We start from the raw sequence: 122121 nt of genomic DNA, 5'->3' as shown, positions 1-122121 counted from the left end.
TTAGAAGACTTTTCGAGAATTTGACTTTTAGACTTTTCTTTTTTTAGATCCAAACTTAAAGTTTATTCAAAGTAGTAAAGCAACATAAACGCATAACATAACTTAGGCTACACGTAGGCAAAAAATCTGCATAATTTTACAACAAATAAAGAAATTTGTGGAATTATTGGGACTGTTACTTTATTTTGGGGTCAAAAAAATAATATCATCGATAATGATTTAGGCCGTTTCTCAATCCGAAGGCTGCAGCCTCCAGAGGTCGCATCAGAGTCTTGGGTCGCATATGGATGCATACGTCATGAAGCCTGGTTTATTTAACTTAAGTGAGAATTACATTCGCAAGTCATACGAATATTAACAACAATTTACGATTAACTAAGAATAATAGTCAAGTTTATAATTGTTAATAGTCTGAAATAAGATAGCCTTAATGACGTATGCACCCTACAAATGCGACCTCCGGAGGCTGCAGCATTGATTGTGGTTAAACCATTAGGTGGCGCCAGTGGACAATAAATATGTGTGCATGCGACACCATAGACGTCATATATTTCTATATGATATCTATGTGGGACATAGTAGATTTGAGTTTAAACTACAAAAGCAAGTACAAAACAATGAAAACTATAAATATTTATACTATGTTTAAAGCAGTTGGATAATGTATGAACAAATACTAGGTAAATAGGTAAACACAAGGATTAATTAGACACTCATTATTTGTTTAGCTTTAACAAGTTCTTTAGGGATTAAATATGATCACTGGGGATTATTAGATTTTCTGATGGGAGAACAATATATATATATATATATATATATATATATATATATATATATATATATATATATATATATATATATAATACATGTATAAATATATACATTTGTCCATGATTATTATTTCAAAATGTAAAGTGAATAATAAATGTACACGTGTCTCAGTAGCTCAGATGTGTTAGCTCAGGATGTGGGCTGCTAACACAAATATTACTGCTTCAGTTTCTTTAACAGGTGATTCATTAATTTGGTAACCTGCTGGTTTCCTCATTGAGACAATAACATGAAAGTACTTTTAAACACAGAAAGCGCTCCAGGCCAAATTTCCTTACAGGATTAGCTGTAAAACATTAACAAGACCTGTTAAAGTTAATCAGCATTACTATTTTTGTTAAGGAAAAAGATCAGGTCAGAAAAAAAATCTTATCTGCCAACATGCAAGTTTCAAAAACAGTTTATTGCACTTAAAATAAAAAAAATTAAAACAATGCGTCAAATTTCAGTGCTATTTTTAAACAGGCCATGATGTTGCAGAACTGTACAATGTGATATATATATATATCTATCACATATATGTGTGTGTGTGTGTGTGTGTGTGTGTGTGTGTGTGTGTGTGTGTGTGTGTGTGTGATAATTTGCAAATCAATTTAACTTTTTGTTAACGACATGGTAAGCTCATTTCTCACTAAAGTCCACGTCAAATATCCTCAGTTTATTGTCTCACATTACTGAACATTCATCAGAGCGATGCATTGCAGTAATAACCTGTCAAAAACAACAGCACATTTATTGAAAATAAAAGTTGCGAATAAAAGATCAAATTAAAGTTGCTCCCAATACTTAAATGTCACATTTAATACAAATATGCCGTCTTAATAAAAACCAAAATATGTTTAAATACATAACTTAAAATTAAAGTTAAACTTAATCAGCTCATGTGATTGGCTAACTAACTTTATGCAATGTTACACAAGCAAGCACATTTAACTGAATATTAATAATAATTTGCATTGCATTTCTGAAAAACCTGGATTAGTGGAAAATCAGAATTACACGTAAAACAGATTTTAAGTAAGAAACAAAGATCAGATGATTATAATCTATGACATATATGAATAAATATGAAAAGAATATTTACAGTAACCATAAGAAAGTATTTACAGTATATTGACGGGTATCAGTGGAGATCACATCCACCAGCAAAGTACCACCATAACACCTGCATGCCTGCATTCTCATCATCACCTGACATTACCCACAATTCACAATGCCAGACCATTCTCAATGCAATCATTATCATTACCAGTTAAACATCCCTACATTAAAATTCATTCCACATTGTCTCAGCAGTAATTATTTTAGTTTGGGGCATTTGCTTTAGCATGCTTGACTTGCTTATGCAATATAACACAAAAATTATTCTTTAACACAATATTTTCTGATTTAAAACTACAGATTTGGTCCATGGCTTTCTATGGGACATTTCAGCATGTTTATACATGAAGACCTAAAGATAAAGCGTTAATAAACTTGTTACCCTAATCATATTAAAGAGGGAGATCAAAGTTACACTGCAAAAAAAAGTATTTATTGTAGGATTTTTGTCTTGTTTTCAGTAAAGATATCTAAAAATTCTTAAATTAAGATGTATTTTCTTGATAAGCAAATCGACCCAAGAAAAAAAGTCTAGTTTTTAGACCAAAAATATCAAATTTAAGTGATTTTGTGCATAAAACAAGCAAAAAAATCTGCCAGTAGGGTAAGCTAATTTTTCTTGAATTTTAATTTCAAGATTTTTTGCTTGTTTTATGCACAAAATCACTTAAATTTGATATTTTGGTCTAAAAACTAGACTTTTTTTCTTGGGTCATTTTGCTCATCAAGAAAAAGCCTCTTCATTTAAGAATTTATAGATATTTTTACTGAAAACAAGACAAAAATACAACAAAAATGGATAAAGAGGCGGGACGTGGGTGAAGCTGAGGTGCCTGGTTGCTGAAACCACGCCCACCTAGCTTGACGGTAGTGACAGCAGTGGCAGTTCACCCATCACTCAAGTGGCCACGCCCTTAATTATGCGAAATTCACCCTTCTCACAGTTAAAATTAGCTATACAGACCAAAAACTATTTTACCAGGCTGTAAACATTATTTTCTACTATGTGAATTGACTCCCTATTGGAGTCCAGTTGATAAATGGCAGTTTAAGTCACTTCCGTATTGGCTTCATCAGAGAGATTGGAAGGTTGCCCCTCGACATCATCAGTACTGGGTTCAGGACTGGGCTCTGACTTGACCACTTCAAAAGGCAGATCTTGTGTTTCTGAAGCCATTCTGTTGTGGACTTTCTCCTGTGTTCTTTTTAGAAGCTTCCTTTGTAGTGTACTGCTGTAGAAACCCTGCTTGTTCAGTGTTTTACGTATTGTAGACTCATGAACAGAGATGTTAGCAAGTTCCAATGATGCCTTCAAATCTTTGGCTGTCATTCGGGGTTGTTTCTTTATCTCATTGATGAGTTTTCGCCGTACTCTTGGTGTTATCTTGACTGGGCGCCCACTTTTTGGCAGAGTAGCAACAGTTCCAAAGCGTCTCCATTTGTAGATTGTTTGCCTAACTGTAGACGGGTGAATATCTAAAGTCTTTGAAATAACTTTGTAACCCTTTCCAGCTTCATGTAAAGCAACAATTCTTGACCGTATCTCCTCTGAAAGCTCTTTTTGACGAGGCATGGCTCACATAAGTGTGGTGTTCTTGTACAGAGTAGGGGATGTCACGGTTCCAAAAATCTAGTAGTCGATACCAATGCCACAAAAATTACACAGGACTCGATACTAAAGTTGGTACCACAGTGTGTAAAAAAAGAACTAGTATACTTAAACATTAATTGTTTTATTGAAACATCTTTTAAGAGCTTCTGTTTAGGTTGGCTGTGTGTTTTCTCCTGACTCTCCTGGTGTATATCCTCTTCTGTCTAATACTGGCAAAAAAGAGAGAGAGAATAATTTTATTTATCAAACATACTGTCTGACAATGACTAATAAATCAGTAAAGGCTATTGTGCACTTATAAACACACGCACGCAACCACACACATACTCTAAACGCAACCATTAGTTTTAATTCACTCACATTGTTGCAAAACGCAATAATAGTTATTAAAAATTCTTAACTTACATTTGAATAACTATTTAATCCAGGGTCATTAGGCTACGTTTTGCTGACATGATGGCGAAATGGCGATGCATGGTAGCTCATTTATAGATAGTTTTTAATTTTGCAAATGCAGCATCCTAACGCAAACATTACATCTAGTATAACGTTAGCTGCTTTCACAGCAATAATGCCAGCTGCCTCAAACAAACATAATACAGGGCCTGTGTTTCAGGATAAGAAGTTTTTTCCGTTTGTATATGATGTTAATGTGAATTAAAACTCACCTTGAATTCTTTAAAGAGATCGGTGTGTCTGTCTTCCAGGAGCTTTGCCATATTCTTTGGCCGTTTCTCAATCGGAAGGCTGCAGTCTCTGGAGGTCGCATATGCAGGCTGCATACGTCATCAAGCCTGGTTTATTTAAGTTAACTGAGCATTACATTTGCAAGTCAAAGCATATTATAACAATTTACGATTAACTGTGAATAACAGTCAACTTTATAATTGTTAAAATTCCGAAAAAGACAGACTTTATGACGTATGCATCCTACATATGCGACCTCCGGAGGCTGCAGCCATCGGATTGAGAACGGCCTTTGTTTGAGAGCGACAAGATTCTTCTTCGTTGGGTTTTGTGGCGGATTGCAAAACCAACTTCATAGATGCATACCGCCACCTACTGTGATGGAGTGTGACGATAATAAACTACGCCTTCCTGTTTCTAATAAAGTTCAATACTACATTAATTTGTATTCTTGATTTTGGACCGTCATATAGTAAAAGTCCTGGTTACCTGCTTGTGATACTTTCTTAAGACTTCACCTTTATGTTTTATATGTCGTACATATCATCAGGATGGTCTCTAACCTTTGTCTCCTTCATAAAACAGGTGTCACATAATCCTGTTATGTTTCCCTATAATTTGTGATTTAGATTTGAATGACCTGTATGTAAACATGTAAAAATAGCTTGTTCTCTCCTGCTTAAATTGTGAATAATTCTACTCTTTTTGTAATAATGCCGACCTGTATAACACGCATCTCAATCTTGCTACCATTTCTTATTAGATGTTTTAAAAATAAAGTGCTTTCCTTCTGATCTACCAACTGGAATATTCATTCATCTTAAATGGGACATATCATGGAAATCTGACCTTTTCCATGTTTAAGTGCTATAATTTGTCCCCAGTGCTTCTATCAACCTTGAAAAATGTAAAAAGATCAATCCAGTAACTTAGTTTTGGTAAACCATTCTCTGCAAGCACATAAAAATAGGTCATTGAAATTTGTCCGACCTTGTGATGTCAGAAGGGGATAATACCACCCCTTAATCTGCACTATCCAACCACGCCACTGCCATTTAGTTCAGAGATCAGCTCATTTGCATTTAAAAGGACACACACAAAACGGCACATTTTTGCTCACACCTACAAAGTGGAAATTTTAACATGCTATAATAAATTATCTATGGGGTATTTTGAGCTAAAACTTTACATATGTACTCTGGGGACACCAAAGATTTATTTAACATTTTTAAAAGTCTTGTGAAATGTTCCCTTTAATTGATTCTTCGGTTCTCGTGACATCCCACATAAACTAGTTGAAAAAACTCTAAAATTTTACCACATAAATATAGAAATGTTGAGTTTTGTTAGGTATGTTACATATTCTGGAGTTAAAAAAAGATTAGTCTGATAATGATTTGGTTTGGTTTATGGTTAAACTGTGGCATTTTATTGAACAAACCCTTAGATGGCGCTAGAGGACAATAAACTAGGTGCATGCAACCACGATTAAATTTGAGTTCAAACTACAAAAGCAATCACAGAAAAACTAATACTATACATATTTATACCAAGTTTAAAGCAAGTGGATAATGTTTGAACAAATATTGGGTAAATAGGCAAACACAAGGAATAATTAAACACAAACTCTTCATTTGTTAAACTTTAACAAGCCAATAGGGATTAACTCTGATGACTGGGGATTATCAGATTTTCTGATGGGTATTTTTCATTATTTTCAGATTTTTTTCATAATGGTGATTTGGTTTTTATTATTTTCTTATGTCCTTACTGTGTTACAGATATTTTGTAAAAGTATTTGGATACATTCAAGAAAAATTTATAATCTTTTTAATATATTATACAATTTTTATACTATTTTTTACAAATAAAAAACAAGTGGCTTTTATTTTAAACACAAAAACATTTTAAAAACAAAAGTTTCAGAAAAAGGTTTGCTCTTAAATGAAAGAAACAATATACAGTATGTATATATATATATAGACCTACATGTACTTGTATACTTGATATACATTTGTCCATGATTATTATTGCAGAATTTAAAGTGAATAATAATGCACACGTGTCTCAGTAGCTCAGGATGTGGACTGCTAATACAAATTTTGCTGGTTCAGTTTCTTTAACAGGTGATTCATTAATTTGGTAACCTGCTGGTTTCCTCATTGGGACAATAACATGAAAGTACTTTTAAGTACAGCAAGCGCTCCAGGCCAAATTTCCTCACAGGATTAGCTGTAAAACATTAAAAAGATCTGTTTAAGTTAATAAGCATTACTATTTTTAAGGAAAAAGATCAAAGCGCTTACAAAGTTAATACGTTTGAGAAAAAAAAAACCCTTCTGCCAACATACAAGTTTCAGAAACAGTTTATTGCACTTAAAAAAAAACTGTCTTATATTTTAAAGTACAAATTTCATTACAGTGTTATTTTTATTTTGAAACAGGCCATGATGTTGCAGAACTGTACAATTCAGACCAAATGCAGTTAAAATACAGAAAGGGAACTGCATAGTTTGAATACTCGAGACATACGAATTGCACTAATAGTGCGTGTACTTGGAGATCTAACAATGAAATGTACTTATATATTGTAATTTGTGATGATTTGCTTTGCTACTTTTTTGTTAACAGCATGTCAGCTCATTTCTCATCAAATATCCTCAGTCCATCGTCTCACATTACTGTACATTCATCAGAGCGATGCATACAGTGCAGTTTAACATTGCAGTCATAACAACAGCACATTTACTGAAAAACAAGAGTTGCGAGATAAAAGATCAAATTAAAGTTGCTCCCAATACTTAAATTTGACACGAGTCACATTTAATACGAATATGCCGTCTTAATAAAGACCAATCGTGATCAGCTCATGTGATTGGCTCACTCAGCAGGACTAACTTATGCAGTGTTACACAAGCAAGCACGTCTAACCGAAGATGAATAATAATTTGCATTGCATTTCTGAAAAATCTGGATTTGTTGGGGCAAACAGTCTACACATAACATTGATTTTAAGGGAAAAACAAAGATCAGATGATTATAATCCATGACATATATGAATAAATATGAAAAGAATATTTACAGTAACCATAAGAAAGTATTTACAGTATATTGACGGGTATCAGTGGAGATCACATCCACCAGCAAAGTACCACGATAACACCTGCATGCCTGCATTCTCATCATCACCTGACATTACCCACAATTCACAGTGCCAGACCATTCTCAATGCAATCATTATCATTACCAGTTAAACATCCCTACATTAAAATTCATTCCACATTGTCTCAGCAGTAATTATTTTTGGGCATTTGCTTTAGCATGCTTGACAGGTTTCAGGTCAGTGGTGGCATTCGGTATAACTAAATATCATTGTTAATTCTGATGTGAACGTACTACAGATTGGGTTCATGGCTTTCTACATTAATACATAAATACCCAAGGATGAAGTGTCAATAAACTTAAAATTGTTACCCTACTGTTTATCTTAAAGAGGGAGATAAAAGTTATAATAATGGTTATTTTGCATATAACATGACAACTTTGGGTGTCATAATTTGTCTAAAAAAAGCCAAAACATTATAATAAGACAAAACATTTAAAATTCATGCATTTAACATGTTTTGATGAGGAGTCATTTCAGTCATATCTGATGTTTAGATTCATCAAAACCGACAATCGAAAAATAGTTTTAGTCATTTACTTAACCTAGTGTCATGCCAAACCCATATGATGACTTTATTATATATTTATATATATATATATTTGGGTTGCAAAGGTGCGGAAAGCTTCCGGTAAATTCCAAATTGGAAACTTAACGGGAATTATGGGAATTATTTGGAAATTTTGAAAAATGTATATAAACTATGTCATAAACAAACATAAATAAATATTTTATTTGGTCATAAGCAGACATGCATGCAAGGTAATACAAATTTTGAAGAATTCTGTCGTGGATTTATTTGAGCAAATATCCTTAAGAAATCATTCTAATATTAATGATTTCTGAAGGATTTTTTAAAATCAAATAAATGCAGGATTGATAAACATAAAAGATTTCTTTCAAAAACATTAAAGGTGCAGTGTGTAACTTTTATAAGGATCTTTTGACAGAAATGCAATATAAAATGAATAACTATATTTTCAGTTATATTTTCTATATTTTGTTTAAAGACCTTTTATAAAGAAACGTTATGTTTTTATTTACATACACCGGAGGTCCCCTTACATGGAAGTCGCTATTTTGTGCCGCCATGTTTCTACAGAAGCCCTTAACGGACAAACTTTTTTTACTAAGTTTTCTCCAAAGATGACATGTTTGTCTGGTGGCGCCTACCGTAGCTTCTCTATGTATTTGGTGAACGGTGGACTGAAACGTCGGTTGAAATTCATAACATCACCACTAGATGCCGCTAAAATGTACATACTGCACCTTTAAAAATAGTAATGTGTCCAAACTTTTGGGTGGTACAGTAATTCTGTATAATAACAGAAAAAATGGCTAGCAAAATGTAGAAAGAGCATTACATATACATTTTCAATTAAATAGTGCTAGCTTACATTTAGATATCTGATTTACTGGCTAGCTAGCTACCTTATTTTAACTGAAACTGCATTAAATCTTGTTGTTTTTAAACAAAATTGTGCTGCATAATTTTTACTAGATTTTAAACTTCATTTAAGTTCCCTGTTATAGGAAATTTTTTACAATTCCCAGTTTATTCCCATATATTCCTGTTAATTCCCATGGAAAGTTTTCATTCTGGAAAATACCCGGAATATTGCAACCCTATGTGTATAGCGCCTGTTTTCTCAATATGGTTGAGCAAACTTAACGTAAACTTTTGTTTAACATGGAAGAAGGAAAATCATACAGGTTTAAGCAGCGAAAAGCCTAAGCAAATGACGCATTTTCATTTTTGCGTAAACCATTTCTTTTAATTCTAATTACAAAGCCTGCTTAACCTCTTCGATACAAAAAAATGACATTAATAAAAATACATTTTATACCTAATAAAACGATACAAAATTCCTTTTTTTCTTTTGTATTGGCACACAAAGTAGGACTATACAGTGTTCTTTGCTTATATATATAGATCAGTAGTTTTTTTAGTACTAGTATATAAGAATAAATGTAAATCAAATAAAAACAATACCCTTTATGATTATCTAATTGTTTTTAATGAGTCCATATCAAAAGGAAGAATGTTTCATTTCTAATATTCGAGTCCATACGCCCAATCTACTGTATGAATAGCCAAGATGTCATGTGACCAGTGTTTGGCCAATCACATTTTTTTATTCCAGTTGATCCAGAATGACACAAAGAATAACATAGTGACAACAAGGCATAAAATACCACATTTGTTCAAATACAGACCCTGGATATCTATTGGAAGACATTAATCTGAACATCTGTTCATCAGACTAAAGAAGTAAAACAAATGTTTAGTTGTTTTATTACAGTACAACCACAAATGTCTCCCAAATGTACAGGAATAACGTTAATCTTGCACCCGACGTCTGATCGACGGTGATGCCCATCACATACCTTTCCCCTGACTTTGATGTAATTTGGTCGAAACAGGGTCAGTGGGTTCATGAAGAGCATCAAGGAGGCTAGGAGTGGAGATGATGAGCAGGGTTTTGTGGGGGGGAGGAGACAAACGCATGATTGACAGATCTGGAGCATCGGCTGAATACATTGAGGTCAAGAAAAACAGCTAAAGATCAATTACTGAGCCTTGAAAATTACTCGAAATGATTATCCGCAAAAACGTCACTGCTGCACGGCTGAAGAAGCAATTTGTGGTTGCATTTCTTGCAACTGATGCAGAAAAGCTGCGTCTCGTTTTTTTTAAACGAAAGCAGAGGTCCAAGTGAAAAAACATGCAATGGTAATTACAGGGAGCGATGCTTTAGATGGGAGAAGTCAATGCATTTTAAACAGAGGCCTATATTTTCCTTTTGGATGGCTCTGTATGTCATCCCTGTGAATGTTTGGAGACAAAGCCAAATCTTTTTCCAAGACTAGTTTCTTTGCTCTCACACCGGATGGCATCTCTAGAGGTTTTCTCCTGGTTGGTATTGTGGTTCGGTAGAGGTGAAGTAGTCCTCAAGAAAGCTCTGGAGATACTCAAAGGTCGGCCTCTCTTCGGGCTCCTTGCGCCAACAGGTGAGCATGAGATCGTGCAGCGAATCAGGGCACTCGGCGGGACAGGGCATCCTGTACCCGCGCTCCACCTGATCCAAAACCTCCCTGTTCACCATACCTGAGAAGAAGACATAGAGAAGAAAATAAGGATGATGGAGGGAAGATCGAGGTGTAAGAGGTCATTTTATATCAAATAATGAAAATATATCTATAGTATCAATATGTTCAACACTTGTGTTTTCTATAAATTTATATCTATGTACAACACCAATACAAATTTGATATGTGATAAACAGCAATTATTTGCAAAAGTTGTGTTAAATATAAATATATTGCACATATTAGGATCGTTTACATGAAACCAAAAAATTTGTTTGTAATCGTATAAATGGCTCAAGGGATTTAAAAGCCTTCATGCAAACAACTTCATCAATACGATTGATGTCGATCGGATGCAAATTTCAATCGTATTTAAAGTGGTGGTGTAGGCAGATCTGTCATCCGAAAAAGCACGCATGAATCATAGTATTGTCTCAATCGAATGCAAAAATGCCTTGTGCACATGCACAGAAGAATAGTTCACGTGTGCTTAAGTTTCAGGGTTACCTACACCTTAGTTAACTTCAAATTCAAGGACCTTTCAAGGACTTTCCATACCCTCAAATTCAAAGACTAAATGTGGGGACACATTTTCAAGTGAGAGCAAGGTTACATTGTGTTACCTTTTAAGATACATTGTTACAGTTCCCTTTCGAGGGAACTCGCCCTGCGTCACTGCGGTGACACTTTAGGGACGCCTCCAGGGGTAAGTGCGTCTGAATGTGTATATCAAATTCAACCAATGGTGAGGCTTAACGACAAAGACGGGGTGACGCGGGAGCCAGGAAGTATATCGCTTTCTGAAATATTGCCAAAGACGGCGTTACAGGGACACAGAAAGTATGGCGCAGCGTCTCGTTCCCTTCTCAGGGAACAACAGTTACATACGTAACCCGAGACGTTTTCATGTGTCAAACACAACTATGCAAAAAAGCATTTTGGTATGAATCAACATTCGCATACAGAAGATTTAAACATTTAAAGGGAACAGTTTAGAAAGTGTGCTTAAAAGGCTAGAATGTTTATGATATTATCCTACACTACACAAGGAATAATATGGATTTTTTCCAGAAAACTTGCATAAAATAGATTCAAGCACTTTCAATGACCTGTATGTATGTATGTATATTTTCAAAAAATTCCCAGGGCCTTGAATTATTTCCCCCAGAGTCAAAGACTTTTAAGGATTTTAAGGACCCGTGGGAACCCTGTATATACAATGTACATGTAAACAAACATTTTAATCAGATTGCAATGTTTAGGGTGCATGTAAACTGCATTGTCGTAAACTGCAAACAGATTAAATTCAGCCGGACTGACAAATTTTTTCGCATGTACAGCCAGTGTGTGCTGTATACTTTCGTATTGTACAAAACATCTTTAATAGAGAAAGAAAACATTACAAAATGCTACAAACACAATTTTGTAAAACATGAAGAATGTGATTGTGAAGACACAAACCTGGATAGGGGACTCTGCCTTTAGTGGTCAGCTCAGTCAGTAAAACCCCAAATGACCACACATCAGATTTGATGGTAAAGCGTCCATACAGTGCTGCCTCCGGTGCCGTCCATTTAATGGGGAATTTAGCTCCTATTGCAATAAGAATTTATAACAGGCTGTCATAATGATGAAACTTATTCAATCAAGGTCAATTAATTTTGCCTCAGGACACGCAAAGACGTTCATCATGTTTCTGCTCACCCTGTCTGGCCGTGTATTCGTTGTCCTCTATGAGTCGGGCGAGGCCAAAGTCAGCCACTTTACACACCAGGTTATCACCCACCAGGATGTTTGCAGCCCTCAGGTCTCTGTGTACATAATTCATTCTTTCCACGTACGCCATACCGGAGGCAATCTGAGGACAACACATACATTACGGTCAGTGCTACAGGGATCAGCGCTGCCCCCTACCGTCCAATCATTCAGATTTACAACACAAACTGCATGAACAGAGGACACCATTTATATTGTATAACAGATGTAATGGTGCGGTTTAGGACAGTTAAAAATATTTTTAATGCAAGATTTTTTCAATTAAGGTGTGGTACCTGGGAAGCCATATCTACCAGCTGAGGCAAACGCAGCATTTTTCCCATGTCACCTTTCAGGAAATCTAAAAGACTTCCTGTGAAAACAGAAATCACAGCATGGGAATTTTAAAAAATTTTATTGACAGACCTCACAAAGAAGTTGTTCACATTCACATTTAATGCTGGAATCGGATACGTCTATGTCAGAGATTAGATCATTTGATTAAATCATATGATAATGTCAAAATCATAATTCACTCCCCAATGAGAAAAAAAATAAAATAAATAATAAAATAAATATTGTATTTATTTTGCATTAATATATATATATATATATATATATATATATATATATATATTTTTTTTTTTTTTTTATTATTTATTTTTTTTTTTTTTTTGGGAAAATTACTGTCATTTATATAACAATTAAGAGCACACCTCTATAATCTAAGGTCACCAGATGTCCCAGTTTTCTGGGGACAGTCCAGTTTGTTTTTTTGTCTGTCTTTCACAAACCCACAAGAATAAAAAGTTGAAAACATTCAAAAAAAGTTGTGTCCCCATTTTTTAATTAATAGATATTAACAAATAAGATTACAATGATATTTTGACCATTGAACTACAAAAGGTCCCCACTTTTTAATATACAATTCTGGTCATTTCACTACAATCTCATTACCAAAATACCAAATCTTTATGTTTTGTAATTACACTTTACATATTAATAGTGATTGTTATTAGCGGTGTAAATCGGACAGACAGTTCATTACGATTCAATACAAAATAGATTTTCTCCGCCAGCAATGCAAATTTTTGCCAATACATCAAACACTTCTTCAACGCGATTACGATTCAATCTAATTCGATTAATTTGACGATATTTTTATATTACGTGCCTAGTTAAGTATTTTTACTTACAAATGCAACCAAAATATATAACATGAACATTTAATTAAATGCTTTAAAAATGGCACAATATCTGTCCCAATTGGAACATTAACAACAACAAACTAACAAAAAGAAAAAAATTAAATAAAGAAAAATTAATAATGAGTCACATCAAAATGTCACTTAAAATCTAGCTTCTCGACAACCGCTTTGTTGCTGTATCGCATTCACTTGCTGACGCTAGCAGATGAAAATAAACAAAAATGCACGCTTTGGCAAAAATGCATAGATGGATGTTACGTCAAAGAATGAGGACGTGGAGATTGTCAAAATAAAGGTACCTCAAAACTATTTTTTACCTGTGGCATCGATGCATCGAATCGTTAAAAATAAAATGTATGTATCGATCTAAATCAATGCATTGTTACACCCCTAATTGTTATTAATATAAAGATAATATTTCAAATCCTAATATAATGCATGAGCTAAAACAAAAAATGACTCAAATATGCTATTGGTGTTCTTGCATTGTGCCAACAGCGGCAAGGTTGTTGATTTGATTCCCCATACATAAACTTGACTGTAAATGCGAGTAGCTTTGGACTGAAGCATCTGAAAAGCGTATAAATGTAAACATATTAGTGATAGAATGATATATCGGGCTGATTTTTGCGAGTTTTATGTGTATCGGCATCGGCCTATACGTGGCTGCTGTGTTCGCTGATTTTTTTCTGGCATTATTTACAGACAGAGTGCTGGAAGCCGCAAGCGATTGCAGGTCATGTGACTAAAAACAACCAACCTTTATGACAACATCGAAAGCTTGGCTTAACAGCTGATCATAGCTGGACAAAGCGGGTTTTTATTTCTCATATCTATATATATTTGTAGTAGTAAAGTGCTAGAAATCAATAGGGGTGACCCAGAATAGTCGAAGATTCGATGCATCGATAGGAGAAGCCTGATTCGACTACCAATCTCACAGTCGAATCGTCGCAGATGTGTTATGAAATGAGGATCATTCAATTTTGGCCGTATGGGTGCACATATTATATGATTTCACATATAACAGCTTTCTCACAATATATTAATATACTGCATATTATGATAATGCTGCAAATAATATGTGAAGTAGCAGCTTTCAATAAATATTTTTAAAATGCGTTAATAAATCCAACATCCCCTGTGACCGGGCTACACGTCCATAAGAGGTTTATATGTTAATAAACCATTGCCTCTTTGTTTCTACATTTAAAAGACAAAGCTGGCAAATTATATTATGCCTTTCGTTCTTTTAATAATTTCTATATTTTATTTTATTTATAAATCACTTTGGGTTATCTGATTTAACTATTTGGCTTGTGTTTTGTGTCCGTGCACTTGAGGCATTTTGCATATTTGTTCTGCACTTTGTTACTTCTGACCTTATTTTATTTTTAAAAAAAAGTATTTATTATAAACGTAAATTCTGATCTAATTTAAGTATGTAAATTTTGGATAGCTTTTCGTTGTATCGATGTTGCGCTATTGCGTGCTGGCCATGCTTGCGCATGTAATTTAGCCGAACGGGCTAGGTGCTCTGCGTCTCATATTTAGGAGTTCATCAAACTAAACATTAAAAAACGGATGTTTCTCGACGATTATAAGTTTTTAAAATGTATTTAAAACCGAGGTGTTATCTTGTTAAAAGTTAAACTACAAAACAGGTAAGCCGTTTTTTTATTTCGGTGATGAAACGGAAACTAGTATCTGCACCGAACCTATTTCTGCCTGACACGAATGTCTTTCTTGTGATTTAAAATTATTGTCGGTCGGTGTTCACTTTCAAATGATAGCAAAGAGATTCCTGAAATAAATAATATCATCCGGTCTTTCTGTATCTAAAGTGAATACAGAGATGATCAAAGTCAAAGCAAGCAAGCAGGTATTTCTGTGCTAAATAATAACGCGTAGTGTCTATAAAATCATTAATTTCAGTGTTTTTCTTGTTATAAATTAACGTTTAATGAATTGTATATAAAGATTAGTTTTTATCATTTACAGTCACAATCACAAATTATTTGTCATTTCTCATTTGTCGTGACGCGGTATCTCCAAATTAAATAAAAACACTTTATTGTACCTGGAGTTTCCAAGGCAGCATCACCTTTGTTATTTTTTTAGGTTTAGTTATCAAAATGTATTTTTGTGTGATGTTCTGTAGATCGTGGCTTTAAAATGTTATGTAATTAAACAAATGTTGCCTTACATTTTTTACCTTATTATTAAGGTAGGCCTATATAAAAGCATCGTCAATTTTGTCTTCGTTTATTACTTGAAAGACAGTTTTGGTCACTTTATCAGAAAGTTGTTTATGTGTGCTGCTTGTGAAAGAAAATAAAAGTTACCAATTTGTACCTGGTCTGGCCCCCTCCCAACCCATGCACATAAACATAGATGATTCGACTATCGGTCGACTATGGAAAGATTCAACAATTCTGATTCGAATATGTAAATCCTTAGTCGAGGACACCCCTAGAAATCAATATCCTTTGCTGATAGTTCCTCGTCATTGTGGAGAGTGCAGTTCATGGTTCCATAGCACCCTCATCTGTTTTTACTATTTGTTAAATATAGTTTTTTAAGTTCAATAAATGTTACTTTTTTAAATTGAGACTTTTGGCATCATCGGGATATTTTTATGATGTAAATTGAGTGAGCAAATGCAGTATCGGCTCAAGAAAATCGGCAGCCTGTATTGGTCATCGGCTAAGGCTGATGAAACAAAATTGGTATCGGCATTAAAAAAAAAATCCATATTGGTCGATCCCTAAAATATAGCACTGAATATGATACAGGAGAATGAGCTCAGCATCACTGACCTTGTCCCATGTATTCAGTGACGATGTAGATGGGTTCCTCTGAGACGACGGCGTACAGCTGCACGAGTTTCTCATGACGGAGTTTCTTCATCACTTGGGCCTCCTGCAGGAAAGCCTCAGGAGACATCGTGCCAGGCTTCAGGGTTTTAATGGCCACACGCGTCGTACCGTTCCACGTACCTGACGGGACACATTTCAGTACAAAAAGTGCATTGTGAAGTTCGAAATCTATGATAGAAACAGTCTTACCCATCCAAACCTCTCCAAAACAACCCTGTCCCAGTTTGACATCCAGTCTGAGAGAGTCGCGTGGAATCTCCCAGGCGTCTCGTGCCAGACCTGTGGTTTGAGGTTTCTGTACTGGACACACATCGGTCAGACAGTGACAGAGGCCGTCGGCATGTTCTGAAAGAGAGAAGTATGGTATGTGTTCGCTGTAAATTACAGTTTGCAGCAATTTTCAAATCCATTTTATAAAACAGATCCGACTGTAAAATTTGATCATACGGTTGCTCATCAAATATCCATACTGGGTGAACGTACAAATTTATAATTGTATAATAGTCATGTTAGGATTATGAACTGTATCTCTCAACAGAAGAATTGTTTATTAAGTATTAATAATATGTATATAAAAATGTATGAATTAGTAAATGCCACTATTTACTAAATATTTGCAATTGTTCCACAACATTAAAGAAAAATTCAATTGAAAAATACAGGGGTTTTCAAACTTTTTGTCAGCCGAATCCCCTTGACCTAAACTTTTTGCTTGAATTACTTTTTTAAATAGATTTTAAGTATTTCAATAATTTATTATTATTATTTGCTTGTTTTAACTTTCTTCAGTTTTTATTACAGTTTTATCAGTATAACATCATATTACTTGTTTTTGTACCTTAATCATAAAATGCATCTGGCCATTTTGCATGAGTTTGCCGTTTTATAAAATATTGTACTGTTGTGTAATGGTCAGATGACATGCAGTCTAAACAAATAAAATATATTTTTTTGTTAGCATTTTATTTAAGGAATGCACAACGATTAATCGCGACTAATCATTTACAGAATAAAAGTTTTTGTTTACATTATATTCTGTGTATAATAATTATGTATATATATAAAAATAGACACACATGCATGTATATATTTAAGAAATTTTACATCTGCATATACATTTTTATATTTATATATAATTTATATTACATAAAAATATAAATTACTTAAATAAAAAATCTTAAAATTATACATGCATGTGGGCGTATTTATATATACGCATAATTATTATACACAGTAAACACACACATACGATTGCGAATAATCATTATGCAGGCCTATTTTATTTAGATTTTTTATTTAAAATTATTTATTTACAATTTATGATTTAATTATAATTCATTATTTTTTTAATCAACTTGAACCTCCCGCAAGTCCCAAGTTTTCTTAATTCAAATGCAATAAAATATATTTAAAAACGGAAACTTTATAACCAACATACATTTTACGTTCTTACTAGGAAAAAAAGCATCATCCTTTCAGTTTCACTTGTACCTCTGCTATCTGCATCCATCAAAACTTTGACTACTGATCACTGCGATATGCAATATTTTTATACTTTTGATATATCTTGCAGCCCTAACTCGCACCTTTTATGATATAATATACAGCAACAGCCATTGTACTGTTAAAAAGCCACAAGAGAATATTTTCCATTGGAATAAAGGGTTTGAGACATTCTTTGTGTCATCTCCTACTGATCCTAAAATAACTTTTTAAAGAACTGACTGATGCTTATTTTAACATATTACTTTAACACGCAATATCTTTATTTATAGTTTGAACCACCATTTCCTATTTCGAAACAAGCCAAATTTCCATTCCAAAAAGCGGAGGTTGTATCACTTCTCCTCGTAGACCAATCAGATGTGCCCTGGTGTTGTGTGAGAAAATAACTGAGAAAATAACTCACGCCGGTAGTGGTTGACCAGCTGCTGAAGAGTGGTGAACTGTGTGCGTGATGTGATGTAAAATCCCCCGCTGTCCAGTTTCCTGATCTTGTAATGTTTGACATTCAGGCCTTTGACGTTGTCGTAGTCCAGGACGGATAGACAGTAGGCACCTAAAGAGACGGAAAAGAACAGAACTCAGGTTGTGGTTGAAATGAGCAGTTTTAGATTGTGTTCATTTATTGAACATTAAGATTTATTTACTTGTTTTCAATAAGTGTAATAATATTATAAGCCAAGTTTAATACATTTTAATCATGTTTGAATCGATACTTCAGGATGTTGTCTTAGAATCAATGTTAAAAATATATGTCTAAAGAGCCTAAAAATAAGTAATTTAACCTTCAAAAGACCAAATACTAACCATTATGCCCCCAAACATTAATCCTTTAACTGTTGAGGTAAAGAGGTGATGTACACCTTTAAATTAATATAACTCGGGCATTATTTGGTCTACAAGCAAAATCTTTGTCTCTTTTTAAAGAAATACTTTCTAATTGTTTTGAAGTTATTACATGAATATTACATTACAAAATAGTTTTAGCAATTTAATTTTATTTAAAAAAATTATAATAATGCAATACAGTATGTATTTTAAATTTAAAAACATGAAAATGAAAGTGTTATACTCCCAAAACACTACAAACATAAAGCCACAAAGTCAAGTAGTTCCGATCCCAATTTCAAGTTAAAATCATAAAAATATTTGGTTTCTGTTTCACCAACAAAGGCCACAAAGTGTCAACGATTTTCTGCAAAATCACAAATTAATAAATAACTGTCACTTCATTATTATTATTGCAAACAGGTTTTGAAATATGAAAACAACATTCTTAGAGCTTTCCAATGATGTAAAGGCTGTCAAGATTTATGGATTCATTTTGAAGGATATAATTATGAATAAGGAATTATGAATATATAATTATTGTAATATCTATATAATAAAATATATGTATTCATACGAGTTCAATGACATTTAACAAAATGTCACTATACCATATCTATCCTCAAATGGCGTAGAAACATGACAACTACATTCTTAAAGTTTTCCAACAATATACAGTACTGAACAAAAGTCTTAAGCCACCATGCCAGAATTAGATTTGTGTTTTTGCAATGTTATAGTGATCATATATAATTATTTCTCAGTCACTTTAACAGAATACATCCAGAAAATACAGGAAATTTGTATATAGTATTAAAAACTGTATGAAAGTATAAACTGATGTGTCAAGTTTTTAGGGTAAACTCCCCTTCCACTTGAATAATAGCATAAACTGCAGGACCTCTTAAACCTAAATAAAATGAAATCCTAATTTCTAATGAAAAAAATTTTTTTTTTTACTTAATTCTGCTCAAAACCGCTCAAGATGTGTTTAGTGCCAAGAGAGGTCACACTAAACACAGACGACCTGTATTTTCTGTTTGTAATCTAATAAAATAGATTGAATAATAAATATGGCTGGACATTAACATTTCTAAAACAACAAGTCTGGTGGTGGTGGCCTAAGACTTTTACCCAGTATTGTATAGTTTGTTAAAATTGTGTCAGGTTTATAGGATATTAGTGTTATAAATATATAATCATTCATTTGTATTCCTATGGGGTCAGTGACTTTTAACAAAATGATTGGCCTTGCAATATGAAAACTACATTTTTAGAGCTTTCCAACAATATATTGTTTGTCAAGATTATTTCAGGTTTATAGGATATGTAATAATAAATATGAAACAACACATTGGACCTGTTGGCCCGTGACATTTTAGAAAATTACTTTTATAACATCATTAAGGGTTAAGTCCCCAAAGAGTTTTTCATAAGGCCAAATAAAGATGTTTTTCCTCTATCTGTTGGCAGAGGGCGCTGTCATCCATTAGTAATAACACGAGTTATTTATTCATCCACCCTTTCTTTGTCACCCTTCCTTCAGCTCTACCGTTGTCTCCCTGGGCGGTCGCTTTGGGGTTTGACTCATCCTTCGGTCTCACACATGTCCGTTTCTCTCCCTCTCTAGGCAATACATTATTGCCACAGATTCTTCGCCCACAATCTCACTGGTTGAATGACTTGCGGTTATAGGCTATGAATTGACCTACTTCTTCCTTTATGCAAGCATTTCCCTGACCTTTACATACCCTATACATTAAGCTTAACCAGAGGATGCACATTACACACAAACGCACACGCGTGTAACCATGTGTACTCTAGCATATAATCTGCCACGTGGGGATTATACAAATGTTTGAAGATGAATAAGAAGCAGAAGAGATATATGACACATTTGACCTTGTCTGACAAACAACTGAGAGAAAGGGGAAGTAAACTAAATGTGCACTTGATTTTAACCTGTACTCCCAGGTCCTGATATGCGAGAACAAACTTCCTCAATTTGGGCAAGGATGAGCAATTTCCCCGCAGATGTGTTGGTTCCTATTTCTCAAGTTTGTGTTGCCCTGTGTTTTCATTACAAAACCGCCTTGTTAACTGTCAATGTAGACAAGACGAAATCTTGTTGAATGCCTCCTTGGTCTGAATCCACTAACACAATATTTAAAAAGATGTTCCTGTCTCGGTGTTATGGGAACCCTCACACCAAATCCTGATAAAATGTATACCTTAAATGAACTGTAAGTTGCTTTGGATAAAAGTGTAAATGTAAATCAATGTATTTACATAAAAGATGTGACACATCACAGTTTGACCTATGAGATGACACCGTGAGACCAGACAGATGGTCGGATGGAAAAAAAGTGTTTATACAATGCAAGGCTTTGAACCGGTTCACGGAACGAAAATGAAAACCAGAAACTTTTGATGTTTTGCAAGGAACAGAAACAAAACCAGAAAAATATATGTTCCGGAACAGAAACGTTTATTTAAAATAATGGTAAACGGTTATTTTTTTCATTCTTTGACAAGATTCTTGTGCAATATGACTCTGTGAAGTTCACTTCTGGTCGTCGTTGACTCATCTGAGAAATGAGAAGCTTGCCACCAGCAAGTAGTCTACTCAAGCCCAAGTCTCTAATGCTCAATCATAAGAGGTAAATATTGTAGGCTACCAAGTATCTCAAGATGTCTGTTTTTTACAAATAAGTGGTGTAACGGATCGCAGTTGATCCGTGATCCGTACAGATCTCGACCGACGGTTCGGCTTGCATGAGATTCGCGGATTAATATGCAAATTTAAATAGAGTGAAAGTTGATCATTTGCAGGTGTTTCAAAGGGTTTAAAATGTTAACACTTAAGTGATTTTAAACAATTTAACCACAAAAAGGCGCTAAAGTGAGCAATTTTCTGTACGCACAGACACACATGTGGTTGAATGTGTCCGGCCAAATCCAAATCACACGTGATTATCCCTATGCCCTTCAAAGATCAGAACTCTTGATGTATAAACTTGAAAGAGAGTTGCGCTACTGGGTCTCATACTGTAGTCCATTAAAATACATTTGGTGACTAAAGCACTAAAAACAACGTCATTTTCACTTTATGTGGCGTTACTGTTTATGCTGCATCTTCTTCCGGAAGCGCCGTTTGGAATTCGTCCTCTGTCTGTGTGTGTGCGCCTGTTTAAGTGCTTTTAAAAGTGCATATACGGAGAGACGCGTTTCAAAAAGCAAGCAAACAATCTTTCTGTTCTTGACAGGACACATACAAACAAAATGATCTTGAAATACCACAGTATTCTTTTTCTAATAAAACATTTGTTTATGTTGGTTGCCAATAAATGACATGGCAGAAATTGTCCTTGTGTTAATTCATGTATAATGCTGAAACAAATGTAGGCATGTCAGAATTACAGTTATGCCACTTACATAATGTAGCCTTTTTTAATGTGAGAGATTAAGGAAAATTATGCAGACTAATAATTTAAGTTTAATGTCCTAATGATCAGCCTACTTATTTGTATGTCCCACAGCTCACATGGAACGTTATTAACTGGTGCGGGAACTTTATTTTTTGTTCTAACCGGTTCAGGAACGTCAATTTTAGGGTTAAACCAAAAACCGGAAACGTTAAAATACTGTTTCTGTTCGGAACGAACCAATTGGGAAAAAAACTGGTTCAAAGCCCTGATACAATGTTTATATTTATTTACCTTTGGTGGTTTCGCTCTCTCTGACCAGGAACGTTCCCCTCCTGTTGTCCAAACTCAAGAGGAGCCGCTCGGAGTCCCTGCGTGTGATCTTTCCAAGGTACCACCTTAAAAGAGAAAAACATTTAAAGGAAGTAATCACATGTTGGCCAATGGACCTAAACCACCTCACCACCAGAGGCGTCATGCCCATTCAAACTGAGGGGGCACCTGCCCCCTTGGTTTTTTTGAGCCAATGGATTTTGCATCCAACCTCAAAATCAAATAAGCGTCCATTAATCTGTTATTTGACTTTTAATCTGTTAATATGCACAATATTATACATTCTGTGCTGCATCCTTGTCACTTTTCGGAGATTTTCGCCGTTTTGATCGTGTTTTGATCATGTTACATTACTTTTATTCTGGCGGCAGCTGCCGCTGCAGTCAGAGCGCAGTCGCAGACGTCATCAGTGTCTGGGCGCGCTCACGAGCTCTCTGCTGTTGCTGGCTTGCTGCTGCATTTGGCTATCTGAGGAATTAAAACGTGTTAGAAACGCTTACAACATTTCCAAACCCCAGTACGGTAATGTGCAGTTAACCTTCTCTGTGTAGAAAATGTATGGTTTTAAATGTGACCGTCTCAACGTTATATTAGCAGAGATTCATCTTCTTGGCACAACGCCAAAGTTCGCCAAAGTTCACGCGGGCGCGGAATCTCACATGCTTACATGAGGTAAAATTTAATGCAAAAATCCGTTCCTCTAATAATTTTATCTAAAAATATTTTTTTAAATCATTATTGAACATTAAAATCAATCACGTGGCTATAGCTTATGTCATTTTCGTTGTTTATATACTTTATGGATTTAAAATTACATTAATTTTATATGATAATGTAGTTGTTGTGCAAAATGCATTAATGACACAATTAAACAAGCCATTAAGACTTAAATAAAACATGCCGTTTCAGATGTGAATATGATGCAAATGTGTCATTATTCCGATTGAATAGTATTTGATATGAAAGTTAGTCATCACTTTTATTTTGGAGGTTTTTGCATGAAAGCAGGGGTTTTCAGATTGTTAGAAATGTAAGTGCCATGGAAAAGACTGAAAGCTCTATAATATTTCGTTTGATGTCTGTGTATGCACAAATTTCTGTGAGCTGTTGACACTGTGCCCCCTTAAAAAAAATTGGTGCATGACGCCCCTGCTCACCACGGCTACTTTATTAAAATGTTTATGTAAATTACATGTCAAAAAAATCAATTTAGGATTTATAGATTTCCAGTGGAAATCAAACTTTGGCATTTGGGTTTCATGACATTTATGCCGTTTGTTCTTCACGGCTCATGGGCATCGCTCTCTGAACCTCACCTTTTCTCCAGAGTCAATCTGAGGTGACTGGCAAAGCAAGGGTGGAAAAATGAGTCATTATGTGTTTTAAAAGGAGGAACAGTTCGTGTCAGGAAAAAACACCGTGAGTTATACTATGAGTAGATCAGGGACCCGGGGTAAACAGTCATGTCTTTTTAGCAACCACCTGGTTTTAGGAGACATGCAGAGGGTATTTGATGAGATGATGGAGAGACACTATTTTAAGAATTAAGAGGAAAATGAGAAGAACCATGAAGGAATAAATGAGGGACACTGGAGAGAGAAAGAGGAGGATAAATCATTTAACACAGTCACACAGGCTGAGGATTGAGAACCGTTTTGGATCTTTCCACTTGGGGTGCAAGTTATACCAGACAGTCATTTTAAATATTGCACATTGTGCATATCCAACTCAAAACTTTTTCACGTCTTAAATAAAATGAGTGTAAATACCTGTACTGACTGTTTTTACATAAACAAATAAGATGTTATGTTAAAAAAAAATAAGTCAATTGCAAAGTCAGGGTTCCCACACCTTAGTTAACTTCAAATTCAAGGATCTTTCAAGGACTTTCCAGGTCCAATACCCTCAAATTCAAGGACTAAATGTGGATACACATTTAAAGTGAGAGCAAGGTTACATCATGTTACCTTTTAAGATAAATTGTTACAGTTCCCTTTCGAGGGAACTTGCGCTGCGTCACTGCGGTGACATTTTGGGGACACCTCCAGGGGTAAGTGCGTCTGAATGTGTTTATCAAATTTAACCAATGGTGAGGCTTAACGACAAAGACAGGGTGATGCGGGAGCCAGGAAGTATATCGCTATCTGAAATATTGCCAAAGACGGCATTACAGGGACGCAGGAAGTATGGCAAGGGAGACGCAGCGTCTCGTTCCCTTCTCAGGAAACAACAGTTACATACGTAACCCGAGACGTTTTCATGTGACAAACACAACTATGCAAAAAAGCATTTTGGTATGAATCAACATTCGCATATACAGAAGATATGTATGTATATTTTCATAAACTTCCCAGGGCGTTGAATTTTTTCCCCTAGATTCACAAACTTTCAAGGATTTCAAGGACCAGTGGAAACCCTAAGTAAGTGTTAGTAAAAATTATACTATAATTATATAAAATAAGGGATTATACAGAATCATAAAGTGAAATAGTAATGATATAATTCCTTATGTCTGCTATGCCTAAACATTAAACACGGTCTGAATGGAGACGGCTCAGCTGATTGGTTGTGAGGGGAATGTTGGATAAAGACGGCTCAGCTGATTGGCCGTGGTTTAGAGGAGGGTGTGAGCAAATTTAAGGAAAGACAGGGAGGAGAAGATCAAAGACATGAAGAGAAAGAGGAGGATTTACTCTTCAGCCTGGATGGAGTCAGACGGTGCCACGTAATTGCTGGGAATGTAGCCGCTTTCTCCAGTCGTCAGTGAACGAGCCAACCACCAATCACCCTCCCTGAGACGAAACAAAAACATATAATCACGGTTAACACACATATACCTGCAATACACCCTGCAAGGACTCAGATTAAATGTATTTGGTGAGAAATTCATTATAGACTATTTTTCAGTCACCCCAAATATCCTAAAATTTACTCCTGGGTTATTAGTCTTATATTATAATGAGGGATTAAAATGAAGCTATTAAATACTAACTGTACCAAATGATGTGTAAAGTACACATGCACAATTAGCAAAAATAATGATGAGTAAATTACATTTTTATAACAAACAATTCAATGCTCATAAATCTGACTATTCATTGAAGCAGAGTATTCATTGGTTGAGTCTTGATGAGGTTTGTGTGTTTTCTGTAAGCAGTGGGATATTATTACTGTAAATCAGGAAAGGAGGCACGACTTTATCATGCTAATATGGTGCTAACTCTCCAGGTGTCTTGTAAGCCTGTCTTTGCTTTTATAGCTTCATTAAAACAAACCCAGAGCTGCTGCATAATATCAATGAGATGTGTAGTGTACCGCTTCTGTATTCAGTATGATTATTGAGGAAGCCTCGCCTACATCTGTGTGCATGTGACTGACAACAGCCTTAAAGGAATATTCCACTTCATAACAATATTTAGTCAACCCCATGTCATACATGTTGATGTCTTTCTTTGTTCAGTTTTTTGAGAAAAACATTCCAGGATTTCTTCATATAGTGAACTTTAGTGACCTCAACAGTTTGCAGTTTCAATGCAGCTTCAAATGACTCTAAACGATCCCAACCGAGGCATAAGGGTCTTATCTAGCAAAACAATCATGATTTTTGCAAAAAAGGTACTTTTTAACCACAACTTCTCGTCTTGCACTAGCCTTGAGATGTGCCAGCATGACCTTACATATTACGTAATCGGTTCAAAAGGTCATGCATGTTGTATGCAAAACTACCACTCCAGTGTTTACAAGTGTGGAGAAAGAGAAAAGAAAATTTTCTTCTTTAAATATATCAACATACAATATGTCAAATGAAATATTGTATCCTTTCAAAATATTCACGAGAATATAAAAAAAAGAATGTTTGCTTTCAAAAAAAAGTTTCATCCTACCTTAATTTTTTCTTATTTTATCATCTCTCAAATATGGGTAGGTTTCTTCAAAAATACCAAAATAATTGCATTTCTGATAGAAATTTGATTCAAGAACGATGATCAAAACATACACAGAGTTTAAACTGTTACGGCGCATTCACACGGGGCGTAAGCGTTAACGCTTGACGGAAGGCTTGACTGAAGCGTGGCCAACAGTCAATCACAGTGGCCGCAGCACATGCTCCGGTGCGTAATTGGCTGGCTCTGCCTACGTTATTTGCATTAGGCAATCTGATTGGCTGACACTCGCGTTGCCGCTTGAAAAGTTGAGAAATGTTCAACTTCTCCCGCGAGCAACGGCAGTGACGTGCCCCCGACGGATCCACAATTCAGTTCGCCAGCGCTTGACGTCACCCATTAAAAGTGAATGGGAAGAGTCAACGCGGTGTGAATGCGCCGTTAGACGTGAGGGGTTGCTTCCGGGTTGTACAAGTTGGGAAAGAGCGCCATCTGGTGGATAATAGCAGAAATATGGATTGCCTGAAATACTCGTCATTGGCAGGGAAGTGTTTTCTCTTAATTGACGAGTTAACTCTTCAATAGTGATGCACCGATGTATCGGCCGCCGATATTTATCGGCCGATTTTTTATGAATTTGAAACCATCGGCATATCGGCAATAGCACGAGAAAGGCCGATACCGATTGTTTGTTAATTAAATGCATAAAGAAATCCATTATATGTAAAAAATTAGTTAATAAAATAAATGTTGAATAGCAAAAACCACCTTTGAAGGTTGTCATGCTGTCTTATTATATTTGTTTTAGCTTAATTTGTGCCTCTCTTATTATGTTTATCAGTTGAATGTTAATCAGATCCAATCCATGTTCATTAAAAATAATTTGATGCAGAAATAAACTAGCTAATAGATCAACTGTATAGTATTGTATACAAGTGTTTAATATCGGTATCGGCATCGGCCAGAAGTTGTCTGTTTAAATCGGTATCGGCCCAAAAAAATCCTATCGGTGCATCCCTACTCTTCAATGGTGGGGAAAGAGTTAAACTGCAAACCATTAAGGTCCACTATATGGAGATCAATCCTGGAATGTTTTCTGCAAAAAACTTTACTTCTTTTCGACTGAAGAAAGAAAGATATAAACATCCTGGATGGGGTGAGCAAATTATCGGAATTTTTAATGAAAGTGAACTAATCCTTTAAAAACACCATTATTACAAAACCGTCTCATTCTTGACTCTTTAATGCAACTAAGAAATTTACAATATCACACGTTTTCTAATTAAAAATATTATAATTAATATGCATGGCAAGTTTTGAAATTCAGAAGATAATGAATTATTGATGAGGACATGAATTAGGGATGGGCATTCGATTAAATTTTTTTAGTCGATTGTCGGGAGAATTAACGATCGACTATTGATTAATCATTCATATTTTTATCATAAAAAATAATGATTTAACTTTTATAATTAAAAAATGTTGAATACAAAAATACAGCGCGTTTTCCTCCATGAGACCTTTATTACAAGATCAACTTGTGGCAAACAGTTAAACTACATTTAGTTAGACAAACGGAATATATATGCGCTTGAATATGCAGTGCTCTAAAGCAGCGGAACAGCTGCGAGCCGCATTCTTAAACAGAGACTTCATTTGTTCCAAAAAATCATGACCTCTTCATAATTATTTTTTTGAAATCAAAACGGAAGGTCAGAGATAACAAAGTATGGTGTCAAATATTGCACCCTGGTGGTAAAATGTTGAATTGCTGCCACACAGTGAAATTCATTTTATTGCTTCAAGACCCACGCTACGCTAGGCAACGCAACCTGCATTAGATAAAAAAAAGTATTCGATTAATCAATAACAAATTAACGTCATCGACTAAACTCTTAACGATCAATTATCGATCGTCGATTAATCATGCCCATCCCTAACATGAATAGTGATTTTTTTTTTGGTTATGAGAAGAGTAAAAATATAAATACTTAAAAAAAATGGGGTGACTAAATTTGGAAACAATCAATGTTAAAAATGTTGATGATCACACTTCAGGTCTGCATCCCAATTCACACTGTACTTTTAAAACATACTAAACAACAAACACATGGATATTTTGGAAAATCTTTAGAAGTATGCACTATCCAGTTTTGTTGCAGTTTTTTAGTTTAGCTTAAAAATGGTCAATGTTCCAAATACTTGGTGTGCACTAATCGTAATTTTGCATATCATGTACTACAGAGAGCATAAAAACTGGGATGTAGTCTAAACGATGTGAAGTTCCTATGGATTATTCAGTAAGGTTCAAGGTCAATATGAAGAACAAATGTTTGGCATTATTTTTTTCTGGAGCACTTCAACAGTCTCTAAAAAGACAGACAAGTCAAATAAATAAATATAGCAAGAATGAACAGTACACACAGAAATGAAACACAGATATTGAAGGCTGAAAGGCAAAAGCAGATTTACCAACCTGGGGTTCAACTTTCTCCTACAGAAAGATGGAGAGCATGTAGAAGAAAGGAGAGAGGAAACAAAGTGTTTGGCGGTGATAGCAGAGAGCAGAAGCTTACATCCCACAAAAACGGCCCTTAACTTTTATTATAGAATATTTTTTTAGTGCTGAAATTGACATTGGAGGGATAAGAGATTCATGTACTACACTGCATGCAGTCAAACAATAAAACAGCATATTTCCAGGTCTCTTTTGATGAAAGCAGAGGATGCTACCGAGACAGAAACAGTAGTGTAGTACACTAGAATAAGGAAGTGAACCGCAGGTGTAGAAAGGAAGGAAAATGTTCCCTTTGGTCCAGGGAGAGAAGTGGAGGCCCAGACGTGCAGCTGAGCTGTTATGTTCACAGGAAGACCAAAAAAGGAATCCAGAGAACAAAAAGCCATCATTTCGCACAAATACTGCGCCGTCAGAATCGGGCAGTTCCCATGGTTACCGAAGAGGAAGAGGAGGGGCTGTGTTTAGTTCAGGGGAACAGACAGATGTAAGACGGGTGTATGTGTCTCAGAGGGCGTGTCTATTGGCCTCTAGAGCCCTGTTATTTACTGCCCGGGTGGATGTTTGTGTTTTCCCTTACGTGTTATTGACAATCTGGAGTCGTTCTCCTTTCCTGAATGACAAATCAGAAGCTGTGCGTGACTCATAGTCATACAAAGCCACAAAAGTGGTCACTCCGCCTATAAAAAAAAAAACATATAACAGATATTGCAAAATGCATTTTCAGAAAGTATGCAACAGTATGAACAACAGTATCAAGGTGTATTACCTGCTAGCATGCCCCTTTGAGGAGAGGTGATGCTGTTGTTCGTAGAGATGACGCCTCCAAACAGCGCCTGCTCCGCGTTGATGATGGTGGGTTGGGTGCCACGTCTGGTACCGTCCACCGGCGGGCTCCGGCTGGGCGTGAAGTTTGATTGGTTTGAACTGAGATGGTTTCCTCCAGTGCCATCGTCTAGACTACGGGAACGCTGGCCTATGTCTTTGGGTTTACTCTTCGTTGCACCCATGGCCTAGGCCTGCAGAGCAAAGAAAACATCTGTTAAAGTCATGATTTATGTATGAATTTCATGAGTTATTCATAAACTTTGCATAAAATGAAAAGCATATTCTGTTATAACTAATGTACAGTGACACTGCTACAGTAGTAGTAGTAGGTTCTAATAAGATCCTGTAAACCACAGCGACTGCACCTAAATGAATACTAGGATATTACAATATATCATTTCGGCATTTCATATCACATCATTGCACGCATCTACAATAGTCACATTGCACTTTTTTTTCCGAAAGGAAAACTATTCTGGATGCCTTTGCAAGTGTTGCACTATATGATAATGATTTAAAGACAATGGAGAGAAATCCCAGATTTTTGTGAGAAATCTGTGAGCTATAAAAGAAATGCAAGGCAGGAGTATAAATAGTTTTCAAGTGATCTGCTTAAGTCCTCCAGTATTTCTTACATTGCAGCATAAATAGCAGAAAAACCCAAAACAAAACACTGCAATGCCAGCATCCACAAAATATTGTGCGGGGCGAATATTGTCATAAAGTGATATAAAATAAAACAGACGTGGACCGAGATAGACCGAAAGATAGATAGAGAGATAGACAGAAAGATAGATAGATATAGACAGAAAGACAGACAGACAGACAGACAGACAGATCGATAGACAGACAGACAGACAGATAGACAGACAGATAGACAGATAGATAGATAAATATAGACAAATATAGACATATATAGACAGACAGACATAGACAGACAGATATAGACGGATAGATAGACAGACAGAAAGAAAAAATAAATAAATATAGACATATATAGACATATATAGACAGACAGACAAACAGACATAGACAGACAGATATAGACGGATAGATAGACAGACAGACAGACAGACAGACAGACAGAAAGACACATAATTACAGATAGACAGACATATATAGACGGATAGATAGACAGACAGACAGACAGACAGAAAGACAGACAGGCAAAGACTGATGGATAGACAAAAAGACAGATAATACAGATGGCTGGATAGATACAGACAGACAGACAGACAGACAGACAGACAGACAGACAAATATAGATAGATACAGACAGACAGACAGACAGACAGACAGACACATAAATATAGACATATATAGACATACAGACAGACAGATATAGATGAAAAGATAGACAGACAGACAGACAGACAGATATGAACGGATAAATAGACAGACAGAAAGACACATAATTATAGATAGATAGACACATTTAGACAGATAAAGACAGACAGACCGATAGAAAGACAGACAGGCATATGGATAGACAAAAAGACAGATAAATATATATAGATATAAACAGACAGACAGACAGATAAATATAGATAGATACAGACATATATAGACAGACAGACAGACATAGACAGACAGATATAGACAGAAAGATAGACAGATAAATATAGATAGATATAGACATATATAGACAGATTTAGACAGACAGACAGATATAGACGGATAGATAGACAGACAGAAAGACACATAATTATAGATAGATATAGACATATATATATAGACAGACAGACAGACAGACAGACATAGACAGACAGATAAATATAGATAGACAGACAGACAGATATAGACAGACAGACATAGACAGACAGACAGACATAGAAGGACAGATAGACAGACAGAAAGACAGATAAATATAGATAGATATAGACATAGATAGACAGATGGATAAATAGTTGCGATGTGTAATAGATATTGCGAGTTCATAATAACAGTGTAGCAAAAGTCTGATATCGAGAGTTACTTTATGCATACTATATACAGTTTATGTTAAGGTGATGCAAACCCCAAACACCTTAAACTAAATTCTTTCCTCAAATAAAAATCTCAATTTAAGTATAAACAGCACTACCTTCAATTCTAGAACAAACATAACAAACCATATAATTTAGGCAATCCGTAGTTGAAACTATGTCAAGCAGTATACATTACTGTATGTATGTATGTGCCCAAATGTAAAAGCAATTTTAAAGCAAAACACACTTAAGGTTTGCAAAACGATGACTGCTTGGTTTTTTTTATAAAGACAGAATCACTCAAAGCAAAATATTCCAGTAAACCCAGTGGTTGGTTTGTGTGACCCACAGTAGCTTAAGGTTGTGTTTGGTGAACTTTGACATCACTTTGGCTGAGTGCAGGAGATCTCAGCTGTTTCCTTTCACATACCAGTGACAGCCGACGCAATGAGATCCTCCTACAACCCTCCCACCACACACACACACACAAGCATTCATTTACTGTCAAACTGTCTGTCTGCCAACAAACACACACATTCCTTCACAAGTCCACTGTCTGTCTCCCCTCTGTTCTTCATCCCCACAAGCTGCTGCTTGCCCAAAAGATGAATATTCTCCAAAGCAAAACTCTTTCCCAGAAATCCGGCAGAGTGGCAGATTTTTAACACAGAATCGGGTCTTAGAGAAGCTGTTAAAGACCCGGCGGAGTGGAACTAATCTCAGTGTGAGTCTGGGGTCAGAGCACAGGTGGGAGCCCAAGGGGCCGGCAGTAACGGTGTAAAACCCACTAAAACCTTATAGTCACAAGACTGGAGTTATGAACATACTGCTAAGATATGCACTCCATACCATTAAAAACCTGAGATATCTGCTGCACTGACCCTGAAATGATATGAAGTCTATCTGAATCTTTTTTCTACTCTGTTCATGTCAGTTCATGTTCAGTGGAAACTGCTGAAACGGCACAATAAAAGTTCACAGTATTTGCAAACACCTGATGCAGATTTTGGTTATTCCCAGATTAAACGGAAAGTTCGGCCAAAAATAATATTAAACCCACGATTTACTCACCCCCAAGAGATGCATATGTCCATTGTTTTTCAGACGAACACGTTTCCGAAAATGTTTTAGATCTTTCAGTTAACCAAATGTAAAGTTACGGGGCCCACGTCCTTCAAGTCCAAAAAAATGTGCATCCATCCATCACAAAATAAATCCAAACGGCTCCATGATGATAAACAAAGACCTTCTGAGGGTAATCCATGCAATTTTTTGTAGAAATATCCATATTTAAAACTTGAAAAATGAAAATAACTACGCACAAGTTGAAATAAACGTCAAACGCGCAAGTTGAAAAATGTGAACTTTGGCAGAAAAACGCGTTGCGTTAAACAATCAGGAGCTTGCTCTAGTAGTGACGTGATTACAGGAAGCAAGTGGAGTCGCAGAAGCTCCTCCCACGACGCGAATTTCCGCGTGAATATCTTGATTACTAGAATTTTACACGCGAATGAAGCGAGTAAACTCAAAATGTTCAAGCGGCAAACTAGACACGGTAGACGCAAATTTGACACCTCAAATACGCCTGGTATGAACCCACGGTTAGATGGTGGCGTTAAAGGGATAGTTCAGCCAAAAATGATATTAAACCCATGATTTACTCACCCCCAAGCTGTCCGAGTTGCATATGTCCACCGTTTTTCAGACAAACACATTTTCGGATATTTTAGAAAATGTTTTAGATCTTTCAGTTGATTAAATGTAATGTTACGGGGTCCACCCATAGTCCACGACCTTCAAGTCCAAAAAAAGTGCGTCCATCCTTCACAAATTAAATCCAAACGGCTCCAGGATGATAAACAAAGGTCTTCTGAGGGTAATCCGCGCGGTGTTGTTGTAAAAATATCCATATTTAAAACTTTATTAAAGAAAATAAATACCTTCCGGTAGCGCCGCCATCTTAGTCGCGTCCACATTCAGCCTATGGAGGCTACTCTGCTGCTGCTCTGTGCCCCCGCCCTCCGAATTTGTCATACGTCACTAAGAAAAGTGCGTACACTACGCTAATACTCTCTCCTGAATACATAGGAGTCTAAGATGGCGGCGCTACCGGAAGGTATTTATTTTCGTTAATAAAGTTTTAAATATGGATATTTCTACAACACCACCATGCGGATTACCCTCAGAAGACATTTGTTTATCATCCTGGAGCCGTTTGGATTTATTTTGTGAAGGATGGACGCACTTTTTTTGGACTTGAAGGTCGTAGACTATGGGTGGACCCCGTAACATTACATTTAATCAACTGAAAGATCTAAAACATTTTCTAAAATATCCGAAAATGTGTTTGTCTGAAAAATGATGGACATATGCAACTCGGACAGCTTGGGGGTGAGTAAATCATGGGTTTAATATCCTTTTTGGCTGAACTATCCCTTTAATGAATGCTAGCTATTTTCATTTACAAAGTTTTAAATATGGATATTTCTACAACAAAACCAGGCGGATTACCCTTAGAAGGCCTTGGTTAATCATCATGGAGCCGTTTGGATTACTTTTGTGAATGATGGATGCAGATTTTTTGGACTTAAAGGAGTGGACCCTGTAACTTTACATTTGATTAACTAAAAGATCTGAAACATTTTCTAAATTAACTAAAAATGTGCTCATCTGAAAAATGATGGACATATGCATCTCGGACGCCTTGGGGGTGAGTAAATCATGAGTTTAATATAATTTTTGGCTGAACTATCCCTTTAAGCACTAAATGTTGACAGTTGAATTGGTTATTATTGTCAAATTGTGTAAATACTGTACTGATGAAATACTAAAAACTTACAATACAATGTTTACGTTTACTTGAAACGTTAAAATTTTCTGCAGACTTGAATTAATTTGTTGTCCTGTAACTTTCAAAAATCAATGCTCGGCCCAAAAGTTAAAATAATAAGAGCTCATACTGAACACAACTGTGTGTTCAAAATGTCGTAAATGTAAAATTTACGTTCCCAGTCCCCAATGATCCTCATGCATATGGAGCACATCAAGGAAAGCAAATATTTTAGAATAACAAGGATGTCTTATTGGCTGAATTTTTTGCATTTACTGTTGCTGTTGACAGCGTGTATCCAACTACATTAGACCAAAATCAGGATGCACCCTGGGTAATCAAAGAGCAACTCATGCGTCACTGTCCAGACACAACAAAAACTATGATTAAATGCTAAGGCACCATCATTAAAGACAATCCGATTTACCCGCAGGGTGTGAATGTTTGGCACGATTGTAACGGTCTCCATGCCTAAAGCTATGGTTGCGTCCGGAAATGCCCTTTATTGAGCTCAATGATGAGTGATCGTTGGAAAAAACTGAGAAATAGGATTTTGACATTATGTAAAGAATCAAAGTACAGAGATTGTACACAGGAAGCTCATTCAGTCTTCAGTCGGAGGTCTGGACAGAAAGAGCTGGCAGCTAATGTCATCACCAGCCAATTTTTACTGTTGTTTATTTACAGTTAAACAACAGCAAGAACAAAAGATGAGGAATATGTAATACAAAACAAAGTTACTATGCAGTTGTTACGGTGTCATCATCTACCTGGTCTTCGCCAACATCCCTTATTCCAAATTAGTTTGGGAATAAATCAATTTCTTAAGCCTCAAACATATCTCACACCGGATAAATCTGGGATTAGAGGAGGGAATCATCCAACTTAATCGAAAGACAAATTAAGGCCAAATTCTCCCACCGTGCCAACACAGAATGTGGAACACACATTAGGGGACTAAATAAAACAAATGCACATTTAACTTTGCCCCTGGCCAACAAAACCACTAAAAAATCTCATTAAAACTAGTTAGCTTAATATACGTAATGACACAGAGTAGGGTTTTAACGTTATGACTAACTGTTCAACTAGACATCACAATTACTGTAATGGATGAAAATTTTATGCATGAATAAGAACCAGATATATTTTTAACCATTTCAAGTCAACAACAAATAATTTTATTAAAACTCATCTTTTGTGCATGAGTGAATAGTTATTATTAATTAAATTAAAAAAAAGATAAATGCAATTTAAATAAATGCAATCATTTGCTTTCAAAATTATGTTGCTTGTTGGCGGAAAGGCATCTTAAATGTCGCATCTTTTAAAATGAAAAAAAGTCTGAAGCTACAAACAGTGTTGGGGGGAAAGTTACTTTTAAAAGTAATGCATTACAATATTAACTTACTCCCCAAAAAGTAACTAAATGCTTACGCTACTTTCAAGATACTTTTGCGTTACTTTTTCTTACTTGGCTTGATATCTTTTAGGCATTGCAGGTGTTTTTATGATCGCAAAAATGTCAAGCTCTGGTCTGCCATCTCCGTTTCTGACTTAAACTGTTCCCGCTCTACGTTAAAATGTTCAGTTTAATTCAGTACATCATTTTATTTTTAAATTGAATTAATTAAACTGAAAAGTAACTTGCATTACTTATTTTAAAAAGTAACTCAAATATTAATGTGTACATTTGTAAAGTAATGCGCTTCTTTACTCGTTACTTCAGAAAAGTAATATCATTACATAATGCGTGTTACATGTAATGCGTTACCCATTACACTGCCTAAAAAAATATCTGATAGCTTCAATTATAAATCATTATAAGCTTACCGCTGCAAATCTCTGTAAGGCAAGAAAACTGTTTTGTTTTCTTATGCTCAGAAAAAAAAATTTTTACCAAGAGAAGCTACAGATTGCAGCTTTAAGAAAAAAAGGCTAACATGTAAACAAGAACTTATTTGTACTTATTTGTGATAGAGGTCGGGCTTTAAATGGGGTGAGGGGCAGCATATGTGGCGTTATCTAACAGCTGAGGAGATTCCTACAGATCAGATGAAGCGGAGGATTGATTCTCCAGCCGTATGAGACACAGACAGCTGTGAATGGAGTAGATGGAGCAGCGGGGGTTTGTGTTTGTGGAGATGGAGGGTCGATATTTTCCCTCTGGACTTGTCTGTGTGTGGAGAAGCAGCTGCCTCGCTGAATCTACCAGGTTACAGTCAGGCTAGCTGGTACATGCATGTAGAGTTATACACATACACACGCTTACATCTAAATGACGGGTGACAGATTCAAGCATACTAGAAGAGTCAACATGCCTGAACGTGCACACAAACACACTGAGAGTCTCTTTCACAAATGTACTTTAAAAAAAAGAGGAAACAATCACTTCCTCCTGGTGCCATCCATATTCCTTAAACATCTTTTAACATCTTTCTTTTTTAGTTTGGTTTTTAATGTTTTCACTGTTACTCAATTATGCATTACGATTTGGCGGTTTATATTGCCACACTATTTTGAAATCAAATTTACATATCCCCGGAGGATTATGATGCTAATTTTATCTTACTCATTGTTTCTGGAATGAAAAAAAAAACAGCAGTGAGTTTAGATGAAACAAAAGCATTCATTGTTCTTATCAACAGGAGTCACAGTCTGGATTCAGTCTGTGATACTGAAAGTATTTGCTTTTCAGTTGCTATGTACTTTAGCTGTTGATAATTCCTCTTTTCTTTTAAGCCCCCATCTACCAAAGTCACAAACCAGAACCAAAACCATCTCTAAATGACACACAGGCGCTAGCAAATGACTGTGAATATACCAAAACACCTGCACAAAGCATCTGCACTGACAAAGCTCTGTAAGTTCATCTGTGAAACTTCTCACCCGGTCCTGTAGACAGCGAGTGAAGGCCCACGAATCTGGGCCGTGATGAAATCCAACACATTTACCCAGGAAATTCAGGATCTCAAATTTTCTAAAAAAATACTATTAAAACAATTTCCAAATCGCACATGATATTAGTTTATAAGAACTGAAAGTTTATAGGACTATTACTGTCAGAAAAAAAGTAAAAAATCTGTAAAACCCTTTAAAATGGTCCAAATATCTACAATTTAATTACAGATATGTATACATTTAGCACCAATATGTTCCTCTGATGAACTAATATGCCTTTATGGGTATCAATATGTTCCTCTGATGAACTAATATGCTCTTATGGGTATCAAAATGTACCTCAGAGGTACCAATATGCCTTTATGGGTATCAATATGTTCCTCTGATGAACTAGTATGCCTTTATGGGTATCAATATGTTCCTCTGATGAACTAATATGCTCTTATGGGTATCAAAATGTACCTCAGAGGTACCAATATGCCTTTATGGGTATCAATATGTTCCTCTGATGAACTAGTATGCCTTTATGGGTATCAATATGTTCCTCTGATGAACTAATATGCTCTTATGGGTATCAAAATGTACCTCAGAGGTACCAATATGCCTTTATGGGTATCAATATGTTCCTCTGATGAACTAGTATGCCTTTATGGGTATCAATATGTTCCTCTGATGAACTAATATGCTCTTATGGGTATCAAAATGTACCTCAGAGGTACCAATATGCCTTTATGGGTATCAATATGTTCCTCTGATGAACTAGTATGCCTTTATGGGTATCAATATGTTCCTCTGATGAACTAATATGCTCTTATGGGTATCAAAATGTACCTCAGAGGTACCAATATGCCTTTATGGGTATCAATATGTTCCTCTGATGAACTAGTATGCCTGTATGGGTATCAATAGGTACCTCAAAGGTACCAATATGCCGTTATGGGTATCAATATGTTCCTCTGATGAACTAATATGCTCTTATGGGTATCAATATGTACCTCAGAGGTAACAATTTGCCTTTATGGGTATCAATATGTTCCTCTGATGAACTAATATGCCTTTATGGGTATCAATATGTTCCTCTGATGAACTAATATGCCTTTATGGGTATCAATAGGTACCTCAAAGGTACCAATATGCCTTTATGGGTATCAATATGATCCTCTGATGAACTAATATGCTCTTATGGGTATCAATATGTACCTCAGAGGTAACAATATGCCCTCATGGGTATCAATATGTACCTCTGAGGTGCTAATATGATCTTATGGGTATCAATATGTACCTCTAAGGGTACCCGGCCCAGGGACAGCTAGGGATCATTTTTAAACATTTCTTTCTGACAGTGTACCTTACAACATGTTTTTTCAAACCTGACACTAATATTATGATGTGAACTTTTAACTAGGCATGGGGCGGTATAAGATTTTGATGGTATGATAACCTTAAGCAAAATACCATGGTTTCACAGTGTTGAGGTATTGCCATTACAACACTAAAATGTTTATTTTACATTTTAAAACTAGACACAATTAAATTTTAAGCAACATAAAGGCTTTAAATTATAATATTCTTTATATATTATCTATATATACACACAGGTACACATCAAATAAATTAAATGACTTAATGATTTAATTAATTACTTTTTCATAGCTTGAAAACAGTATTACAGAAAATTTTAGTGGTCTTGAAACCTTGACCCTTTAAACCTTGATATACCTTGAAACCGGTAACCGGCTCATGTTTTTTAACACAAAAAATAGGACAAATAGTCAGCATTTAGAAAATAACTGGAAGGGAAGATATCAACTATTCACCACTATGCAGCTGTTTAACATTAATAATATTTAACGCTGTCAGTTGGGCCAACAGGTGCAAGAGGGCTGAAGATATCCATCTTGTTATTCCTGCATTTGCATGGACGACATCAAACGTTTCATTAGCAGTGGATAAGCTCCTTTGGTACGATTCGTACATCAACATCTAAGCCAACGAAAACATGCGTATGAAAGCGTTTTATTCATTTGAAGAGTAAAGTTGAAGTGGAAAAGCACCTGAAATCACCCAAGAGCACACAGGGTGAGAAAAAGAAAGAAACACTAATATTTTCCAGCTGAGGATGTGTCACATTATACAGAGATAATAAAACAAATCACAGCTATGTTGCAAATTGACATTTTAACACATAATGTGATTAATAAATACACTACCAGCCAAAAGTTTAGAAACGCTTACTCATTCTTTATTTATACTTTTTACACATTACAAAATAACAATAAAATCATCCAAACTATGGCACAACACAAATGTAACTGTGGGAGTTATAGTGTGACTAAAATCATCAAAAATAAATTAAAACTCTGTTTTATCTTATCATCTGAAGTGCAGTCACCCTTTATTTAGAAATTGCAAAACGTACTCGTGTTTTTTTTTTTTTTTTTGATGGTTCTTGAAGTTTCACTTTAGGATGATTTTTAAAGAATATTGAAAAAGTTCACATTTACTCTGGGCTCTTAGTGGCGGCTTTTCCTTCAATATTCTGTCCATGTCATCTATTTCAAACATAATATTTTAAAATAAAAAAAATGTTTCTAATAACCAAAATTAATCTGTTTAGCACAGCTATATTTTTGTCTATAAAAGTCATTTTAAGCATTTAACCACACACCTTCAGATTAAATGATTTTTAAGATCATAGTTAACATTTTAGTCAAGTGTTTCTAAACTTTTGACTGGTAGTGTATGTAAAACAAAAAATAAATGGGATAAAAAAACTGTAAACTGAGGTCATACAAGCACAAACTCTGGGTTGTATATGGAAAAAATAGGGCTGGGCAATAAAGACCTAAATTACTGTTTCTTGGTAATTTGGGAATGAATTGCGATATACAATAAATAACTCTGGTGTTTTGCACTAAACCAAATAAATGTTTGCATGCAAGTCAAAGCCTCATTGTGAGATTTTACAATCACCTTTATTAAAACAGCATATAATAAAAATATACAGCTACACAACATGCGAGCTGGTTGGAAAGCACTTTGAAACATTTTGAAGGCACAATATTTTGTTTATCATGTCTATTTTATGTATCTTAATTTTGCTTATGTAAGCGCTTTGAGAAATTACTTTTAAAAGTGCTATACAAAATAAAGTTATTATTATGATGACGATTTTTGGGTCAAGTGGGATAACATACTGGGAATAAAAAAGCGCAACTATGAAAGGATTCTTTGGAAAGATTAGTCAAAACCCAACAAAATTACAACAAAACTGTAATTACTGTATAACAAAAACATGTTTCTGTATTTCCTAATTTCAGAGTTAAGGTATGGTTTATTTTAATATAAAAAAATGTTGAAAGATCACAGCATTACCAAATCGCACTGTAATCCTTACGCTTGTTTTGGACGGAGATCAGCATGGCATGATAACATCGCATCTGGGCCTGAATCCAACTCGGACACAAATTCCAAGACCGGACTGCAGGAATTATTACAAGACTACCAGCTTGAGAGCATGCATCATGCATTTTTGTCCTGCTCTAGTAAGCGACTGCCTACAAACCACACAACACGCCCTTGCAAACACCTACAATGCCCTTGCAACCATCCAGAACACCACAGAAACCACAGTTATGTGATAAATACCACGCAAAACACCTTAACAACTGCACAGCAATCTTCTGCAACAGCACGGCAAGCAAGCACTACTTATATTTTCTTCAGAAGATAACAAAATTAATATAGATAGACCCAAAGTTTCGATGCATTTCTCTCTCTGTGAGAGCCAGGAAGCTACTAAAACATGTTTAACAAACAGACACACAAGAGTTTATGGCTCGGTATTTATATACCCCCCTCCAAAGCATGCATTCCTATCACAATTCCATGAATCATTAAACAATAATAAAGAGTTTACAATAATGTGTGCATTTAAGGACACCTGCTCATCACATTCTTCAAAACCCAAGAAATGGAAATTTCCAAAATATGCATTTACGGGAAGTCTAAAATCACTTTAAATTTAATCTTAATAGGTAAACATTCCCCACACGCTGTCAAGATCCGACTCCCGAAGCTCGCCCGGTCGGCAAGACAAGGAGACGGGAGGCGCTCGAGTCAATATTTACTTCGTCTGAGGGGACTGGGTCAAGGGTTGCCATGGAAGTGATTATTCGAATTCCAGGAGAGCCTGAGCAGATGAACGAGAGGAGGAAAGATCACGGAAAACAGCCAGAGAATCAGATAAGAATTTCGAGCAGGGCGACTTTTCAACACAGGATGATATGAACGGCCGAGCGATCACAGCAGTGGGATTTTATTACATCCTTGTGGAAATAAGTGGCAGCTGGATGTGTCACACAAATTCTCAAAAAAATGACAAAAATCTTTGAGATAACTTGATTGATGACTGGTGGAGTTTGGTTATTTCTCTGCTAAAGGTCTTCAAAAGTAGTTTTAGGGCCTTAGTAAGGCATTTTGGGTGGTTGCTACTGTAGGTGGATGCTGAAGCAGGGACAGCATAAAGCTCAAAGATGCAATGCTGGTTCCAAAATATAAGCTTAGCCGACTTTAATAAAAGACTTGCTATATAGTACACACTAAGCTGACAGACGGTGGTTGAGCAGGTTTTTTGGGCTAAAGTAAGTCACGATTGCCTTTTTTGCCATTTCAGCATGTCGTCAGCTTGGTGTGTCAATTTTGGACCCAGACATAGCCAACACGTAGCAGTGAGCCAACCCCATAGCCTACGTTACGTTGTTGCCGTTGGATTGGTGTGGGTTACTACCATAAGCTTTCTTTTTTGCATGCTTTTCACCTGCCTGGCAAAAAACGCCATTGGGATTTTGACAAACTTTCAGTATAAGCAGAAGCTGTAATCAAATACCATTAACAAGACGTCTACTAGTGAGTTCTTAAAAACCTGTCATCACCCTTTGATTGGCTACAAATGACATAACATCATTAAGACTGAATGGATGCTGAATCTGTGCCACTTAGAGAGCAAAGATGAATTTGGTCTTTAGAGCATCTTTGCAATCAGACACGTGCATCGATCAAGAGTACGTCTTTTACAGCCTAATCCAGCGTGCATGTGTGTTAATACATTTGCAAGTAAATGAATTAAAGTCTCAGTCATTCATTTCCTCACCTTATTACATACGAGTGCTTTTTCTCCTCAACACCACCTCAGATTTGTGCTGGAGGAGCTCAACTCCCACGATACAACCTCGTCCCTCGGCAACATTGTATTGTATTTTAATAAAAACTGGTGTCGCTCAAACTGACATTATATTGCTATGTCTGGATGAATAAAACTTGTGCTGTATTTTTTGTTCCTAAGGCTGCAAAACACATTTTCTGATCAAATTAAAAGCTACAGGAAAACATTGCATGGTGGGAAATCCAATAATCCAGGAAAAATACTTAATTCCCGAAATAATTCCTGGAATAACCAATTACTATAATCTCTCCAAACACTGTCAAGCCCTTCAGTACAAATCATAGCATCAACAGTCATACATTAGTACAAATGCTTTAATAATAATGCATAAAAATACTTATGCCAACTTTAACCTGGTGTGAAAAAGACTTTACTCTAAAATGTCTAAAACAACCTGCACCTGCTTTGATGAATGTCCTACATATCCAAGAAAATCTAAGCCCTATGAAAGGTAGGTGTGACACAATTGCACATATTATAAAGCATTGCATGAGCAAAGACTGCTGCCAATCATGATGCTAGAGTAGTGTGGGTGGTTGCCAGGGCATTTTGTGTGGTTTGATAGGGCATTCTGAGAGGTTTAAGCATTATCCTAGGGTGTTGCTGGATGGTTCTTTACTGACTCAAGTCAATACTTTGCACCCCCAAAAACTTAACACAAGGTCTGAACTTGGTTTCCTTCTTCAGTGTATATGCTTGAGATTTTTGCATGCTTATTATCATCAGTATAAACGTCTAAAAGGTTAGGAAAGTAGGAACACAAGGCGGCCATCTTTGCAACGTCCAAGCAGTTATTTCAGTCATGCAAAACTAAAGTCCAATCTACTTCGATAGGGAAAAACAGATGCTTGTAAAATCGTGTGCTAAAACCACAATTAAACAACATATTTCCAACCAACAATTAAACTTGACATCAACTTTTGTTTCTTAAAGGGACACTCCACTTTTTTGAAAATAGGCTCATTTTCCAGGTCCTCTAGAGTTAAATACTTGATTTTTACCATTTTGGAATCCATTCTGTTGATCTCCATGTGTGGCGGTACCGCTTTTAGCATAGCTTAGCGTAATTCATTGAATCTGGTTAGACCATAGCATTGCACTCAAAAATGACCAAAGAGATGCATTATTTTTCCTATTTAAAACTTGACTCTTCTGTCGTTACATCGTGTACTAAGACCGGCGTAAAATTAAAAGTTGTAGTGATATTACGCAGCGCCCGAAAATAGTCCCCTCCTACTGGACGTTCCCTGCTATTTTTCGGGTGCTGCGTAATATCAATACGCCACCAGCAGGCATGTTATGACAGCAAAGTCCTTGATTATTACGCCAGAATGAGAGCATAGTTCCTAGACATATCTGCCTAGATAATCACAACTTTTAATTTTACATCGGTCTTAGTACACAATGTAACTATAGAAGAATCAAGTTTTAAATAGGAAAAATATCAAAACTCTTTGGTTATTTTTTAGAGCGATGCTAATGGTCTAACCAGATTCAATGAATTATGCTAAGCTATGCTAAAAGTGGTACCCCCAGCCCGGAGATCAGCTAAATGGATTCCAAAACTGTAAAAATCAAGTGTTTTACTCTAGTGGGGCTGGGAAATGAATATATTTTTAAAAAAATTGGAGTGATCCTGTAAGCTCAAATTGTGCTAAAACACATCTTTTTTTATCATAGCATAGTATATCTTGTTATATTCCAATATCTTTGGTAGTCAACAAACCACATTACTGAAAATATTTCAAACTGTGCATTGCTAAACTTCGAAAATGAACACAAAGGGATAAGGGTTAAGCAAAAACACCTTTTATAATCCATAAAACCATCTATGTTTCAAGCATACCAACGTTTGTCTACAACTAAAAATGTTTTTGGTTACAATTCGACAATCTACTATTGCCACATTATGATCCTATGCTTACTTTCAGTTTAGGCTAGGTGTAAGGAAAACGCCTCTGTGTTTGTATTGCATTGGTATGGCACGCTGGGTCGTGTACCGTCAAGGTTACAGGCAAAGCTAACAACTCCAGCTGTGAAAACCACCATACAAGGATCTGTAAGACCAAATGTTTCCCTTTAAAAGTGGCCTGCAATGATTCAAGCCTACCAAATGTATGCACTGAAATCATTGCATGAAATCACTGTTGAAATAATGCAGAAAAAGGTCAGTGTAAAAATAAAACTCGCTTCATAACAAAAACATAAGCATGGCCACAGAGAAGTGACGAAGAGATCGATATTCGCGGAAAGACAAAGTGTAAACATATCACATTCTTAAACTCTTACGGATGTTTTTAACCTCGAGATAAACCTGCCCTATAAAACTGTGATAATCAAAATTACCAGATGCCTGAAGACTATTAATGTGAGACATGAATGAAATAACACAGTGCCATATGGTTGGATTATAACATCCCAGGTCTTGTAATTAATAAGCCCGGTTATTGAATCCGCATAGCGCTGGTGGTGATCCTACAGCGATCCTAAAGTGAGTCACTGCAGTTTGCTGTAATCACTCATACAAGCTTCCGTTCTGCATCTAAATATGGTCTTGGTGTATGTGAAGACCAAAAACCTGTGGTCATGATCCGTAGAGAAAAGAGGCGGTGGATGGGGGATGTTTGCGCTAGATATATACCGCGTGAGGAAGAGGAGATATGAATCCTCTGGGGTTTGTCTTTCCCCTCAAGACTTCCCAAACCAAATAAGCAAGAAAGATAAAACGCATCCATTTCTTTCACAGCCAGACGTGCAAGCGCTGAAAGAGCTCTACTGGCAAAGCTACTTTTACATATAAATTTCTTCACCGTATCATCTTATGTTCTCTGCGGTGAAACCTTTTTCCCACGGAGGTGCAGAGCGAAGATACCACAGCTGAAGAGAAAGAGGAGATTAAAGAGTGAGAATAACATTTATCTAGCGGCGCATTACAGCAGATAAGCTTTACCCCCGAGTCTAAAGCTCCTATGAGATGAGAGACACTTTGATGATAAACTTTTGGATGCCTTCTCTTTGCATCCATCCGTATGGAGAACTTCATCATGAAGGGAGTGTTTCGCAAAGGTCAACATTGAGTTAATCCCGGGACGGGTCAATAGCGTCTGATGCGATGTTAAATTCTCACAGTTTAGATTTTTTTTGTGTGTGAGACGTGATGGTGGAGACAAAAGGTTGAAAGACTGGATTTAAATGGTAAAGAAGTGCCATAGAAACCTATAAAGTAAATCACGTAGCACAAATAAATACACAATATGTTCAAACAGAAATGTTTCTGTGCACGCAGATGACGTGCATGTGTGCTAACAGCCGTCAAACTCTTGGTATATAGTAGATTTTTACAGACTACATCGGCACCCCTGTTTCAGTTCTGGAATGTGACCGCATTAAAAGACGAGTCCTGACATCTCTCTCGCACACCCAGGACGGAGAAGGGAATCTGCCTGGAGCACACTGACTCATTTGGAGCAACAAAACAGCGATGGGGCCACAGGCCATACATTCTGAACCACACTTGCTACCCCTAACCAAGAGAAATAAACCCATGTTTAATGAAAAGTGTTATGATCGCACACACCATACAACAGACCACATTTAAAAAGTTAGAACCATTAGCACCATTAGTTAGGATCATTAGACCCCAAAATAATTTTTTGGAAGTTAATAGTGCTCAAAAACAGTTTGGTAACAAACATTATTCTGGTGAACCAAGAGGAAAATATTTTGGGAAAAGACATTTATACAAGTTTGTAGCAACTTGAGGGTGAATAAATTATGACAGAATTTTCATTTTTGGGTGAACTTTCTATCCCTTAATGACTGCACAATTCCCTAGTGGTCTTGAAAAAATATTTTTCACAAATAATTTCTTCTCAAATATTTGAAAGTTATAGCGTTTCATAAAAACAGCTAGGGTGTTTCATCTCATGGTTGTGTCAGATATGAACAAACCCAACATTGGGTTAATTTTACCTGCTAGAAAATTCTAGATGATTAATTTGAACCCAACAATTGGGTTTGCCCATATTTGATGCAACCATGGGCTGGGACCATTACATGATTCACAAAATGACAACTTTAAATAAAATGTTAAAAAGTACATATCTAAACACCTACAGTAGTTGGCTAGTCTCAATTTGTCCTTGTAATCTTTCATCAAAATGTAATCACTCGCTCCGCCTCTAAAACTATTTTCTTTGTCGGCTGAGGTTTTCAAACTCTTATTCAACTGCTCTCTTTAAATAACCTGTCATAAGGAGATAACTTTCATAATTCAATAAACTCAAAAGTAAACAGAACACTGCATCTTACTACACAAACCATTTCAGAAGTAAAATATAGAAGCTTGTAGTAGATCAGTCAGGTTTATTGCACAAAAATCACATTTTGAATGGGGTTTCTGTGCTCTATATCTGCCTCTTCATGTCTTTGAAGCTGCTGGAAACACATTTTGAAAACATGTCTGAGCATGTCAGGTCACGGCCCAACACTACAGCTGACAGTCAAAATCAGCTGATCCCAGGTCAGTTGAAAATAAAGGCTCCACATTCAGTCGGCACTAAACTTCTTCTGGAAATAAATAGAGGAAGTACTGTAGATGTGATTAAGTGATGACTGTTAAATATTTCCAATAAACTACAGAAAATGTTGGGCAGAAAAACTTTGGTGATACGATGTTCATAAGTTTGGGGATGCGATGTTCATAAGTTTGGTAAAGTTTCTTCCGAGGAGGTTTGGTGTGACGGTCCTTCCGAGGAGGTTTGGTGTGACGGTCCTTCCGAGGAGGTTTGGTGTGACGGTCCTTCCGAGGAGGTTTGGTGTGACGGTCCTTCCGAGGAGGTTTGGTGACGGTCCTTGGGAGGAGGTTTGGTGTGGCCGTCCTTGGGAGGAGGTTTGGTGTGGCCGTCCTTGGGAGGAGGTTTGGTGTGGCCGTGCTTGGGAGGAGGTTTGGCGTGGCCGTGCTTGGGAGGAGGTTTGGCGTGGCCGTGCTTGGGAGGAGGTTTGGCGTGGCCGTGCTTGGGAGGAGGTTTGGCGTGGCCGTGCTTGGGAGGAGGTTTGGCGTGGCCGTGCTTGGGAGGAGGTTTGGCGTGGCCGTCCTTGGGAGGAGGTTTGGCGTGGCCGTCCTTGGGAGGAGGTTTGGCGTGGCCGTCCTTGGGAGGAGGTTTGGCTGACCGTCCTTGGGAGGAGGTTTGGCGTGATGGTCCTTCAGAGGAGGTTTGGGGTGATGGTCCTTCAGAGGAGGTTTGGTGAAGTTCCTTCAGAGGAGGTTTGGTGAAGTTCCTTCAGAGGAGGTTTGGTGAAGTTCCTTCAGAGGAGGTTTGGTGAAGTTCCTTCAGAGGAGGTTTGGTGAAGTTCCTTCAGAGGAGGTTTGGTGAAGTTCCTTCAGAGGAGGTTTGGTGAAGTTCCTTCAGAGGAGGTTTGGTGAAGTTCCTTCAGAGGAGGTTTGGTGAAGTTCCTTCATTGTGGACTGAAACGATGCTTATGTAGATTAAATAGCTGAAGCTGACTACCATTTGTTTCTTTGCTTTGAAGCATTTTTAAAGACAAACTTAACAAGTGCTTAAAGCAATGGGGGGCACAAGATGGTGCCAGGGGTCCTCAGTATTATGACATATTATAAAATACATGTATTAATATAAATTCTGTGTAAATTATGGATTCAATCTACACAAGGGGGGCCGTATACCAAAAAGTTTTAGAAACACCGGCTTAAAGTAAGTCACTAGATAAATCAATGCCTTTGCATGTCATCAAAAGATTGAGACCGATTTATCTTGTCATGAAACATATCAGCTTTAAACCTTCCACCCCATTTCCATAACATACATCCAAACAGCGCAGTCATTTCCACAGCACCAAACAACACTGCTGTTTAATTATTCAAATGACACTGTCACTAGTCAGTACGGGTAGAAGTTGCTTTAAAATGATGTCCTGACAGTGTAAGCACATACATTATAAAAGGGGAATTCCATCGTGCTCATATCGGAATTCACAGATGTCTGCTGCTGGAGCGTGTGACTCCAAGAGTAGGGATTTTTATATTCCAACATTTTCCCCAAGGATTAGGAAATCTACACTTTAAAGTATTAATGCACAAACTAAAATGAATACAACTGTGAACCATAATGACAATGACATCCAGTTTCAGTGGATGTTGCTACCATATTTAATAAAATGCAAATGAAAACCGTTTGATGGACAGTTTCTTGTACTGTTGTGTACATTCAGCTGGCAAAACACCAAAAATGTAATTTGAGGAAAAACTAGCACATTTCTGCAGAGTTCAATGTAAGCCTAACAGACAAACAGAACATTTATTCTTCACAATCTGGTTTAATACACAACATTAATTATATTCCTTATATACATCTTTAATAATAACCACTGCACTTAACATACTGCACACATCTTAGCACGAGTTAAACCATGATTGAGATAAAATGCCCCAAGATATGGAAGATAATAATCAGGATTTTTATAAACATCCAGTTAGGAACTTAGTCTTGAATATAATCTTGAGAACCTAAATGAGGACATGAGCGATAGACCTTATGCATATCAGAGGCTGAAGATTTAACCATCCATCCATCAGTTTCAAATAAACACAATGATTTAGATTTTATTTGGACCAGTTAAGACATCCCAGCGCTCACATCAACAGCAGCTTAGGTGCTCTTCATAATCCTGTAGACTTACTTAAAGTCCCCCTGTGGTGAAAATCACATTTTTTATTGTGGTTTATATGGGGAGTTTTGATATGCTTTAAGACAAACCATGTGCAAATTCAACACCATTGCAGGTTTTTATGTCACAAACATGCAGTGGCGGCTCGTGACTGCTCAACCGAGGGCCACTTATTTTGAAAAGACACGTAATGCACACAGGATCTCTCGACGCGCAGAACACATATTTTGACAAAAGGAATCACACACATGACGGGCTACATACATGTTGTGACGAACTTCACAGAGCACTCTCAAAAAAAGAAGTCACTGTTGTACATCATCACAGTTGTACAAGTGGATTAGTAGTTGGAGCCATAGATATAGATGTATAGATGCTGCATAGACTCGGCACTGAAATCATGAACTAAGCAAAATGTGTCTGAATTTGCTGAATACAGCATGTATTTGCATATATATCTATGGTCTGAGCTGGTGCGAAAGAGTTGAGGCAGAAACAAATGTGCATATTTATATCTATAGCCCAAGCTGCGCAACTGAGGTGGGGCCTAACTCGCATATTCTTAGATGGTTGTATAATAAATGAGGCAAATGTGTAGAGTTACATTCAAGCTGTTTTAAAGCATGAAGAAATTACTGTCACAGAAAAAAACTTTCACATATGCTATTATGATGCTAAAAGATGAGTTTTAAGTAATAAATTAAAGTATCGAATTCCAGGGTTACTTTAACAATAAAAATATTAAAACCCACTTCATATTAATCCATATTTTCCTCTCAGAAATGGGAAGAAGAGAACAGAGGAACGATTGAAATAAGATGTGAAGCATCTGTGGTCTCTCTCTCTATATGTCGCCGGGTTAACAGGAAGTGGCCATGAACTCAGTACAGACACATAAGGACTGTGTTTCTCTGAATGGACCACCAGTACATCCTACATTTAAATGACATGGCGTGTGCATGGAGATGAATCCATTGTTGAATGTTTTGTGAGGTCTTCCACCTCAAACGCATCCGGCTTTTGAACACATTGAGTTATGACCCTTTTATGCCTAGCAGCACTACCTAACAATATGCACTATATTCTAATGTTCCCATTTTATTTTATGATTTCATATGAATTTGTATGATCTTATTTGTGTGTTTGGTATTGTAATATCTGCTTTCTCCCTGGGCGTTGGGGTTATGGACAGGGTTTAATTTGTTTTTTATGATAATCGTACGTTTTTGTACAATACACCTCATACGAATTCATACGCAATCCACAGCACGTAAAATAGGTATGTAAGATATGGTTGTTTCTAACGGATTAACATTAATTTATTAAGTGGACGTTCTAACACCAGACTCTCAGGGTTTCCCGCAGAAAATCTGTTAGTTTAGGTGGTAGGGTTGCGCGCGGCCGAGGGCGCGCGTCCCCGCTTCGGTTGTGATGCGCGTACGCGCTATTCTCTGAGATGCACTTGACGGCCTTTTGTTCAGCGAATTTGTTTTATTTTTTTGGACGACCTAGTTAAGGCGGTAGGGTTTCCAAGCTTAGGCGAGCCGCCTTAACTGAAATATGCTGCGCGAAACCCTGACTCTAGACTAAGACATTAAAAAAAGCTAGCTTGTCATTTAGGCAACCCACTGATCAGTTAAATGTTAACAGCATAGTTTGAATACCTCTAAAAACACTGACATCACACGCTACATAATCATCATCATATTTCAAAATTGGCAAAATTCCCAAATTTTTTCACTGAAAACACATGCATGTGTCCTTGAACATTAATGCGAACTAATTAAGCAGATAACAGGGACAAAGCAATAAAGAGGCAGCAGCTACACGCAATGACACAACTCCCCGTCTGTTATATTAAAAATTAACAAACGTGGTCACACAAATCTTGCCTGCATTGTCCAAACCTACAGACAGAGTCCGACTGCCTGCAAATTTAAATACAAATTTCATGGCCATTCTAATTCACAAAGCACACAAAACACAATGCTTGTTAAATCATGTGTATAGACCTCAATGTCACGCGGATCTATTGTACTCTCATATCAAGTGTTTACACACAAATAAAAGACAAGCTGATGGAGTATCCTGTTTACAGATCCTAATCATTCAAAGCCACTGTGATGATACGTACTAGTGTGCATTTAACAAAAGCAGATCACACTTATCACTAAAAACAACAACATATTTTGCATTAAGAAAATTTTGCCTGTTTAGGCCCGTTAGCTTTCATGCTTAAAAGGGTGAAACCCATCCGGTTGCATTGTAATTTAACCTATGCTTGGTTGTTTTAACCCATTGTTGGGTCAAATATAAAAAAATTCTGGATTACTTTAACCCAATACTTGGGTTTGTCCCTTTCTTGGCCCAACCTTGGGTTGCAAATAACCCAGCATTTTTTGATGAGACATTTTAATGTTTTCATTTTAATAAACATAAAGGCAATTCACAACACAAAAATCTAGGCAGTCCTAAATCTTTTTTAGTTTTGTTTATTTAGCGAAATATAAACAGGACAAATGGTTTCTTTCAGTAGAAAACCAGTGGCCACTTTGCCGATATAAATATCTCATAAAATCTGATTATCTTTGCTCTTACGTGACGTAATTCAGTAAATCTGTTCCCCAGTGTTTCAGCCAGATAGAGTTCTCCGTTGTTCCCCGATTTCTCTCTCCTCAGTTAATCTTGTCTCTCACCATCACTCGCTCGCATAATAGCATTTTCAAAGATGAAGCTACTTTATATTGCGTGCCAATTCTCAAAGGCAGTCGGTAGAAACAGACCCATCATTCATAGTCAAGCTCAGTGTATCACTCCACACACAGAGGGCCCAGTGAAGAGAGGACAAAGACCCCACTGCTTCTGCACGTTACCAATTAACAGGAATTTGCCTTTAAGAGTTGCTTTCCCAATGATCTCATTTGAAGCCGACTTACACTTCCACGCCTTTCACTGAGAGGGCATTCAGTGAAATCCGAAAGGCATTAGGGCCACTTCATGAGCTCTGTGTTTTCTCTTTGAGGGCCCTCACATCTAATTAGGAGCGTTGGTTTCTTCTCATAAAGCACGAATAAGGGGCATCAACTGCTACAGGCAATGCAGATAAAAACAGACAAATGCTATTGTAGATTGCATGCATTAGCTAATAGCTCTTGAGCACTGTGGGATAAACAGGGAATACAGTAGGAAAAAGAAGTACATTTTTAGATTTAAGTTAGCAGATGCACTTTCTTTGCAAACTAACCTGATCTTACAGGAATATACGCATAATTAGGGCTGTCACAATGATTAAATAATCGTCTCATCGCAATTGTTTGACCTAATCACGATGATTTCAGATCACCGCGATGATTGCACACATCTCTCTAAAAAACACAAGGGGGAGCTGTACCGCCTGTATAAATGAGACAGTATCAGATTACTTTTAAAAATCTGTTATCTGTATAAATATTTACTGCCACATATACCTTGGAAAAGATTTATTTTAAATTATCACAACAATCTGTGAAAATTATGGATGCACCGATACCGATACTGGTATTGGGTATCGGCCTCAATACCACATTTTCTAAAGTACTCGTACTCGTTAAAAGTCCCCCGATGCCACGTCTGAGAAATGTCTATGTTTGAGCAGTGTGTAAGGGGTTAATGCCTCTTGTGTTGTCCAAAGAGGCAAAGTTTACAACAAACTGGAAAACTAGTCCCTTGTTTTTTTGTTAAATTATATGACTAAAGCTGTTACCTGTAAATTTAAATCATGTTTTTTATTAAGTACTCGGTATCGGTATCGGCAAGTACTCGTACTCGTATTCCAAAAAAGTGGTATCGGTGCATCCCTAGTGAAATTTTTTTCAAAAATAATTTCAAAAATAATTTTATATTTAAAAAATTATGAGAATTAAATGTCAAAGCAATAAACAGGCAATTAATCGTCACAATTTATCAAACGATTAACCGTCAGCCAAATTTCATAATCGTGACAGCCCTACGCATAATAGGCTAATTTGTATGAAGTGAATCACACAAAAATGCACGATTATTATTAGGGCTGCACGATTTGGGTAATTTTTCCCATTGCGGTTATTGATGCTTATATTGCGATGCGCGATTGCGATTATACTTAATGGTATCATGAGTCAACTTGATGGGTTTTAAGGAAAATCCACACACAGTTTAGCTAAAATGTGTATTTGTAAAACTAGAAATGTTTTCGTATTGCCACGTGATGTCGCAACTGCTCAGTGTCAGTAATCCTAAATCCAAAATACCACCATACAACAGACTTAGAATTTTTTTTTTTAGCTACCAGATCACTGTCAACCTCCTCTGCATCCATCTTCGCTCTGGTATAAGTGACGACGCACACCACACATGTGCATGCCACACGTGCACTGCCTTTTTTGTTCGTTTTTCTTTCTTTTTTTTAAACGGCAAGGAAAATCATCAAACAGTTATCAGAAAGTTTGTGTTAAAAGTCCACACATTTATTTATTTAATATAATTGCAACATCTTGCTGTCATATAATCGCACAGGCTGACATCGCGATTGCGATCGCGATGCGATTAATTGTGCAGCACTAATTATTATAAAAAATCAATAAAGATACCCCACCCCTAAAGCCCAGAGTATAGTCCGATATTTCACGCATGCATACGTGCACAGTCGAATGCACAGCCTTGAAAAAGAATAGTTCAATTGACTCATACACGTGCGCTGAAGTTCGATGCATGCGCATCTCGTGGCCAACATACTTTATACTCCTGTACACCCATGCGCAACCTGCGCGTATAATGTATACAAGGTTTTAAAAACCTGGCACTGCATGTACAGTAAAGCCTGGAGTATAGTCTGTTTTTATATGTAGGTGAACATACGCGCACGGTCGAATGCACAGCCTTGCAAAGTATAGTTTATTTGAATCGTATGTGTACACAGACGTTCGACGCATGCACATTGCAACAAAATGCCATGCACCTCCTAGGCTAAATACTACATTCTCTGTAGGCGCATGCGCGACCTTTGCATACAATGTACGTGGGTTTCAAAATATGACGTTTTCGATGACGAAAACTGCATCACGCACACTGTACACGGATCCTCGCACACACATAGAAAATAGACTGTACTTCGGCCTTATGCACACACTCTTCTGATGACGTAAATTTCGCCATGCGCACTGTGTGCAGACCCTAGCAGGGTTTCCCGCAGAAAATTTGTTAGTTAAGGTGGTAGGGTTGTGCAGGTGGGCGGGCCGGAGGCGTGGCAATCAAAGGGACGGGGCGTACGCATCATGATGAAAATATTTTTATTTAAAACACCCAAATAAAACTCAAATTTGAAGAAACTATGACAGAAAATGAACACATAGATTATTAATGAATTAAATGTTTTATCAACAGGCTAGTTATCCTCCAGACATTGACGGACCATGTCTTTCTCTCATTTCGGCCATGTGGCGCGTGCCCGCTCGCAGTGTGAAGCGCGTCCACACACTATTCTCCGAGATGCACTTGACAGCCTTTTGTGCAGCGAATAATTTTTTTTGGATGACCTTGTTAAGGTGGTAGGGTATCCCAGCTTAGGTGGGCCGCCCGAACTGAAAAGTGCTGCGGGAAACCCTGCCTAGCATACGTGCAAAAACGGGACTATTACTTTCAGCTTAAATCCAATGTTATATGTTGAAAGCTAATCGCAAAAATTTTTTGAACGAATTCATACAAAGTGTGATAGAAATTTATACTGGAGATCTTTTGACTTTAACAACAACCACACATAGTACCGCTTAAACAAATACACACCTATTCACACCCACTAATAAACCTAATAAAACACACTCCAACAAAAAAACGTAGCCTTGGATTAAAATTGACATTGAGACACATTGGCAAACATTCCAGTGGCAAAACGCACACGATAACCAGGATGTACAAAGACAGAACTGGAACTGTAATGATATTAAATGCAAGTCAAGCTGGGAAAGGACAAAGAAGGATAACAGAACCTAAACAAAAAAGATGGCTGGTTAAACTGATAAACCCACATTCCCGAGGACTGATCCGCGGTAAAGACGTCGACAAGCGAGAGCGTTCACACCATGTAACCAGCAGGATAACACGCGCAGACAGCCGTACAGTATGTGGTATATGACACCTGCCCTGATTCAAACCAGGGTTAATTTGGTTTGTAAAACCACCCTCACTTCCACTTACCGAAGCGTTTTCCACATGCAGGTAAAATGAAACACTGAGAAAAGCAAGTGTGGGCGAGGTCTTTTTTACCAAGATGGGAAGTTGTAAACTTGTAGTATAGATCATAGTTTAGTTTTTTAATGATGAAATCTCTATAATATAAGCCCTGGCCTTTGAATTATTGGTAATTATTGTAATCTAGAAGAAATTCCTCTACAACTGTAAATCTGAAGGAAAAAATCACTTAAACCAAGTGGAGACACTTTAACCGGCTTTCGAAGATCTACAGCAGGTTATTACATCTACTATAGGAATAACGGATGCAGATATTTTGTTAATGTTTTTTAAAGGACCAAAAATAGGAATTAAATATGCAAGCCTCGCTCCAAATGGTAAACTCAATATTTAGAGATTTGAGTCATTTTGAGGGGGTGAAACATAATCTTAAGCATATGACATTGCCAACAGCGAGACAGAGAAGTTACAACGCTTTAGTTCACTGAAGAGCTTCATTCCCTGTGTGTGCATGAGGCATTTGGACGGACGGACGGGCAGACAGACAGACAGACAGACAGACGGGGAGAGAGAGAGAGAGAGAGGCACTTAGATACAGAACGATATAACGATAGATAGATAGATAGATAGATAGATAGATAGATAGATAGATAGATAGATAGATAGATAGATAGATAGATAGATAGATAGATAGATAGATAGATAGATAGATAGATAGATAGATAGATAGATAGATAGATAGATAGATAGATAGATAGAAAGATAGATAGTTATTTGAATGAAAGCAAGACTTTCATTCAAATAACAGTTTGACATTTCTTTCTGAACTCTTAAGTCTCATGTATGACTGTTCTTTACGTGGAGATCCGGTTCAGGTGTGACGTTAAAAAGGCCAATCCTGACTAGTCCTCACGAGACTCTTGGGTAGTTTAGTCAACCAAATGGGCTCACCAAATTGTGACCGTTTGTCTGCAGTATTCCCAAACACACAAGAGTCAAGCAAAACACAACAACGATCTGCCGATCATCATGCAAATACTGCGATGATTAATTTTAGTTACAAACCGGTGAATGTGAGAAAATACCCGGATCTATAAACAGGATCGACAAATACTGAACCCTAACGCACTTTCTTTTAAAACAACACACCAAAACATCTGTTTATGTGACTGACCAGATATCCTTAAAACATGATGTATATTATAATACAGCGGCCATTCAATCTCACACAGGATAAAAACAAATCGTTTACTCACCCTGTCGACTCCCAAAATTGTGGTGTAAATCAAACCCTGCTCGTTTAGGTTGACGTCTGCTTTATCGTTTTCGGTGTATGAATGAAACAGGCTCAGAATCCCATAGTCAATAATGTTGAGTGGCTCCAGCACACGACATGAAACGAGGCAGCGAGCGCATTCAGTGCGCGCTCATGACGGGGATCGCCTGGGAGCGCGCACAGCTGCACGAGTCATCGTTTTGATTGCAACAACGTGACGGTGTTACTCCGGTAACAGATCATATAAATCCAACGAAATTGTCGGTTTATGGCGGTGTGCGAATATGCGGAATACGATTATCGCGATCCTGAGTGAAAGCAAACGGCTGAACCCGTGACACCCATATGAGATTAAAAACTGGTAGGGCAGGGCGCTTTGACAGCAGCGACAGCAGGAGAGAGAGAGAGAGAGAGAGAGAGAGAGAGAGAGAGAGAGAGAGAGAGAGAGAGAGAGAGAGAGACGCCTGAGATTCATGGTGACGCAAGAATTGAGGGTAACTGGGCCACCTATTGCTGGATCTGGGGCACACACACTGAACGTCATTGTGAAATTATGTGAGAGAAAAGATGTAAAGACAGATTGTACAGTAATAAAAAATTACATTAAAAACTTGTGTTTAAAGACGTCTACTTATTTTAACCTAATTCACAAATGATTGATAATAACGATTGATAATAATTTAAAGGGATAGTTCACCCAAAAATTTTTATTCTGTCATCATTTTCTCATCCTCATGTTGTTCCAAATCTGTATGTATTTCTTTTTTTCTAATGAACACAAAGAAGATATCTTGAAAAATGATAGTAAGCACACGGCTAGTGGTAATTGACTTCCATAGTAGGAAAAACAAATACAATTGAATTCAATGGGTACCATCAACTGTGTGCTTACCATCATTTATCAAAATATCTTCTTCATCATTTATCACAATTTGATTTCCTACTATGGAAGTCAATGGTTACAATCAGCTGCCCACCATCATTTATCAAAATATCTTCTTTTGTGTTCATCAAAATAAAGAAATTCATAAAGGTTTAGAACAACATGAGGGTGAGAAAATAATAAGAGAATTTTCATGTTTCGGTGAACTGTCCCTTTAAACAGTCGGGTCGGATTTCGCGGGAAATGTCAAATTGACTTCATTTGACTTTAGGCAAGGTAAGTTTAGATAACTTTAGATAACAAAGTTACCTGGGTTTTTATTTTTAGAGAGAGATAGAGAAGCAAAAGATGTTAATAATGTAATGTTAACAAACTTTACATTTTTGGGTATTTTGAATGGTTTCCTCTAGCACATGATAAACTTTAATGGCTACCAAAAGTTTTTATATCATAGTTTTCTTATTCTTGTCTTGTTATTGACACAGTGTAAAATTTACAATTATTTTATATCACAGTAAAACATCTAAATCTTTGCTGTCTCTCCTACTCTCACATTCTTCAGTCCTTTAGGTGTTTATTTATGATTGTAAAGAAAACATGTGGCGGGGTAAAAGTAAAAAAACAAAAACATGGACCTATAGAGTAAACCATACAAACCCTTATGCTATATTATTTTTGTTTTAAATAACATCTGTAAAAATGGCATGCCTGGATATGCTGATGGAAATGCTTGCTAAAAGCCAGGATAAATTGTTCAAAATGTTTTAGGTGTCCTGAAATATTCTGGCCAACTTAATCTTTCTTATGGCAATATTTTATGTATGGTAAAAAGAACAATCATAAGGTAAAGACACACACCTCAGTAAGTTGCAGTGTCCTCCGATTGGCCAGCTAACCGGAATGTTGCGATTGGCATGAATACCGCTGTCGTCAGCCGGAAGTGTGACGCCCCTTACCATGTTTGGAAGAACACTGACAGCAGTTAATATCGCCTTTACTACCTTATCAATACGAGCCGAACCTGTGTTACACAATGGGGCACCCATATGTGGCACAGAATAGTGGGTAAACCTCTTAAACTTAAAACTTTTGAAAGTGTATAATCTATAAATTACTAAAACACTGAAACTTGTGGGAGCCTGTGAAATATAAACCGAGCTGTGTTTCGATAATAATAATAGTAATAATAATAAATGATTGCCACCTGTTGTATCTAAATAAGTAAATATTGCTGTGTAACCAGGGCTGTCTAACCATGTGTTAGAAAGAATACTATTGCTATAAGAATAGGCTACTAATCCTTCTTTATTATTACGGTAGTTATTTCTTTTCTTCATTATAGCTTTTCAGTTTCCTATTATCTCATGACAGACAAGTCCCATCAGGTTCAAGGGCACCAGAAAAACACATACCAAGGACTACAGCCTAAAGCAAATTCTTGTTGTCCTTCCGGTTATCTGTAAACCTTTCTTTATTTCAACTGTTTGTGCTTGTTACACATTAAATTGAATCAATCCATGTGACTCTGCTGCCCCCTAGTGGAAATAAATGACTATGGTTGCATTACTGAGGTTGTGAAGACCTAAAAAACAACCAAGATTCAGTTAATAAAGTAACACTAGTTATTATTACACAACATGTGTAGACCATAAAACCATCCTGCTTTCATCTGTGTGTGTGTGTGCTTGTTTTTATTTTATTTTAATAAAGTATATGGCAACATTGGTGGATACCCACACAGAAATATATTATTGTGTTTCTGCCTGATGATTGTTCAGTAATTAACATTACATATCACATATCATGGTACACAAATACACATCAGCACATATCAACAGCACAGACCTGGTATTCAAAGAATTTCAGAGTGTGTGTTCATGTATATTGTGATGCATGTTGTGAGTAAATATACACAAAAGGAAGATACACATTCAGTACTTCAATACAGTACTAAATTTAACACAGTGAGTGATGATACACAAAATGTAAAAAAAAAAAACGTAAAGAATAAGACTGCAGGTGCTCAGATGTGCTCTTGGAAATCTACCTTTGTGTTAGTTTATTGGCCTGGTCTGAACCTGAGTATGATTCAATGTGCTGGTCTCTGTATATACTTGAATTTTGGTTTGTGCCATCGACACAAGTACCACAGGTAGGGACAGTGTAATGGTAGATCTCCAAATTGGAGCAGTAATGGGCAATATGTAAAAGATAAAAACAACTGCTTGTTATTCCACATCCAGGACATTTAGTCCATCCAGTAATTTTTGACACTGTTCATTCATCTCTGTTTCTGTGGTCAGAAGAGACACTAGGGAAGAGCACATCACTCTCCAGCGAAAGGTTGCTGCTGCCCAGTCCCGCAATACGGCTGCGCAGGAGAAAGTGAGTCCTCCTCTGCAGAAGCCTCTGCTGCTCCTGCTTGAGCTCCACGTAGGAGCGAGAAAACGTGTGAAAGATGGACGTGACGGGGAAAGCCATCAGCAGGATCCCGCTGAGGATGCTGCTGAGCGCGACCACCTGTCCGGGGATGCTGCGCGGCACCATGTCGCCGTATCCCACCGTCGTCATGGTGATCACGGCCCACCAGTAAGTGGCGGGAATGCTACTGAACTCGCGCGTGGCCGCGGCCTCGTTCTCGATCAGGTAAAGTAGAGGTGAGAAGAGCGCTATGGCGACGCAGAGGAAAAGAAGGAGCAAGCCGAACTCACGCGTGCACCTGCGCGCGGTCAGGCCGAGCGTCTGGAGTCCGAGAGAGTGACGCGCAAGGCGCATCACGTACAGGATGCGCAGTGCGCGCAGCACGCGTAATACCAGGCCCACTTTGTCCAGGTAACTGCTGCCCGAGCCCAGTCGTTTCTCGCCCGTGGACGTGCTGTCCACCACCAGCGTGATGTAGTAGGGCAGAATGGCTATGACGTCGATTAGGTTGAGGGGTCGCCGGAGGAAGGCCAACTTGCTGCGGTCTTGGATGAAGCGCAACGTGAACTCCAGCGAGAACCAAGCCACGCACACCGTCTCCACGATGAAGATGTTGTAGCACATCTGAGAGCACTTGCCCTGAAATTGAGAAATAACAGATTGGGATTTTGCGCGTACTTGACCAAGTATGTAGAAAGTAACGCTTAAAGGGAAGGTTCACCCAAAAAAGAAAATTCTGTCATCATTTACTCACCCTGCATGAATTTCTTTTTTTCTGACGGACACATAAATGATGCTATGCACACAGCTGATTGTAACCACTGACTTCCATAGTAGGAAAAACAAATACAATGGAATTCAGTGGGTACCGTCAACTGTGTGCTTAACATTATTTATCTAAATATCTCCTTTTGTGTTCATCAGAAAAAAATAAATAAATACAGGTTAAGAACAACATGAGGATGAGAAAATGATGACAGAATCGTCATTTTTTTGGTAAACTATCCCTTTAATTAAATATATTTTTGGAATTTGAAATTTTATAAGGAAAAAATATATTTTCTTGGCCAAAGGGTTGTATAAAATGTATAAAATATAAGTATAAAATGTATAAGTATGTATAAGATTATAAGGATATATTTTTCAGTTGAAAGTATATTTAATTTTAAACTTTTCAAATCTGTTAAAATAAAAAAGTTTTTCTTTCAATGTGACAATCAATATCCATTTCTTTCAATACCCATGTAAAAACTTAATTTTTGTCTTAAAAAGTAAAAAAATTGCACTTTAAATTTTATGCAATTCAATTTTGTTAGGTTTGAATGTTACAAATTATTATTTTGCATAAAAAGAGACAATAACGTGTCTTTTGATACTTAAGCTGACGTGCTATGTTAAATTTACCCTGAGATTTAGCCAACATTAGAACACATGTCAGTTTGGGGCAAGTTGTCTCAATGACTTTGGGGCAAACTGTCACATTTTTTCACACTGGAAATCAAAACCCCGGGTTAATTCATAACACTGGGTTAATTTCACGAATAACCCCGCTTCTAAATTTCAAGTATGAAACGATCCTTAACCTAGGGTTAAAAGCAGGGTTTAGAATAAAGATAACTCAGTGATAAGCGCAGTGTGAAAAGCCCTAAAATTTCCAGTTCTGGTTTGAATTTAAAAATTAAAATCAATAATATCACAATTAAGTTGTGTTCTTTTTTTTTTTTTTTTAGAAAATCTAGTGTCACAACTTACCCGCCGATGGGGCAAATTGTCACAAGTGAACATTCTCTTTTCAACAGTCTACCACTCCATAATGAGATGAAAATGTAATAAATACAACATATTTGCCCAAGACTTCCTTCTTTCATTTGGTATGAGATTTATACCATTGTGATGTATGGTGCTCAGTAAATGTTAGTGTGAAAAGTGCGACAACTTACCCCACTCTCTACTAATTGAGCTAATAATTTCATTTTGTGACCTAAAAGTTTCTTTGTAGTGGAAAAAAGTTATTTAGGCTGTAAAAAGGTAAACAAGAAATAGTTCTTCTAAAAACCTCTAAAGTAAAAAAGTTTTTATTGGGGAACAAAAATGGTTTTAGTTAGCATGTTTAAAATAGCAGTACTGCTAACAGAACACTAGAGGGCGACAAATAAAAACACATTGCCACAACTGCACCTGCTCCTGAAACATTTTGGGGCAGTTTACCGGACCGGGCTAAAGCCTAGTCCCAGAATAATGTTTTAGCTGTCTTACCTGAAAACAGTCTTACCTATATTTACATATATCAGTGACATTGTTGTGTCTGAAGATGCACAACAGTAATGTTTTTTTTTTTGTAGGGCATAAAACCAACTTACATGTCCTAATATAAATAGAACCTAGTGCTGGATTAATCTAAACCCTGTCCGGAAAACCCATTATTATTATTATTATTATTATTATTATTATTATTATTATTATTATTATTATTATTATTATACCACAGCACTCTTTTCTGTTGTTTTTCAGAGCTCATTAAATCTTAAGGGTGGCACCTTTAAGACTAACAACACATTTTTTCCCAAAAGTAGGTAGAATGTGTCGAATTACACCTTAACAGAAGCTTGTGTGATAATACGTGAATCCTGTGAAAGTGACTAAAGTGCATTAAAATAACACAGCACTGAAGGTGAAGATACGTACCTGAAGAAATTTAAAAGATAACCACTAACATGCATCTATTCATTTGCTGTCTCCTGGATGGATAGATTATTTGTAAATACAATCTAAATTGATCAATCCTTTTAGGATAACAAGCAAATAAATAACTCTGTGTGACCAGAAATTGACTTTAAACATCACTTATTAATTGTAGCAAAAGTCAATACCAATATATTTACCAGGATTTGTGCTCACAAAATACTTTTAACAATGTGATATGAAGAATAATATCTTGAAATAATTCCTCCAGAGTCCTGGAGAAGTGTGTTTTTCCTTATAACAGTAGGCTATAATAACCTGTGACATGCACAGAGAACATCATTTATAAACGGAAAGGAGTCTCCGTCATGCCAGCACTATGTTGGTTTAATGCATGATTGAATTTTCTATGCTCTGTTGTTTCTCCGCAGCCCTTTAGATTATTGCAAAGACGGATGTCTGGAATGGTGTTTTAATTCGATTAGTGTAAGGGCTTGTTTAATGTGTGAGTCAGTCTAACTGTGACATATTATTTCTGGAAAACAATGACCTCTCCTGTAGCAAACATTTGAACAGATTTCATGGTGTGAAAGGAATATTCCACTTTTTATAATAAGAAATTGTATAATTTATTCACCCCCATGTCATTTAAAGGTGCAGTGTTTAATTTTTAGAAGGATCTTGTGACAGAAATGCAAATTACAATACAAAACTATATTATCAGGGGTGTATAATGACCTTTCATAATGAACCGTTATGTGTTTATTACCTTAGAAGAGACGTTTTTATCTACATACACTGAGGGTCCCCTTACATGGAAGTCGCCATTTTGTGCCGCCATGTTTCTACAAAAGCCCTTAACGGACAAAGTGTTTTTACTAAGTTGTCTCCGACGATGGCATGTTTGTTCGGTGGCGGCTACTGTAGCTTCTCTATTTGTTTCAAAATCGAGGGATGAGCAGTGGACTGAGCCGTTGGTTGCAATTCGCAACATCACCACTAGATGCCGCTAAAATTTACACACTGCACCTTTAAGATGTTTATGTTTTTCTTTGTTCAGTCGAGGAGAAATTAAGTTTTTTAAGGAAAACATTCCAGGATTTTTCTCCATATAGTGGACTTTAGTGGACCTCAGCGTTTTGCAGTTTCAATGCAGCTTCAAAGGACTCTAAATGATCCCAACCGAGGCATAAGGGTCTTATCTAGCGAAACAATCATCATTTTTGACAAAAAAGTACTTTTTAACTACAACTTCTCATATTGGATTAGCCATGTGACGCGGCAGCCGACGTTACGTATTACATAATCACGTCAAAAGGTTACATATGTGAAACGCATATTTGTGGTCCATTTTAAACAATAAACTGACACAAATACATTAATTAGTTTCATCATTCCTCATCCAACAACTTCAAAACAATCCTCTTTATCCACACTTGTAAACACTGGAGCGGTAGTTTCGCATACGTCATGTTCGACGTGATTACGTAATACGTAAGGTTGCGCTGGTGCCTCACATGGCTAGTTCAAGACGAGAAGTTGTGGTTTAAGGGGGTTATAGCGAGAAAATCTGACTTTTTCCATGTTTAAGTGCTATAATTGTGTCCCCAGTAACTTTGTTTTGGTAAATATTTGCAAACATGTAAAAAGAATTGTGATGTAGGAAGGCGAATCACAATAATACCGCCCCTCAATCTGCACTATCCAAACACGGCCATTTAGTGCAGAGAGAGAGAGAGAGAGAGAGAGAGAGAGAGAGAGAGAGAGAGAGACAGAGAGAGAGAGAGAGAGAGAGAGAGAGAGAGAGAGAGAGAGAGACAGAGAGAGAGAGAGAGAGAGAGAGAGAGAGAGAGAAATGATTGACAGCAGAATTGAGTTTCAAATTGCAACAAACCACCATTGTTGTGATCAATGTTTGCATTTCATCAGCTCATTTGCATTTCAAACGACAAATCCAAAAACGGCACTTTTTGCTAAGGTCTACAAAGTGTTAATTTTAACATGTAATAATAAATTATCTATGCAGTATTTTGAGATAAAACTTCACATACGCACTCTGGGGACACCAAAGAATTATTTTACATCTTAAAAAAAAATCCCATTATATGGCCCCTTTAAAAGTTTTTTTTGACGATCGTTTCACTAGACGAGGATCGTTTAGAGCCATTTGAAGCTGCATTGAAACTGCAATTTTAAACTGCATCAAAACTGCAAACTGTTGAGGTCACTATATGAAGAAAAATCCTGGAATTGTTCTCGTAATTTCTTCTTGACTGAACAAAAAAAGACATAAACATCTTGGATGATCTAAGACACCTGCATGGAGTTTTCAAATTAAGCCAATGTTCATTAATTTGATGATTCACATGATTGATTAGAGTAGGAACGAAAATCAAAATACATCTAAATTTTATCAAATATATAAATATTTTTGTATAGCTCAGTGGTAGAGCATTTAAGCTACAGTACATTCCTTGGAATTGAACGTATAAGTTTTATGTTGCTAGCACAATGCTCTACCAACTGAGCCACAGGAACCCATGATGTATTTCTGTAATACATCCATCCCAAGATACAGGACAGATCTCTTCCTACCGTCTCCTCCTCCTCCCTCATAGCAGGCATGGTGCTTATGGAGAGGTTGATAGCTGTGATGGTGACGAACAGGACCGACAAGCATGCGAAGATCTTCCCCGGCAGACCGGAGTGAGGTTTCTCCACCATGTCTCTTAGTTTGTCCATACAACGTCCAAGCCGAGACTCCCCGGCCAAAGCGCTTCCGCTGTCATCGTCGTCTTCCTCGTCTTCTTCCACTACCCGTTCCAACTCATCGCACTCCTCCATACGCTGCAGGAGGCGCCTACGGCAACACCACTCTAGGTTTTCTTCCGGAACGCCCCAGTAGAGTAGCTCTTCCTGAAAAGACAGGGCGCACATCTCACGTAGCGACCGCAGCTTCCCTGCACGCAGGAAGGTAAGGATCGTCCGGAAAGCGCAGGGGCTGCGGTCGAAGAAGAACTCGTTGCGGACCACGTCGTAGTCGTCGCAGACCCGCATGATCTCATCGAAGCTGTTGCACATACGCAGCTGACCGAGCCGGGAGAGGGGGAAGTCCTCGAGGGTCGTCCAGGGAAGCTGATACCTGAGACCTCCGACATTGATGGTGACGTGGAGGCGCTGGGCACACGACGGGATGTCGGTGTCGGCGAAGGGATGGTCAGCATCGAATGGGATAATTGGAGGGAGGCGCTGGGCCCGTTTATAATAAACGCCCTTTAAGGCCTCTCGCTCCTGGATGGGCGGTGGGTTTAAAGAGGTGTCTGAGGTGCAGCTCAAGGCGCTGTAGTCGTAATCAGAACCATCGCCTGCCAGTAAAGTCATCTTTTACCTGACCACCTCCACCTTAGCGGCCGTCACATGCCCGCAGTCCAGCCTTTCCTCTCTGAGGGAAAGAGGGAAATGTTGAATTAGTGATGTTGATATTATGATTGACGATCCTGAAAGCTAATAGGGCAATTCATGGTCACTTAGACATGAAATCTGAGCAAGCATTAGCAATAATGAATATCTTCCTGGTCATTTACTCTTACATGATTGCTTTACTTGTATTTGCTGTTTGTTTCAAGGTATAATGATAAAACCACTTTTATAGAGATTTAAAGTCTTTGGCACTAAAAGAAAAACCTCATCCGGAAGAGCCAGTGGGACGAAACAAATGCTATTACAATAAGTGGTTGCGGTTAAATGCTCGGCTGAGGCACATGACATCACATAAAACACATAAAAAACAGGCTAATGGACACAAACCACCCAGGCGCTGATAATCAATAATCTTGTTGTTTACTTTTTAGGCGAGACTTTGTATTTTTGAAGTGGACTGCAAGAGTCCAATCTTCTGATTGGTTTTTGCGGCTTGCTTGGGGCTGATTTGATTTAGTGTCTTGGACAAATTGTTCAGATATGGAGGACACTTGTTAGTAAGATTGTGTAATGTAGGCGGCTTCAAAATCTTTTGAAAAGCAGTGGTTGTTTTGGTATCCTGGTGCAAAGTTTTTACTGTGGCATATCTCTGGATTCACGCACAGAGACTACAGTCACATGTACAGAAGTGTATACTATATTCTTATAGCACATATCATACATTATACCTCTGGGCTGTTGACAGGGCCGGCCCGAGGCATAAGCGAACCAAGCGGCTGCTTAGGGCCCCGCTGGCCACCAGGGGGCCCCCGCCCCAATCGTTTTTTTTATTTATTTTTTTATACAATTAAATAACTTAAACAGGTAATATAAATGGACGAATGAATGAATACGAATTTATAAATGAATAATTAAAGACAAGAAAATTTTGATTTGCAGACAACTATGTGTCTGCAGTGCTAGCGTTTTAGTCAGGCGCAACATAGACACCTGCGCCACCTGCGCGTCGGCGCGCAAGTGCACAACGTCGTCACTCACTGTAAACAATGATGAGCCATTTGACATGTCAAAAAAAAGGATATATCCCTCTGGGGCCGAAAAGAGAACAAAGAAAAGGACCGAGGATGAGAAAAAAGAGCAAGATAAAGGTATGTTTGCATGATTATATACAGTATGTTTAATTTGTGTTAGTGGTGTGACAGATCGACGTTAATCCGTGACCGTGATCGACCCACGGTTCGGCTCGCATGCGCTTAAATAGTGAAAGTTTATCATTTGCACGTGTTTCAAAGGCTTGCAAAAGTTAACATTTCAAGTGATTTTAAACAATTTATCCCGCAAAAAGGCGCTAAGGTGAGCAGTATTCTGCAAGCCCATGCGGTTTAAATTGTCCAGCCCAGCTCCCTTCAGAGATCAGAACACTAACACTTGATGTTTAAACTTTAGAGAGAGTTACGCTATTTTGTGTCATACTGTAGTCCATTAACATATATTTGAGGAATAGAGCACTGAAAAGAACATAAGCGTTTTATGCTCCGCCGTCTGTATTTCCGTCTGTGTGAGCGCGCCGCGTATAAGTGCACTTAGTAGGGCACACATAAAATCTTTCTGTTCTTGACAGGGCACATACAAACAAAATGATCTCCACAGTACTCTTTTCCAATAAAAACAGTTGTTTATGTCTTTAGACGGTTTATGTATAGATTAGGCAGAAACCAGGTCCGTGCTTATCTTAAAGAGACAGTAACCTTAATTAACCTACTTAAGTCTGTGTCATTAATGTTAATCAAACCTTCCAAGACAAAGAGAAAATCACTTCTGTAGCTCTAAAAAAGAATAATTATATTTAATTCATACAATAAAGTGTTATGATTCATTTGATTTGATTTCTGTACCTAATGCTAATTTTAGCCCTTACTTAATGTGCAACTTTGTTCTTTTTATAAATGTTTGTAAGTAATTTCTTCATTTTTTTATTAGTTTTTCCAACCCCTTATTCTGCTGATCCGAAAAATGATCAGATCTGTGCCTCAAAAACCATAATGTGATCCGAACCGTGAGTTTTGTGATCCATCACACCCCTAGCTAGCATTGCTGTATGTGTTGAAGTGAACGTTCCAACATCGGTAACGTTCCAGCTTCATAGGCAAAGCACATGCGCTCTCTTTCTAAGATCTTTGGTAAGAGATGGTATTGGACTTTATGAGAATATATACCAATACCATGTTGGGTAGGGAGATTTCTGTGATGAAAATGGACTTCAATCTTATTTATATGGTGGGTAGTGATGTAACAGTGCTATCCTATATTTATTTATTTATTGCTTGTTGTGTAAGTAATGAAAAATAAGCAAAATAAACTCATTCTGCTCGATCAACTATGCACTTATCCAATGCTATTTTTTTCAGGAACACTGTTGAAGTACTTTGGAGCACAACCAACTCCACCCGCCCCTGATGTTTCATCAAGTGTCAGTGTCTCCACAGCTGATGATGCAGCAGATGAGGTTTTTCTTGTTGGCCAATGTTAACATTCCATAGCCTGTTAATATGACATGACACATTGAAGAATAAAGTATTTTATTTAAGTATAGATTTTTTTCATTATTTAAATTATTATTCATTTATAATGTAACATTAGAGAGTGACATTTGTGTCCGTGTGGTGGGAGGGGGGCCCCCAAACACATTCTGCTTAGGGCCCCCAAGAGGCTCAGGCCGGCACTGGCTGTTGAATGCTTTATTCGGATTGGTTGAGAAATGTTCCACAGGTTTGCATTATTTTTTTAAATAACTCACACTTGACCTGTCAAATGTCTTAAATAACCATTAGAGCTATGTGGTATAAACAGAATAATTGACTCCGGTCCTTTGAATTATATAAAAATAATGCTCACTCCGCTTTGCATTACCACCTTGGCTGGGTATTATTTATGAATAACTCACTGTCCCGTCGTTAATTATTCCTTACATATAATAGACTATATAGTGCAACCATGCAATACGTTTAATTTTTACAACAAAACCCCCCCCACAAAACAATAGAGTTTTGTATAAAAGGCCTCTTATTGATAAGGTCTTGTTTTAATAATTTAGAGGTCAACTCTTTCCTCGCCATTAAAGAGCACCTATTGTCCGATTCATGTTTTAAAATGTCCTTTGGTGTGAAAGTGTGTATTAGTTCATGTTAACCATATGCAAAAGATACATACCCCAAAGTAAACGATGATGAGAGTAACGATACATTCACACAGGGCGTAAGCGTTAAAGGAACAGTATGTAGGATTGTGGCTAAAACTGGTATTGCAATCACAAAATGTGTGGCTAAAACTGGTACTGCAATCACACAACTGGTGGCCAATACACAAAATGACAACATAAAAATCAGTTGAGGGCTGCAACTCCACTTTTTAAATGTCAATATCCTGGCCAGACCACTGTTGTCAGTGATATAAGTATTTGAAATGAAAATGATTTCTTAATGTCTAGTGACATATCAGGGCCATTTTATGATTAATTGATATAAATTTCTTACATAGTTCCTTTAATGCTTCCCATTCACTTTTAATGGGTGACGTCTTGCGTTGCAGAACTGAATTGTGGATCCGTCTGCGCCGCGTCAGTGCCGTTGCTTGCGGCAGAAGTTGAACATTTCTCAACTTTTCAAGCAGCAATGTGTGCGTTAGCCAATCAGATCGCCTTATGCAAATAACCTAGGCAGAGCCAGCCAATTACGTTTATGGAAGACCGGAACAAGTATTGCGGAAAATGTGATTGGCTGTTGGCCACGCTTCAGACAAGCCTTCTGTGAAGCGTTAACGCTTTCGCCCATGTGAATGTACCATTATCATCTCTAACGTAAATCTCTTTTCTTGGACTACAACAAACACACGGATTGTAGGCAAAAGTTTACTTCCTGGGATTGGTGATGTAGACAAGACCGACATTATCATAATTCCTCCAACTTCGAATTTACAGCGCGTAAGTTAACTCCTGTTAGCAACCGAATCTTTCAAACATGGTAAGGAGCATCACATTTCCTGTCAGAGGTATTCAGACCAATCATACAGATTAGCTGGCCAATCAGGGACACAGAGCTTTTCGAATCAGTGCGTTTCAAGAAGAGAGTGAAATCTGGAGCTACAAAAATGTACGGTATGTGAAATCTAATGTGTTTTTTTACCATAAACTACGCAAACACATTGTATTATACCAAATACACCAAATAAAGTTGTTTTAAAACAATGAAATAGGTGCTCTTTAAGAGAAACGCTTTCCTGCCAATGAAGAGTTTTTACGGCAATCTATATTTCTGCTATTATCCACTAGGTGGTGCCCTCACCCAACTTATAAAACTCTAAAGCATCCACTGATCCAAAAACAGTAACAACTCTGTGTATGTTTTGTTCTGAATCAAATCTGACAAAAATCCTTTACAAAAATCTCAACTTTTTGCTAAAATTTTGGTATTTTTGAAGAAGCCTATCCATATTCGAGAGATTATAAAAAGAGATTAAATAAAGATAGGATGAAACATTTTTTTTGTTCTTTCATTTGATATATTGTATGTTTATATATTTAAAGAAACTATTTAAGTTGTTGCTACAGTATATTCTTATAGCACACGTATTTATTATCAGAGATGAATCGATATATCGGCCCATAATCAACAGCATTTTTCCCTTTAGATTCATAATATGCGTTACTACAGATCTGTCTGATCCATCAGGTACTGTATTTGCCATCTCCAAATAAATGCTGCGAAAAATATTCAAACATGCCACATTCACAGACTTAACTTGTACTGCTTAATTTCATCATCAAGAGCATTTCAGTGAAATAAGCTACATCTGCTTTGACTTGTTAAACTCGAGTGAGATTTGGCAAATAAATGAACATTTGCAGCCCAAGTGAACAGAATATATTGGCATGCGACAGCTTCCGACATGCAGTCTCCCGGTCCAACTCAGAGTGTGAAAATGAAAGCTCAAGTAGTTATAATAACACCTCCTTCCAAGTTCCTCTCAAATGGTGACCTACACAACAGGGAAATCCCGCTGTTTTTGAGGTCCGAACACAGTTTCATGAGCACAATGCGAACCACCATCCAAAACATTTAATGTGTTGGCTCACCATCTCCCCAATAGAAACATTCACCTCACAGATGTTTCTTAAGAGTCCATGGCCGGTGTCCAAACTAATTAAATCAATTACAATGATTAAGCTGTAATGGGTTTACAAGTCACAAATTAGTGTCTGCGGCCGTGTGTGTTCAGGCACCAATCATGGGCCAAGATGGGGGCCTTCGGGTTGCTAAAATCAGGAAGCGCTTGCGTCACTGCATGCTTATTAGGCACCTGCGCTGTCAGTCGCGGCGAGATAATCATTACGCTTGGCCTTTTGTTTCCGACCTGTCAAATTAAGCACGCGCCAACCGCTGGGCTGCTGAAGCTCATGACGACCACCATCTAAAGGAGGGCTGAGTGTCAAAAAAGGTGTGATGAGAAGAAGTGGATGAGATGAAGGTCAACATATTCACCACAAGATATAAAGAAGAGAAGGAGAATAAACTGATAGGAAAATGGCAACCGGTGTTTGTCAAGACCATTAAGAAATTTATTCTAAACATACCTTAACTATGTTAGAAACGTAATAATAAATAAATAGACACTAAACCAAAATGAAATCATTTCAAAACCTTTATGATCTTTATTATAGAGCACCTATTATCTGATTCACGATTTTACATGCCCTATGGTGTGTAAGTGTGTATTAGTACATGTTAACGATATGCAAAAGGTATGTAAACGATATGCATGTTTTTTTACAGTGGATGCGATAGAATAGACTCTTTAATTGTTTGTACACAATGATGACGTAGCAACGTATGCGTGCGCATTTTGGCAAACGGAAGTATGGCGCAAATCAGCAGCGTGTCAAGCTACGCGAGCAGATTAAGCAACGCAGACACAGAAAGTTATTTTAAAAAGTTGACTTTATCAAATTGTACCGGGCTACCAGATCCGTGTACTATAGTGGAGTGGATAGAAGACATTAGCAGGTGGCCAAATATATAATCTAAATATAAAATATATAATAAAAATATGCAAATATTTGTAGCATTTTGATGCAGGGAAACCGTTTTGATAAACTTTCTGAGTTGCTAACACGTTAAACAACTGGGCAACAACATCACTTCCGTTGCCAAAATGCGCGCGCAACTATTTGATCGGTAAAAGGGTCTATTCGGTATGTAAAGTAACCTGCAGTGTTATGTTTTAAACAGAGGTGGCGATAGAGAGGCAAAACAGATTGCAGTGCATTTTGGTGTCCCTGCTCACATTATGTTTTTATTATTTGGTTTAAAGCAGATTCTGATAAACATCTCTGTGTTTTTCACAAAAGCAAGTCAGTCAAACTAAACCGATTTAAAAATTATGACATAAGTATAATTTCTAAACTGTTGCAAATATGGACAGAACGGAAGAATGTGAGAGGAATATAAAGAAAGAAAATGAAGCATTGAAGTGCAGAGTAGAGCTTTAAACATTTCTTTCTCTTTCCTTCTCTCTCTGTGACGCAGCGAGATCACAGCTTTAGCTCCAGGGTTTTTTCTCCAGATTGCCTCTGAGTCACAGGACTGTGATTGTGGCAGTTACACGCTGAGCATACTTTCCAAAGCTAACATCGGTAACCTTCATCGCCTTACCAAACAGAACAGCGGTAAAGTTTTCCAACCCTGTGCTTTCAGCTTACTGTAACAAAAGCCTCTGGATGATGTTGATACCAAAGCACGTCAAGTCATTTACTGCATTGTGAAAAGTGCTCTTAGAATAATGTCATCCACTCATAGATTTCCATCTGCTGAATGATGTGAGATATTTGATATTCAGTATACAAATGACACAAAGATTACAGGAATCTTTATGTCCATTGTTACATTTTTTAGGCAAATGGAAAACAATTATTCATACTGTGACAGAAAATTGCTTATGTGTTTAAAGTCGGCACGAAACGATAGTGTATTTTCCTCTAGTACATTTACATTTATCAACATCCAAAGCGACTTACAAAAATAAGGAAACAATAAAGTGATTTGTTGTATGGAGGGAATTATACAAGAAGTGCTTATACCAAGTTACTAGTTTTCCGAAATAATGCCTTTTGAGAAAAAGAGAAATTTAGTTAGATTTTTTTTTATAGAAGATAGTAGAGATAGAACAGCAGTTAATATCTACTTGTCAAGTATTTACAGAAAAGACATGACATATATCTGAGTGAAACTACGAAGCCCCTAAGGGGACATGGAGCAAAAATTAAATAAAGTTAAGTTTTGCGTGCGCAAGTAAAACTATCGCGTGCGCACGTGAAAGTATCGTGTTTAGTTTCGTGTGCATGCGCAAAAGTTTTACGTGCGCACGTGAAACTAAAGCGAAAGTTTCACGTGCGCACCCAATAGTTTCACGTCCACACGCGATAGTTTCACGTCCGCACACGATAGTTTCACGTTTAAAAAAACGTTTAATAAAAATTCTGCACATGAAGGTTTCGCGTGAGCACATGAAAGTTTTACGTGAGCACACGAAAGTAAACTAAAGTTTAGATTTTTTACTCCAATGTCACCTTAGGGGCTCGGTATAAAACAGCTTCTGAAATGAGGAAAACATTTAGGGCGGGACTTGATTTTGTCTATCGGGGACTAATTGGATCTTTGGAAGTTGTGCATTGCTAGCAAAACACGAGGACAATCAACTGCAGCCCCTAATAGCCCCGCCCTCGCACCATTAATTATAATAGAAAAAATATTCTTTTCGACCGGTGTTGGACGTTAACATTTTTTATTAAAGATTACGAGGGAGCATGAATAAAAAGTGAACAGATAAATAATTTATAAACAATTCATCAACAATATTTCATAAAAGTTGAGCTGGATTTTGCAAATATGTCAGATTTTTACCAAACGTAAAGATAAGTATGTAAAGTAACCTGCAGTGTTATATTTTAAACAGAGATGGCAATAGAGAGGCAAAACGGATTGCAGTGCTTTTTTTGGCATCCCGCTCACATTATGTTTTCATTATTTGGGTAAAAGCAGATTCTGCCAAACATCTCTGTCATCAATTTCATGCTGAATTTAATACTCTCGGTAAAGTCGTGCAAAATCGAACAATAACTATTTTAAAACCTAACACCTTTTAATATTTTTATTGAAAAGAGAGCGCAAGACTTGTCGTACTTATATGAAACGAACATATATCAATGCTACAAGTGTGCGTTTGCCGTCAAAACACATTTGTTTGATTTTACCTTCCGGTACTACAGTAAACCAAATGTAAAGCAATTTTTATGTCTCTGTTTACCATCAGCACAAACTTGTTTTGCATCTGCATATGTGTGAGCGCATGAAAGCTTAATGCACCAATAACAACAATGTCTGCGTTATTCGATCTTACTTGTCATAGTGATGGATAACGCGCGACAATAACTTCTGGCTGATCTGTATGAGGTTTATCAAATTATTTCAGACTTATTTGCATGCCAACATTATAGAAGCCTCAATAAAACACTACATCCGCTCAGATGCAATGTCCAAATAACAAAAGAGCTTCTGTTGATTATTTGTGTCCATCACATTCTAATTCAGCCACTTTAAAATCATGTTTGTTTGTCTTGTTTTTCCTTTTTCCTTTTTTTTTGATAAAACCGTCCTCCACTGTTGCCTGCTGAGACCACTTGGCAAATTGCACCTCACCCCCTCCTCCTCATCTCATGCTCTCTTCTGGTGCCACCCACCCATCCGTCCGTCTACGGTAGTCTGCTTCCTGGAACTTCGTGTTTTTATGACTTCTGATTCCTCGCCTACACCATCCCTCATCACCTTAAACCGATCCACCTGTGTACCTGAGGACTTCGTCTTCCCAATAGAGTGACTGTCAAAAATGCAATTTAAAAGGTTCAGTTTCTTGATTTATCTTTTGACTTTTGCTGACGACCCATTTAAGTGATCTGGTGTGGATATGCAAGTAATATATACAGCACTGTGCACAAGTCTACATGTAGAAGTGCTGTTTTTGTAATGGTATAGTGAGCATTTATAATTATCAGTCTCTTTATTAGAATACAACCAGAAAATACAGGAAATTTGTATGCAGTATTAAAAAAACTGAATACTGTTATAAGTTAAAGGTACACTCCACTTTTTTTGAAAATTTGCTCATTTTCAGCCCCCCTAGAGTTAAACATTTGATTCTTACATATTTGGAATCCATTCAGCTGATCTCCGGGTCTGGCGCTAGCACTTTTAGGATAGCTTAGCACAATCTATTAAATCTGATTAGACCATTAGCATCGCGCAAAAAAATAACCAAAGAGTTTCGATATTTTTCCCATTTAAAACTTGACTCTTCTGCAGTTACATCGTGTACAAAGAACGACGGAAAATTAAAAGTTACGATTTTCTAGACAGATATGGTTAGGAACTATACTCTCATTCTGGTGTAATAATCAAGGACTTTGCTCCCGTAACATGGCTGCAGCAGGCGTAGTAATATTACGCACTGCCCGAAAATAGTCCCGAAAATATAGTGCGTAATATCACTACGCCTGCTGCAGCCATGTTACAGCAGCAAAGTCCTTGATTTTAAAACAGCCAGCTTTAAATTTCTGTCGGTCTTAGTACACGATGTAACTACAGAAGAGTCAAGTTTTAAAGAGGAAAAATATTGAAACTCTTTGGTTATTTTTTTTGCGGATGCTAATGGTCTATTCAGATTCAATGGATTATGCTAAGCTATGCTAAAAGTGGTAGCTCCAGACGCGGAGATCAGCTGAATGGATTTCAAAACGGTAAGAATCAAATGTTTAACTCTAGGGGAGCTGGAAAATGAGCATATTTTCAAAAAAGTGGAATGTACCTTTAAAGTCATGGCAATCCTGTGGGTGCTCCCATTGGAAAACGCCAGATATGCTTAATTAATTTTAATAAAAATGCTTTTGAAATTCGGGATCCTCCCTGATTGATGGATCTCATGAATTGTAATATCTACAATGCTTTGATGAATATGCTAAAACATTTTGCGTTTAAAACACACAGAAAACACAATAGCGCCCCTTTTCTCCATCTTTCCAAAGTGCTTGGGTGCTCCCGTAGCGTCTGCTGCTGCTAAGCAACCTTAGCGTTGTGTGATGTTTTGCCGAGCACCCAAAGGCAAAAAAAACTAAAATCAGCTGGATGATGTTATGTTTACATATATCGCAAACGCCGCACTAGCCATTACTTTTAATTGAAGGAGATAAGTTACCCAAGCATTAATGTCAAAAAAAGATTATAGTACACAATTCTTAAGCAAATCCAGTGACCTGTAAATCCAAATAAACTGGGTGTGTTCAAGTGTTGTCCATTTCACGAGGCATCGTAAGTAGGGATGCATCGATACCGATACGGGTATCGGCCCCGATACCACATTTTCTAAAGTACTCGTACTCGTTAAAAGTCCCCCGATACCTGGAATCGATACCACGGTCTGAGAAATGTCTATGTTTGAGGGGCGTGTAAGGGGTTAATGCCTCTTGTGTTGTCCAAAGAGGCAGAGTTTACAACAAACTGGAAAACTAGTCATTTGTTTTTTTGTTAAATTATATGACTAAAGCTGTTACCTGTAAATTTAAATCATGTTTTTTTATTAAGTACTCGGTATCGGTATTGGCAAGTACTGAAATGCAAGTACTCGTACTCGTATTCCAAAAAAGTGGTATCGGTGCATCCCTAATCGTAAGAACAGACAGGTGGATGACATCAAAGTAGTAAAAGCGATTCGAAAGTAGAACCTTTTGAATGAGTTTTAATATTGTAGATGTCATCCGCCTGTTCGGTTCATGAAGTTGAACACATCGACTGTTTCATTGCAGTTTTGCTATATATATTCCTTTTTTCGAAATGCATAAATAAACATCTCATATGAGGGTAATTTTGTTAAATTGAAGTGTATGCACTGGGCATATTTTCAATGCACAACTTAAATTTGCGCAATCCGAAGGGTAATACAAATGCAACTAGTGACATTTTGGTGATATGACCTCACAAATAAACACTTTTGTGTTATGCATAACATTTGCATTAGCCTAGAAAATCATTCCTCATTATTTTCTTGCTTTGTTAAACAAGCAAACAAATCATCTGTTGAGTTATTCTTATATGCGCACCATCTGGAAAAGCTTTCCTCTCAGTGTGAATGCTCATAAATTATCACAGATAAACGCTATGAGCATCTTAAGCCGCATTCAGCATCTCTGCGCTACCCAGAACGCCACTGACTAATACCGTACACTCCTCATTTGTAACTTTGACACCTGTAGCCTGCAGCGAGGATTATTTCTGCATCAGATCTGAAGGGACGCAGTAACATCTTTGTTCACGGACTCTATGCACAGTGTAAACAACACATGTTCAACATGAGTATGAAACATCAGGATATTTAGGTCCAACAGTGCCCGCAGCTACAGCATCCTCGTATCATAAGACATCTGCTTACATCAACTCGAACAGGGATTGGAGAGAGAGAGATTTTTTTAGATATTAGTGGGTGGATTTAATAAATCGCTGAATATATTGAAACAAGAAACATCTTCGGGAATGTAATTGCCTTGCCGATTCTCTCGTTGTCGGTCGTACATGAAACAGTCTCTCTGCTATGCAATGTTTCAGTAAACCTCTCTATCTCCTCACTGTACTTAACCTTTGCCACATCACTGCTTCTATTCCTGGCTGATTTTCACAGGCAGATGATGTATGCACAGCATTCTGATGTTTTTAAACCCCAGCGTTCCTGGGTTAGGAGTTTGTGTTTTCATTTAAATTCCAGCGGCAGGGTCATCCTGATTTCCATTTGTGCACTAATGGCTTTGTTTAGTAATGCATTGTTGCATGGACGCATTTAAAACACGGTCACGTTGCAGACCTCTTGTAAGGGATTATCAGCTGGTGAATCTCACCAAACCTGTCTGGAACACGTTCCGGGCTTTTTTCACCATGACATTAAAATAAATCAATATTTTGCTTACAGGTTTTACAGCAAACGAGTTTTGCGAGTGCTATAAATTAAACCCATAATAGCAAAATATACACTTGAAATTCATTATTAACACAGCATTGGGTTAAAAAGGGACGAGTCCAGTCGCTGTGTTAAATTAACCCATATATTTGTCCCAACAATGGGTTAAAACAATCCAGCATTTTAGGTTAAATTACAGCCTAAAGGTCTTGTCCATTTTTGACCCAACGCTGGGTTAAAAATAACCAAGCATTTTTAAGAGTGTATGAAAATAATACAGCAATGCAAAAATTGTTTACTTTTAAATTTTGGAGTAAAATCATATATAAAATTGCTTATAATAGTAAAATTAGTGAGTTTTACCTAGTTAGAAATTTAATCATAAAAGTCAGTATAAATCGATATTAAAATGCTATTAACGATATTATTATGCTATTAACCACCCAGCCAAATGTGAAGGATAAAAACCGCCAGGTAAATATAATAAGTTATCAAAATCTTGGAAAAATAAGTAGGATTATCTGTTCTTAAATGCTGGGGGCGTGTCCAGTGTTGATGCTGAAACCACGCCCACTCACGGGAAAGCTGCACTTTCTCTCACTCGAATGGATGCTCACGATTGAGCGGGAAATCGCTGATGCTAATGCAGTTTAGGGCTGCATTCAAAACAGGATCCCCCCTCCCCGAAGGGCACATCAGGAAGGGGACACCACATAAACAGTCACTCCGAATACATAGAAAGTGATGTTGTTTTTCATTCAGACTGGTTTTACGGAAAGTCGTGTTATAGTCACGCAAAATGTGATTCATTTATTCGTGTCCAAGGCACGAAATTCAAAAAATTTTGGGCCTTGAGCATGAATGTTTTTTTTTTGTGTCACTCGCACTAATTTTTAATAAATAGTTTTTGACTTTCTTTTTCGTTTCATTTCATTTTATGTATTGTATTCTCATAGTTTTTGCCTATTTTCTTACCATTTTCGCTTGGGTTTGGAGTTAGAATCACTTTCTTTGACATTTTTAGACATCCTAACCCAAACCCCAACTCCAGGCGAGAATATTTTTAAAAGCGGAAGAAAAACATGTAGAAACCAATACATAAAAGTACATCCTAACCCAAACCCCAAATCTAACCACCAACCCCAAGCAACAATGATTTAAAAATAGGAAAAAAAATAGAAAACAATTCATAAAATGACACAAAAAAGAAAGTCGTGCCACGGACACGAAAAATTATTTATAGAAATTTGTGCGGGTGAAAAAGACTTTCGTGCTCAAGGCAAGAAAAAAGACGAATTTTGTGACATGGACACAAATAAATTAATCAAATATTTTGTGAATATAACAAGACTTTCCGTGAGATCATGTTGTTTTCATTTATCTATTCCTCGCGTGTATTATAATCTGCCACAGTACAAGACACAATTGTGCAAATCCCTCTAGTGTTTACACATCAAGAGTTGTCTTTGAAGGGAATAGGGCATACGGACTTCCGACTGGGAATTTAAAGGTGCAGTGTGTAAATTTTAGTGACATCTAGTGGTGAGGTTGTGAATTTCAACCAACTTCTCCGTCTACTGCTAACATCTTGCTTTTTAAACACATAGAAGAAGAGAATTCTACGGTAGCCACCACCGGACAAACATGTCATCTTGGAGACAATTTAGTAAAAAAGTTTGTCTGTTAAAGCAACACCAAAGAGTTTTTTTTACCTTAAAATAACGTTTCCAAAAAAGTTTCAGTGGTTCATCCACTCAAAACAGGGTGAATGGCACTTTCACATTCGCTTTGCAGCCCTCCATCGGCCAAAACCACACTAAAGAAGTTTCCAACCGTCGGGTAGTGGTCCTGTAGTTTGAGTGAAAACTACAAAAACTTGCTTTACGGCAGACCTACAATCCAATCAGAGCCAGCTATGCTGCAGTATTTACGACAGTGCTAATGAACAATTACGCGTCTAACCTGTAGGGGGAGCAAAGAGCAAAAACTCTTTAGTGTTGCTTTAAGGGCTTCTGTAAAAACATGGCTGCACAAAATGGCGGCTTCCATGTAAGGGGACCCTCTGTGTATGAAGATAAAACGTCTCATTCTAAGGCAATAAACACATAACGGTTCATTATGAAAGGTCTTTATACACCCCTGATAATTTAGTTTTGTATATTACTTTGCATTTCTGTCAAGAGATCCTTCTAAAAATTACACACTGCACATTTAAGGCATTACTTATATTTATTTTTTATGTTGGCAGCAGGGACAGGCTCTGTGGCGCCAGTGCCTAATCGAGCTATAATTTCAGGCCCACCAAAAAATCCTGAACTCAGAAATGGTGAAAGGTGGTTTAATGGTCTAATTCCACAATTCAGTACTACATAATTCTCGGTCTTTGTAATGCGTTTCAGCAATACATAGTCTTCACTCGGACTTTAAATGAAATTTTCTTGCATATATGTAATAGAAAATCCAATATTATTTCAAGTTAATTTATGTTTATTACACACACACTTGACGATCTAATTAATCTGAAATACTGATGCTAAATAAACATTGCATTTAATCTATGACTAACCTCCTAAACAGGACACTATAATAAAAGACTTGTGCAGCCAGTGCAGCAGTTCAAACAAGACTAAATATTTTGAAAGTTTCATCTCTATATGCATGTTTCATCTATTTTGTTCCTTACATAAGAATTAGTACAGCAATCGTGTGCATTACCATACAATTTTCCATGCAATTACTCTCCATCCCCCATGTGACACCGACAGGCAAACCTCAGTGGGTTACATCCAACCCAAGCACCGGAAGACACATGAACAAGGTGTCACAGCCACCACAGGCCGAATGTTTGAGCGGATGTCTCCATTAACAGGACCGCAGCGTTCCTTACGGAGACCACAGCTGGAGAAGACAGACTAGAAAATGTGTTTGAAGAAGGAAGAAAAACAAGGAAGGAAACATCCAATGTTACTGTCAGAGAGGAAAATACTCGATTTGATAAGATGGACCTTTAACGGTGCGTGTCTAGCAGGTGATGGATGTACTGTAAGCTGCCTGGTGTCTTTAGAGACCGTCTAAACACTTCAGTTATATCTTCAGATACCGTCTATGATAAACTGGTGTCCTGCAGAGTGGGCTTCACAACGCATTTACTCGACCATCATTCAGAAGCTGTCGATGGGGAATAAGGCAACTTAACTTTGAGCAGTGAAGAATGTCAGAGCCGTGTGAGACGCTGAAGGAATACAAACATCGAGCTCACATACTCATTTAAACCTCGTGAAACTGAGCCATAAAAAAGCTTGCACATTTAATTTAGTTTTCGAAAATAAATCTTTGCATTACCAAATGTCCATCTACCTATTGTCTAGAATGAATAAAACACATTTCACAGACCACACATAAGTCTGCATCCACTTTGAAATGGCAAAATGAGCTCCCTGATGTACTGGCACGGTCGAAGTTACACAACCGCTATTCTTTGCCGATACGACAAACCTATAAATCAGTCCGCGGTCTTTCTATGTGAAAGGTTTATGCATAAACATGTTTTGAGATCTAATCTCTTCTCAATAAGCTTGAGTTTATTTCTCATCGTGCAAATGACCTCAGCAAGAAAGTTTTCATAGACTCTATACACACACAAACAATATATCATCGTCTTGGTTTAATGGATACACTCATTTTGATGTGTCATTTTCAGATTTGAAATTCATAATATGCAAATGTAACTCATTCTTAACCTTGAGCCACCCATCAGTTACCAGTACTATACCCTGTGATAATATCATTTACACGGAGCGCACATTACCTATAGGGGAAATCATGACTGTATCCACTCATGGGTAGAGATGTGCAACTCAAAACTCCGCCAACCAAGAAACTCTATTTCACATTAAGATAAGTGTACTTCATGATGCTTATGACTAAGTGTCATATCACTAAATCTTCCCAAACCGCCCACAGCGAGCCTTCTGACCCTTGATATGTTGATGTACACTGCAGTGGGGTGCAGAAGTCTCTCTTTTGCATTAATGACAGCGTCTACTTGAGCATCGTGTGTGTTCTTCAGTGGAACCAAGAAAAAATGACCGTTCATGTCAATACATCTCAATTACCTACATCTGATTAGTGACAAAAGTAATTATTGGAGTTTTATCATCCACAGTAGATCCATTTATTTGATGTCATTTCTAAATGGACAGTAAAAATAACCACAATCTTAGAATAAAAGGTACAAAAGCGGTCACTGTGACGGTACCTTTTCCTCAAAGGAACATATTGATGCCAGCCTTATCTCACAAAAAATCTTACTTATTTTACAAGTTGGCTAATTCGTATCAATTCATACAAAGTTTATCGTGCAAACTCATACGATTCTCATGAATAAAAGAACGACAAAACCGAACCCCGCACCTAACCCCAACGTCACAGGAGTCAAGGCAAATCGTACCAAAACTTACGAATCGTATGAATTAATATAAATTAGTCCACTCATAAAATATGTAGGAATTCTCATGAGATAGCATTGCAAATTTATAAATATTGGTACCCATACACTTTAAAAAAATCCGTAGAATTTACAATGGTATTGCACACTGTAAAAAAATTCTGTAGAAATTGCAGCTGGGTTGCCGGTAATTTACCGTAGATTTACATATATGTTATTTACTGGCAAGAGTTTGTTCAAAGTTAAATGAACATTAAACATCTACAAGTCTTTGTCTTTACAGAGTAAAACTAAAAAAACAACATCAAGCAAAAGATTCTGGAAAACAAAATCTGAAGCAAAAACAGAAAAAGGTTGATGATGATTTCTGGTTCCCAGAATGCTTTGCATGAGGCTGTTATTGTATAGTTTAATTATGTAAAGATAAAGACTTGTTAATATTTAAAATTTATTTAACTTTGAACAAACTCTTGCCAGTAAATAACAAAAATGTAAATCTACGGTAAATTACCGGCAACCCAGCTGCAATACCATTGTAATTTCTACGGAATTTTTTTACAGTGCAGCTGGGTTGCCGGTAATTTACCGTAGATTTAAATTTATGTTATTTACTGGCAAGAGTTTGTTCAAAGTTAAATAAATGTTAAATATTAACAAGTCTTTATCTTTACAGAATAAAACTATACAATAACAGCCTCATGCAAAGCATTCTGGGAATCAGAAATCACCATCAACCTTTTTCTGTTTTTTTGCTTCAGATTTTGTTTCCCAGAATGTTTAGCTTGATGCTGTTTTTCTAGTTTTATTCTGTAAAGACAAAGACTTGTTAATGTTTAATGTTCATTTAACTTTGAACAAAATGTTGCCAGTAAATAACATAAATTTAAATCTACGGTAAGTTACCAGCAACCCAGCGACAAATTTCTAAGGAATTTTTTTACAGTGTACGTGTCCTTAGACCACAAAACCAGTCATAAGGGTCAATTTTTTTAATTGAGATTTATACATCATATGAAAGCTGAATAAATAAGCTTTCCATTAGTGTGTTAGGATATAGGACAATATTTGGCAAATATTTGAAAATCTGGTATCTGAGGGTGCCAAAAAACAAAATATTGAAAATAAAAACGCCTTTAATGTTGTCTAAATAAAGTCATTAGCAGCATATTAATAATGATAAATACATTTTTATATATGAAGAGTTTAATTTTTTTATCTTGTTTTTTTGATTGTGCATTCCAATTAAAATTAAATTTTGAATTAAGCCCTCATAAATAAAAAAATACAGTTAAGTAGCACAATAAAACATGGTAACATAATAATAAACATGTTTTGACAAAAATGTTAAAAATGAATCTCGTTTTGGAACCAAACTCTTCATATATTCATGTATTTACTATTTGTTTATGATTTATTGTATTTACCTTGACACAATGAATACTAATAGCTCTGTACATGGTAATGACATAATAATCATGAGCCTCAAACCCGATTGTTTCTTTCTTCTTATGTACACCTTGTGCATGCAAAACACAGGCCAATCTCAACATAACCCCAACGTTACAATCGAGATGTATGCCACAACTTTAAATTAAGTACATTGTTGTTACAATGCTAAAAACAAAGTTGTGACTGCTGAGTTGGCGCTAGTTAATGCTATATGCTAGCGTTTAGGCTGAAGTTCTACTATTGACGTTACAGTTACGTTTCGCAGGTCCATACTAAAAAACACAAACTTACCACTCAGAAACGTCCATTAACAACCTCCAAACAATTGATTATTCCTCAAATTCCATAAATTCTTTTGATACAGGCTCAAACATAAAGTCTGTTTACACACAAACACAAAGCTACGAAAGGAGCTGCTATGGGAAACAGCCAATCAGGGCAGAGCTCACCAATATTATTCATCACCCTTTTACATAAGGTAATAACAGACCATTTCATTCTGAGGGCAAATCCTAGGGTTGTAAATGGACATGTAAAAGCATCTCTGGATAATTTTTGCACTTAATAAAGCCACAAACTTTCTATGTAGACATCAGAGAAAATTTTTACAGATTATTTCAATGCATTATTTGGCACCTTTAATATCCTAATGATTTTTGGCATTAAAAAGTGATAATTTTGACCCATACAATCTATTGTTGGCTACAAATATATCCATGCAACTTATGACTGGTTTTATAGTCCATGGTTACATATTAGGATCTTTTTAAAGGGTACAGCCCCAGTGACAGATTTGTACTTTTCTTTCTGAGAGTGCACAAAAGTCCAATCCCTAACACACATGCCAACATACAGTATAAACCATTTACACAATCACAATTTAGACTACGTCACAACCTAACATTAAAAAACAACTTCAGCATCCTGTCTCTGTTGTGAAATCATTTGGTAAAAATAATAGAAATTATTATAATTTCATATTTGCACAGCAGTGGTATCATTCAAATGATGTTATTAAATTCTTCAGTTTGGCTGATTTATCTGAAAAACACATTCTGACTGCTGCCATCTTTGGCTTTCATCAGATAGATTGACTTTGTCACTTTCTGCTTATCAGGCGCCGAATCTATTATATCCAAGAAAAGTGATTTTGACACTGGGATTCATGACAGCAGATCAAGTATGAAAATTCACACGAGGCACAATAATGACAGGAATACAAGAATACATTCACATCAATAACAGCAGCTCATTTCACACTTAAAATGAAGAAATAACATAAGGAATATCACACACTATAAATCACTTCACAAGTAAAAAATCTGAATCTTTTCCAACAGAGAAGATCACAGCAGGCATGATGGTAATCTTTAAATAAATGCTGAATTTGAGTTACCAATACACATAATAATTAAATAAATACTATATGTATACATGTATATATTTATAGCTTTTTGTTATATAATTACATACATATTTACATACACACACACACACACACACACACACACACACACACACACACACACACACACATATACTGTACGTATGTGCACAGAACAAGTTTTATGCAAAAAATGTGCAATGTGCATGAATTTTATGCATTGAAGTATTCATGGATATTCGTTTATCCGCTCACAAACTCCTACAAGCTCATGAGTCTACAGGTACTGTAATCAGATCAGTTAAACAACCCTGATGTGATTTGTGCAGCCCATACCAGCGCAATACTTCTGACTCACAGGACGCGTACCACAGGCACCATCTCAGCACATTTACTGAAGTACAAATACATCTCACATCTCTTTTTACTTATCAAAAACAAGTTTTCAATACATAACCTACTTCCCTGTATCCTAATGTATGTGTACAAAAGCTTTCAGGAAAAACCGAAAAAAGCACACAAATGTCAGCTGAAGGTACTTACTTTAGTTATGATCAGTTCATCTGCAGTTCATGATGTTTTGAGATAAAAAGCAAAGCTTCTTTCGGACTCTGAAAGCAAAAGGAGATACGCAGGCTGTTGCTCAGCATTCCAGCTGATCCATGATCAAGCTCCGTGTTTCTGGAGCGCTGGCGGTACATTTGATGATCATGAGCAACAGGCTACAGTTCCCCCTTCCTCTTTACACACACACACATCAACAGCTCTGACATCAGAGGTGGGACGTGCCATTATTCTGAGAGCTTTTGAGAGATAACCATAGCAACCAACCACGGGAGGAAGGATGCTTTCTTTCAAGCAGGAATAGCCAAGTGTCTTTGAAGTGACGGACACGTATGTATCTCTTTAGCGCTGTGAGTTTGACACCCTTCATTTTGTCTTTTTTCTGGTTGCTCTTTTGCTTTACGCTATCAGTCAAAATGGTAAAAAAAAATGCTTTATAATGCTACCATTTAGGTATAGATGTGTATACATTTGGTACCTCAGAGGTGCACTCTTTGGCACCAATATGAACTCTTTAAGTGCAAAGATGAACTTTTTGAAAGGGTATGCCTCAGGGACCCTTTTTTTTTTTGACAATTTTTTCTTACAGTGAAGGCTACATCGGTTGTTGTATTTCAACATGTGACACCAAAAAATGCTGGTTTATTTATAAATCATTGCATTGCGTCAAAAAGGGACGAAATCAGCCGTTGGGTGGTAATTTAATCAATTTTGGGTTATTTTGACGTATTGTTGGGACAAATATAAACTTTTTTAATATAAACTAATTTAACCAAGAGGGTCAGGTTTGTCCTTTTCTGACCTAAGGTTATACCCAAAGTATTTTTAGGGTGTATATTTTGGACACGTATAGCATCTAGATACAGAGGATGTTTAAGTTTTAAAGAAGTGGAAATAATCATACATATAAATATAAGAAAAACAATTATGCATAGCTTTATATTAAAGGGACACACCACTTTTTTGAAAATAGGCTCATTTTCCAGCTCCCCTAGAGTTAAACATTTGATTTTTACCGTTTTGGAATCCATTTAGCCGATCTACAGGTCTGGACTGGTGGTACCACCTTTTAGCATAGCTTAGCATAATCCATTGAATCTGATTAGACCATTAGCATCAGCTCAAAATTGACAACACATTCTCACTCCCCAAGGCGTCAAAAACTGAAGAATGTTCAAACGCCTTCAGCGTCAGTACGAAGACGCGAAGGGTGCGGTGCCCCTATGCATCACTATATCGACGAAATGGGAACTCCGATTTTATGGTAATCCCTCAGTGTCGGAAATAGATGAAAGGTAATCCCGTCAACGTATGCGACGATCGACAGGATCATGCCGCTTCTGGATGGTAACTACTCGTTTTTTTCCTATTTTTAAACCATTGTTGTTTGGGGTTGGGGTTAGGATGTCAGTTTAAGTATTGGTTTCTATTTTTTGTCTTCTGATTTTTAAACCATTGTTGCTTGGGGTTAGGGTTGGGTTTGGGTTGGGATGTAATTTTATGTAACAGATTGTCGTTCGTACCCCAACCCCAACCGACAATGTATAATAAATAATTTGGAACAAAAATTGAGTAGTTACCGTCCAGAAGGGGAATGATACTGCCGATCTTCGCGTACGTTGACGTTGCATACGTTGACGTTGTATACGTTGATGTTGCATAACAGGACGGCATCACCTTCCGGGATTCCCTTTCGTCTATATCCGACGCTGAGGGATTACTATGAAAGCAACGGAGTTCCCCTTTCGTCAATATAGTGAAGCATAGGGGCACCCTGCTTCAGTTTTTGACGCCTTGGGGAGTGAGAATGGGTTGAAAATAACCAAAGAGTTAAAACTTGACTCTTCTGTAGTTACATCGTGTAATTTACAAGTTCCAATTTTCTAGGCCAACATGGCTAGGAACTATACTCTCATTCTGGCATAATAATCAAGGACTTTGCTGCTGTACCATGGATGCTGGAGATGCAATGATATTACCCAGTGCCAGAAAATAGCTATTGAAAGTTACCAAGGGGACTTTTTTCGGGCGCTGCGTAATATCATGGTACGGCAGCAAAAGCCTTGAATATTACGTCAGAATAAGAGTATAGGTTTCTATCCATATCGGCCTAGAAAATCACAACTTTTACATTTTCGTCGGTCTTAGTACACGATGTAACTACAGAAGAGACAAGTTTTAAATAGGAAAAATATTGAAACTCTTTGGTTATTTTTTTTGTGCAATGCTAATGGTCTAATCAGATTTAATGGATTATGCTAAGCTATGCTAAAAGTGGAACCGCCAGACCCAAAGATCAGCTGAATGGATTCCAAAACGGTAAAAATCAAATGTTTAACTCTAGGGGAGCTGGAAAATGAGCCTATTTAAAAAAAAAGTGGAGTGTCCCTTTAACAAACACATCAAATTAAGCGAATCCAATTTATTATTTTATTGTTTATTGCATGTTTAAAACATGTCTTTAAAAAGGGGGGGTTTAATGGTATTTCAAGCATTCTGACTTATTAACACAGTTATAGAGTTGTTTCCTCATGCTAAATGTAGGCAAAGTGTCAAAAATGCAGTTGGGCGTGTTTCAGAGTATTTCTGTGCCGAATGCACTTCGCCATGGTTCGTACAAGTTTCGGCTAATTTTTTTCGATTACGGTTCTAACTGACGTTTCAGGGGTTTTCGATACGTATCACTTCTTTATATGGGCTTCCGCCGGAAAACTTCCCCCGGAAAACCCCGCCCAGCCGTCAGTCAGCGGGAGATGCTAGAGCTTGCTAACAGTTTATCACGCCACTCAGCTTTGTTTAATTTCAAAAGTCAACAATGGCACAACAAGAAGTGTGTTTTTGGATGTAAGGAGAAGACATCCAGCCTTATGGAAACAATGGATATAGTTTATTATCCGGATTAGCAGCGGAGTTTTGCGTGTGTGTGTTTGATGCGGTGGATTTTCATGACGAGTTACACGCGGTAAGTAAGACTTCTGTATTATGTTGGAAATAGGCGCGTGTATATTATATAAATGACACGAACATGTAGTGAATCATAAGTTAAAACAGTGTTGTATAGTGTTGCATGACTCGTACTCGCTCCTCCCGTGTTATAACTCCTCCTTCTTCATTTTTTCGTACGTTATCGGAAAGATTCGGTAAAGCTAATCTTTCTTTTATAAATCTGATTAAACTAAAGACTCTTCAGAGATATAAAGGATGTCATACTACTCCATAGGTACTCCAGATTAATATCAGAAATGCAGAAACAGCGTGTGTTACGTGAGCTTTAAAATTCTTCTTAAAATAAGTATTTTTTACCTCTGCCTCTAAAACATTTTTCTTCTTAATTTTTAACCCTGTCCTTTTCAAAATATTTGTCACATGCTCCTGTCAAACCTTATATGAAGCAATCACTTCCAGATGTGTGCCCGCCTGAATTTCATACTATGAACAATAAAAACAATAATATCGTATTCCCTACAGCTTTAACAGATTAATATTCAGAGAATAAAACATGCCGTTATGTATCTTAATATCTTTTACTTCTCTAGAAACCATCAAACAGTCTCTCACAATCCAGATGTGTCACATTCATAAGCTAATAAATGTAATTTAAAAACAACTGCAAAGAGAACGCCTGATGAAAGATCTGACAGATCAACTAAGACGGCAGCGAGGGGAACGAGTTTAAAAGAAATTGAACAAATACTCGTGGCTAAACAATCTTCGGCATGCTCGGCACGTACGGTGATTTGCAGCAGGGCTTTATCTCTGAAACACTGCCTGTGTTGGCGGCCTTCATTACCTATTGATCCACCTATCATGTACAGTATTTGTGCCACGGCCGACACCTGACTTACAAAAATCACAACTACCAATCATTCTCACATGATGAGTAATAAAGTGTTTGGTGAAGGTTCAAGTGCAGCTTTGATTAAAAAAAACACATAGGATAAAATATGAATAAACTAGATTTTAACATTTGAGTCTGGTTAAGGACAACGTACGTGCTTTAGTTTTGAACTTAACAAAAAAAACTAACCCTGAGTATGAGTAGTATCAATGGTGATGTTTCTCTTTGCAGCGCCACTAAAAATAATATCATCTCATGAACAACACTTCATGTGTACCGTATTAAATCAATAGTGCAGAATGCCCATAGCCACCAATAAGCAAAGGAAGAGAAAACTGCTGAGACAAAGGCAATAAAACAGGTGACAGGTCAAGTCATCGCAAGCCATCATTGAGATGAATGTCTCGGGGCTACAAATGCGTCAGCTGAGCATTACAACAATGTTAATGGTTTATCAAAGAAGATTAAAGTTTGGTGAAATAACTGCAGTGGAGAACGCTCACAGTTACAGGCGACTGCAAAGCTAATAACGGGTTAAAGAAAAGTGCCATATACAGTTTTTTTTTCTGTGGAAAACAAAGAGGCGGCTATCGACTTTAATGAAATGACTGCAATAAATAAATTATTTAAACTGCTTATTAAATGCTGGTGATCGAGACAACAACTCGACCGGAAAATTAACAAACACTTCGAGCAGAGATAATAGAGACCACTGAGATAAACATCACATGTGTATTTTCATCTATCCCACTGTCTGAAATTCTGCACAGGGTTTGGTCAACGGGAACGAAACTTTACAACAATAAAATCCATAACGTTAAAAGTGTTAAAATAACACAAATCAAACTAGATGTATTTCAGGCAGACACACTATATGCCAAAGATGACCTTTGCGGGTCACCGTGGCTGCCCGGTCAGCTACCCAAGAACTCCAGTCAAAATTTCTGCTGCAGTTTGCTGAAAGGCTGGAGGCAAACCTTTCAAAATACAGCAAGATCAAAGGCAGCAAATGGCATCGAAGACCATTAAAGGTTATGTTGGAAACCCTGACTAAAAGTACAAAGCATTTTAAAGCGAAAACAGCTGACCTCAGAGCCCTCACTCACAAAAATATCAGAAATGCTTTTGCTGAGTCAATGAAGATTTCAAAACCTATTAAAAGGAAATATCTAGAAATCAAAATTGAAACACTTTATATGGAGCCCCTAAGGGGACATGGAGCAAAAATTAAATAAAGTTTAGTTTCATGTGTTCGCGCGAAACCTTCATGTGCAGAATTTTTTTTAATGTTTAGTTTCGCGTGCTCACTTGAAACTATCCCGTGCTCACCTGAAACTAACTATTTACACTAAACCTAAAAATAAATTCTAAATTTAAAAAATACTAAACCTAAAAAATAAATTCTGCACATGAAGGTTTTGCGTGAGAACATGAAAGTTTCACGTGAGCACATGAAACTAAACTTTAGATTTTTTTTACTCCAATGTCACCTTAAAGGCTCGGTAACTTTATAATATGAATGAATAAATAAAAATTTTATAAAGTATTAAAATTACTTTTAAAAATAAAGGTTTAAAAGGTTTCTTTACAGTGAAGCCATAGAAGAACCATTTCTTTTAACACTTTTTATGGAATATTGTGGCATTTTTTTTTTCTGCTGGGAAAAGATTAATCGCGATTAATCGCATACAAAATAAAAGTGCATTTTTGCCTAATATATTTGTCTGTACTGTGTGTAATTATTATGTATATTTACACACACACGCACGCACGCACGCACACACACACACACACACATACATACATTTCAGAAAATTTTTATTTATATATCCATTTTTATTGTTAATATATAATATAGAATATATAAAAATATAAATAAATAAATAAATATATACACATGTAAATGTTTCTTAAATACATACATGAATGTGTGTATATTTATATATACATAATAATTTCACACAGCGCACACTTATATATTATGCAAAAAATCACTTTTATTTTGTATGCGATTAATCGTGATTAATCTTTTCCCAGCAATCATTTTCTTACAATGACTTATCTGTAAGCTTCATTATTTTTTAAACATTCATGTGATGATAATTTTCAAAAACACTAATCTTCACCCCTCCTTGAAACAAACTCTTTATTTACTTCTGGTTCAGGAATGGTGCAATGTTGTGGCCCGATTAAAGATTGCAGCAATTAGCAAGTAGCAACATGACATAACTTCAAGTGATGCAATCAGTTCTCGACGGACGAAATTAAGTCATTTTTTCATTTCAGAAGCCGTTTCACTTGGATATACGTCACGACTGGGAAAATAAGACAATCGCTGCTTCTGTTTCATGCCGACTTTAAAGGTTCCTAGGGAACCATTCAGCCAAAAATGGTTCTTATATGGCATCGTGAAACAACCTTATTTTATAGAGTTTATAACAGACTCAGTTTTTTCCCATTACTTTTTCATCCTGTCTTATACAACATAATCTAATAACTATTTAGAAATCCAAGCCCTTAAAAATTCAAACTGCCATTATTGTCCCATTTAGCAGTGCTTGTACTACATTAAGGGTGGTTTTACATTTCTGGTGAGCTAATAAGGGAATTTTCTCTGACCACACAGCCTCAACGCTGAGGTTTAGTGTCATTATGGGGACATTCAGATCAATATACATCCAGACAAGAAGTCTGAAAATGCTGGGAACACTAGTGAGATTTAAGATTGTTAAAGCAATGAGCTGTGTAATTCACAAGTTATCTATCGCATTCAGAAAAATAAATGATATACAGCACAATGATGAGACGACAGATGGATACTAAATCTATTTTACAAATATGACTTACATTTACATTCATGCACCACTTACAGTGCATTGTGGGGCGGTGCACAGCGTTTATCCTATTCCCAGACAAAAATGCATGTTTGCATATCTTATATATCAGTGCCATTGTTATGTCTCAAGTATTGTTTTTTGTTTTGGTATGTTTGTAAAATCTACTTAAATGTCCTAATAATTTATAACTAAGGCCTAGTCCTGGATTAATCTAAACCCTGTTTGGGAAACCGTCCTTCAATGTTTACATTTTTCACAATGTGTGTTCCTTTGCCATCCAACCTATTACCTATGCACTGCTAACGCATTGATCTGCCAGTTTAGCTACAAAAGCACCTAGGACATCACAAATCTACTATGCATCTACTAAAAATATTATTACACTGCAAAAAGTGATTTTTAAGAAATAAAAATCTTAGTATTTTTGTCTTGTTTTCAGTAAAAATATCTAAAAATTCTTAAATTAAGATACTTTTTCAAAATGACCCAAGAAAATAAGTCTAGTTTTTAGACCAAAAATATCAAATTTAAGTGATTTTGTGACTGAAACAAGTAAAAAATCTACCAATGGGGTAAGCAAAAAATTCTTGAAGATTTTTCTTAACACTAAATTCAAGAAAAATTTGCTTACTCCATTGGCAGATTTTTTTGTTTGTTTTATGCACAAAATCACTTACATTTGATATTTTTGATCTAAAAACTACACTTATTTTCTTGGGACGTTTTGCTCATCAAGAAAAAGCATCTTAATTTAAGAATACTAAGACAAAAATCCTTAGAAAATGTTTTCTTGAAAATAATTTTTTGCATTCTATTGAGGCATAAAACTTAACAGTGTTTCCCACAGATCTGAAATTTACTTGTGGTGGTAGCTGGTGAAAAGGGCAATCATTATTATCCACCGACAAAAAATGGTCTACTATACATGTAACAAAGAACTAATAATGTGTGACACAACACAATACTTTGATTTATAAAACATTCATATTAATTTCACATTATAGTTCATTAATCCCACCCCAAACTTTTTTTGCCATAAACAAAGCTGACACTGTTTGTCAAAGCACCACGAAAACACTATGTTTTTGCACTGATATATGAAGCAATTTGATGACCCCTTTTATCAAACTCAATTATATACAATACTATGTATATAGCCTATATAGACAGTGCAGGTCTATAGATTATAAATGTGACTGATGTTATAATGTTAATAACTTCTATAAGAGAGGCACTTTTACTGCTTCTGCTTTCTATTTCTCTTTTGCCGATTAAAAAAAAGCTTAATCCACTAATTATTTCAGATTTAAAAGTCTACTTGCTGTCCCGATGACAGACTTTACATTACAGCTTTGCGTTTTTTATATCCTGAGTCAGCTAGAGCTTTGCTTATTCAGTATTAGCACTGCTTTTTGCTACAATCTCTGTGCAAACTGTTTAGATTTTAGTAAAGATATTGTCTATTAATAGTAAGATTATTAAAAAATGGGATAAAGAAAATGAAGCGGCGCGTGGTCGTGACAAGAGCCAGTTGCTATCGCCATAGAAACCGGAGGCACGCTAAAACAGCACTCGAGCTTTAGCGCGGTAGCGCTCACGGCCGTTCTCTGATCGACTCGGGTTTTACACACAATATTAATCAGACTTGGGACCCGAAGTAATGAACTAGGACCGACCCGGACCTATCTGACCATTTAAAATATAAACCCGGAATCGTACGGGTCCCGCGTCCTCAGTGAAGAAAGACCTCTAATGGTAAAACTCTGCTCAAGTTCAGAAACATGAAAGGATATTATGTGACACTGAGGTTGCTTCGCGTCGTGCCCAATTCACTGAGAAACAGAGAGCACGTGAACGGACACTCAACCGGAGAGACACAACGTGCTTGCACGCAAAATGAAGCCAACTTAGATGCTATAAACACATATGCACATAAGCATATGCGACCATTTTGGTCACAGTGTGTTCCCTGGCTGCTCCGTATGTGCTGCTGCAGTTGATCCAGTTTGCCGCGCTGGATGATGAGTTTATGACGCGTGCATCATCTTCACGGTCACCCGACCCCCACCTCTCTCTCGCGATCTCTCTCTCTCGCGCTCTCTCTCTCGCGCTCTCTCTTTCGCGCGCTCTCTCTTTCGCGCTCTCTCTCTCTCTCTCTCTCTCTCTCTCTCTCTCTCTCTCTCTCTCTCTCTCTCTCTCTCTCTCTCTCTCTCTCCAAAACACGGGTCATCCAGTCGAGTTCAGAAAATACGGAAATTCGTGAAGTGATTTTTTTTACCTGGGCGGGTCGCAATTTACCTGGGCGCAGCGCCCAAGCAGAGCCTATGTATGGGAAACACTCCTTAAGCTAACACACATGCACTATAGACAACAACACAATATTGGACTAGTTTTTTTAAAAGTATGCATGTATATTTTGTGTGCACACTTGCTGTATGATTTTTATGTGTTTATCTTCTGAGACACATGCTTGGAGAGTGGATTAGCTTACATTACTCTCTCATCTGGTTATGTGCTATTATATTTTATTCATAAAAGCTTCTACAGTATGGGTGTTTTGGAGATATCCATCTAAACCACAATAACTGGCTGACACCACTAGACTGAAGGTTTATATAAAATGTAATTACTATAGTAGAGTTTGTTTTTCATTTTTACAGTCTGTTAAACTGAATGTTTATCAGACACAGTAATGGCATCTCTCTCTCTCTCATCTGAATAGATTTGGTAATCATTTAATTTGCTGTTCCCCTTAAACACAGACTGAGATTCGAAAACATAACATCTACTTTTGCTACACTTGCTAAAATTTTAATGAGAACCAAAGGTGAACCCATTAGCTGGATAAACTTAAAAATTTACTTTCATTGGTAACACCTTTTTTTCGACTTAAAATTTCTCACTTTAACTTTTTACCTGCTAGTGTTTAAAAAAGTTGCCAACCATCACCAGCATTTTTTATGATTTTCACCAAAGTTTTATGCTTTCCAGAAATGTTTCTTCTTTAAATATAATAACATACAATATTTCAAATGATTTTGAGCAAAAAGCTGAGATAATTGCATTTTTGTAAAGATTACTTTTATTAGAGATCAGATTTAGAGCGATTATCAAAACAATCAGATTTTTGTACTGTTTTTGGATCAGTGGATGGTTCAGTGGATAAAAGTGGATATATGAATTGCTGTAAAAACCTGTCATTGGCAGGGAAAGTTGAAAATTTTTAACTATATCAGGTGTTACCAGTTTAAGTAATTACCAATTGAAGTAAGTTTTTTTTTTAAGTAGAGCAGCTTTCACTTTTTACAGTGTAAAAATGAGCTGATTCAGGATCAGCATCTTTGGTATTACTCATCATCATATCGGTCCTTAAAACCATAGATATGTATAAAGGCTAGATGTGGCGGAGTCTCTAACGTCATCACCTGGCGGCCATCTTACCACAGGGAGCTCGCTCACTCGTAGCATTGAGTTTTATTGGTGCATATACTTTTAAATGACTATTATTTGCTCAATTTTGTACCAATTTTCAAATGGTTTGGTCTGTTACAAACGTTATTAATGTGGCTGTAATTTTGGAGGCTTTAACAGGCTTTTGCAGGCTTTTTAATTTAAGATTTAACTGTTTCATAATTTTTTTTGTATAAGTATGCAGTGTCTTAGGTACATCTTTGACATTTATAACAAACCAAACTGTTAAAAAATCGGAAGAAAATTATTCAAGTTATGGTCATTTAAAAGTACCTGCACCATTAAAACACAATGCTACGAGTGAGCGAGCTGCCTGTGGTAAGATGGCCGCCAAATGCAGACGTTCCACTCAAAACGTACACCATTGTACCTATACAGACCATTGACCATTTTGTGCACACATAGTCCAAACACTGACAACAAATCATTGATAAACAAGGAAAGTAAATTCTAGCTTCATATCTTACAACAGTATGATGTTTCTTTACAGTGAAAAACTAAATAATTAAAAATTGTTTATCTGCTTATGTATTTCTGTATAACACATTTAAAAGGTGCATTGTAAATTAATCTTAATTCTCACAGGTTCTTTCTATTCATAACAGGCAATAAAAATCATCAGACATGTGTGTGACACAAGCTTAATGTGCACATATCAGATTTTTAACCAAAAAAAAGCTATGGATAAAATTGAGATTTGAGAGTCATTTTCTTTCCGTTCCTGTTTGTTTGTTTCTCAACCTCATGTTCAACCTTGTAAATCTACAGTAACATAAATTATATATAATAAAAAATACAAGATTCATTTGTCAGGTGTTTGGTTCAGAATTTGTGTGTATAAAAAAACTGATTACCAGCCAAGAACACTGTGAATTTAAAAAAGGTTAACTAATGATAATAACAACAAAACAACGCAGGCACTTTGCATTGCAAACACATGGCAAATTGTCACGCTGCTTTGAGCCATATGCTCCAGCGGTAAAATGAGATTGAAAATGGCAAACTCATTATAGAGAGAGAGAGTTTATCAGTCTCTGGCCTCCACCTGTCCGTTCATAACTTCAGTCTTAATGACACGATTAGCAGCCGATATTCAGCACATAAACAGCGGTGACTCCAAACCTATTCGCAGGGACAAAATTGCCTTTTGCAATGCGACTGGCAATTCCATAAGGAGCGACAGCAACATGTTCCCAAACCAAAATTTCGCCCGTCTGCACAAATGAGTTTTTGCATCCAAAATCATTAGAAAGGTTGCAGAAAAGCTACATTTGGTTATAGGCAATGTATTTCTTTATCTGCTGTTCAAAATATAGTAGAAATAAAATGTACTGTCATTTAATAAACAAACAAAGGGAAAACATCACAGTCATTTTATTTAAAACATTTACATTTAAGCAGACGCTTTAAACCAAGATGACTTACAAGATATACATTTTATCAGTAAGCATGTGTTGTATTTAAGTTATGTATTAAGTAAAGTAAGCTACATTAGCTGGGGTCTGCTGCAATGTCATTACCCAGCAATGCTAATGGTTGTGGTTGCAAAAAGCCATTGTGCAGCAAAACCAGCATGTTACCAATTTACGTGCTCTGTTTGCCCTGGAGGCCGTAATATTCCCATAATCCTCCAGACATATTGTGCATCTCTGTTGAGAGATCCCATTAACCCTAGAAAGACCTTCAGAGATCTTTGATCCGTGACTCAACTTTGTTAACGAAACAAAAAACACACAAAAAATCACTGGGAACTCACACACTAAATAATCTATATTATATGCAAACTATATTGGTAATTTACAGGCATTAAATTTTAAATGCACATAAACTTATATACATTAGAGGTTTTATTTTTCTTGTTTAATATTTTTAGTCATTTGAAAATAGAGAATGAAATGAACTTTATACAGAGAGTGAAGATATGCCATTTCACTTAAAGGCGGGGTGCACGATTTTCGAGAAAGACTTTGGAAAAGGGAGTTGGACCGAGTACCAAAACACACTTGTAGGCAATCAGCAGTGTGACGAACTTCGCATCAAGCGCCCTCGCCAAGTCACTGACCGCCACTGGAGATCGTGCACCCCACCTTTAATGCTTTGACTCCTCCATCCTAGGGGGGTGGAGCTAAGAGGCAAGAAAAAGAAGCTGGGAAACAAAACAAGGATGTACAAAAAATAATTAAGAAGCATCCATAGACACAATGAAATAAGAAGTTAAGGTGGGACACAATGAGTGGCTCCTCCCCCTTTTGAAATAGCCAATAGCATTTAGTTTACTTTTCGGCTTGGAATCTGATGAGAAGCTAAAGTGAAGAATGATGTCATAAAAATTGTTGCTCCATGTAAGTGGAAGTGACAGTACGTTTGAATGCTTTATCTTCCTAATGCGACAAAACCTTTTTAAAAAAAATGCTGGGTTATTTTCTACCCGGTGCTTGGTCAAAAAGGGACAAACTCAACTTGATTGGTTGTAATTTAACCTATGCTGGGTTGTTTCAACCCATTGTTTGGTCAAATAAAAATATTGGGTAATTCAAAAAACTCAATGGCTAGGTAAGTCCCATTTGGCCCAACAGTGGGTTGAAAATAACCCAGCGTTTTTTAGAGTGTATATGTACACTCCCTAAAGGATTATTAGGAACACCATACTAATACTGTGTTTGACCCCCTTTCGCCATTAGAACTGCCTTAATTCTATGGTCAGAAACAATGCTCAGGTAGGACATGGCATTTAAACAATGCCCAATCCACTTCAAGGTTGTGCGCGTTGTGGCTTCACAAATGCTTTGCTGCATACCTCGGTTGTAACGAGTGGTTATTTCAGTCGAAGTTGCTCTTCTATCAGCTTGAATCATTCGGCCCATTCTCACCTCTAGCATCAACAAGGCATTTTCGCACACAGGACTGCCGCAAACTGGATGTTTGTTCCTTTTAACACCATTCTTTGGAAAGCCTAGAAAATGGTTGTATGTGAAAATCCCAGTAACTGCAGATAGTGAAATACTTAGACCGGCTCGTTTGGCACCAACAACCATGTCACGCTCATAATTGCTTAAATTTCCCATTCTGACATTCAGTTTGGAGTTCAGGAGATTGTCTTGACAAGGACCACACCACTAAATGCATTGAAGCAACTGAACCGGTGTTCCTAATAATCCTTTAGGTGAGGATATATTAGGCCAAGATGTTCATAAGGGCTTTAAGTGGAAACACATTAAGTAAATGAGACCCAATTAATCTAGACAGTGTTACGGTGAGATCAAGAAATCAAACACATTTGTAATTATAATGAAATCTTGCCAGAATGGTATCACACCCGTGAGACCCTATGTTGAGGGTTGATAGAAACACTAATGGCATCATTACTACAGTCAAGTTCCCTTCTCTCTGGAATTTATTTCAGTAGGTCAATGCAGATAGGCAGACAAACAGCTCCTTTCCACCACCAACAGCCAATTTATCCAGAACGCTACCCATAAACAAAGGGTCCCCTAGAGAGCACTCGCAAGCAAATGGCTCACCTCTAACTACATTTACATCGAGATCAAGAGCATCTTTGCCCTTTGAACCCTATTGAATATTCAGACCATTCGGCTGACACATTTTCTCCTGCATGCAGTTTTTTGGGATTCCAAGCCGGGAAATGCCACCTTACTGTGAGGCAAATTCAATTTGCACATGTCAGGATGATGATATGGTGCAGTCATTGGAGGAATGGCCTCTAAACGGAGGATCTGCATTCGGTACATCACCTCCTTTGAAAGACATGCTCTTACTGTCGCAGGTTTCAAAACTGCAAGACGTAACAAATTATACACCCTGTAGCTAACAAACATGACATGACACATGATCTTCTGTGTTTGCTGGAAAAATCAAACCATTGATTTTTCGTCCTCCCCTATTTCTATCACAATAGGGTTCAGAGTTGCTTTCCAGAACGTTCAACCTTTCTGTTCCTCAACCCGGCCAAATGAAACCATCACAATCTTCAAGACGACATTTAGCCTGAAACTGAAGCATGAAAGACCGATACAGGATTTGCATGTGTACTCTGCATAATTTGGATAAATCTGCCAAATACATAAATGCAAAATGAGAGTCATAAATGTATAATAAAGTCTGAGTTTTATTAGGGGTTATATTTTCTCTGCAAGCCTCCGTCACCGAAATCCATGCAATTCTGTTAAATTCCAGAACCGAGAACGTGTTTGAAATTCAGAGCGGATTTTAGCGGAACAAAATGTTGTGTCAAAATCAATTAACACTTTAAGGATGGAGAGATCACAGATTGGAGGGTCATAATTATAACTTGCTCTTGGCTGGCAGTTTTCCTTTCAGAGAGATTGAGCCGTATAATTGCAGACAGAAGTCAGAAGACAGTCTGTCTCACAGGATGTTTTTCTGTGGTTCTTGGAAGACAAACAAAAGGCTCCTAGAATTTTCAGTGTGGTGGGTTTGATGATCTACCCCACACCGTCAACGAAAACAGCTGGATCCTCTTCATGAATCACTAAAATGACAGAATATGAAACCTTTGACAGAATCTTGAGGCCAATTAGTTTAGTTTATAAGCTGGGTTTTTATGAAAATGTATAGGTCAGAAGTTACTATATTATCTGAAGTCACCATGAACAGAAAGTCGCGATCGACTTTACTTCAGTATTTTGACATATTTCCAGTGCTTGAAGTGGGGCAAAAAAGTCCCATACTTTCTTGTGAGTCAAGACATGAATTTTACTGTCACGCAGATTGTATTTTATAAGCTTCACCGTGGTTTCTGTCATTTAAGACTATGGGCCCTATCTTGCACCCAGCGCAATTGACTTTGTCAGTGACGCATGTATCATTCGTATTTTGCACCGGCGCACAGCGGGTTTTTCCCTCCACAGACGCACGTCGGCAAACTAGGGAATGAACTTGCGCTCCCTGGGCGGTTCAGCGCAAAAAAGGAGGCGTGTTCCGGAGCAAACCATCCCTGATGCTATTTTGCAGTTTCAAAAAACAATTGCGCCACTGACCAAAAAAAAATAGTCTAAAGTCAATGGCGCGTTTGCGCGTGGTTCATTATGCTATTTTAAGGGCGCATCCTTGACCATAATGTATAGCGTGCACAACGTGCACACACTTTGCTTATCTAATCTAAACAGATGCAACAGTTATTTTTGCAAATCATAAATTGTTACAATAAAAATATTAACACATGATATAAGGGGAATCATAGTGGTGAGCATTGTGGTGATAGTTTTTATTTATTGTGTGGCTGCGTTAAAAAATTCTCATGCAAATAACGATTAAAATATTTTCATAAGTTTGTTGTGTGGCTGTATTACGTTTATTTTATGTAAATAATAATTCAAATGTTTTCATAAGAAACCTTAATGTATATGAACTTGATTTGTAAGAGTACTTTGGGGTTGGACCTTGCTTGCGTTTCTTGGGTCCGATTTCAAAGCCCCCAAACTCTTTCAGCGGTGAGGGTGGACGCAGCGATGTCCTCTGCTGGCGTCTGTGTAGAGGCAGATCCACCTCTCGTTACACGGTGTGCCCGATTTATGCTGGCAAGCTTGGGATTCCCCCGTCTCCTGACATCATTGTAGCGCTTGGCGCAACGTCCTTGGGATGCCAGCTGATGAGACAATTGGGGCTATTTCCTCTCAAGCCTGTTTAACCGACGCTGATTTGGCGGGTTTCTCCTATCCCCATACAAAACAACTTCTCTGTCTTTAACTGCTTTTACAAGAACGTCGGTCTCCTCGGCTGTGAACCGCTCCTGGCGTGCGCCTGGTAAATCCGTCATAATAATAGCAACCCGCCATGGAACTTGCGCACTTGCGTTTAAAGGGAATGTTGGATGACGTTCTGATTGGTTTATTTGACGTTAAGCCCAAACCACACATATGAATAATGAACCTACTTCAGACCAACCCCTTATTGATTTGCGCCTGGCGCAAGAGTTATTTCTCCCGCCGGGAAAATAGCAACAGCGCCCAAGATCCACCCACACAGTCACTTGCGCTTTGCGCTTCGCACTTGCGTTTCAGATCGTTAAAATAGGGCCCATTATTTGGGTACAGGGTTCCCACGGGTCCTTGAAATCCTTGAAAGTTTGTGAATCTGGGAGAAAAATTCAAGGCCCTGGGAAGTTTTTGAAAATATACATAGATACAGGTCATTGAAAGTGCTTGAATCTATTTTAGGAAGTTTTCTGGTGGAAAAAATCCATATTATTCCCTGTGTAGTGTAGGATAATATCATAAAAAATCTAGACTTTTTAAGCACACATTTTAAACTGTTCGCTTTAAAGTATCCATCTTATGACTGCTTTTCCACAAGTTAAAATAGCTTGTAGGAAAAGATTGTTACCCATCTCTAGTAGCCTCTGTTTCAGTGCATTTCAGATTGTGCCGTTTTGAGGTGGTCATTACATATTTATGAGCTGCTGATCCTTTGGCCACACCCCACTACTAACGTCATGTGCGCATGCGCAATGTTATCGCGAGCAGTGCAGACTGTATTATTATTTTATATATTATTATTAACGGTTTATGTTTTGCCAACAGACAAATCAAGCAAAAGGATATCACTAATAAGTTACACTCCAGGAGAAGAAACTCATGACATAACGATTCCAGAGTAAATTGTGATGTAGCAGTCTCAACAATACACTCGTTTTCCCTGGACAACGCTTACATATTTCCGTTATGAAACATTTCAAATGCATTATTTTGCAAATTACAGAAATTAAGATCCAGCGGGGGATGTATACTGCTCGTGGACAGCATGCTAATTGCTAGAAGCTAGCGGGAGGTCCGCCGTATCTTGGGAAAGTGATAGAGACTTGGGGGTACGTTAGGCTCATCGGAAAAGACGGGTCGGTAAGGCCTGGTCTTGGTTAGTTTGGCAAAACACTATTACCAGGGTTTCTGCAGGTTTCACCAAGTCTAATTTAAGACTTTTTAAGACCTTTTTAAGACCATAATGAATTAAATTTAAGACCTATATCACGACAATGAAGTCCAATTTTATAGTCCAGTGTGAAAGCATCCATTTGTTTTTTAGAACCTTTTATCTTTATTAACAAAAAACTGTATTTTCTAGGGGTGTGACAAGACACTTGTTCCGCAAGATGAAACGAGACTGGTTCACAGGAATAAGATCAGATTTTAATAAAATAAGATTTTTACACTTTGCTGATATTACAAGTTTTTCACCTAAAAAGTCATACGAAGTTTTAAGAAATCCCCAATGATAAAATATATGAAGAAAAATAGCATTATAATTAACTAAAATCACATAATTTTAAAATGTTTTAACCAATCTAGGGGTTTCACTAACAATTGTTTTGGTAAGGATGATGATCAAGTAATCTGATATTTTTTGGTAATAAAAATAGAGCTAAAAGGGCCAAAGCATTTACGATGACAATAGTGATGAGACAATAATAATTGGTTCAAATAATGTATAATGTGCATAAAATAAACACATGGTTTTATATAACAACAATGTTAAAATATTAGGTGTGGTTACCCAGATTAAAACTGGACTAGGTCTTATTTATATTAGGACATTTAAGGAGTTTTTTTTTTAAATATAACTTACAAAATACATTACTGGTGTGCATCTTGAGACAAAACATTGGCAGTGAAATATTTTATGGCAAAAATAGAAATAATTAAATTGATGAGACCAGGACTAAGGGAAAGAGTGTAGTAGATCCACCCTCCGGAGCAGAGGGGGCGCTAATGCACCTATAAGATAGGTGCCAACCGCCATTAAAAGAAAAAAGAAGACAGGCTTCGTTCGTTTTTGGACTTGGCAGTGGAGCCAAACGTTTATCGGATGTCTGATGGAGCAGAAGCCTTGGTGCTTAAAACTGCTGATGCAGATGTTTAGCATGCCGTGGTGCTCTTTAGGGCTACTGCTGCAGGCACAACAGAACGGAGAAATGCCGGATGTTTTTAACAGGTTTCTGCAGCGGCTTTATGTTTCTTACATTGCATGTGTGACACTAAAGCTTTGATGCCCATTGTTCTGAGTTTTACAGCTTTCTTGCAAAATAAACAACGGACCCCGTACGCTAACTTGTCTTTACCACGGAGCAAAATCAGGGTTAAGTAACCAGTTTTCATTAAATGTGCACTTCCCCATAGCTAAAACTCACACTTTTCTCCATTTGCTTATACCCGGTCCACGCACTTTAGCGAATTCCCCGCAAACTTGTGCTTTAGTAGATTCCACCTATTCAGTTTTTCCTGACACATGAGACGAACATGTATAAAACAGTTACAATCTTCTTGGCGGTGTTGGTTGGACAACATTTTAAGACCTTTGATACCCGGATTTAAGACATTTTAATGCTTATTAAGGCCTTATTTTCATACTACGGAATTTAAGACGTTTTAAGACTTTTTAAGGATCCGCGGACACCCTGATTACTTAGTAAGTAAAACAAAGCAGTTAAACATTTCTTTTAACTTTCGAAAAGTACGGTAGCTGTCTCAATAACCACTCATGCAGCTTAGTATTCATAAATGAGCTCCATGATTTGCTACTACTAGTATAATGTTTGCATACCCTTTACTTTATGTAACATTAGATGGCCTACTACAATTGCATTTATTTTTGAGATGTTAGGTTAGCCGAATCCAAGCATTCCTGGCTTTCTCTAACTGATTCTCTTATCATTTACCAATTTCAAAGAAAAACAATGTTGTTGTCAGACCAAACACAACAGAAGAGAGAAATGTTGGATGAGCTAATGGTGTTTTCAATTCTGTTATTATTACTGTGGATGCTGTCTTCCTCTTCATCTCTGGAGACAGAACTGCAGTTTGACCCTGCTATTTGGTTCCTCACAGCTAGTATACTAATATTAGCAAACTGTTATGCTGATATCACCCAGCCCCCACACAACAGTATTTTACACAAGCCTACTAAAACCTATTAAATGATGGCATTGCTATATCTTGTTCTTTTATAGTTGCAAAATGTTTAAAGGGATACTCCAGTTGAAAATGAAAATTGCCCCATGATTTACTCACCCTCAAGCCATCCACAATGTACATCAATCGATGTACAGACAAACACAAAGTTATTTTAGAAACTGTCCTGGCTCTTCCAAGCTTCATAATGGAGGTAAACATGGTCCAGGGAACAACTTTTGACTTTTAAGCCAAGAAAAATGCATCCATCCTTCCAATGGCGGCCGTTGACTTCTTTTTTCGAGGGCGCTCGATGCGAAGTTTGTCACAACATGTATGTAGCCGTCATGTGTGTGGTTCCTTTTTACAAAATATGTGTTCTGTGCCTCGAGAGAAACTGTGTGCATCACGTGTTTAAAGGGTTTATGATAAAAGAGACGCTCGCGTTTGCCAGATACTCAAATAATCTCATGCATAATCAGAGTGTTAAGGGAGTGTCTTGCGTGTATTTTGTGAACGTGAGCGTCTCTTTTATCATAAACGGTTTTGACGCGTGTGCAGCAGGCACATATTTTGACAAAACACATAATGCACATGGTACACATGATGCAACAAACACATATTTTGAAAACATAAGCAACACATATGACACTCTGAACACTTATTTTGAATAAGCGCGAACACAGAAGTAATCCACATGGCTTAAGGGGGTTAATAAAGGCCTTCTGAGGCTATGTTTACATTAATGCGTTTATCCTTTAAAACGCGTTACTTTTGCTACGTTTACGCCTTTCATTTAAACTACACCACCGTTTTCGACCCTCATAAACGGATTCGTTCGCAAACGCTGCAGACCCTGTTTTAGTTTGAGAACTCAGACGTTACGCTGCAGTTTAAATGAACGCAACCAGCTATTATAAACGCTATATCAGATTGTTTTAACATGTGTCCTTATAGATAATGTCTGCTTTATATTTATGTTTGAGTATTGTTGGGTTTGAATATTGTTGTAATGTTGTTTATGTTTTGTTTAAATTTAGTTAGCTTATTAACTCTTTCCCTGCCATTGACGAGATATCTCGTCAATCAAGAGAAAACGCTTCCCCGCCAATGACGAGTTTTTCCGTCTTTCTGCAATACCCTTCCGCAACTTTTTAAACCCGGAAGTATTGCCCTATGTCAAGCTGCTGCATGTCCGTGTCTGTTTTAAAGATCGCTCTGAATGGGAACTCTATGAAAAGTCCGTCACAAAAATTTAATTATCTCTGCTTTTTGCTCAAAATGTGGTGTTTTTGCAGAAACCTACCCATATTCAAAAGCTGATTACAAAAGAACCACTAAAGGTAGGATGAAACGTTTTTTTTTTGTTTGAAAGCAGAGGGTCGGTTCTTTCATTTGGTATATTATATGTTTATATATTTGAAGAAGAACATTTTCTGGAAGACATTAAACTTTTTTTAAAAACGCTGGCGGTGAAAGAGTTAAGAAAGATAGACTGTAATTTTAAAGAGAGAATTGTAATTAGTCAGACATTATTTTCGAGTTTAATTTAAGTTTTGTTTGCTACTTTAAAATGAATTTTGTTTCATTTAATTTGTTTCTTAATTTTAATCGATGTTTTGTTGAATTAATAAAAACAATACAATCAACGTCATATTAATATTTAATGCTCGTTTAGTCGATTGCGCTTTTTGCTTTTCTGTGTTGCTAGCAGAGGACGTGCATGGACCTCTAACGTCATATAAATTTTTAATTGATCGCACACTAAACAGAGAAAGGAAAGGGAAGTTAAGTTATTTGGTGTTTTTCTGAAGAATACAGTCAGTTCATACGAAAATTTTTAAATGGACTATAGACCAATTTCGAGTAGACGTCACAGTTACGTCACTGCAAGCTGCGCGCGCAATGCGGTTGCAGAAAAACAGTGGAAATGAATTAGACACGAGTGAAAAGAGCAAGATAACTCCCTAGAAAATGTCCCATTGTGCTGTTAAGTGTCAGATTAAGAATGCCAAAAAAGATGGCTTTCATTTTTATAGAATACCATCGTCGAAGACATCATTTGAAGATAAACGTAGGTGTTTATGATTACAATAAGCCCTTAAACTGACAGAATGGAGCGAGGAAATCTTCTGGAAATCTTTTAATAATTAGAATAAAAATAAGTAGAGAAGATGTCCGGTGTTCTGTCGAAGTCTGTTCCCTCCATGTGTTTCTTATAGCGTTTTTATCACCTTACAATTATAATTTATTCAGAATAAATGTTTTTTATACTGAAAAAGCAATAATATCACAATTTTTTTTAAATATTTCATAATTTTTTCGTTTTCTATTATTTCTTTTTATTTCCTTATATCTTCTTCCTGTTTGTTCTAAAATTATTATGTTTACATACTTAATAAATATATAAATATAGCACACACACACACACATGATGTAAAGTGTTATTAATATATAAACAGGCCTTTTTAATGTATGTTTAAACATAATACTTTTATAATAGTTTTAGAACAAACACGTAAGATAAATATAAGGAAGAAATAGAAAACAGGAAAATTATGAAATATTTAATACACGCTATTATATATAATACATGATAGTATTGCTTTTATATGTACTTTAGTGATTCAGACTGTAAAAATAATTGATTTAGCAAAAAAGAACAATACATATACATTATGCATATCAGTAGCCAAAACATTTAAACTTTTTATCTATCTAAAAAATAAACTTAACGTGATTAAAACGAAGAAACATTGCACTAAAGGGAAACATAGGGGAATCAGACTTCGACAGAACACCGGATCCATAACAATCACGGTTTAATGCTAAAACACTTCACAACCCTACTGCGGAGCAGTCACTTTCTGCAACCAGTTTGGCTCCGAAATTGGTCTATAAGATCATTAATATGAACTTCGAACAATGAACTAGGAAATTATAAATATAACAGCATGAAATGGCTGAAGAGGAACTCCCTACATTAAAGCAATAAGCATTTGCTGAAATGTATTTTTGCTTCAAGTTCGCTACTGTTTAGTATATTGTTCACTTGAATGCTTCCTTTTTAAATCAAAAAGACCTTTCTGTTTGGTTTATAACATCAACATGAACCTATTAATCATATTAATATGTTGTGGGGGGAGCTAGAACAATATAAGACTTTCCCACACATATTTTTATAGGTTCAAAAATAGTGTCTGTTGTGGTTGCTGGCAAAGGATCCAGGTATGAATTTTTGTCAATATCACACACCCCTAGGCTGCATAAATGCGCAAAGGTAAGCTATTATTAGAGTAATAAGTTATTTTACACTTTTATGCGCATTCCCAGTTACGTGATTGGTCATGTTTCATGCGTTTATGGTCATGTATAGTGTGGATGAAGATTCTTTTTAAAATGCCAGTATAAACGAGGATCGTTTTCAGTTTAAAATGCCGTTTTAAAACGCAAATGCTATAATGTAAACAGGTCCTGAGGGTAATCAAAGTGATTTTGTAAGAAAAAGTATCCATATTTAAAACTTTATATTATTGAAAACCTTTTCGTGAAAACGAACATTGTTGTGTGAAGTGACACTGAGAGAGGAAAACGCACACAAGCATCATCACGCGCGCAAACTAAATAAGTGATAAATAATCTCTGACTTTAACCCACACATTGCTCCTCTCTCTCTTTAGATATCACAGAAAACCCCAATAACAGTAGTTTATTAAAAAATAACTGCAAATGCTGGAGGACACTGAATCAGTTGTAAGGTCTGTTGTCCTGAGAGTACAAACACCTGGAGGCTCACCGACACAAAACACAAACACTTGCTACAAATAAACAGACAAATGTCTTGTTTTAGTGCCGGCTAAGGTGTAAAAAAACATCCACATACCGTGCTTGGCCCCTGAGGGCCATTTGAACATTTTCACCCAGGTGAATCTGATCCGGGGTCACAACCTTTTCCACCGGCTCTTCATCTTCTTAGGAAGGGTTGCTTCTGCATGGGTGGGGGAATCACTCTCACTGACAGAAACAGTCTGCTGCGGTAAAAACACACACACATTGAGGACGCGTGCTGACATGATAAAATGCTTTTGTGATTCTGCACTCGTACCTGGTGTGAAGGTCTCATCAGAGAGGCTGATTGCACCACGGGTTATGAGCTTTGATTGAGCGTGTGGTGAAGATTCTGGAAGTGTAAGAGAATTTACTGTAAATTACCGCAAAAATTCACGGCATGAATGACATGCAGCATCACTCATGATGAAGACAAAGACTGATCAAGAGGAAAAACCTTTTCTTTCCTGTTACTTCTGGTGTCTATTTTACAGTCATGTCCAGTAAAAGCAAAAATGACCAAAAATATTACTTTCAGTTTCTTTGTCACTGTAAACTGTGTAAATGTACAATGTGCAATATCAATTCAGTTTTATTACCTGCTTTATTTTAATTTTATGGTAATCTCTGCATCCCATCTACATAACATAAAAAAACACAATCTCACAAAAATTTGTGTTATAGTTACAAAAAAAGATTAATTTATTGTGACCATGGCACGAAATTCAGCTTTTTTTCGTGCCTTGAGCACGAATGTCTTTTTCGTGTTACTTGCACAAATTTCTATTAAAAGTGGCACGACTTTCTTTTTTGTGTCATTTTATGTATCGTTTTCTCTTGTTTCCCCCTATTTTTAAATCATTGTCGATTGGGGTTAGATTTGGGGTTTGGGTTAGGATGTACTTTTATCTATTGGTTTCTACATGTTTTCTTTCGCTTTTAAAACTATTCTCGCCTGGAGTTGGGGTTAGGGTTAGGATGTTTAAAAATTAGTGCTGGGCAAAGATTAATCACGATTAATCGCATAAAAAGTAAGTAATTTTTTGCCATAATATATGAGTGTGTGCTGTGTGTAATTATTATGTATATATAAATACACACACATTCATGTATGTATTTAAGAAACATTTTTATATATTCTATATTCTATATAAATAAAAATTGATATATAAAAAATTCTGAAATAAATATATGTATGTGTGAATAATAAATAAAATGTTATTCTGTTAAATATACAGAATAATTACACACATTATGCAAAAAAAAAATCACTACCAACTGTTTACTTTACTTTTTAACTTTTATTTTGTATGCGATTAATCGCGATAAATCTTTGCTCAGCTCTACTGAAAATGTAACAGAAAGTGATTCTAACTCCAAGCGACAATGGTAAGAAAATAGAAAAAAAACTATGAGAAAACAATACATAAAATGAAACAAAAAAGAAAGTCGTGCAATGGACAAGAAAAACTATTTATAGAAATTAGTGCGAGTTACACGAAAAAGACTTTTGTGCTCAAGGCACGGATAAAGCAGAATTTTGGGCCTTGGACATGAATAAATTAATAAAAACTTTTGTGACTATAACACGACTTTCCGTGAGATCAGTCTGCATTAAAATTAAGACTTTTGTTCACTTTGATGTGAATGCACGATTATGGGCGCTTCACACGTTACATGGCAGTCTCGAGTGTCTAGTTTATTTTCAATAGGAGATGTGCGGAAAGTGGAAAAACGTAGGTGGATATAGAGGTGGAGCAGAGTCGGTCGGCACGCCTTGCTTGTGCACCCAAAATCCTGCCCCTGACATGGCTCTTCATGATAGAAGATAAACGTATTACCGCTAAATGCTGCACAAAACGCTTCCACTACACGAGAAAAGCTGTGGCCGCATAGCCATTTCGCCCACTTGCTACATACCATGTAAAACGCCCATTATAGCTATAAAAAAAAATCTGTGACAAATTCATCAACATTCAAGACATAAAATGCAATATTGATGTATGCAATAAACAAGATTAATAATAAAGCCTGTGAGTTACAAATTACTTTAATTAATATAAAGATAATATAGATCAAAACAACCCTTGTGATTTTGAGTAAATATAATTATTAACAACTTAATTAAAAATAAATGTCATTCCATTGATGCTCTTATAGTGATGAGTAAAGCTCATGGCCTGTGACTCGCTTGGAGTTTGTATTGATTCCCGAGAAATCCAATGCAAACATAATACATCTCTGAAATGAATCAAACAGATGCTTGATTTGCATTGCAAATGCAATTTCACCATCTGAGTCTCATTCAATGAAGTTACAATGACAAAGGTTTGTAATTTCAGTAGAGGTAGATGTGTCTTGATGCCTTCCTGCCTTTAGAGATTTTGGGCGCAGCCACTGATTCATAGTCATGGTAGGTATGTTAACAAGCAACCAAATAATCCGTATTGATGGCTCAATCGTATTGAAAAGCCTTTATGTAAACACCTTAATCAATACGATTGAGGTCGATCGGATGCAAATTTCGTTTGTATTGAAAGGGACGGTGTACTCGACCTGTGATCCAATCATCAAGAGAAAAGCATGCATGCATGTAAACCCATGAATCGTAGTATTTTCTCAATCGGATGCAAAAATACATTGTGCACATGCGCAAAACATTTGTGCATTTTGAAGAACATTTGTGCAGAACTTGGCATTGGTATTTGGACTGTGAATAGTCATTGGGATGCTTTTGGGGTAGTTTTGAATGTTCATGGGGATGGGGATTATATACAGATAGAATGTACACGTAAATGAAAATTTTAATTAGATTGCAATGTTTAGGGTTCATGACATGTAAACTGTATTGTCATAACCTTCAATCATATTAAAATTTTGTTGGATTGACAAAATATTGTGCATGTAAACATAGCCATAGCCATTACCTCAATAAAACCAGTAAGATGTTACCACATAAACATGGCATTATATTTCTGTCAGTTCATTAGGTTCAAACCCATTAGCCTGATTGAATTCTGTTTACATAGATTAAATGCAATCTAAAAATCTACTTTAATAATTGCTTTTATTTTTTTAATGCATTTACATTTTTACAAATGTTGGGTTATTTGTGTTGTAACTAAACATATTCTGTGTTTTTCCATCAACTTGCTGAATTGTTTTAACCCATTGTTGGGTCAAATATAAACATTTTATGGGTTAATTAAACCAACAGCTGTTAAAAATAACTCAGCATTTTTTATTAAGAGATTCGGATATACATGCACATGTGCAAGTTGTAGTTATTTTTTACGTTGTTAAGAACAAGTTCAAGTGTAACATAAAACGATTTAGAGACGCAAAGTTCTTCCATTTCTAATTAAAGAATTCTTGTTTTGCTTTAGATGGAAAAAGGATAAAAATACATTTTGTTTTAAGTTTAAATCTGTTTCTATGGTTACAGCATTGTTGCTATGTGACAGTGAGGGTAACAAACATGTGACATGTGGTAGAGATTCAGTGCATTGACTCATTCTTCTACAGTATTATTATATAGTGTAGTAACATCCAGTCACACTTAATAACCACATGCTTATGCTTTTCTGTCCACAATAAACTTTAAACCCAACTGAACAGAACCCTGGATGAAGAAAGAAAACCATATATACATTTGATGTGTATGCATTTGCATTAATGTAACATTTTGAGATCAATTTCTGTTTTGTCAATTACACATGCATGAAGGCAGTAAAAAAAGAGGAAACGCAGTTTTGAAACCAGATTACAATATTTCTAATTTAGTAACGGAAAACAGGACTTACATTAGTCCAATTTCAGAAGCTATACCCCAGTAATCATGTTAATGTCAGGAAATGTAGTAAATATGAAAGATAGCCATCTTTTATTATGGTCTTGACCCTATGGGATGTTGTGGCTCTTTGGACTGAATGATCTTAATCTGTGAATATTTTATATTATTTAAGACCAAAGTCATCAGTTCTGCTTACAATCACGAAACACATTTAGCATTTGGTTCTGTCATCACAGGTTTATTTGTGTATTTTTTGTCAGTCTTTGGGCACTGTACACCTTATTGTTTGAAAACTTTTCAATCATACGGGACTAGATGAAAATGAGAAATAGCATCAAACGATGACGATAATGAACTGAGAAATTCATTAACCTTATTGACTCAACTATTTTTTCATATATTTTTTAAACAAAACATTTCAACATTAATATTTAAATTTTAACATTAGCTTGAATAAGGTCTATGAACTTTAGTCTGTGTAAATCCACAAATATTCTTATTATTTTAATGTAAAATAAACAATACGGTACACTGTAAAAAATGTCTGTAGAAATGACAGTATTAATGAGTATTACTGGCTACTAGCTGTTCAAAGTTAAATGAACATGAAACATTTTCAGTCTTTATTTTCTACAGTAAGTTACTGGCAACCAGCTACATAATTACAGCAATTTTTTACAGTGTACTGTTAATAATGAGAGTAGAAAAAGAGGCATAATGTACAGACAGAGACAGACAGCAAGACAAGAAAGTAAGAGAAAAGGGAGAAATTACTTTGATTATTTGCTATACAAGTCTCTCATCCCGGCAGTCTAGAGAAAAACAACACCCGGAGTATCAAAATCTCCCTCCAGGCTCTCCACCGGCACCAGTTAAATGTGTTTATTTCTGGTAATAAGTGACAGTAAGGTTGAAGACTGTTATCTTATGGTTATCATAGTGTTATCTATAGCATAATCATTACTGCACATACACAGCGTGACCTGTCACCGTCACATCACATGCACAACACAAGTCTCCAGAGATAAAGAAAAGTCATGTCTCTCCTGCTTTAGAAATAATGAGCTACTCTGGCCAGCTTTTACTTGTGATGATGGACAGGTCTAGAGAAAACTGCTTCAAAGTGGAAAAAACTGCTTGAAGCTCACAATTAAAACTTGATTCGTCATCAATCTTTGCTGCACAAGGGTTTTTAAAGCATGATTTCTGAGGGACTCTCTCTCTTTCATGTCTAGTGATTGAAATGAAAATTCTGGGCCCTTAACAAGAATTCTGGATGCACTTGGCCAAAAGCCGAAACAAAAACAAAAATTACTTTATCTAATCAACCAATCAAATGGCAGTTGCTTCAATGCATTAAGGGGTGTGGTCCTGGTCAAGACAATCTCCAGAACTTCAAACTCAATGTCAGAATGGGTAAGAAAGGTGATTTAAGCGTTTTTGAGCGTGGCATGGTTGTTGGTGCCAGATGGGACAGTTTGATTATTTCACAATCTGCTCAGTTACTGGGATTTTCACGCATAACCAGTTTACAAAGAATGGTGTGAAAAGAGAAAAAACATCTAGTATGTGGCAGTCCTGTGGGCGAAAATGCCTTGTTGATGCTAGAGGTCAGAGGAGAATGGGCCGACTGATTCAAGCTGATAGAAGAGCAACTTTGACTGAAATAATCACTCGTTACAACCGAGGTATGCAGCAAAGCATTTTTGAAGCCACAACACGCACAACCTTGAGGTGGATGGCAGAAGACCCCACCGGGTCCACTCATCTTATTACAAATAGGAAAAAGAGGCTACAATTTGCACAAGCTCACCAAAATTGGACAGTTGAAGACTGGAAAAATGTTGCCTGGGTTGATGAGTCTCGATTTCTGTTGAGACATTCAGATGGTAGAGTCAGAATTTGGCGTAAACAGAATGAGAACATGGATCCATCATGCCTTGTTACCACTGAGCATGCTAGTGGTGGTGGTGTAATGGTGTGGGGGATGTTTTCTTGGCACACTTTAGGCTCCTTAGTGCCAATTGGGCATCGTTTAAATGCCACAGGCTATCTGAGCATTGTTTCTGACCATGTCCATCCCTTTATGACCACCATGTACTCATCCTCTGATGGCTACTTCCAGCAGGATAATGCACCTTGTCACAAAGCTTGAATTATTTCAAATTGGTTTCTTGAACATGACAATGAGTTCACTGTACTAAAATGGCCCTCACAGTCACCAGATCTCATCCCAAATACAGCATCTTTGGATGTGCATCCCACAAATCTCCATCAACTGCAAGATGCTATTCTATTAATATGGGCCAATATTTCTAAAAAATGCTTTCAGCACCTTGTTAAATCAATGCCATGTAGAATTAAGGCAGTTAAATTCATGTGATGCTACCCAGGTACAACGTTCAATATCGCTTATTGATGAGGTTCACTTCACACAGTTGACTCTTATGTAGCTAGCAGACATCATGATAGCTACTAGGGTTACTATCAGAAGCCTTGACAAGCATGCAGCTACTTACAGATGGGCTAACCTCGCAGATGCATGTTCTCCATAAGACCACTAAGAGCAAAACTTGTAAGGATGATTCACAAAAATGTCAGAAAAAAATCAGCGTCCAAGTGAATACTTCTCCAGGAGCGCTGATGTTCTTATGGACATCGTGTGAACGCGGTCTACAAGAGTAACTCAGCCATAGCTGCCTGCCATACGATGATATAAGTTATCATGGTTAAAGGATCGTGGAAGGTTAAACTTTAAATATTTAGTCTAAAAATCTCCCAAAGCAGCATCTTTTCTTATGAAGAGTTTAATGACAATGTGCTGCTGGAGGGACAGCTGATTCTTCCTGCTAATTACAGACATTTAAAGGCCCTGTTAAAAATCTCAGAAAAAGTCTATGTAATTAAAGCGTCCCACTCACTTCACTTTAACCAGTGTGTGAGTTTGTGTGTCAAGACACTCGAAGAATGACGGCAATCTGAAGAGTCAGATCACGTGTGATTTAGTCTTGTGTTCAGCTGCATGATCTGTTGATGTTTGTGAGGACGCCTCCATAACGCAACAGTGACCAAAAAAACACCAAATTTAAGTTTCTTGCTAACATAAAACAAGATAAAACTTCTAAAGGAACATAAAACTATACATTATATATATTATTACATGGCTTGTTGTAATGCTTGATTCTAATTGGCCAGTATAGACATTTGCAGGTTTGTTGTTCCCATATAACAACTGTTCAAAGCTAAAAACACACGGTAACCCGGATGCTGCAAATCATTTTGACAGGTACAGTTTATTATTACACAAAATTAAATATAAATGTGTTTTTTAATAACATATGACACTATGTTTACAAACGATTAAACCAAATAGAGTGTTCGTGCCATTTGAACGTCTTTTTATATCTTAAGTGTACAGTAAACAGGTTTTCCTCACAGAAGGTCTGCGTTCGTTAAAAATGACTTATCTTACTTTGCATTGGATCCTGATCACACTGTCAGGTTTATTTCTGTGATAACAACCGTCTGCCTATACACTATACCAGGGGTTCTCAAAGTTTACATTCAAAGGTCCAAATCTGAATTCCCATAATTTTCATAGGTCCGGAAAAACTTTATGTAAATCATTTGTTTATATAACAAATCAACACAAATAGTTTGGGAAAAACATAAGCGTATTTTGCATTTAAAGTTAAAACAAATAAATAAATAAACACAAGAAATATGCCAAAAGTAACCAGGTGCAAAATACAGAGCAACCTAATTAGAGAAATGGCACAGTTTGTTCTCCATCATATGCATAAACCATGGCAAAAAAAAGTGTGGTTGGTAGGCAGAGACACTGACCAAAATTAGGGGTGCACCTATAAATTGGCTGATGATTCTTGCTATGCTTCTTAATGAATTACGGTGAAATGACGCTACATCCAAAAGCCAGGGGGCGCTCTTGGGCAGAAACTTAATATGCGCTGCAGACGAAGAACCAGACACACGGAGCTCCAGGAAATGTCTTAAGGATATATTTATATTGCTGTTCTTCAAACCTTTTCAGGTATTTTCATGATAATAAAGCATATGTATAAGATTATGTTTGACGAGTGTTGCTTTTTTAAATGCATGTTTTAAACGACTCAAACCAACAGTGATTGGTAAGGATTGATCAAAAGCCGTAGTACATGAAGTAGCTGTGCATAATAACTGGGTGTGATGGCTACAGCGTCACACAGGAAATTTTTAAATAACTCGTTTTATTTTCGGACCAGGAATACTCTTAAATCTAAAAAGAACTAAACGAATGGTTTACAAGTTTAATATGGATTTGTAAAATAGCAAATGCACACATTTAATCAATTACATAGAAATTAATGCACTTGTAATATGAGGTGGACGCGGGTCCGGATCCAGTTGCCGTCGGGTCCGGATCCGGACCGGAGTCCGGACTTTGAGAACCCCTGCACTATACCTTACTTAAAGGGGGGGTTCAATGGTATTTCATGCATTCTGACTTATTAACACAGTTATAGAGTTGTTTCCTCATGCTAAACATAGGCAAAGTGTCAAAAAAGCAGTTGGGCGTGTTACAGAGTATTTCTGTGCCGAATGCACTTCGCCAGGGTTCGTACAAGTTTCGGAAAGTTTTTTTCGATTACAGGTCCAACTGACGTTTCAGGGGTTTTCTATACGTATCACTTCTTTATATGGGCACTTCCCCCGGAAAACCCCGCCCACCCGTCAATCAGAGGGAGACGCTAGAACTTACAAACATTCACATCACACAACAGCTTTGTTTAATTTCAAAACTCAACAAAGGCACGAATGAAGAAGTGTGTTTTTGGATGTAAGGAGAAGAAATCCAGCCTTATGAAAACAATGGATATAGTTTATTATCCGGGGTAGCAGCAGAGTTTTGCGTGTGTGTTTGATGCGGTGGATTTTCCCAACCGGGTCATGACGAGTTGCACGCGGTAAGTAAGACTTCTGTCTTATGTTGTAAATATGCGCGTGCATATTATATAAATGACACGAACATGTAGTGAATCATAAGTTAAACAGTGTTGTATAGTGTTGCATGACTCGTACTCGCTCCACCTGCGGTAGTAACTCCTCCTTCTTCATTGTTTCATACGTTATCGGAAAGATTCGGTAAAGCTAATCTTTCTTTTATAAATCTGATTAAACTAAAGACTTTTCGGAGATATAAAGGATGTCATACTACTCTATAGGTACTCCAGATTAACATCAGAAATGCAGAAACAGCATGTGTTATGTGAGCTTTAAATGTTGCATTAGAAGTACAAATGTCATGGATTTGGTTTCCAGTGAACCCAAATGTTAGCCTGGTCCAACCAGACTCTCGTACATTCATTTCATTTGTACAGAGAGTCTGGCCACGCTCCATTGCAAAGCGTTACTTCCGTTAAGGAGGGTCCATTGTTGAAGTTTAAAACTATTGGATCTGCCCAGAGTCACTCAGGATCTGCCAAAGCCAATCGCTAACGTGTGGTCGTGACGTATATCATGCACCGAAACCGGACAGAAACAACAAGTCAGAATAATCAGGCAAACAAAACTTAGCAAACCTGGTTCTTGCTCCGGGTTTAACTTCTGTATAGTTTTGCAACAACGGACCGAATAGCTTTTCTCACGTCTTTCTCCGCTGCCATTACTGAACTACAACTCAAACTGACGCACGACCTCAACGTCGTCGTTCTTAGCCACCCCCATCTGTTCGCTGATTGGTCCTGCAGATTTTTGCAGGAGAAAACGAAACTCTATAGAGCCATCCCAGACGTACTGCTGAAGCGAAATGAAAATTAAGCTGAAGCACGTAGGAGGGCGGAGCCAGGCTACCCAAATGTGACCCTGGCCCACAAAACCAGTCCTAAGGGTTGATTTTTGTATGGTTTCTTAGGATAAGATAATATTTTGCAGAGATACTATTTGAAAATCTGTAATGGGTGAAAAAATCCAAATATTGAGAAAAATGCCTTTAAAGTTGTCCAGATAAAGTCCTTAGCAACTGCATCCACTCACAAAAATAAAGTTTTGCATAAATTTTTTATATATTTACGGTAGGAAATTTACAAAATGTCTTCACGGAACGTGATCTTTAAATATTATCCTAATGATTTTTGGCATAAAAGACAAATGTATAATTTTGACAATGTACTGCTGGCTATTGTTTGGTTCCAAAACGTGATAAACGCCATTTTTTTATGAGTTACCACCAAAATCAGTATTGTATCAGGTCAGTACTAAAAAGTAAATTCTTAATTTTACGCAAAATCCAATATCCGCCGTGTTATTCTGTCATGTTTTCTCCTTTTTTTCTCAAAACGAGAGAAACGCCACTCAACAAATCACACCGCACCATTACACGCACTGTAAACAACAATGGCGCCGCTTTGAATACACCTGAAATCCTATTTTTTCTTATCTACTTTTGTGCTTCGTGATCAACAAACAAACAAAAACTAAATAATACTTTGATGGCATTGCTAAACCTGTGGTGGTTTTCCGTAAGCAATCAAAATCTAATAATTTACACGAGAGGAACTCGAGAGATGGAAAAATGTCGGCTGTTGCTTGTTCTCCCAAAGGCATCAAGCTTCTGTCATGCTAACACATTGACCTCAGGGAATCTTATGAAAAACTTTCCATTATTTTACTTGAAGTCAACGAAAATCAAGCAGGACCAAAACATTTTACAGCTGATCACTGTCAAAAAACTTCAGCGACAACGCCCCAAGGATGACAGCAGCATTGACAGTGTTTTTAATATGACAAAGTAAGTGTTTTGATTAATGCCATTCATGTTTATTTTTTACCACTAGTCAACTAAATGAATATAACATGGCAAAGATGAATGCACATTTATATATTCATTCAATAGATTTATAGCATTTTGAAAAAAAAAATTCCATTTTTTTTAATAAATCTTTGAAAATCAAATTATGGATTTAAATTTGTTATGTAATTATAACCTAAAGATGCTATGTGAAAGTTTGTAACAGAAAATATTGGTTTTCATCTTGTAACTTTCTTGGTATAGAAAACACGTTTTTACCCAAATTAGTCAAAATGGATTTATTGCGTTTTGGAACCAAACTCTTCATGTGACTTAAGACCAGGGTCACAAATACGGATAAATAAATATATACACAGAATATAAGTCCTTCACATGTATTCGTGTCCCTCAAGTAAAACAAGTTTGCCGACCCCTTCAGATAAAAGTGCATAAACGCAATGTAAATATAATGGCTCCATGTGTGTATCTACAGGTGAAAGGTCATGTAAACACCTGCAGCTGTGTTTATCACTGTGCTTTTATCAGGGCCAGATCATAAACAGTCCAAGAAAATCCAGTGTAAAACTACTAGAATTATGACTGCTAATAGTTTTGCTGAGCATGTAAACAACTTTACTGGCGTGATGTCAGCTTATTTAGCATACACAACAGCAACTAAAAACTCAAAGCCTTGAGCCTCACAAACTTTGGCTATTCCTGTGCAACCATTTGTAGCACATTTGTTTGAGAAACTGAAATATAATTAAAAACTGTGATTTTTATAAATAAAAATCTGTGATTGGAGTAGTGGTACAATATTCATAATGAATGAAAGTCAATCAGATGGGCTGTGTTTGCAGTGTAGACTCACAGAAGTGATGATGATGACAGCAGGACAGATGGCTCCCGGCACAGCAGAATGTATACGTGTGCAGAGATCAGCCAATCCTTCCCTTCAAATGTTTACACTGTAGTTTTTTGGGCAGAGAGTCTGTAGAGATTTTAGTCAAGATGCCACGACAGTGAAGAGTCACATGCTCAAATTAAATCGACTACAAAAGATAACATGGAAACAACATTTGTTTTATTTCTAAATACAAAAATTATAACAGAAAGCAATCATCAGATTTCCTCAGGGTTACACCTCTATAAAGACAAACGCATCTAGTCGTGGGTTGAAAAAATTATTGCTCAAATGTTGTTCATTCACAGGAATCACTTTCTGCTATTTCAGAGAAACAAAATATTAGAGAGTTTTAGCTAATCCAGCAAAACTCAAATGTTAAACCAGTTTATAGGAAGAACGGAGCTAAGATTTGCTTACCACGACCATATAGCCCTTTGCTATAGATATTTGCACATTTTCCCAAACACAATTGGGTTTCATTTGGTGTATTTTATACTAAATCAGTGCATTTCAGACACAAAGCAGCCGGTCTATAGAAAGGCAATTTATGTGACAGGAACAGATAAGAGCAAATGTAAAGATCAATGCACCATTAGCAGCAGAGGTAATGAATCCACCATAACATAAATCACTCAGATGGTGACTTTACACATGTCAGAGCTGTGTTGAAGACAATGGTCATGTGGCTTTGTCTACTTTTACAGGCCTAATTGGATATCTCTGTCTCTCTAAACACTGACAGTGTTTTAGCTCTCATGTCAATACTCCGAATAAAGTTTCAGAAGCTCAGATGCAAAAGCCACTAAATGCCGCCTCAGTCAAAAATCTGATATTAACCAAATGCTCTCAACACATATCCCATATGGTAAAAACAATATATATATATATATATATATATATATATATATATATATATATATATATATATATATATATATATATATATATATATATATATATATATATATATATAGAATTTTAAATATATTTAAAAATATGCAAAAAATGGTCAAAAAAATATTTGGAAATATGTTTGTATTTTCCACATTTTTTTGTATATTAAATATACAAATTATATTTATATAATTATATTTATAATTATATATATATTTATTTATTTATTTTTAAGCATTTATAATCACAATGCATTGGAAGCAAAACGTTTTGGTTACTAACCTGTAAATATAGCGGGCTTGAAAATGGTTAAAATCAAATATATATTTTTAAATATTATATTTTATACATACTTTTACATATACTTTTATATTTTGGCCAGGAAATAATATTTTTGCTGTATGGGTTGTAAAAGTAGAAATGTGTTTGTTGCCCCTTAAATACATTTTTAAATATATGTTGATATATGAAGGATAAAATTCAAAAATACATTTAATTAAGCTTAAAATGTATTTAGCCTATATTTAAAACATATATTTGGCCAATTTTTGACGATTTTTTTTTTTTGCTGTATGGGATTATACGTTTAAACCACTTAATTCCGGCCCTAGGCCATACAGAAATACAGATTTGTTTGCAGAATCCATTGAGAGTCAGATAAAAAAATGCTCATTTATAAGAAAACATGCCAGACGCACTTACAGGTTTTCTTTTATTTGCTCTTCATATACAGTCCTGATTTTATATATAATCTAAATTGTAAATACAAATACTTAAAGGAGGGGGGTTCAATGGTATTTCAAGCATTCTGACTTA

The 122121-nt window shown here is 36.8% G+C and overlaps 2 protein-coding genes and 1 long non-coding RNA gene across 5 annotated transcripts; 1 reads left to right on the top strand and 2 right to left on the bottom strand.

The window, feature by feature from the left end:
- Nucleotides 1–6581: 6581 nt before the first annotated feature.
- src (v-src avian sarcoma (Schmidt-Ruppin A-2) viral oncogene homolog) lies at nucleotides 6582–57121 on the bottom strand. Of its 3 annotated transcripts, XM_065285216.1 has the most exons (13): nucleotides 56712–57121; nucleotides 29584–29833; nucleotides 29395–29494; nucleotides 28776–28793; nucleotides 25109–25207; nucleotides 22377–22480; nucleotides 18236–18385; nucleotides 16516–16671; nucleotides 16267–16446; nucleotides 12536–12612; nucleotides 12189–12342; nucleotides 11946–12077; nucleotides 6582–10503 (listed from the first exon to the last, which is right to left on the bottom strand). In XM_065285216.1, exons 2-13 carry the CDS (start codon nucleotides 29822–29824, stop codon nucleotides 10295–10297), a joined length of 1620 nt encoding a protein of 539 aa, XP_065141288.1. In that variant the 5' UTR covers nucleotides 29825–29833; nucleotides 56712–57121; the 3' UTR covers nucleotides 6582–10294. The 3 variants fall into 3 exon arrangements, with proteins under 3 accessions (XP_065141288.1, XP_065141287.1, XP_065141289.1); XM_065285215.1 differs by having other exon boundaries at nucleotides 16267–16671; XM_065285217.1 differs by lacking the exon at nucleotides 28776–28793.
- Nucleotides 57122–59121: 2000 nt separating this feature from the next.
- kcng1 (potassium voltage-gated channel, subfamily G, member 1) lies at nucleotides 59122–86151 on the bottom strand. The gene is made up of 3 exons (XM_065286631.1): nucleotides 86009–86151; nucleotides 65313–66159; nucleotides 59122–60674 (listed from the first exon to the last, which is right to left on the bottom strand). Exons 2-3 carry the CDS (start codon nucleotides 66096–66098, stop codon nucleotides 59892–59894), a joined length of 1569 nt encoding a protein of 522 aa, XP_065142703.1. The 5' UTR covers nucleotides 66099–66159; nucleotides 86009–86151; the 3' UTR covers nucleotides 59122–59891.
- On the top strand, nucleotides 67040–68729 carry LOC135776010 (uncharacterized). The gene is made up of 2 exons (XR_010544003.2): nucleotides 67040–67285; nucleotides 68546–68729. It is a non-coding gene; the product is annotated as an uncharacterized lncRNA (long non-coding RNA).
- Nucleotides 86152–122121: the final 35970 nt, after the last annotated feature.

Source organism: Paramisgurnus dabryanus, chromosome 21 (genome assembly GCF_030506205.2).
Source record: "Paramisgurnus dabryanus chromosome 21, PD_genome_1.1, whole genome shotgun sequence".
Lineage (NCBI taxonomy): Eukaryota > Metazoa > Chordata > Actinopteri > Cypriniformes > Cobitidae > Paramisgurnus > Paramisgurnus dabryanus.
This window is presented reverse-complemented; position numbering and strand designations above follow the sequence as displayed.

What these genes read in the sequence shown, in the direction of transcription:
- src (XM_065285215.1), bottom strand. Translation starts at nt 29,824, where the DNA reads ATGGGTGCAACGAAGAGTAAACCCAAAGACATAGGCCAGCGTTCCCGT. An exon ending in GACTCCATCCAGGCTGAAGA is followed by an intron (nt 22,481 to 25,108) that starts GTAAATCCTCCT and finishes TTCTCTTTTAAG; the next exon opens with GTGGTACCTTGGAAAGATCA. An exon ending in AGAGAGCGAAACCACCAAAG is followed by an intron (nt 18,386 to 22,376) that starts GTAAATAAATAT and finishes CCGTCTCTTTAG; the next exon opens with GTGCCTACTGTCTATCCGTC.
- kcng1 (XM_065286631.1), bottom strand. Translation starts at nt 66,098, where the DNA reads ATGACTTTACTGGCAGGCGATGGTTCTGATTACGACTACAGCGCCTTG. An exon ending in TGAGGGAGGAGGAGGAGACG is followed by an intron (nt 60,675 to 65,312) that starts GTAGGAAGAGAT and finishes TCTCAATTTCAG; the next exon opens with GGCAAGTGCTCTCAGATGTG.